Source organism: Euleptes europaea, chromosome 20 (assembly GCF_029931775.1).
Source record: "Euleptes europaea isolate rEulEur1 chromosome 20, rEulEur1.hap1, whole genome shotgun sequence".
NCBI lineage: Eukaryota > Metazoa > Chordata > Lepidosauria > Squamata > Sphaerodactylidae > Euleptes > Euleptes europaea.
Genome location: NC_079331.1, coordinates 24379602 through 24498161, shown reverse-complemented (window position 1 = coordinate 24498161; position 118560 = coordinate 24379602). Strand labels below are relative to the sequence as shown.

The 118560-nt window shown below is 49.9% G+C and overlaps 2 protein-coding genes across 3 annotated transcripts; one reads left to right on the top strand and one right to left on the bottom strand.

Annotated features, from left to right (window-relative positions):
• Positions 1-9747: 9747 nt before the first annotated feature.
• Positions 9748-69393, bottom strand: ADAMTS7 (ADAM metallopeptidase with thrombospondin type 1 motif 7). Its single transcript, XM_056865761.1, has 24 exons — positions 69330-69393; positions 68040-68398; positions 66872-67055; positions 62309-62496; positions 59449-59532; positions 58380-58504; positions 57813-57962; positions 55378-55521; positions 52055-52199; positions 51051-51143; positions 50179-50324; positions 46818-46987; positions 46002-46135; positions 44835-44955; positions 44239-44483; positions 39107-39248; positions 33768-33894; positions 32252-32465; positions 29714-31354; positions 29165-29317; positions 28330-28503; positions 26906-27052; positions 26599-26758; positions 9748-9931 (listed from the first exon to the last, which is right to left on the bottom strand). The coding sequence occupies exons 1-24, from the start codon at positions 69391-69393 to the stop codon at positions 9768-9770; spliced, it is 5274 nt and encodes a 1757-aa protein (XP_056721739.1). The 3' UTR covers positions 9748-9767.
• A 5245-nt stretch (positions 69394-74638) lies between these two features.
• Positions 74639-90366, top strand: MORF4L1 (mortality factor 4 like 1). Of its 2 annotated transcripts, XM_056865753.1 has the most exons (13): positions 74639-74753; positions 74970-75016; positions 75183-75250; positions 75833-75919; positions 78310-78390; positions 79364-79426; positions 80492-80517; positions 81911-81999; positions 84268-84369; positions 85514-85602; positions 85811-85983; positions 86759-86843; positions 90115-90366. In XM_056865753.1, exons 1-13 carry the CDS (start codon positions 74714-74716, stop codon positions 90197-90199), a joined length of 1035 nt encoding a protein of 344 aa, XP_056721731.1. In that variant the 5' UTR covers positions 74639-74713; the 3' UTR covers positions 90200-90366. The 2 variants fall into 2 exon arrangements, with proteins under 2 accessions (XP_056721731.1, XP_056721732.1); XM_056865754.1 differs by lacking the exon at positions 74970-75016.
• The last annotated feature ends 28194 nt before the right edge of the window (positions 90367-118560 follow it).

The following is a 118560-nucleotide window of genomic DNA, read 5'->3' as shown; positions in this document are numbered from 1 at the left end:
AGTATGTGGCCTACCTTCTGTCTCTTCTCTTGTCCATCCATGCTGCCTTCTTCAAAGCAAAGAGGATTAAATCGTGTCGCTCATCACTGTTTTGCACCTTAAAGTTATGCCCCATGGCTCCAGGCCATTTGGAAGGATCACCATTTCCTTGCCCACTTGTCATGGATAAAGTGTGGTATGGGGCTGCATGCAAGGAGGGCAGAGCATGCCACAAGTGGATCTTGTGTGTGACTGAAATACACTCCTTTTAGGACCTTTACAGTTCAAGCCCTTTTTTAAGACAGCCAAGAGGGGAGGGGAGGGTTTCTTGCACAGATGTTTGAGACAGTGGGGGTCACTGCACTTTGTATTCCCAGCGATGTATTAAGCGTTTGAAAATGTTATTAAAAATACTGTTCACACTTTCTATGCATTCCCACTGATGTATTAAGAGTTTGAAAACGTTATAAAAAATACTGTTCGCACTTTGTTTGGCCCCTTTAGCTGTGAAGACGTCTTCCAATAATTTATTAGCCGTGATATCAAAAAACCCTTTTAAAGCGATGCTTTTTCTAACATTTTCAAACTCTTAATACATCACTGGGAATACAAAGTGCGGTAACCCCCACTGTTTTCCTAGATTTGGTACTATTTGGTACCCCAAGTGTTTTCCTAGATTTGGTACTATTGTGTACTGTACTAGCAGAGTCCCTCTTGTAAAGAAGTAGTCAGTCAAAGGCTAAAAAATGGTTGGAAGACGTCGTCACAGCTAAAGGGGCCAAACAAAGTGTGAACAGTATTTTTTATAACATTTTCAAACTCTTAATACATCGGTGGGAATACATAATGCGGTAACCCCCTCAGTGTATGTTTGTGCATCTTGCCTACCTTGCAGGGTTCCTGTCAGCAGAGGCAAAGGCTGTGGCTGCTGGGAAACATTAAGGCTTCAGTCTCTCATGTCTCCTGCTGAAGCTGTTCCTGGCATGCAGATGTTCTCAGCAAGTACATCTGCAAAGGGCCACGTGCTGCCTCATGCTGCATTCTGTGTGAGCTGAGATGGCAAACTGTTGCAGTTGCTGTCCAAGTAATTTCTTCAATCTGGAAGTATTTGGACAGCCTTGTTTTCTTTGGATGTCTTTTCTGGGTTTGCTCTTTTGGGACTTTGAAGGGGTTTGGGAAAGGTGAACAGCCTCCCCCTCCCTGTGCCCGGAGTTCTTGCTCATTGAAACCAGATTGGGCCAACTGAGTAGGCAGAAAGGTAGTGAAAGATTGTCTCAGTGTGAATGTGGCTGAGGATTTATAGGGCAGTCTGAAAATATGTGACAGGTAACGGGAAAGGCTGGGCCTGTCAAAAAGTCAAACTCTCAAGATTCAGTGACTAAAAATGTATCTGTTTCAAAATTATCACTTTCCAGTATGTTTCCGTTGTTGAGGGACTTTGTGGCTTTTGATTGTCCCAAAACTGATATTTTCCCCTAACTTCAATATTCTGTGTTGACCAAAGGGAAGAATTAGGTAGATTTGGGGAAGGGGTGTGTGTGTGTGGGGGGGGGATTCTGTTGTTTAATGGAAAATTGATTATTTTATGATATATGATATGAAAAATATTTGTCTTGACTTGCAGAACAATCCTGAACAGGTCTGCTGAGTAAGTCTCGTGTTATTCAGTGGGGCTTACTCCCCCAAAAGTGTTGTAATCAAAATGTCCTGGGCTTCATTTCTCCATCTGTAACAACCATGTCAAGGTACTTTAAGTAAGGAGCAAGAAAAAACAAAACCAAAGAGGCTGTTCATAATACAAAAAACATGATCTGCCTGAAGCTGCAGAATATATTTTACAAAGATTGTCAATAAGCAGACATCTGTGGGTGGTGTTTTCTATTGTCCCAACAAATTAAAGGAAAATAGAAGAAAATGCAAGTAACAGACACACCCCTTTCCTGTTGCAGCTTCAGCTTTCAGCGGGGTTTGGGTCTGGCGTCTGGACTCATCTGTTTTGATTCTGAGGATGTATCCCAGAGGACCAGACATCTGCTAAACCAGTTGCAGCAGGTGGAGCCAAATCTGCAGCAGAATGGGAAAATGGCAAATAGATTAATAAATAACTGTAGTACAGAGCAAGGTTTGGAAGACTCTAAATTGGTGTGACCCAGTCTGCTGAGGCCAGAAGAGTCTCTGCACAGCTTGTATCAGGTTTCATTAAGTGCAGCTGTCCAGCCCCTTAGAAATGCCATAACCTCACATCAAGAAGAGGGGAGAGAATCCAGGTTTTCTTTTTAAACAATTAAAGATGTATTGAAAGGATCCAGGTGGTGGCTGGTTTTACTGCACTGCTTTAAACAAGCATTTGGTTTTATCAGGACTGCTGTCAGGGTTTATTTATCTAAAACACTGATGTCACTTTGTTAGCCTCCTTGAGGCTAAAACAGGACAAGTGTGCAGGTGAACAGAACACAATCTAGCAATCAATATAAAACTTGGAGGAAGGTTGCATAAATACCTTACTGTATCAGGTGTCAAAGCATGCCAAAGTAATGCCTCTCCAGCATTCAGATCCTGGCTGCTGGTCCAACACACTTTCATTTCGGACATAAAAGAGGTAACGTTTAGACCCCAAGAGTGTGTGGGTGTGCGACACCGAGAAGAGCTCTTCTGGGTTAGTTGCCATTGAACTGGCTTGAATTCTGAGTTGTGTTTTGACAAGGTTTGGGGCGCTTGCATCGACATAATTTTATACCTGGAAAATGGGGCTTTGATGAATCGCTCAGCAAAGTCTCCTGCAAAGTAGGCACTTCCTGGATTGCAAAGTGGAAACTTTGAACACACGAAGCTGCCTTATACTGAGTCAGACCCTTGGTTCATCAAAGTGAGTATTGTCTACTCAGACCGGCAGCGGCTCTCCAGGGTCTCGGGCAGAGGTCTTTCACATCACCTACTTGCCTAGTCCCTTTAATTGGAGATGCCAGGGATTGAACCTGGGACCTTCTGCATGCCAAGCCAGATGCTCTAGAACTGAGCCATGGCCCCTCCCTAAACTTTCTCTTAATCCAGTTCCTGCTGCTGTATTTGCAAGTCTTTGAGGCCTGGTCAGTGTGACGTCCAGATGTTCCAAGATTTCTACAGCAAAAAGATTTTTGTTTAGAAATGACAGCAGGAGACTGAAGTCCTAGAGGAAGTTAAGACAGGTTTTAACTGCTGCATTTCAAGTACCACAAGGCTTTTATTCGTAGAGCAGGGAGCCAGGGAAGAATCTTCTCTCCCACCCCAAACTGGGCCTTTTCAAAGGAAAAAAGTGATTTATGTGCTCATAGCAAGCCTCTAGTCCCATTTTTTATAATCCATGGAAACATTTCATGTTTATCACAAAGTTGGCTTCCAACCTCTAGAGGGCGGTGGTGGCCCACAGGTTGGTGCCTGGCGCCAGGGGCCCTACGCGCCTCCTGGGTTGCTCTCTGCCTCATGAAGACCGTTCACCCTTGCAGATTTGTCTGTTCTCCGTTTCTTAAGCCAAAAGAGAGTTCAGATGCTACTTGGACAGCAATCTGGTAGCAAGATGGCAGTTTACATTTGTAGAAAAGTGAAGAGCACCAGAATGTTCTTGGGGGAATTACAAGAAAAGCTGAAGCAAATGTCCTTTCTGGGGAAAACAGGCTGTCGACCTGCGCATCCTCAGATCTGGGCGTGGCTCAGCTTGCTAGCCCTGACTTCTGGCAGGGCAACAAACTCCAGATATGTAGCTGTTTCTGGCAATCGTCAGACTACCGCAGCTAAAGACTCAGTCGGGTGCACATGGACAGATGTGGCTTTCAAGAACACATATCCCATTTCAGCGTAAAGCATTTTTTAAAAGTTGTCCATCACTATAGTGACCAGATGTGACTCACTGTTTACAGGAAACAGATTTCTGGAGAATAGTTTGATGCAAACAGTGCCGCTTTTTCCAGCCACGTGGTGAAAAGGAACCGTCCAGTGGGGAACTCTCTGCCTGCGGCCAGAGCAGAGCTGCTGCCATTTAGGCCCAGGAATCCTGTGCCCAGTGGGTTGTGCCCAAGGTGGAAAAGACCACTCTTCTGCCCTTCAAAGTGGAGCCTGACATCCGCTTGCTTGGGGAATGTTTAAGTGGAAATTGGTGGGATTTTTGCAAATGTTTAATTGAGTTGGGGGAGGAAATGTGAGCTAAATATCCTCAAAGACAGGAAACGGCAGTTGAATTCCCTGCCTCTTAGTCCTCATGGGAGGAACTGTCTGTCCTTCAAGGATGCCGCCACACCTCCAAGCAGAAGGAACTTCACAGGAACTCCAGATTTCCAATTTGCAGCATTTCATACTTTGACCCAGCCTTTCCCTGCTTTTCAGACCCAGGTTTCAGCTGTGGAGCTGCTGCACTATGAACCATCCTTTGGTGACAGTTTGCTTCCCATTTGTTCTGAGTTTGACCCCTGGGCTTGGGAATTTGCTTACACAAGCTGGAAACTTATTTCAGTTGCATCAAGCCATCTCTCAGTATGACCACTGGAAATGGTTGAATTTTAAGGTTGGGCATGTTGATGCTATTTTTCAGTTTAAATTCCACTAACCTGGACACAACACACACAATACACCCCAATAGGGGAGGCATTTTCCAAAGTCCCTGGAGAAATGCCATTGAGTACTTTGTACTTCACCACAAAGTCTATCGTGCAAATGCAAATCTCATCTTTTGCTGACTTGCCAGTTCTTGTCTCTGTTTCTCAAAATGTTTTGAGAGCCTGGTGTGTGGGAATATGTATTGCATATGCTGAAAGACCTTCTTGCCAGATGTTTGAGAGATGAAAACAGTCATGGGGCTGAGCGCTGGCTCAAAGGAAGGGTTGCAACATAAGATTGCAAACCTCTTTACAAATCAAATCATGCCACAGGCATGACAAATTGGAGTGACATTCGGGACTGCAGGGGAGGAGGCAGTCTGGCACTTCTTACCCTGTGCTGGTTGCCCGAATGCAGCAGGCAGCAACCTAAAGCAAGAAGAATCCAATGCCCCGGCTACAGCTCTAATCTTGGACTTGGCTATGGATGCCCTCTTGTGTCAAGGCGTCAGTGAGCATGGGTCTGTCATCCACTCAGCTTCTGTTGCTTCCACATGTGGCTGAGTTCACGGACACACGCAGCAATTGTGCGCACTGTGACTGGAAATTAAATGTGTTACTTTAGCAAGAGATTCCCTAAGGTTTTTAATTCTGCTGCCTCATCAGCAGTGAAAGCTAACCCCTCAAGATTTTACTATACTGTTTGGGGAAACTTTGTTCTTGACATCTTATGGCCCTGATTCCACTGGCTTGTGAGCCTCTTCCAGGTATTCCCCTCATTACAGAGCTTTTATGTATGGTTTGGTCTTAAAAGCTCTATCGCCAGACTCTGGCTATGCAGATGGTGTTATTGTTGGGAATGGTTTGATTTCTTGGACTAGGCTGTCAGAACGAGGGATGGCAGGCGAGAAATGGCATTCATCTCATGAGGGCTGGGAAGGGTGTGTTTGTGGAGAGCCTCGCAAACCTAATCAACAGCTCTTTAAGTCCCGTGGTGGAGGGAAAAGACCAAAGCAGTTAGTCAGCTACTAGGAATGAGAATGTCTGTGACCAAAGATGAAGCAGGAGGCAGGTACTGGGCAATTTGCAGGGAGGTGTGAGGAAGCCGGTAGCATGTGATAGTCTCCAGCGCTTTCATATTAATGTACAAAGTATGGGAACCAAATAGGATGAACTTGAAGCTCAAATACTTTAAGGAAAGTATGATCCAGCACTTACCAGTGAGATTTGTTGGGATGAGATTCGTGACTGAATTAAGGTAACTGAAAGCGAGATTTTAGTCCGGTAGCACCTTAGAGTGGTATGCTTTGTTCAAAAGAAACAGACCCAACAGAAAAGGGAAGTACCGTAGTAATATACACAAACAATACATATGCCTGCATGGAAATCCATTTAAACTGCATGTGGATGTCGAAACCATCTGGGTAAGGACCAAAGGCAGGAGAAACAAAAGTGATACCATCACTGCAGAATACTACAGCCAGCACAACCAGCCGGACGGTGGTTTCCTGCCACACGTTACAAAACCCTCAGGCAAGAAGCAGAGGCGTACCAGTAATGGGGGACTTCACTGACCCCGGCATCTTCTGGGAACTTAGTTAGGGAGAAGGCAAACATGAAGCTCTTGTCTAGCAGACAACATTTCCCAGAAGGTTGAGGAAGGAATAAGGGGACCTGCTCTGCGCACTTAATCCTGACCGACAGGGAAGAACTGACTGATGAAGTGAAAATGGCAGGAGCCTCGGGGGAAAGTGACCGTGTCATCTTGGAATGTGTGATAGCAAGGGATGTGCGAACTGACCACAAATCAGAAATGTACCCTATAAATTTGGAAACCAATAATTCAAACAGGAGGAGATCAAGAGGGATGAGAGATTCTGCACAGTGAAAATGCTGCAGGCACAAAGGCAAATGGCAGCCAGCATAGCGGAGTTTGAAACACGTAGCTGCATTATATGAGTCCAGGGCTTCAGGCCAGATGAACCACATCCCAGGGGACTGAAGGAGCATGCAGGTCTTATTTGGGATTCGGACCCTCTGGTATGAATTGAGAATTCTCACCCAGGAAACAACAGGCCAGACAGATTACTCCAAAAAGACCAAGAAAAAACAATGGTGCAATGTGAAGACAACTTTCTCTTAATTATGTGTTTTAAAAAATGATAAAAACATGTTTTTATTCGCTCTATTGAATAATTTTCAAAATTAATAGCTTTAGAGATCTTGTTTTACTTGCCTGCAATAATTGTTTATAACAGTATTCTAAATTCCTAGCAGTATTTTTGGTGGCTCTTGATAATTAAATGTTCTTTGTACATTCTCAGAAGTTCTATCTTTTTAAACATGTTTTTATCATTGTCGTTTAACAAATAAGAAAGAGAAACCGTTAAATGATATTCATTAACCTTTTTTTCTTTTATTTTTTGACATATGTATAGATCCCAGTAAGGAAGCTCAATGTGAAAACATCAGGGTTATTAACTTTTTGGAATAAAATTGTCTTCATCTTTTTACTCCAATTGGTGTGGCCTTTTGTTCTCTGCCAGTCAGATTACTGGCAGTCCAGAACAGATTATTAAACTGCTGGTCTAGAAACCAATGTTTTGATTCCCAGGAGCCAACATGGATTTATCAAGAATAAGTCATGCAAGACCAACCTTATCTCCTCCTGCCAGCATGGTGTAGTGGTTAGGAGTGATGGACTCTAATCTGCTGAACCGGGTTTGATTCCCCACCCTTCCACATTAAGCCTGGGTGACCTTGGGCCAGTCACAGTTCTCTCCAAACTCTCTCAGCCCCACCTACCTCACAAGGTGCCTGTTGGGAGGGGAAGGGAAGGGAAGGCGACTGTAAGCTGCTTTGAGATTCCTTAAAAGTAAAGAACACGGGGTATAAAAACCAACTCTTTTTTCTTCCTTTGATAGGGTAATTAGTTGAGAATACCATGGGCACAGGGCTGTCTTCACAGTTGTACAGATCATAGGGAGACATAATTCTGTATCGGTCAGACCTTTGGTATGCTGGGTCCAGTTCTGGGCACTTTTTCACGAAGCAGTTCAACAAACTAAAGTGCACCCAGAGGAGGGCAACCAGGAAGATGGGGGGTGGGTCTGGAAACCAAGCACTATAAGGAAAGGCTGAAAGTGGTGGGCCTATTTAGCCTAGGAAAGAATAAGGGGAGAGATGATCTACATCTTCAAAGATCCAAAGAGCCGTTATGGAGAAGATGGAGATTTATTCTCTTTTTGCCCCAGAGAGTAGGACTAGAACAAATGGATCAACATTACATTCATTTAAATATTAGGAGAAACTTCCTAATAGTAAGGGCTGTTAAACAGTGGAACAGACTGTGTTGGGAGGTTGGGTGGGCTCTCCTTGGGGGTCTTTAAGCAGGGGCTGGATGGTCCTCTGTCAGGTATGCTGTAGTGCCATCTTCTTGCAGGAGGTTGAACTAGATGATGTCCAAAGTTCCATCTCTACACCAGTCCGTCAGGGACACACTGCGGCCATCCCAGAAAAGTCATGGGATGCTTTGTACCCAGACTGGCAAGTTGTCAGGTTAATGGGGCCCCCACTGCAATGGGGCAGCCACTGGCAGCAGCTCCCTGCAAACCCTCACTGAGTGTAGTACTAGCAGTGGTGGGAGGCTTCCTCCAATAAAATCGGATCGGCAGTTGGGTAGAGGGTGAAAGCAGAAAGCAAAGTCAGATTAAGTCCTAAGCTAAGGCAAAGAAGGAATAGCAGTGCTGGACAAGCAGAAGGCAAGGGGGGGTAGCCACAGGTTCTCTCCCCTCATCCCCCGCAAAAGCTTTGCATGAAGCAAAGCAGAAGAAGAATCTGGAGAAGAGAGCAATTCACATGGACTGGATCCAGGCTATGATAAGCAGAACCCAGGCTATACAAAATGAGAATTTAAAAAAGTAACGGAAATGCACTGCTTTTACTTTTTTTGAAGGTTAACTTCATGCACTTAAAAACAATGGCTAGTTTTTTTACAAATGAGAATTACAAAGACATGGCATCTTCTTGGAAACAGTTTTATTTGAACCCTCTTGTGCCCATGATGAACTGCTGTGGAAACTGCACGGGGCAACCTGAGGGCTGGGGGGAAAGGAGCTTGTGCAGAGCCAGGCACGGCTCGCTTCAAGGGGAGCGGGCCTCATCCTGGACGAGACAAACAGTGCGAGCCTAAACAAAGTCACACCCTTCTAAGCCCATTCCCTTCAACGGACTTAGGGGATGTGACTCTGGTCAGGATTGCACTGAAAATATATGATGTGTGGCCACCGCGGCGCCCGCCCGCTCTCCTGCGCTTTCCCCAAGCAATAATTTTAGTCATGAAAGTTCTAGGACACAAATTTAGGCCCCGCAGTGGCACAAGCCCATTTTCACCCACAAAATTTGAGCTGCTCTTGCACGGTTTGAATTCCATTAACATAGATTAAAAAGAACCATAAGTATTCCTGCCATTGAGGGTGATGAGAATGATCTGTGCAAGAAGCACAGGCCCTGCCTCAGGGAAGAGCAGCTGCTGGCCTTAGCAGTCCTGTAGTGAACTGGAGCAGCTGATGGTAACAGACATGAAATTCCTAAACCAGAAAGGGAAATCAGACAAGCACCTTCCTTCCTTCCTTCCCCTGGAGGGATTGTGGCTAGCAGCCCCTTTGGTCAGTTTGATCATGGATGGCAAACAGACTGTGGGATGCGGGGGGGGGGGGTGTCTTTTCACTTCACCTGTAAACATCCTTGAGTTAACTGCCCACTTCAAGCCTCTCAAGTCAATAATAGGGACAATGAATAATAACGCGACTACGTGGTTTAGAATGCTAGATGCTGATGTATAGACAATACAAAAATAGCAGTTTCAAAAAAGTCTCTCAGTCAAGCGCCGCGTGCTGGCCCGCCAACACCACGTGACCCTGAGTGTGTCAAAAATGATAGCACCAGAGATGCTTCCGCTTCTCTTTTCTTTGAATGCTCATTGGTCGGACATTTGTGGCCTGGCAAACTTCCTCCATGACTGGTCAGGAGGCAGGTGGCCCCTTCCTGGCAGCCCCGCAGGCCACCTGGGAAACTTAACAGGAGCACCAGGTGAGATCCTGACGGGAGGGGGCCGTGGTGACTCTGGACCACCCTCGCTGGAAGCGAGTTGTTTTGTGGAACGCAAACGGCCTCCTTGAGACCCTCCTGATTTTCATCACTGAGCTGCTAGAAGAGAAGTCTTCACCTCCGGGAGGCACGCTCATTCCCACGATCCCGGGGGCCGTGGCCATATTGGTGGCAGCTCTGGCAGCACTGCGTCCTGACGGTTGGCAGGTGACACCTTCCCAGGAAGAGAAGGGTCTGGCAGAAGCCGAAGGAGAGACGGTCCCGCTCACAGACGAAGCCTGAGGCAAGAACACAAAAGGCAACTTTGCAATACTCTTCAGTACACTTTCTGTCCTCCGTGGTCCCCCTTTCTCTGCCTTTCACAAGCCTCTCCCCTCTTTTCCATCCCATAGCGGTTTCTTTCTCTGAAGCACATAACGGGCTCCCTCTTCTCTTTCTCCACCCCCAGCCTTTTCTCTTTGCATCCCACCTTTTCTCTGTACTTCCTTCTGTTTTTTTCATTCAGATCTTTTGCTTGGCTCAGTTTCTGCCACCCCACCCTCGCATCCTGCCTCCACACTGCTGGCAACACCAGGCCAGGCTCGTCTGTTGAGGCCGGGTGGTGAAAGGACCGCACCACCTCTGCCGTGCTCTTCCAAGCCCATCGCGTGCATAACAACCTCAGCGTTGCCCCAACATAAACCTGCTCTTGATGGGGTTGGGAGAACCTCAGATGTCCCCACAAAGCTGCAGGAACAGGCTGCAAAAATTTGATAGCGGATCTCCCCCCCCCCCCCAAGGCTACAAGTACCTTTCGCTTGCCACATGCACATTCCCAAACAGATGACGGCCTAGTTGTTGTAGGGGGACGAAGTTCCAGCCCACAAACTGGAATGTCCTCCACAATCGCTGCCCTCACAAGCCTGGCTCATTTTCCAAATACCAAAGGAGGAGGTATTACCAAAGGTTGTCATTCTTGGATGACAACCTTTGGTAATACCTCCTCCTTTGGTATTTGGTACCAAGGTTCAGGAGGAGGCGTCATGTCTCTGGCTACGTGAAAATGTACACTCTGCACCCAGCTGAAAAAAGCAACAGAAATCCACCCAGCAAATGGTTCTACGTAGCTTCGTCTCTGACGAAGGGAGTTCTGAGACTCAAAAGCTCCTACTTCCAAAACTCTTGTTGGTCTCTCAGGCACTCCTGGACTCAAATCTCGTGTTTCTACTGCAGACCAACAGGGCTACCCCCTCAAACATAGTTTTGTATGTAAATTGATTTTAAAACTGACACTGTAATGCTGTATGTTGCTATGGTTAATCTCAGATTTCCTTATGTGGAGGTACTTTCAGAAGCGACATGAACACATGGTCAAAGTGAAGGCTCATTAAAAGCCACGTCCTGCTGATGAGTAAGGGAATCCTGCCGGATCTCTCCCATGACAATGCTAATGGAACACCCACACTGAGGTCATGGTTGGTGCCTTGATTTCCACTCCCACCCCCAGCATTTCATTTTGCCCCCCCACCCATGGCCCTCTCTGAATTTTGTACAAAAGGGGCAGCGCAAACCACTTGGCAGACTCCTAGGAATTTAGGGGGAAGGGTGGCTTTGGGGGAAAGAGTAAGGGTCTGTTTACTCGATGGGGGGGAACTAAGACCTGCCCCTCCCTTACAGACTACCTCATTCTCATTCCTTGGCCATGTAGTCACAACTGACACCCTCCCCCCGCCAGTTTCCTTAACTGGGGCCTCTTTCTAATCTTCCTATTGAAAGACTCCCAGGGAAGGCCCCCCAGGTGCTTGTTTTGGTTGGGAGGACAGCCCTTGCTGGGTCTCTAATAGGTCGTTCTTTTGTTTGGCTGGGTGGGGGGGACAGTCCATCAGCTCCCTCGCGGAAGAGGGTGGATGAAGGGCCCCGGTCCTGCCAACGAGTCAATAGTACTCACAGCCAGCCGGCACCTGGGGTCATTGGGACACTCAGGTCTGTTGTGCATTCTACACGTCCACAAATGGGTCATGCAAGCAAAGGATTTGGAATTTGCCAGAGATGGGAGAGCAAGATTCTAGTCCAGGAGCATGTTAACCACCAACCAGATTTCCAGGGAATGAGCTTTCATCAGATAGCTGGCAAAGGGAGCTTTGACTCTCAAAAGCTTACACTTTGGAAATCTGATGGGTCCCCAAGGGGCTCCTGGACTCAAAACTTGCCCAAAGTAGCAAAGAGGTAACAGGACTTAAACTTGGCCAGATTTCACACAGAGGATGGTGAGACATTTTGGGGAAGGGGAGAATATGTTAAGACACCCTCACACATGCAGTGGCCTTAAGATGAGGTGCTGCAGCTCTGTGGCAGGGCACAGAGATGGCCACCAGAGACTGGCGTATCTGAAGGATGCCAGATTTCAGGTTTCTAGTCCTCAGGACAGGAGTGAAGAGTTGAGTTGGGTTTTTGCAGAAAGAGGTGTACTGCACTGCACTGCTTTGGATTTCTCAGCAGAACCAAGGGGGAAACATCTAAAGTCCTGGAACTTTTAGCCTTGTCTAAGCCTCCTCGCTTACACCGGGCTCCCCCAAGCCTCCTCTCTCTTGACGTGGTGGCAGTGGTGACAGGGATGAATGCTGCAAAAAATGAAAACAGATTGCAGGCCAGACAACATCAATCTTCCCCCTACCTTTGAAAGGCTTGCAATGGAAATGCAGCCTGCTTGCTCAGTGCTGACCCGGGTGCCAATTCCCAAGGATAGTCTCTGGCCATCAGAAGCAGGAAAAGTAATCTCCTCTGCCCTCCCTCTTCAGTAATCTGACACCTGCCAGGAAGAAGGCTTGGCTGCTGCTTCCTCCCAGGCCAGAATGGGGTCTTCCAGGACCATCTTGGGAAAGGCTTAATTGAATCTCAGGGTCAGTCAGAACCTCCGGGTCATCTAGTCCAACCCCTTGCCAAAGCAGGCACTACAACTATAATATCCCTGACAAAATGCAGAGGGGCAAGCAGAGACTGCAGTCCTGCCCCCCAGAAGGTTCCCCCTCTGTTTCCTTCAGTGACCGCAGTTTGCAGTCTCACCCCAGCAGTCCTCAATCCCTCGTGCCTTTGTGCTCAGCCACCCAAGACCAGGGGCCCGCTGCCCTCCTTCTAGAGCAGAGGGAGGCAAATCACGGCCTGGGCGATGTGTACCCTCATCCACCCCTGGGAGCCTTTCTCCCAGCCTTCAGCATCGGGCCCCAGGACTGCAACCGCCACTAGTGGGCCAGTATGCCTGAAAAAGGTAAACTGCCCAAATGTGAAATGCCAGGAAGGGCTCTTCGGAGAGTACCAAGTGGGATGCTGGAAACCGGATGAGCGGGCATGCAACACAGGGTCCTCAGAGGAGGGCGGAGACCCAGCCACGCCCTTCAGGCCAGAAGAGGAGACGAGAAAGGACCTGCACCCAGCCTCACTGCAGCCTGGTTCTCGCTGCAGCCCGAGCAAGCCCCCTTTCTCCTCACCCAACTTATGGGCTTTGCTGATGGCAGGAAGACATCTCACCTCCCAGAAAGAAGGGCCAGAAGCTCTGCAGCTCCTGGGAGCTGCTCAGGAGGGCAATCCAAATTTCATGGCTGCTTGAAGAAGGAAAAACATGACGTGGCCCCCAGGATTATGACCACGTGCTGAAAATGCAAAACCCTCTTGGCTGTCTGTGCTAGTCAAGGACTCCAGAGCACACCCAGTCCCAGGGCAACCAGCCCTATAAGTCCCTGAGCTCACTCCTAGAGATCTCCCTGATGTTGCCTCAAGAAGTTGCCATATTTTATATCATTATATTGCTGGAAGGTGCAAAAAAAGTTAAACTTGGATGGCACAGCACACTGTAGGGCAGCCCAGGCAGGGAGGCAAATCATGTGTGATCAGGCCAGCTAACTAGACTACTGAACTCAACTACCACCATGGGGAAGAAAGCTCTAGGATGGGGATGGAGGAGTGGGAGGAAGTCAGCAGAAACTTCAGGATCTCAAGAAATGTGACATGCAGCCAACATACACGTTTCAAGTCCACAACATCAAAATAATTAGAGCTACAATGTTCCCCAAAAATCCACAAAAAATGGTTAAAAAATGAAATATAATTGACCGGCAGCCAGTAGCATGTAAGCTTGGGAGAAAACCAATACAGTTTGGAAGCAGAGCAGCAATAACGCCCTGCAGAAAACCCCCAAAATTTTGGCCTACTTTGCAGGAGGGGGGGATTCCTCTCTCCCAGATATGGAGGCCTCTCAATCCCTGAGCAAAAGAACCTAAGGAAGACTCTCCAGGGAAACTCACTTCTGTCCCCGCCCCCCTCAAGGTTCTGCTGCCTTCATTCTGCAACATGCGCCACAAAAGGGATAAGGAGGCCAACCGGCTTGCCTTGCACGAGGGAATGTGCATTTGCTGGTTTGTGCATCCACACAGCCCAGCTGTTGGTGCCAGACAAGGAACTGACAATGGACCAAATGGGTTTCCAGGGAGCAGCGGGTAGCTGGGCAGGACCTACTCTTCGGTTTGTTTGTGCCAAAACTAGCGGCTGACCCCGTGGCACCTAAAGGTGAAGCATTCTGATTCAGCTGAGCTGAGCTGGGGACTACAGGCAGGGGTGAGTTTAAACTGTGCCTTTTTTAAAACGCTGGGAAGCCTAACTAAACTGAGAATTTAATTGAGGTTTGCTGGGAGAGGATTGTGATTGTTGTGCCGGGGGTGTGTGTGTGATTAAGGTTGATTGCTGCCTGAAAGCTTGATTGTTCCCTTGTTAAGTGGGGTTGTTGTGATTCGAGCTTGTGTCTGAGAGGTGGGGGCTGTGTGCATTTAAATTCCAAGGCTCCTGCTCGCCCTGTGGCTCTTAGCCTGTGGATCGTGACTAGGGATCTGTAGGTGAGTATAAAATCTTAGCAGAGTAACTCTCTCCATCCGGTTGGAGTACCGAGCAACTTGAATATCTATGTGAATTAGCAGCAGAAAGCTGCAGGGCAAGGAACTTCGGCACTCAGTTCTTATTTGATATAGGAAGAGTGCAAGAGAGTAAAGGGCAGGGTTACAACACCAAAGAATAATATAATAATAAATTAATTAATAATATACCAGTTATGAAGGTAGAAAGCCAGCAGGGGTCAGGGGGCTATCCAGTGTGCTGCATGGAGTGTCACATGTATGATTATCTGCCTGCTGGACAGAGGTCGTGGGTGTGCACTCGGTGCGGGGAGCTCCTGGCTCTCAGGAAGCGAGTTCACTTCCTCGAGGCCAAGGTAGCTCAACTGGAGGAGCTGAGGCAGGCAGAGAGAGAGGTGACTAAGGACTCCGGGGATGAAATAGTCACATCCCAGTCCCAAGGTGACGGCAACCTGCCAGTCACGGATGATGGAACCCTTGGGGAAGGAGGCCATCTCACTGAGGTAGGGGAATGTGGTAGCTTAGAAGGGACCTCTTCCTTGGTGGATGAACAGATATCCTCTCATACCAAGGATATGACTCAGAGGGGAGGGGGGCTTCTTGTAGTGGGGGATTCAATCCTTAGGAATGCAGATAGCTGGGTTTCTGGTGGGTGCATGGACCGCATGGTGACTTGCCTGCCTGGTGCGAAGGTTGCAGACATTACCCGTCATATAGGTAGTCTGGTAGGTAGTGTTGGGGAGGAGCCAGTGGTTGTGGTGCATGTTGGCACCAACGACGTGGGGAAATGTAGTCCGGAGGTCTTGGAATCCAAATTTAGGTTGCTAGGCAGGAGACTAAAAGCCAGGACCTCCAAGGAAGCTTTCTCAGAAATGCTACCTGTTCCACGTGCAGGACTAGCTAGGCAGGCACAGTTGGTGAGTTTCAATGTGTGTATGAGATGGTGGTGCAGGGAAGAGGGCTTTAGATTTGTAAGGAACTGGGCAACATTTTGGGACAAGCCGGGCCTATACAAAAGGGATGGGCTCCAGTTGAGCCAGGATGGAACCAGACTGCTGGCGCGTAATATAAAAAAGGTGGCAGAGCAGCTTTTAAACTGAACCTGGGGGGAAAGCCGACAGGAGCTGAGAAGCATCCGGTTCGGGCAAACTCAGTGCACATGGACAAAGGGAAAATTGCTTCAGATTGCCCACATGGGAATTACTTGGACATGAAAGGGAATGGGGGGAAATGATGGCTAGCCACTTAAAGATGCCCAAAGGCACATGCCAGGCAAGTCGAAAGAGAGAAACAGTGTGGAGGTGTTTCTAGGCTAATGCTAGAAGCCTCCAAGCAAAAATGGGGGAATTAGAGTGCATGGTTTTAAGGGAAAACATAGCTATAGTGAGCCTTACAGAAACCTGGTGGAGGGGAGAGAACCAGTGGGATACAGTCATCCCTGGTTACAAACTGTATAGAAATGACAGGGAAGAGCGTATTGGAGGGGGTGTTGCTATGTATATCAAGGAAGGCATAGTGTCTAATAATCTAGAGACCATAAAAAGGGCAGACTCGTCCACAGAATCCTTATGGGTGACGATTCCGGTTCCCAAAGGAGATTTAGTACTGGGGACGTTCTATCGGCCCCCTGACCAAATGGCTCAGGGTGCTCTTGAGATGGAGAATGAAATTAGGGAAGCATGTAAAGGTACTGAAGTAGTAATAATGGGAGACTTCAACTTCCCTCATATTGATTGGATAAATGTATGCTCCAGTCAAGCCAGAGATAAAATTTTTAGACATCCTAAATGACTGTACCCTCAAACAGTTGGTCATAGACCCAACCAGAGGGGAGGCGATCCTGGATTTAATACTCTGTGGTGCTGCCAGTGATTTAGTGCGGGATGTGGATGTAGTTAAGCCAGTTGGCAATAGTGATCACAATGGCATCAAATTTAATTTATATGTAAGTGGGAAAGTGACTGGGAAATCTCACACAATTACCTTTGACTTTAAAAGAGGGAACTTCTCTAAAATGAGAAAACTGGTAAAGAGGAAGTTGAAAGGAACAGTTAGGAGGGTTAAATCTCTTGAAAAGGCTTGGGGGTTACTCAAGTCCACATTACTAGAGGCTCAGCTAGCTTGTATACCGCAGGTCAGGAAAGGTAGTAATAAGTCCAAGAGGTCACCACCATGGCTAACAGGTAAGGTGAAGGAAGCAATTAGAGAAAAAAAGTCTTCCTTCAGAGACTGGAAGGTTTGCCCAAACGAGGCGAATAGAAACAAACAAACTTGCACAAAGGAAATGCAAGCAGATCATTAGAGATGCAAAAAAAGATTTTGAGGGCCATATTGCTAAACACATCAAAACAAACAATAAGAAATTCTTTAAGTATATTAGGAGTAGGAAACCAGCTAGGGAAGCAGTTGGACCATTGGATGACAATGGAAGTAAAGGAACTCTAAGGGAGGATAAAGCGATTGCTGAAAAACTAAATGAATTCTTCTCATCTGTCTTCACTGTTGAAGATACAGGGCAGATTCCTTCTCCTGAACAGAGATTTTGGAGAGGGGAAAATGAGGAACTGAGGCAAATAGTGGTAACAAGGCAGGAAGTCCTAGAACAACTAGACAAACTGCAAACTAACAAGTCACAGGGACCAGACAGTATTCATCCTAGAGTTCTTCAAGAACTCAAATGGGAAATTGCTGAAATTCTAACAAAGATATGTAATATGTCCCTTCGATCAGCCTCTGTACCAGAGGACTGGAGAATGGCCAATGTAACACCCATTTATAAAAAAGGTTCCAGGGGGGACCCAGGAAATTACAGGCCAGTTAGCTTAACGTCTGTTCCGGGTAAATTAGTGGAAAGCATTATTAAAGATAGAATTGTCAAGCATATAGAAGGGCAGGGTCTTCTGGGCAAAACCCAACATGGCTTCTGTAAGGGTAGGTCCTGTCTCACTAACCTATTAGAGTTTTTTGAAAGTGTCAATAAGCATGTGGACAGGAATGAGCCTGTGGATATTGTGTATTTGGATTTCCAAAAAGCTTTTGACAAAGTCCCCCACCAAAGGCTGCTACGCATAGTCACGGGATAAGAGGACAAGTCCTCTTATGGATTGAGAGCTGGCTAAAAAATAGGAAGCAGAGAGTAGGAATCAATGGTCAGTTCTCACAATGGTGGGATGTGAGCAGTGGGGTGCCTCAGGGATCTGTGTTGGGACCAGTGCTTTTCGACCTGTTCATCAATGACCTGGAGTTGGGGTTACACAGTGAAGTAGCCAAGTTTGCAGATGACACCAAATTATTTAGGGTGGTTAAAACAAAATCGGACTGTGAAGAGCTCCAGAAGGATCTCTGCATACTGGAAGAATGGGCATTAAAATGGCAAATGAGATTCAATGTGAGTAAGTGTAAAGTGATGCATATTGGGACAAAAAATCCCAACTTCACATATACACTGATGGGATCTGTGCTGGCAGCGACAGACCAAGAAAGGGATCTTGGGGTGGTAGTGAATAGCTCAATGAAGATGTCAACCCAGTGTGCGGCTGCTGTAAAAAAGGCAAATTCCATGCTGGCTATAATTAGACGAGGAATAGAGAATAAAACTGCCCTTGTTCAAATCTATGGTGAGACCACGCTTGGAATACTGTGTACAGTTCTGGTCACCACACCTAAAAAAGGATATTACAGAGCTTGAGAAGGTGCAGAAAAGAGCAACCAAAATGATTAGGGGACTAGAGCAACTGTCCTATGGGGAGCGGTTAAGACGCTTAGGGCTGTTTAGCTTGGAAAGAAGGCGGCTAAAGGGAGACATGATAGAGGTCTATAAAATTATGCATGGTTTGGAGAGAGTGGACAGGGAGAAGTTTTTCTCCCTCTCCCATAATACTAGAACACAAGGTCATCTGCTAAAGCTGGAGGGTAAGAGATTCAAAACAGATAAAAGGAAGTATTTTTTCACACAACGCATAGTTAAAATGTGGAACTCCCTGCCCCAGGATGTGGTGATGGCTGCCAGCTTGGAGGACTTTAAGAGGGGAGTGGACATATTCATGGAGGAGAGGGGTATTCATGGCTGTTAGTTAGAATGGATACTAGTCATGCTGCTTACCTATTCTCTCTAGTATCAGAGGAGCAAGCCTATTATTTTGGGTGTGGTGGAATAAAGGCAGGATGGTGCTGCTGCACTCGTCTTGTTAGTGGCTTCCTAGAGGCACCTGGTTGGTCACTGTGGGAACAGACTGCTGGACTTGATGGGCCTTGGTCTGACCCAGCAGGGCCTTTCTGATGTTCTTATCTCCCAAGACACAGAAAAAGGAAGTTCGCACTGGGCTTAGGAGAACGAGCCAAACTAGCCAATACTTTGGTTTAATACTGAAATCCACACAGGAGGCTGCAGTGGGAAGCGCAAAGGGATGGCTTAACCCTCTTCCTGCTGGTCATGTGTCCTGCCCAAAGGCCCTCTCTCCAAACTCCAAGAAGGAAAGCCCCTTTGGGGAAAGCGATCTTGAGCAGACAATGAGCAGAAAGGAAAGGAGTCAGAGAGACCCTTCCCCAACCCTTCCTCTACTGAGCTGAGTAGGCTCCTGCAACTGCTGCTGTAGTGAGTACATGTGCACGCATGCGCTGTAGTTTTGTAGGAGGACAGGCCAATGTGCAGAAGGCAGTTCCTGGAGAATCTCCAGGTTTTTTTTAAATTTTAAAGATTCCTAGTCTTTATAGCTGTGAAGAGATGCTTGATATTGGTCTGGCAATGCCTGCAGAAACTTAGAATCCAGAGAGAGGGCTGGGGGCAGCACTGACTCCCTCCTCCCCATAGGATTCTAGATCCTTTGCAAGCATTTTACACTTTGGGAGGTCTGTGGCCGCAACCATTACAGCTTTATTGGCTAGACTGACAACCCTCAAAACTAATTAAATGTTATACGCAAATCATTTGTATGTTTCCTTTGAGAGTTCTAATAAGCATCTTGGGCAGCTCCGGATGTCAGAACCACTGACTCATGTAAAGAGAAGATACAGTCCACTGAGTTTACTGTGGTTCTGGGGCCGGGGTCAGTAGGCCAGCTGATGACAGGGAATTTCTCATCTGGATTGTGGGACAAAACTCTCTGCAACTGAGGAGACAGAAGTGTGTGGTCCCTGTTATATATACACCCCAACACATGTTATTAAAAAGGTAAAGGTCCCCTGTGCAAGCACCGGGTCATTCCTGACCCATGGGGTGACGTCACATCCCGACGTTTACTAGGCAGACTTTTGTTTACGGAGTGGTTTGCCAGTGCCTTCCCCGGTCATCTTTACCCCCAGCAAGCTGGGTACTCATTTTACCGACCTCAGAAGGATGGAAGGCTGAGTCAACCTTGAGCCGGCTACCTGAAACCGACTTCCCTCACGATCGAACTCAGGTTGTGAGCAGAGCTTGGACTGCAGTACTGCAGCTTACCCCTCTGCACCACGGAGCTCCTTAACACATGTTATTACAAATGTGATTTTCTTAAGGGTTAAGAGGAACTCCATGCCACATAATAAGCAGCAGCAAGGCTTGGTGGAATCTTTGGGCAACAGTCAGGAGATTTACCCCTGGGTCTACTGCTGCATTTTCTCAAAGGTTACAGAAACAAGATATGATCTGCATGTGATTTGGGTGTGTGTGTGTGCTAGATCAGGAGGAGAACTGTTCAAAGATTTCCCAGAGTTTTTAAAATGGGGAGGGCTCAGTGGTTTTCTCTATTCTGAGAAAATCTCACATAGAGCTGCTATTTGCCCCAGGGGGAAAAATGTGCAAGCCCCATAGGAGTATCTGTTTTCTTCTGCAGGGCGAAAATCAGCTCTAAGAAGCAATGTGATTTCAATCAGGCAAACAGAACAGGAAGAGTTAATCTCCCACCCACCCCACTCCTGGGGTAGCCCTGATTTACACTGATTCCTGCAGCTGCCAACAACATACCCCCCCCCAAATGTGTGAAATTTGTTCACAGACAAATTGTTCACAGACAAATCTAGCTGCTCCCTGATGTTTTGGCCCCACACTGCTGAGGGGCTGCTGGCTTTTGCTTCTCGGCCTTGCAAGATTACAGTTCCTTCCTTTCACATGAGGAGTAGGAGGCTTGGCCCATGGGTGGGGGTATGTGCTCAGGCTGCCCTCAACCCCAGCCCCTTTCCCATCAGAGCCCCTCTTGCTGCCAGGGGGAGGCATTAGAACGAAGGCAGGAAGCAGGCCGGGAGACCAGAGCGGAGAACCCCCCTCACATTCGACCAAGGGATGTTTTAGGCCTCTAGTGAGCATCCTCTTCTGTCTTGAGGACCTTTGATGCCCTTGGGAATCCTGCCAGCATCCCTAACAAAGGGCCTTCTCTCTGGCTCCTCAGGCTAGGCCCCACTTCCTCCCCTCTGAGGCTTCCTTTCAGTGGCCTGCCAAGGGGCTTTTTCACAGAGCCACAGGGTCTGTCGCTAAGCACCTGGGAGTCCTCCGAGCACAAGACGCCCACCACAACATTCCAGAAGATGAAAACCGTCCGATGTCTGCTAATCTCCTGATTAGCTGCACCGAGCGCTGTTGCTTCTTCCTGCCAGATGTTCGGCACTATTTTTAGGAGGAACAGCCTCTGTTGCACACAAGACAGAAGAGGAGTTTGCTGCCGGAATGGAGCCGTCCTCCTGCACACCGTCTCCATCCCGCCCGTTGGGCCCGGGTAGGATTGGGGCCCTGGAGTTCCAGCAGGGCCTCCCTCTAGATCCCTGCAAGCCTGCCACTCCTCTTTGCCTTCCTAATGTCCGGGGTTGGAATTCTGCAGGCAGAGTCTTGTTTTAGTGTCATGGTAACGGGTGCTCTTCCAGCCTCAGAATTTATTATTTCTTTATTTAAAACATTTATTAGCCAACTTCCTTCCTTATGGAGCTCAAGGCAGCTTACAAATGCAGATAAAAATACTTTAAAAACATAAAACCAAATCTTAAAATCACTACTAAACTTAACCAAACACAGTCCTAAATGAAACAGTCCCGTGTTAAAGAAAGGCAAAAGGCTTCTTCCCTGATGGGAGTGGATGTGACGCCTCTACTGCCTCCCCTGGGTGGGCCGCCCTCTCTCCTGACCTGAATGGCAATTGCCTCGACAGCATTTCTTTCCAATGCTTTTTAACAATACAACTGCAGGATATCCCCCTACGTGTGTTACAAATAAGTTCATGCACACACAGTTAAGTTCCACTGAATTCATTACAGAAAGAGACCTGCCCGGTGGGGACATCCTGTAGCCAACACAGCATTTGGTTTTTGGTGATTCTGACCCTTGCGTTGTGGTCTTTGACAAATTTCTCATTGCTAATTATCCAGTTTAGCTATTTATACACTGACATACGGCAGCTGCTTCGCCTAACCCCCCTTCCCCAGCAACTGGCAATTCCTTCCTGGCATTCTCTGCTATTATATTTGTATGACCTTTCTGGCCCTGATGAGAAATGGTTTTATTCATAGGCCAGACAGAAAATTCACTGTGGACTGATGTCTGCAGAGTTTTCCTTTTTTAAAAGCGAGGCGCAATACACACGGCATGACGGGAAGAAGGTTCTTGGGCAGTTCGCACCTGGTGAATGGGGCCACCCCACTAACTAAGGTCAGTCAGAGCTCATTAGATCAAGATCTAATGGAAGCTGGACTTTTCACCACATAAATGGAGAATCCTGGCTTGGTTCCTGCCACTGCTCCACACTTGGCAAGAGCAGCCCAAAATCAAAATCTGTCTGCACTCCCAGGCTGGCAGGCACCTTGAGCCACATCCTCATCCAGAATCCACCAAGCCCTTGTTCATCCACTGCCTGGGAAGGGCCCCCTCTTTCCCCCACCTTCACTCTCTTAAAGGTCTAGAATGCACGTTCCTTTCCTTTTATCCCTTAGAAGCTCCTTGATCAATTGATCTTGAGCAGCATATAGCTAGTGTTGGAGGGATATAAGGACTAAAACAAATCTTGCCACTGACAATGTAGCCTTGGGGTCCCTATCGCTTAGTAAAAAAGGTTTTATGTCAGTCACAGAAGCACTGGATTTGTATATTAAAAGAAGGGAAATATAGTGCGATCGAAGTTCCTCGTAAAAGCGGCATTCCGAAAGGGCATGGGCTAATGAGTCAATAGAGCCAGAAGAGCAAGGGCAGATCCTGTCTGAGTAGGGTATATTCAGAATTCTGCCCTGCATTACCATAGAAGGGTTAGCATTCAATCTAGCCAAGCAAAAAGCTCTACAGAGACGAGGAGTTGTTAGATAATATGTATAGGCAGGCAGACCACGTGGAGGGGGTATTCCGAAGAACTGGGATGAACAGACGCGACGAGCACAAAAAATAGTGCTGTTATAATCGAGCTCTTGAATGTGCTTTTTAATTTTGGTAAAAGCTTCAGTTTTCCCAAGATCTAATAACATATCCTGTGAGAAGCCCAACAACGCCAGTTTCTCATCTAAGATTTTTTGCCATGAGGATTTAAAAGGGTCATGCTTCAGAGAAGCTAGGAACCCCTCAGTGCTAAAGCACAGTTTAAGGTGTAGTTTAAAGGCGGCCAACCACGCCCTAGCTTCAAGTGACATTTGGCCAAACTCGGAACGAAGAGTAACGCCAGCAACACATCGAGGGGCATTTAGGAGTTTTCGTAAGAACTGAAGCAGTGGACAATCTATAGATTCATTGATGACTGTAATCCAGATGGCAACACCAAAGAGGATAATTGGGGTAATTTTCAGGTTAAAAACCTGAATAGCCCCTGGAATATATTTGCCACCTTTGGTGTGAAAAAAATTGACAATAGCACCAGCCCCAGGTTTAATTTTGTTGGACACTGCTTTTTGATGGGCATTCCAATTTAGGTTATGGGAAAACAGAATGCCGAGGTAAACAAACTCCTTGACTTGGTCAACCTCAAAGCCATCTAATACCCAGCGAAAAAGAGGCATTTTTCTCCTCTTAGTGAAGATCATAATCTTAGATTTATGATGGTTTATTTTAAGACCTTCCCTAGAGCAGTACTCAGAAAAAGTTTGCAAAGACCTTTTCAAACCAATTCTTGTGCGGGACAGGAGAACTGCATTGTCAGCATAGAGCAGAATTGGGGTGGGATGACTTGCAAGCTTTGGGGGGTGGCAAAACTCTGAGAAATTGGTTGCCATATCATTCAGGTATAGATTAAACAAGAGAGGAGCAAGGAGGCAACCTTGTCTAACTCCCTTGGCCAGTTCAAAGGGCTCGGTTAGTTCTCCTTGGTTGCCACAGCGAACCTGAGCTGTGAGGTCAGTATGAAATTGCTGATTAAGCCATAGTGACCTCCTATCCATAGTAGAATGTGATAGTTTCAACCATAGCCTCTCCCTCGGGATGGTATCAAAAGCTCCCTTAAGATCCATAAAACCCGCATAAAGGGTGCCATTTCGGGGGGAAGAATATTTCTCGGCTAGATGGGAGAGCACTAAACAGTGGTCCGTGACAGACCAACCCCTTCTAAAGCCAATCTGTTCCTAGCCAAGGATGTCATTACTCTCAACCCAGTCCAACAGCCTCTTTAATAAGTAGGAGGAATACAATTTGCCTAAGCAAGACAAAAGGCTGATTGGACGATAACAGCTTGGGTCAGAGCGCTGACCCTTTTTAAAGATTGGGACGATAATAGTATGTCTCCAAGATTTTGGAATAGCTCCTGAGGCATTAATTTGTGTGAATACAGGAGCAAGAATGTTGGCCCACCATTCGCTGTTGACTTTAAAAAGTTCATAGGGAATTAGATCAGGACCTGGGGCTTTGCCTGAGCGTAGGCGATCAATGAGCGGTTTAATTTCCTTAGGAGACACATCTGGCCAGGAATTCAAGAAAATAGAAGGTGCTACAGGTATAAGTCCCTGGTTTTCCACAGAGTAGGAGAAGAGGCTCTTGAAGTAAGCTACCCAGACCGAAGACGTGATACTCTGGCATAGCCATTACTTAAAGAATTCACAGTCCGCCAGAAGGTTGAATTATCATTGTTGTTTATAGCTGTAATCAAGGTCCTCCAATTTTTATATAGGGCCTCTTTTTTCCTCCAGTTTACCAAGTCCTTGTAGTTCTTTTTAATAGTTAACAATTCCTTCAATACTGAAATAGTATTGTTCCTTCTGAATTTTCTATGTTTCCTGGTTATTGCTCGTTTGAGTAGTCTACACTCGCTGTTAAACCAAGAATTTCGTTTGTATAAAGCAAACTCTGTGCAAAACCCTGAGGGCAAAGCAGGAGGCAGAAGTTGAGAGTGTGGAATCCCTTCCTCTTTGGCAAAGCAGTCCCAGATGGGCTCCAAAACCTGGAATGAAGTGAGGGGCTTTCCAAGCTGGTGGTGAAGGGAGGCTTTAAACGCACACACACACCATACTGCAAGTGGGTCTTTTGCTAACAATGACCACAGGAGAATGTATCCCACAAAACTTCCTGCTTTGTGTTTTAACCTTTAAAGCCCTACATGGCTTGGCACCGGGGTATCGGAAGGACCCTCTTCACCCATACGTTTGTGCCCAGGAAGATCACAGGGAGAGGCCCTACTGACTGTCCCGCCAATCAAAGAGGCTTATCTGGTTGGGCACATGAGAGAGGGCCTTTTTGGTGGCAGCCCCATAATTATGGAACCACCTCCCTACAGAGGTGTGCCTGGCCCCCTCACCTTCCATCTTTAGGAGGCGGGTTTTATTTAGGGCTACATTTGATTAGTTTTTATTTATTGTCAGTCCTAGTTGGAGTTTTTAAACAGTGGGGGTTACTGCACTTTGTATTCCCAGCGATGTATTAAGAGTTTGAAAATGTTGTAAAAAACATTGCTTTAAAAGGGTTTTTGGATACCATGGCTTATAAATGGTTGGAAGATGTCTTCACAGCTAAAGGGGCCAAACAAAGTGTGAACAGTATTTTTTATAACATTTTCAAACTCTTAATACATCGATGGGAATACAAGTGCGGTAACAGCCATAGCCTTTTAATGGGTTTTATAATTGTTTTTATTGTGTTTTTAAAATGTTTTATTTAGATTGTAAGCTACTAAATGTTTTAAATAAGTAAATAATGTTTTAGTTATGATTCTCACAGACACACACAATCGTGCTTTCAAAACTCAGCAATGGGCTTCTCCGGAGCCTAGGCTCTTAAGTGTTATGAAGAGTCACGGAATATACTTGCACGAAAACACTCCTTAAATACTAGATAGTTCAGATCTAAGGTTAAAGGTGAATAAAGTCTCCCTGCCACAGCATATATATGCTGGTAATCCTCTGCGACATAGATGGTGAGGGGTCTGGAGACCACATCCTATGAGGAAAGGTTGAAGGAGCTGGGTATGTTTAGCCTGAAAAGGAGAAGACTGAGAGGGGATATGATAACCATCTTCAAGTACTTGAAGGGATGTCATAGAGAGGGTGCCAAGTTGTTTTCTGTTGCCCAGAAGGTCGGACCAGAACCAACGGGTTGAAATTAAATCAAAAGAGTTTCTGTCTAGACATTAGGAAGAATTTTCTAACAGAGCGGTTCCTCAGTGGAACAGACTTCCTCGGGAGGTGGTGAGCTCTCCTTCCCTGGAGATTTTTCAGTAGAGGCTAGATGGCCATCTGTCAGCAATGCTGATTCTATGACCAGATTAGGAGAGGGAGGGCATCTTGGCCATCTTCTGGGCATGGAGTATGGGTCACTGGGTGTGTGTGTGGGGGGGAGGTAGTTGTGAATTTCCAGCATTGTGCAGGGGGTTGGACTAGATGACCCTGGTGGTCCCTTCCAACTCTATGATTCTATTATTCTATGTTAACGCAGCCACTGAGACTAGATCCTGGATGCTAAAAGGCTGCTGTTTGCTTTATAACTTGCTTTCATGACCACATTTCATTACTGACTGTATAACAAAGCTGATCAGTGAAGCCTGCAGGGGAGCAGACTGAACGCACCTCTTGGACGGCGGCCGCTGCTCCACTTCAGGTGCTGCAGCAAGCAGGAGCTTGCCAGGTGTGAGGGGCTGGTGGAGCAGAGAGCTCTAGAGAACTCACCCCAGGGCGAAGTGAGCCATGCGCCACGGGCCTCTGCTACTCACCTGGCACCCTATGGGGGCAGTTCTGGAGACTGCACTTCTGGGTCTTCTCTGGATGCTCTTCGTGGTCACACAGGCCGCTGTCCTCTTCCGCCTCACCAGTCTTCACATTCACACACTTCACTTGCCTCCTCTGAACGCCTCCCCCACACGTGGCTGTGCACTGCAGAGAAGGAAAACACTGAACCCACCAAGACACAGCCAGGCCAAAGGGAGCCTCGTCCCGCTGGCAAAGCTGCTCAGGAACTGGACACTATTTGGGGTTAATTCCCACTAGGAGTTTGTCCTATGCCCTTAAAGGTTTGCTCACCTGCCCCCAGGATCCCACTGTCCACTTGGTGCAGGAGTGGGCATTGCAGAGCCTCGTGTTATTGGGCCGGAGGGCTTCGTCACACCTTCCAGGTTCCGGGCAGGTCACCAGGCGCTCTTGTTCCCCTCCTCCGCATGGCTCAGAACACTGGCCAGAAAGAGACAGATAGCTGAACCAGATGGAGCCATGGCTCAGTAGCAGAGCATCTGCTTGGCATGCAGAAGGTCCCCGGTTCAATCCCCGCCATCTCCAGTTAAAAAAGGGTCTGGTAGTAGGTGATGTGAAAGACCCCTGCCTGAGACCCTGGAGAGCCACTGTCAGTCAGAGTAGGCAGTACTGACCCTGGTAGACCAAGAGTCTGATTCAGTACAAGACAGCTTCATGTGTTCGTATGGCAGATGAGGGGGAAGCACATTCCCTTTGATGGATGCCCCTGTGGCTTCCAGGGCCTCTCTCCACTCTGGCAGCTTCCCACAGGCAAGGACTCAGATGAGGTTTGCCTGGCCGCGTCCCGGGCAGCCTTCCCTCTAAGCCAGTGGCCAGCATCTCTGCAAGCCCACCATCTCTCTCCCCCTGGGCAAAGAGGCACCAACCCGATTCCCAGCTGACTGGTCCCATTTCCTGACTTTGCCTGCGCTCTGGCCAACGGTAGTCACCATTAAACTTTTTGTTGGCCAAGAACCTTCATAAGAAAAAGGAAGGAACCTTGAAAGACTGCTCAGGTCTGCTGCAAATCCTGCAGCTTAGATGCAAATGGAATTACAATCACTGTACTCAGTTTTAGTTCCTCCATAGCTCAGATCTTGCAGGCTCTGTTTGAGTCGAGACCTGTCATTCACTCCTCAGCTGGCAAGCGAAGCAGAAGATGCCCCCATGCCAAGAACACAGCAAAATAACACAGCAACGAGGCTTTGGTGCTGAATCACATCAAATAATTTTGCTTTAGAACACAACAAGAATCATAACATGGAAACATCTATGCTTTTTCTGTACCTCTTTCATTGCTGGGGTTTATTTTTAAGCTATTCTTGGTTGGCTCCTAGCCTGAGGACTCTTTTTTCAGCATCATCTTAGGGTGCTCTGTTTTAAGTGCTTTTATACTCTGGCTTGCTTTTACTGGCTGTTCTTACTGGTGTGTTTTTATTGAACTTATCTGTTCATACTAGTATGGTGTGTTCTTTATTATTTTTACTGATATTTGCATCATTCTATTTGACTGTCTTAGCCGTGAGCTGCCCTTATTTATTCACTCCCCCCCCCTGAATAAATAAGCAAACGGGACTGGGGTTGAGGGCTTCAAGATCAGGGCAAGAGGCCTGGATTTCTACCTGGGGGATGCTTCTTGGGCACCCTCAAGAAATATTCCTGCCCCAAGCAACTCAATGGGCACCTGTCCACTCCAGGCTGGCCTCACAGGCTCTCACCTCCCTCCAAGACGAGGTGTACCAGTCCAGGCACTCCCGGGGCTGGCAGGGCTGCTCGGCTGGTGGCTTGTAGAGGACAGCCTGGCAGTGAAAGGGCCGAAGGGGGCGCAGGTCTCGCATGTCGACACAGCTGATGTCCCGAACCCTCACTCCACTTCCACAGGTCCGGGAGCACTGGGAAACAAAGCAGGCAAAGGGTGGGGTGACAGCTCTGCAAGCCATGCCATCCATGCAACAGAAGCGGCCTGTCTATTTTGGCTTTGGTGCTTGACTTTGAAACATGAGCCCACTCCTTCAACAAAAAAGGAGCCCAGTACAGCAGACCCACACTATTCACGGGGGATCTATTCCCAGGGTGACTGCAGATGGTGAAATCCAGGGAAATCCACTGTGAATGGTAGCCAAACCACCACATTTCTGCAAAATTTAAAGGAGTCATGAGTAAAAGGATGATGTGGTAGGACAAGAAACAGTCTGGAGGCTGCGCTGCTTGATGAGACCCCAGATAGCTGAAACCATTAATCTGCCAAAGGCAAGGGTCCATCTTATCGCCCACCCTGAACAGAAACGTGTCTCTTGGAGCCGAAAGGATTTCCCCAAACTGGCTCTATTTGCCTAGGCCAGGGAATGAATCCAGTCCCTAACTGCTCGCCGCGGGTTCTGTGTAGCAATCAAGCATTCTATTTTTGTCTAAAGTTGTGGCAATGCTCAGTGTGCCTCTGGAAGGAGAAAGATGGGTGGGTGAGAAGAGCTTAGAGGACAGAAGTAATTTTTTTTTAAGTGTGCGTGGTGAGGCCCAGAGGGCTTCTCCACGGCTGGGTCTCAGATTGTCTACCTTACTCCAGTTTCCAACACGCCAAGATGAGCAAGGCCTTAAGTAACACCTGCGGGCAGGGACCGGCCTCCTGGTGGGGCTGCAGTCTTCGTTCTTCCCAGAGCTGCACCGGACTGCCCTCCAAATGGCCCCGAGGCCACAGGTGGTGGAGCACTAGAAGCAAGAAGAACCATCAAGACCCATTCCCCACTCAGTTCCCCCAGCGCCCACTGACTGGCTCTCTCACCTCAGGCGGCTGACCAGACGCGCCTCCCCTTCCCTGTCCAACACCTTCCCAGCCACTCCTGCCAAAGCTTTGTTAGCCTCCCAGGCACAGAAAGCCAGACAGGAGCTCTAGGCTGCAAGGATGCTCGCCTAGCAAAGCCTCCAGAACAGCAGGTGTCAGAAGTGGAGAAGAAGATCGCATGAGGGGCAGCTCCCCACAAGCACCTGCAGAGCAAAGAGTGACCAGAGCCACGTGCTTGAAGGGGCAGCCCAATCTTGCGGGAAGAGAACGGCTCTGCTGGACAGGGGAGGGCCAGCGGCAGGGGCTGCACCTGCTTCACTTGCCTCACTCCAGTTTCCAGCTTCCCAGTGGGCACTGAAAAGGGGTGTGATGGTAGCAGAAGGCACCACAGAGGGCTCCTCTTCCCCTTCCACCTCCTGCTGCTTCACAGTGTTGAGGCCTGGCCCAAGATCTCCGTCGCTGGTGGTAAACGCCCAGTGAACGCCGTTGGGTGAGCTTTTGCCTGGTGCTGTGCTGCTGTTTCTGTAAAGTCCTTGGTCCTCATGGGACGATACAAACTTGGAATCCAAGTCTGCCTTAATGTCATTGGATTCCTCCTGTCTTGGCACAGGCAGCACGGAAGGAAAATGGCTGGGGGAGGTAGTGCTCCGCTCCAAAACACTCGGCTCAGTAGATAACTGAAGATCCAGTGAGCTTGGCATGGAAAAGCCAAGCGCCTTGCTTCCATGTCCAGGAACAGCCTCCTGGTACCCAGAGGTGGTTGTGGCTGGACTTGCGCCATTGGATTTTATAACAGCAGGGGGATTGGGCTGGTCGATCTGTACCCCCTCTATGTCAGTCTGGTCATCTACTGGAATGCGTGAACTCGTGATGTAATCGGCTGCTGTTGTAACTGTCCTCGTCGAGACATCTTCAGTTCCAGACGGGGGGCTGGTGCCCTGGTCCCCACTAACAACGGCCCTTCCCGTGCTGCTTAGCGATCTGTGATCTTCCCGTGCAGCATCCAATGAGCTGCTGTCTGGACTGCCACCTTGATCAAGAACAGTTGGGCTCCTACCGGGAGCTTCCGGACTTTCAGGGTGGCCAGCAGCATTTCCCCCAACACTGCTGCTCTTGCCAAAAGGGGACACTGAAGTCAGAAAGGCCAAGTAAGGAAAGGTGGTAGAGGAAACTGTGGCTGCTGTGTCCTTTCTCAGAACTGCATGCGTAACAGGGTCCTCTTGGGCATCATCCAGAGGCACAGGACCAGTGCTGGGAAAAGGGAAATGTCTTCTCGTTGTTGAAGTGGAGAGGTTGTCTTCAAAAAGAGTCACTCGGCCGTCCTTGCTTTTGAGCGTGAAGGAGGAGAGAGTGGAGCTGGCAAGAGGAGTATCGGGCAAACTGACCACAGTGTTCCTGTCTTGAACTCTGTCAAGTTCCTCATCATTATTTTGCCCAACGGCAGGAAGTGTTGTGCTTCCAATCTCTGGTGTTCGAGTAGGGAGAAAGTCGGGCCGTGTTTCTTTAGAATCCTTCCCAATGACAGTAGTTTCACTTCCAATGTCTGACTTAGAATCCTCTCTCTTGCTGTCCTTTTCACTGACTACATCATAAGACAGATCTTCATGGAAGTTGATAAAATTATAATCGTAGTAAAAATCATCTACAAACACATTTCCCTTTCTGTTGATGCTTGAGGAAAAGTCTTCCTCCATTATGACATTGAAGTCTTCAGGTTTGGGCCCCAAAGGGATGTATTTTGGAATGTGGGCATTTGGAACTAAATGGATTTCATTAAATAGTTCCCGGCTTGACAAGCCACTGCCGGACCAGTCAGGGAGGGCACTTTCTGTCTTCTTCTGGCATGGCGGCCATGAGCAGGCGATTCTAGACACTGGCCGTTGTGTGAGATCACAGCCTGCTCTGGAATCACTGGGGCAGTAAACCTGGCGCCATTGCGTCCCGTTCCCACACGTCACTGAGCACTGAGAAAGACAAGGGTAAATAACAAGTGCATGAAATGTTGGAAGTCAGTATATCACCTTCATGCTGGCTGGGGAATGGAAAAAAAGAAAAGCCAGGCAAGCCTCCAGAGTGAGAGGCCGGGTGCTCTTTCCTCTGCAAACCCTCCAACCCTCATCCCCGGCCTTCAATCTCTGCCCCTTCGGTTTCCAAGTGACATCTGGCCCATCCACTAAACCTAGAGATATAGGGCTGGAGATAACCCCAAGGACTTAACAGGTCTTCTCTCATTGCAGTTTCCCTCATTTAATGACCTTGTTCGAGAAGGAGCAATCTAGGACCTTTGGCAGATCATGAGAGGGAGGGCACCTTGGCCATCTTCTGGGCATGGAGTATGGGTCACTGGGGGTGTGGGGGGGGAGGTATTTCGGAATTCCTGCATTGTGCAGGGGGTTGGACTAGATGACACTTGTGGTCCCTTCCAACTCTATGATTCTATGAGTCTAAATTTGCTAACTGAGGCAAGAAGCAGTTTTGTTGAAAAAAAGCCAATCATAGATTCCCTGACTTTTACCTAGTGTTGAAATGGCCCATGTGACAAAAATAGTTTCATGCCACAAGATGATGCAAATCCCTGCCTGCCTGGCTAACGCCAGATTGCGTCAGTTTTGGATGCCCCAAGATCATGCCCTGACTTTGGTCCAAGGACAAAGAGATGCAGGGACTGTCCTGCCTTCTCCCTGGGATTAGTCCAAATTTGTCTCATTCCCATTTTGAGTCAGGAGCTCCAAATCTCAACTCATTGGAAATCAGGCCACTGAATAGGCCGCAGAGGACCAACCTGTTCCTGCTGGTCTTGCCCCTGGCCTTCCCAAGGCGTCGCAACGGAGACAGTCTTTGCCCCCCTCAAACTCCCTCACCTCCGACCAGTTGCCCACGATCCACCAAGCCGGGCAGAAGACCTCTCGGTTGCAGGGGGCCGTGGCGTCTGGCTTGGGGAGGTGCCGACATTTGCTGGGCTGCAGAGCCCGCTGCTCATCCGGAGCCACGCTCTGAAGGCAGAGGACACTCCTCCTCATCAGCCCGGCATCACCACATGTGGCCGAGCACGCCTGCCACTCGCCAACCCACCACCTGAAGACAGCAAGCAATTAGACCGAGAGCTGGGGGAGGGGGGAAGGAGGCTGAATTGGCTGATCTTCTATTTTGGTGTCTCAAGGAGCTGTGCTGTATAACCCAAGAGGTGGGATACATTTCTGCCTGGTACAGAGCCAGACCATTGGACAAACTAGTCCAACCCAAACTCCAACTGGCTGTGGCTCTCCAGGGTCTCAGGCGGAGGCCTCTCAGACCTGTGGCCTGAGATAAATTCAAGGGAGACTCTTTGGATTGAACCTGGAGCCTTCTGCATGCAAAGCAGATGCTCTGCCATTGGACTGTAATAAGTCAGTTTTGACCTGGATGGCCCAGGCTGGCTCAGTCTGGCCAGATGTTGGAAGCTAAGCAGGATCCACCTTGGTTGGTGCTGGGATGGGAGACCTCCAAGATGCAGAGGCAGGCAATGCAAACCACTTCTGTCTCTTGCCCTTTGCCCTGACCTGGATGGCCTGATCTTTTTAGATCGCAGAAGCTAAGCAGGGTTGGCCCTGGTTAGTATTTAAATGGGAAACCATCCAGGGAGTCCAGAGTCACTACATGGGGCAGGCACTGGCAAACCGCCTCTGTTCGTCTCTGCCCTGATCTGGATGGCCCAGGCTAGAAGAAGAGTTGGTTTTTAAATGCCGACTTTCTCTACCACTTAAGGGAGACTCAAACCAGTTTACAATCACCTTCCCTTCCCCTCCCCACAACAGACACCCTGTGAGGTAGGTGGGGCTGAGAGAGCTCTAACAGAGCCATAACTTGCCCACGGTCACCCAGCTGGCTTGTAGGAGTGGGGAAACAAATCCAGTTCACCAGATTAGCCTACGCCACTCATGTTGAGGAGTGGGGAATCAAACCCGGTTCTCCAAATCAGAGTCCACCACTCTTAACCACTACACCATTCTGGCCCAGTCTTCTCAGATCTCAGAAGCTAAGCAGGGTCAGCCCTGGCGAGTATTCAGGCGGAAGGCCACCCAGGAAGTCCAAGGCTGCTACGCAGAGGCCGGAAGTGGCAAGCCATCTGTGTTTGTCTCTTGCCCTGAAAAACTTGCAAGACTGCTCTGTCGGCTGCAACTCAATGGCCCTTTCCACCACCACCCTCATTCACCCTGCAGGTAGGGTGCGTGTGCACGCCTGCTCAGGGTCTTGCGCTGCAGCTTCCGCCGGAATTTTATTAGGGTTCCAGAGCAGACAGCAACGCTCACTGGTTTCCTCCACAGAAGGACAAGAACAGCAGCGTCCCCTCTGCTGTCTGATCGAGCAGGCAGTGCTTAGAAGAGCCAGGGCGCTGACCTGGCCGGGCACAGCTCCTCACTGCAGCTTCTCCGCTTGTCGTCAGGCCGGCTCAGCACGTTGCAGAACTGCTCCTCCACGATGCCGGCCACCTTCTCCATGCAGTGCACGATCTGCCACTGAACACCTGAGAGCAGGGGGGAGACGGAGAACACCCGGGCCACTCAGAAGTCTACGGCTACTCGGAAGGCAATTTTCTCTCTCTAATGGGGCACATTATATCCCAGCAGCTGTTAAGGGTCTTTAACTCAATAGTGATGTCACAACCTTTGTACGGTGCCCCAATATGGATTTCTGCTGTAGACAATTCCATAGAGTGCAGTCCTTACTCCTTCAAGCGACTGGAGGGCTCCCCAGGTGCATTCCATCATCAGCCCTTCGTTATGAGTTTGGTCTTAGCTCAACAGAAGCTTGTGCCTGGGTCCGCACCTTTAATTACTGGTTTCAACTATTTTTTGAGGCCTCAGAGGACAGCTTGGTAAGCTTAACCCTCAAGGACTCTTATAAGGCTCCCTGGCTCCAGCATTTTGAACATAAACTATCACTTGTACATTTGAAGGTGGAAGACATTGTCTTCTGTAGATCAACGTAAAAAACGTGGCCAAATTGATTTGTGCTAGAGATCGGAGTTACACTCATGTTGATGCTTGGAGGACATGTTCTCCACTTGCCCTGGCCTGTTATCTAAGGGTAATCTTCCATCCTATCTGGATTCTCTGGTTAGTCCAAAGTTATGTAGAATCTTTATGCATTCAAGATTTAATTGCCCTTTTACAATGGTTTTGCTGGGCCTTATGCTAAAGATCCCCTTTTCAGACTGGCTGTGTCCCTGCCCTCTTCAGTCAGTGGATTCCTTGGCACATAACCATTTGCATTGTCCTTACATATACCAACTGAGGCTAAAATGGATTATACCATATTTAACAAATGGTCCACATCTTCTCGAGCAACCTTGGAGCAAAAGGTTCAGTTCCTCTTAGAGGACCCCGACCCTCAGCGTACTTATTTTGTTGCTCATTTTTGGGAGGCTGCAGAGGAGAGACAAAGGGAGGTGTTTTTAGAGATGGGCCTTTTATTTAAGTTTTATAGTTTTATTGTTCAAGACCTCAGTCTAAGAACAGGGGGAAAGAGAAAGAGAGAATGCCCAGGAACCCCGCAGGCCAGCAAGCATGCCAGGGGCCAAGGGTGCCAGAAACAGAGCAGGGCAGAGTCAGGCCTCAGCCACGACCTCTCCCAGGACTGCAGCCCCACCTGGGAGCACGGCCTGTGTGCAGAGAACTTGGGGTGCCCCAAACCCCTCACTGCTTACACTGAAACAAAGGGGAACCTTGGCTTGTCACAACTCTATCATTGTACCCATTCGTTGTGACTGAGGCCGTGGGCAGGAGCCCCAACTTCCCAGCTCTTTCTGGGTACTTAGGAAGAAATGTTTTCTGGGTCCTAAAGCTTTTCTTTCTCACACACAGATGGTGGTTGCAAGTGTTGACTGCCTCCCCATATGAACTTTTTGGGGCAACTGGGGGGTTGACTTGCCTTCCCAAAGCATCACATGCCTGCAGCAAATGCCTGAGAGGTCAAGCGCGGCACCTGCCAATTGCTTGGGGGCTGGGTGGGACTCAGAGCCTGGAATGCTGTAATTAAGTCCCCACAGAATGCAGGGGGCCTGGGGGCCTGAGGTCAGCAAATGTCAGATTTCAGCTGCAGCCTGCTGAGACGCCCACCAGGCAAGGAGCACCCAGCAGCCCACAGGGGCCCCTTTGTCTCCTCTGCTCCTTGGGAAGGTAATTCTGCAGCAGCTCTCATCCCCCCACCCATGTTTAAATTATCCTGGGGGGGTAGGTTAAAAATAATGCTTACTATGTAAGGGAGGGAAGTCCCTCGAAAACAAAAACTCTTTTACAAAAAGCCAATGGGCCCAGTTGCTGAGGTGGGTTTTACCCTCTGGTTGCCATAACCCCTGAGCTCTGTCACCCCCTAAATTGTAGATCTTGGCCTTTTATGATCCTGTTTGTAGCTGATTTAGAAAACCCTGCAATTTCTTAATCTGTGTTTACATTTTATCTGCAGTGCCCACTCAGTATAATTTGCTCATAGTGAAAGGGATCGTGGGCAGGCTAGCCTAGCCCACCACAATGCCACGGATTGTCTGTGGGAACAAGGGTGCCGTTGTGGCGGAGACTGGAGACCCGGTCCGGGGAGTGGCGTCGCAGTCAGATGCATGAAATACCGCAGGGCAGGAAAAGAAGCCGGCAAACTTATCTTCCTCTCTTTGGCTGAGAGTCAAGGCTCTGAAATAAGAACTGCCTATCAAGAGCATTGAAAGAGAGCCCCGTGAGAGGCCCAGGGAGGGGCGGGGGCTGTGCTACAGAGGGGGTGGGACACCTTAGCTTAGAGTAGTCCTGAAACCAAATAAATAAATAAGAAAGAGCTATGCAGAGAATTTTCTCCATGTGGAAGCAGCCCCAACCAGTCTCCACAAACTCTCCTAGCAGTTCTCCCCTTTGGTCCCAATGGGAATTGCTTTGTTATTTACCAAGACTGCCACTTCAACGAATTAACAAACAAACAAACACAACATTTCCTTGCACTATTTCCTTTCTCTACAGTACTCATCTGCACTAGAAGAGCAGACAGCTAATACTTTGCCCCAGGAGTCTTGGCAAGGGCCTCCCCTTCCCTCCCCAGATGGCCACAGAACATGTTTTCCTGGAAGGAAAAGGTAAAGACGGTCAGTGCTGGTGCAGATGAAGGGGAAATGCTCATACTTCCAGTCCAGATGCTGGATTACCAGTATGCATGATGGATAATTCCCATTTAGCAGGCTGCTGGCCAGCATCTCATAAGCTTTCTGGCAGGATACCAAGAAGTTGCTGCTTGGCAAACCGTTTTCTCCCCATGTTGCTAATGGAGAAGCCATCGGATAACCTCCAGCCCCCCGTCCTCCGCAATCATGAAACCACAGTGAGATGATGTCACCTTCTGCTCTTTGATATTAGACCAACCCCTTCCCTTTGCCAGCATGTTTAAAAGTTCTCTTGGGAAGGCTGCAAGGAACCGCTTGTGTGGCCGATAAGCCAGCGCTGGTCTCCACCTCTGGCCTCTACCTGGGCCTGCTCAACCGAGGGGTACCCTGGACCCTTCACACCTAGTGACTGTGGTAGACCACTGCCTACTCCAATACGGCTTGCCGGGAAGTTCCAACTCCCCCCCCCCCCCACAGCATGCTGCATGAAATGGCATGAAGGACGGAGGCAGGGGCATGAGAGAAACGGCACAGGGTGAAATGGTTCGGACTCATAAAACCTGAACGGATGAGAAGCCACCTTTCCCAACTCCCCTCCCCCCAAACAAAGACATGTCCAGCCAACCACCCATCCAATCTGTGCCATACCCTGCTCAAAGCAGGGAGAAGGGGCATTGCCAGGGAAGCTTGCGGAGAGGAAGAGTCAGAGGGGTCCCATAAGTGAGCCAAGCTGCATGCTTCAGGGGACAGTGCCCCTTCTCCATCTCCTCTGCATTATCAGCCATGCAAGCTCAAGAGAAAATCTCATTATTTGATTTTCAAACGTCACCCTCTGTCTAATCAAGCCAACTATGGTTTCAGAGGAAATGGAAAACAGCACCCCCCCAGCACAAGTAACTTCAGTTCAGAGGAGTGGAAACATGGATGAGTTCTAGAAAACCACCAAGGGTTGGGAAGGCATCCATCCCGAAGAGGAAAAGCACCAGGACGCCTGGCCACTAGTTTGGGAATCAAAGGGGAAGCTGCCAAGTATCAGGCAAGGTAGCCGCTCCCTCCAACGCATCCTGCTTGCCGCCTCTGCAGCTCAGGTTTCCGGGCTCAGTGAAGCTAGAAAACCATCTGCAGGCAGCCTGATCTAGAATAAATAAAAATACAGCTGCTAATGGACAATGCTCAAATGGGGAGAAACTTCCCTGAGGAAGAGTTCCCTGCAGAAAAGGGGCATTAAGATCCAGTGGAAAGAAGCCCGTTCATCACATGGATCACGGTCACCTGGGGCTGTACTGAGGCTGGCTGAAATGTCTCCCTGTTTATCCACACTTCAGCATCTCATGAACTTGCAGGGCTCTGGGAGTCAGCCTGTTGAAAAAGCAGGAAAATTTGCCCTCCCCTCCCAAATCCTAACTCTAGAAGGGAGTGGGGAGGGAGGCCAGAGGATGTTAAAGATTAATTAACTTATTTTGCCTCATCTCCTGGTTTGGTAAACGTGGCTATGGGGGCAGGAATCTTTCCCAGGGAACAGAGATTTTATATTTAACAGTCAGCCCAGGTTTCCATGGCCAGTCAAGACAGTAACCTTGGGAAGTCAAAGAACAAGAGGCAACAGCCTCTGCTTTAAAAAACAACAGCCCCCCCTTTTCAAACAGAGACCTTCAGCAGCTGATCCTGGGGCAGTCAAGATTTAATTTCATGGAAGAACTTCAGGACAAAAGAGCAGAGTCCAGGGCTGACGGAGGCCAGCAAAGCAGCCAGCCCCGGGGCCTCAGCTGCACGGCGCTCCCAAACATTCCCAAGTCCAAAACATCATCCTGAGTCCATGCACGGATCCTTCTGCCTTCCTTTTCCTTTCCCTGCTGCCAGAAAGAGCTCCTTTGCCTGCTGCCCCCCCCCCCCATCCTGCTTCAGGGATCCAGTGTGGAACTGGGGCCACCCGTGCTTAGCCCGCATGCTGGATTCCCATTCCAGGGCACACATTCAGTTGGGCGCTTGCGCTGTTGACTAACCAGGAGTACTGACCAGGTGCTTCCAACCCCACAGTCCTGACAGGTAAGAGTCTGCACAGCCTCACTTCTGGTAGTGGGTAACGTATGCCTTTCAGGGGCTGCGAAGTTTCATTCTCTTTACCCTCTTCTCTCGGCAAGGTGGCATATGGGAGGTAGGTTCCGCCTAGATTTTCTGCCAGGTGCTCAAATGTCTTGGGCCACCACCACCCCTTCTGGGACACAGGCAGGCAAGACCGGATTTGCAATACTCACTGAGACAGACTCAATATTTATTGGCGCTCTTCCTAAGCATTTCTCAACACGCACCATCCCAGCCAGGCCACCTTGTGAATGTGTGGCTGTGCTGCAATTTGAATGGGGTGTGTGTGTGGCTTTTCTGCCCATGCCCCTCACAGCCCCACAACACCAAGTCCTGACTGGTCACAGAGCAGGATGGACCTCAGCCCAAATGAAGCTCTTCGGCAGCCCCAGGAATTTTCTCAGTGCAGAGAGCGGACTGCTGTTGCTCCCTGGCTAGAATGTTGACTGTTCCAGCCCCTCCTAACACAACCCCAAAGGCACAGGCGTGGCACGAAGGGGAAGACCCTCCTCACCTGTCCCGCAGGTGGCTGTGCATTTTGTCCAGGATCCATACTGCCAGAAGAACTCAGCTGGAGTGATCTCATTCTCACTGTCAGACTCCCGCTGGATCGTGTATTGGTAGCGAACACCCGGATTCTTTTCCTGGAATAAGAGCTGAAAGGAAAGAATTTCAAAAATACATATTCAGATACAATATGCAAAAGAGAACCAAGCGTGGCTTGAGCAGTGGGGAACTATATAACCACCTGAAGGAAAGATGCCCTGAAACTGCATATTCACTATGTTACCCGCACACTGGGAAGGCCTGAATCTAATCTGTTTTCCTATGATTAAAGGAATATTACAAATATGCACACGTGCAATTAGACCTACAGAAGGCGGGACAGGAATGGGCTGTTTCCTGTGAAAGTTTGATGGTGCGAAAAGTCACCTTTGTGTTACTATCACCAAAGGTATGTGAAATCCTGCCTCAAAGGCAAAGAGACTGAAGCTCTTCAAATTCTAAGATCCTAAGCAAGTGTAATGACTCCATCGGCCCGGGCTCTCTGGCTGCTCTCTAGCTGGCTCTCGGCAGGAAACAAAACTAGCCTCACTGTATTTGCAAAGAGCACACTATGAACACGTGCAAGCTGTAAAATATGGAAACAGCCGTGCCACCAAAGGCCAGGCCTGCACTGCAAAAGTAAACCACGATTCACGACTACGGCCAGCCCAAAAGAATTCTCCATATGCTCACAAGGGCACAATGCCCAGGCGAGAGCAGAGAAAGAAAGAGAGTGTGTGTGTGTGTGTGTGTGTGTGTGTGAGCACACGTACTACACCATTAAATCAGCGTCAAGGCCATTTTCAACCCGATTCCCGTGCGCAGGGACAAGGGCTCTCACACAGACGCACTCCAGGCTGCCTCCAGTGTCAGCCTGCAGAGGTCTGTCCCTCGAGAAAGCCTGCAAACCTCTTGCCGCTTGCCTGAATTCTTTCCTTATCACCAAAGTTATTTTTGGAGCCCTGCTCCAAGGGGCTCTTGAGGCGCATCCCAAAGTGCTTTTAAAAATAGATCTTTCAAGTCAGTTGCACAGTCCATGGAGTTTTCCCAAATATTATGCAGTCCAAGCTGTTAACATGAACATGAAAAAATAACGTCTTTTAAAAGTAATTTGAAACTCTTTTAACTTGCCCCCAAATAAATCTCAACACTCATCCATCCGTTGGTCTGCCACAGTCTCCTTTTCCCCATGCTGTAGAGGAAGCGAGTGGGGGGTCTGCTGGTGGTCTGCCCCCTCTGGCTTGGCCCGGCCAGGCAGTCTCTCGGGTTGGCCCCACAAAGAGGAAGCAAGCCACAGAAAGCACAGCAATTGCGCTGGATGCCACAGCGACCCCGGTGGCATCCATCAATCTTGGCGTGTCTTTGAAAGACTGACGGGCATAACCTGCCAACCTGGCTCACTGTGGATGCCGCCTCCTGATGGCAAGCACCTGCCCTATGCCGAGGGAGGGAACTAAGGGAGCAGAGCTCCCCTGCCCGGAAGGAACACGGTGACATGACCCCCAGGTGCAGGGGGCTCTGTAGATGTGGGGGCTCAAGTCCCCACCCACAGCTGATTCTCCTCGCACCAGGGACACATGCAAGATAAATGTAGAATGAGCAGAGAGGAGGCGGAGCGGCTGGAAGACAATGCAGCCATTCTCACCAACCGAGAAAAGAAGTGCAGGGGTCAAAAAAAGAACATCCCCGGCCTTGTCAGGCGGGAAGGAATGTTAAAGTAAACTTCTTCCTACAAAAACAAACCAATCCTGGGATTCATTAACTCCTAAGCGCTCCCCCAAAAGTCCAGCTTCTCTGAAGGGAAGGAATTAACTGCCAGAGCTGGTTTTCTTGTGCCCTTTCTGGAAAGCAATCCACAGTTGGGAGATGGACACCCAAAGGACTGGGAGGTGATTCTGCTGAAAACGCCATAAAACTACTGGCTGGAATCAGGTTGCACCGCTTTGAGGAACTGCAACTGCTACAAAAATATGTGGGTGTGGATGCAAATTTTTAGAAAAGGAGGTCAGCTAGAGCCAAAGTTATGAGGGGTGCAGACGCTCCGCTACGGCATGGGCCCAGCCGTTTTTTGTAGATTTTTGCAGTGCTGGAAAAACCTGTTTACTTGAGCCACAGATGCCAACCTTGAAAAGTTCAAGTCTGCCTTAATCCATGCCACACTCAGCCATGGGGGTGCTGGGCTCTGGCCAGGCCCGCCTCTTCTCCCTGCCCCTGCTTCTTCTATGGAGATGACCCCCACCCCCACCCCCGCTTTAATGCAAAAGGAGGCAGAACGACAGTAGCCCAAAGGTTGCCCCAACTGCATAAACCACCCAAGGGGTTTTGGGCAACCACGGGGTGGCAGAACATCTCTCTTGGGCTGTGGGTGCAGCTGCCAGAGGACAACCAAACACCCACATCTAGGCTGGCAGCTGCTGCATTCTTGCTGGGCAGAGACTGCAGTTAAGGGAACCTGCAAGCAGAACACAACAAGCAGCTGGGTGGAAGCCCCCTGGCCCTGCAGAGCGCTCCTTCCCCCTCCCCAAACCCCCGCCTCTCCACCCCAGATCTGAGGCCTCTGCCCCATGGGAGCAGTTTCTCCTGAGTCAGCACTTTGAGGAATGCCGCAAAGTAGATCAGTTTCAGCTGGGCAGGATGAAAGCCAGGCCTGAGCTGGAGGGAAGGCCCCCTCGTATCAGCAGGGGCCTCCACGCTGCCAAATGCAGCAGCTTCCAAAGAAGAGCACACGTGTGACTCAGAAGTCTGGCGGAGTCTCATTGTACCCTGTAGGGGAGGGGTTGGTTGGAGAGGAGAAGCGCCCGGCTTTTCCGAACAGAAGCCCCATCAACAGCTGCAAGAGGTGAGGAGTGACCAGGAATTGACCATTTCATGGCCAGGGCAGAGAGAAATGCTCTCTGTCCTTGTCTCCTGGACTCCACGGTGACCACTTCTCAGCCAAAGCAGGAAGAATGGGACTTTGCCCAGCAGCTGATCCACACACGCACACCCGATCCCCCACCTTGGGAGGCTGGACTGCAGCACTTTGACAAGCTGGTCAGCGTAGCTTGCTGGGGGAGGAGAGCCCTGGGCTGGCGAGTTCCGGGTTCAGGATGGTTTCACGACTGCTATGGACCCATTGCCCTGACATGGATGGCCCAGGCTAGCCTGATCTCGTCAGATCTCAGAAGTTAAGTAGGGTCAGCCCTGGTTAGTATTTGGATGGGAGACCACCAAGGAAGTCCAGGGTTGCTGTGCAGAGGAAGGCACTGGCAAACCACCTCTGTTAGTCTCCTGCCATGAAAACCCCAAAAGGGGTCGCCATAAGTTAGCTGTGACTTGAAGGCACTTTACACACACATGGACCAATTCCCTCCCTCCACATGTAAAATCCCCCAGGATGGGGACAGCTGCTTCAGTTGAATTGCTGCCTGCCACACAGGTCTTAAGGGCACAGAATCTCTGTCAGGAAAACAGGTGGCAACAATTGGCAGTTGCTGGAAAATATTTCAGAGCTGCTCCTAGAAATAAAAAAGGCCAGAAACCCACACTACCTGATCTCAACAGAGGCATAACATCCAAATCGCAAGATGTCATAGTACCGCTGTACACAGCATTGGTCCGGCCACACCTGGAATATTGTGTGCAGTTCTGGAGGCCCCACTTCAAAAAGGATGTGGACAGAATGGAGCAGGTGCAGAGGAGAGCGAAGAGGATGATCAGGGGCCTGGAGACCAACCCCTGCGAGGAAAGGCTGAGGGAGCTGGGAATATTCAGTCTGGAGAAGAGGAGGTTTAGGGGGGACATGATTGCTCTCTTGAAGTATTTGAAGAGCTGTCACTTAGAGGAGGGCAGGGAGCTGTTCCTGATGGCAGCAGAGGATAGGACTCACAATAATGGGTTTAAATTGCGGGTGGAAAGGTACCGGTTGGATAGTAGGAAAAAGTTTTTTACAGTAAGAGTTGTTCGACAGTGGAATCAGCTACCTAGGGAGGTGGTGAGCTCCCGCTCACTGGCAGTTTTTAAGCAGAGGCTGGACAAACACTTGTCAGGGATGCTCTAGTCTGATCCTGCATTGTGGAAGGGGTTGGATTAGATGGCCTCTATGGCCCCTTCAAACTCTATGGTTCTATCATTCTATGATCTTCCAGCATTCAACTGAAAACAGCCATCAGCTTCGATTGTTAATGGAGACCTCTGGGGCCTGTGAGGGTGCTGAAGAGGACTTGGTAAGGTGGGCTAGTCTCACACCCATTCAGACAACTTAAAAATAGACCCACATTATTTTTTTAGCGAAGGAGGCAGGAACTCAGAACTAGCTTTCTGCTCCTTCGCCTCTTTCACAGTTCTAGTGTAAAATTGAGTGTCTTTTTACTCTGTTTTCTGGCAAAGGATTGCAGGATAGAGGAAGAGGCTCCACTCTATCCTTTGTCTTAGAAAAAGAGTGAAAAGACACTCAATTTTACACCAGAATAAACTGTGAAAGAGGCGAAGGAGCAGAAAGCTGGTTCTGATTTCCTGCCTCCTTCGCTAAAAAAATAACGTGGGTCTATTTTTAAGTTGTCTGAATGGGCATGAGACTAGCCCACTTTACCAAGTCCTCTTCAGCACCCTCACAAGCCTTGGAGTCCCCAGACCCCAGTTTGAGAAATGCCAACTCACATCAGGGGAGGGGCTTTGGCTCAGTGGTAGACCATCTGCTTGGCATGCAGAAGGTCCCAGGTTCAATCCCCAGCATCTCCAATTAAAGGGACTAGGCAAGTAGGTGATGTGAAAGACCTCCACCTGAGACCCTGGACAGCCGCTGCCAGTCTGAGTAGGCAATACTGACTTTGATGGACCAAGGGTCTGATTCAGTATAAGGCAGCTTCATGTGTTCACTAGCAAGAGGCTTCAGTGTGCTTTTGCCCTTCAACCTTCCCATGATGCACGTCCCTCAGCTGCCCCTGTTTTAGAGGTGGGGGGCCTGAGCCAGAAAGAAATTCACCCCTCCAGCTGCAATAGAGGACCACAAATTGCATGGGCAACCCAGACCCCAGAACTCCCTCCTCCCCCCTAGTCTGGCACCTCAGCCACCTGGTGCCCACGCTGTCACCAAAGGACTGCTGACCCTCACCCAAGTACCTGGATCCACACGGGCTCCTCTGTGGGACCCGGAGAGGTGAGATTCTCCCAGTTCCCTGTCCGCTCGTAGGTGAAAGTTGTCCCTGCCACCCGGTAATCGCCATTCCACTGGATGGTCCAGTCGCCGTTCAGGAAGTACTTCCCTGGCTCCTGGCTTCTCAAAGCCAGGAAGTTCTCCGCTTCAGCCACCTCCTCAATCTGAATCTCTCGCGCCCCAGCTGGGATCAGCCCAACATCGACATAACCTGTCCAGAGGAGTGAACTTTCAGTCAGCTGGAGGGAATAGGAGGAAGAAAGAGGCCCCTGTTTCGGAGTTCTCCTACTGTTAGGGCCTTCTGAGTGTTTGCCCCTTCCCAAGCATTCAACGAAGAACTGTCAACAAGCTAAGGGGTGAACAGCTTCTATGAGGTCTCTTTTCCTGCCAAAAGACCCTCCTTTAAAATGCTACCTTCCAAAGGTCTCCCTCTTGATCCACAATGCACATTTTCTCTTTCCTGTCCTCCAGGGGCTGCCAGCGTGTCCTATCATCATCACAACGCACCAAACACCGAGATGTTCAAGCCCTCCCAAGGGAAAAATCTGGCACACAACCTCACCCCTCCCCTCGCTCTTCTCAAAGGTCTTCTTGACGGTTTGACAAGTGGACCCGTCCCCCTGGCACACGCCACACCGGTCCTCCACTGCGTAGGAGTCGATTTCAAAGTCACAGCCAACATTCTGAAAGACAGGGAAGGGAAGTCAAAGTGGGGGGGGGGGGTCAGCCCAGGGCCCTGACCGTCATGGGTGTTAATGGTATAATCCTAAACAGAGCTACAGCCTTCTTTGCCCACTGACTTCAGAAGACACAGAAGGGTGTAATATCTGCTCAGGATCACACTAAAAGGAGAGGGAGCTACGACCAGCAGCGGCTAGAAGGTCCAGCATCCAAGGACTATCACACGGTCCACTCAAAAGACTGATTCACTAAGAGAGGGTGTGGACCACACCCAAATACAGAGGAAGAGGCAAAGCAGGATGAATTTGAATCATGTACATATACTCAGACAGGTCTCAGTGGAAAAGACATTCATGCTAGGAAAAGCTGAAGGCAGCAGGAAAAGAGGGAGACCCAACATGAGATGGATTGACTCCATCAAGGAAGCCACGGCCCTCAGTTTGCAAGACCTGAGTAAGGCTGTTAATGATAGGACGTTTTGGGGGACATTAATTCATAGGTCAGCATAAGCTGGAAGCGACTTGACCGAACACCCACACCCACAGAAGTGTAAGGAGGAACAAGTATTTTTTTGTAACTCACCAACTATCCCAAGTCTCTGCTCAAACTACATCTGACACTATCAAATCTACATTTGAGTTCTAACACAACAGATTCTGGGCTGGAGTCTCCCCTTGGATTTTTTCCACTGAAGCAAAGGCAGCCTCTAAAACTATCTCAGAGCTTCCATGGAGACCGAAACGTGTTCCCCCCTCTGGGTTTCCATTTCCATGTCTTGATGGCACATTGACAAAACTGTTGGATTGTCCTTGGCTGAGAGAAGGACCAGAAAAAGGAGGAGGCAGCAATTGTCCATTCCCTTTTCTCCTTACCTGGCTTCTTCTTCTCCCTCCACCACATCACACACATCCTTCCACTGATGAGAATCAGAGTTGTGATTTACCTGCGGAAGGCCACATGGCTCTCCTCACCTGGCCACCCAGCCGTTCGGATTCTGCCATCACAGTCACAACGCCAGCTAAGAGACCAAAGCCTCCTCACAGCTTACCTTACAGATCCCGTTGATGCACATGTCTCGGCTGGAGCTCTCTTCATAACAAGGCGTCCCATCGATAACTGCATCGCGGAGCTTTTCGGCAAAGAACTCATTCTCTGGGCGACAGTGCAGTTCGCACGGATTAACTGCAGAGGCCAAAGAGGACAACCAAATCAGCTGCCAGGTCAACATCATTCCTTCCTTGTGCCTGAGACCCTTGGAGATGCAGCGGTTGGAAGCCAGAACTCGGCCTGTGCTTGGCCAACGGCGCTTACAAAGCTCCTTCCCTGGCACCTTCCCAAATCCCAAGTCCACTAGATAACCTAACCTGGGTGGAAATTATTTCCTGGCCCAATTATGGTGACCAGACAGTCCTTGAGGAGCATGCAAGGCCAATAACAGGGAAGGCAGGAGGCAGCAAACCATTGTGCAGGGGGTTGGACTGGATGACCCTGGTGGTCCTTTCCAACTCTATGGTTCTCTCTCCTCACTGTATCTGGATCCAGCTCAGCTGGAAAAGCCTTTCCCAAAGAACAAAGCATTTCCCCGGACACCATGCCAAACACCTCTCTCTAATGTCGACAGTCTCGGAGGCCTTCAAAGTTAAGGGTGTCCTCCACTCACCAATTCTAGATTAAAGTGTGATCCAAGCAGGCAGAAGGCACATGCAGATGGAAGAGCTCCGGGTGAGTCAAACAAGTCAGCCAAGTTGCGTATGGCAGAGGAAGCACTTCTGGGCATTCGGCTTCCAACACAAATGCTAACATAATGATCAAGAAGCCCCACCAACCCAGTTGATCTTTATCACTTTGCTAACCCAGCGCTTACTGTTGCCAGGGACGGGGGTCCACTTGTAGAGTCTCCCTTTGTAGGGCCTGGCATCAAACTGGCTGCACTGGATGTGGCGGAAAGACGGCTGGTCCGACGGGCAGGGCTTCAAGCTGCAGACTCGGAAGCGCTTTCGTTCCCCAACGCAATATTTGCCACCGTACTTTGGCCTGAGGTTGGAAAAGAGACGCCAACTAAGAGACCCAAGACGGGTGGGATTCCTCAGCTCCTCCTGCTGAGCACCTCCTGTGAGCAAAAGGTGGTCCCAGGAAACAGCCTGAAAGCACACGAAGACGGCCCTACGGCCCAAACTGAGCTGGGCCTGCTCAGGAAGAGAGGGCAGGGAGGCATGGCTGGCCCCCGGCCCACCAGCCGCCCACCCCCCACCCCCACAGCGGAATACACCACGTTCCATTTAATTCTTTTGCATTTTCCAGGGTCAGCATATCCATGTCACTCCAAACAAAGAACAAAATCTAAGAACCATCTCAACATAAATGAAAACAAGCTTGCATAGTTAGACAGACGGTGGATGGCGGGGGGGGGGCTGATTTAAATCGAGGTCAGTCATAATCGTTGATTTGAACTGCTGGTTTAAAAGGAGTTTCCCATTTTGGAGCTCATATATTTCCTGAACAAGGATGCAAAAAACAATGTTTTTCTATAAGGGAGAAAATATATTGGTTTGTGCCTCCGTACAACCTAAGTGCTTAATTCAAAACCACAGGCCTTCCGCACTGCGGAATTATGCCTGCTTGGAGACTAAACACAAATTTCTGTTTACAAATTCCAATGGCGAAGCTATGTTGGTCTGTGGCAGGACAACCAAAAGAGTGTCTTACGGCCCCTTTTCAGCCAGACCTAGATTTTTTGGAGCAGAAGCTCCAGCCCTTGAAAGCTTATACTTTGATAAATCTGTTAACCTTTAATGTGCCACCCAGCTCCTTTGAAATTTTGGTTTCCCCTCCCCTGTACACATGCAAGGACACTAAGCAGGATCACTTACTTGAAGGCTAACAGAGCAATCCTATGGACAAGGCTGAAAGGCAGTGTGTGTAGTGGTTAGAGTTGAATATTAGGATCTGGGAGACCAAGGTTTGCACCCCCACTCTAGCACAAAAGCTCGTTGGGTGACCTTGGGCCAGTCACAAACTCTCAGCCTAACCTACCTCACAGGGTCGTTGGGAGGATAAAGTGGAGGAGAGGCGAATGATATAAGCTGCTTTGAGTCCTCATTGGGGAGAAAAGTAGGGTACAAATGAATAAAATAATGATAATAAATAATATACTCATGGCCAGTACTGGTGGTGGGACAGTTCTAAATGGATCTCTCATAGTTTTTGTTAATATCTGCTACACTGGGAGACCCAGTGGGGTTGGGGACAGGGCTGGAGGGGGTTGACCTTTTCCCCCACTGCTCTCCCGATGCAAATTCCTCCCCCCTCTGTTCCGCTGGCCTCATGGCAGGAAAACATCTGCATATCCCATGCTGTGCCCTTGACACACACACCAGCTGCTGCTTACTGAAAATGTGCATGTCAACGTCTGTTCTGGCCCTTATTTGGACATAAATTCCACTGAGCAAAATGGGATGTTCCTTCCGAATCACAGTGCCTGTCGTTTGCTTCTAAGTGGCAATGTCCTTCCAGAAGCAAGGCAGAGAAACTACTAGGCCATGAGAAGGGAAGGGAATGTCCTTGCTGTGGGCTTTTGGATCTGAGACCAAACCCAGGCAGGTGGAGGGCATGAAAGAGAAGCCCCAAGATTGCCCATCTGGGCCTCATGGATGATTCCAGTGAGATATAGGATGGCATCCCCTGGCTCCTAGCGCCTGTGGGGACTTGTTAGTGCTTGGCCCCCCATAATATGGGGCTTCTTGTGACAACGACAGTACTTGCCCTGAGGAGACAGGGGTCGCCCCCCTCCCCCATGACTCTTTCCAGGAAAGCAGCCTCTGGTTAAGTGAATGACCGGTGGTTAAGATTCTGTTTAAGAGACTGGAAGGGTTGGTATCAACACGTTCCTAGACCATTTCATTCTATACTTGAGTTCATCTGATTTAAAATTAAAACACCAGCTTTCGTTTTTGAAATGTTTTGTTTAAATAAATCAGCCACTTGCACCTGTGAAGCAATGAAACAAGATGATGAAGCAACTGCTAAATATTTGCCATTTGACTTGCCCTTTGGCTTGGGGCACATCACGGGGGGGGGCATGGTGTGGGGGGGAAAGCTGTGACATGAAGTTTTGTGCTGTGTTAGGGTGGAGGGAGACCGGCTGATGACAGGCACCCAAGTAACAAGAGGAAATGCCGCTTTGCTATCTTTTTATCTTTCCAAAGGATGCTGCTCATCTCTCAACAGATTTTGCTAACAATTCCAAGCAACTCTGGCCTCAGTGACTCATGCACAATAGAAAAAAACAAGAACATGCAGTGCAAGGTATGTGAGGCTGCCCCCCCTTTTTCCCTCTGCTGGAAAACAAGGGTTGCTTTCAGGAGTAGTCGCTGCATGTCTGAATATCCACCACAGACCAAAGTTTAAGAAAAATACATCAAAACCAGAAGGAGTCAAGAGAAGACTTGTGTGCAACCCCCCACCCCACTGTGGCTGTGTGCCGTTCAGCTTGGAGAGAGTTTGGAATGGCAATGGTAACTCAGCGCTTCATAAAATCCTCACCAAGCTCCACCACACCAGAGCACAGGGGTAGTTTTACTGGAAGGGAGAAGCTGGGAGCAGACTGGGAGATGCGCATCTCACAACACATATCCCCCAACCCTAACTCACACACACACACACACACCAGGGTGCCCATAAACTCTTAGGCATGGGCCTCTTTTGCAGCCCCCGGCGGAGGGGTCATTTGAACTGGAGAAAGGAACTTTTCTCTTCGGTCTGAACTAACCTCCCCCTTCCCCAGGCCCTTCTGTGATGTGGGGCATGTGCTCCTTTACTGCTTGTAGGATCCTGAAGGGAGGTAAATGGAGACAGAAAAACTTTCCTCCCCTGACCAGGCCCCACTGCATACTCCAGCTTCTGGCTGCTGGGCACACCGAGGGCTTTATTCAGCTAGGCGCATGGGGCAGCGTTCTCCCCACGTCTGGAGAGTTTGCTCTGCATGGCTAACTAACATTTTCCAAACTAACCAAACTAACATTTTCTTACATCCCGGGGTCCCCTTGCCTGCACGGCTGGCCCCACTTTGCTGCTGAACTGGTTTGTTGGGAGCCACCCCCATTACTATTAGAAGGAACCTGGGGGAGATGGACAAGGAAATGGCGAATGGGGAGAGAACTGCATGACTTGGAAGTGCCTCTGGCCCCCAATCCACCCCCCCCAAATGTGGGAGCAGAGTGACTTACATGGGTCTGTTGCATTGCCGCTCTGCATTCTGCACTCCAGCGCCGCAGGTTCGAGAGCAGGCTGCCCAGGAACTCCACACGCTCCAGCCGCCATTGATGGACTCTGGGCGGTACCCCATGTGCACGCACTCCCCATTGAAGCACCACTGAGGAGCAAGGGAGAGCAGGATCAAGTCAAGCCGGCACACTCCTTACAATCATTGCTGGCTCAAGAGCAAGCAGCCCCATTCAGCTCTAAGACATCAGAGTACGGCAAAGGTCTGAGCCATCAGGAGGGGCCGCGGCTCAGTGGAAGAGCCTCTGCTCGGCATGCAAAAGGTCCCCGGTTCAACCCCCAGCATCTCCAGTTAAAAGGATCAGGAAGCAGGTGATGTGAAAGTCTCTTTTCTGCCTGAGACCCTGGAGAGCCGCTGCCAGTCTGTGTAGACAAGACAGGCCTTGACAGACCCAGGACCACATGTCTTCCAAAGGTTCATTAACATTCTTTAGAAGCCCATCTTTCTCCTCAACCCAGGGGGGGACCCCAAGGAAGGTCCTTCTGCAGTGCCGGGTGAGAGACCCCGTTTATTTCTCATGCTGTTCTCCTGCTGAAAATTGATTGTCCCCCCACCCAAAAGCATTTCTGGCCTCATGGGGAAACCGTAGGAGCACCCATAAGTGTTCCCTACCATGGGTAAACACAGCTTGGAGTTGAGGGTTTTCCGGGGGAAGCTGGAGCAAGAGAAAAGGATGGCCCTCCCTGCTCTTCCCCTTAAACTCACAGCCTCTGCCCTGTACATCCCGAAACAGCCCTGTCAAAAATGATGCCACAAAGTGCTGCCCCCCAATGCTGCCCCAGATGAGTGGGGCAGCGGCTCTGGCCCTCCCAATACCTTCTTCTCGTCACACTTGGTTCCATCAACGGCCGCATCCAGCTTGGAGTGACACGTGTTCCCCACGGAGCACCACAGTGTGCTGCAGACACTCTGGAGGTGGGGGGGAAAGCACCAAATGCAATCAGTTCAGAGCCCCCTGGACCAGCCCTCCTGAAAAAGGGAGGTGAACTTCCCCAAAACACTTCTTGTCCCCCAACTGCAGGCATCCTTGCCCCTGCAGTTATCTCCTGAGCTTTTCTGTTTTTAACAAGGAATGGCCTTGGTGAAACATGGGAAGAGACCATTAAGGGGCCTTTGGGGAAGGGGTTCCTTGAGAAAGGACCCGAAATGAAGAGGAGGAGGACCGAAAGAGTCCTGTGGCTCTTCACAGAGGAGCATAAACCAAAAGGACAGTCCCTGCCTCAAGGAGCTTACAATCCACATTTTACAAACAAAGGGAAAGGAAAGGAAGGGAAACACATCAAGCCATAAAGAGAGGAGGGAAGGATGATCCAAAGGGAAGGAACAGCCCTGGCTCGCATTTACTGAGGAAGAAGCGGAAGGACTTTCCTCTTCTGGAAACTATTTGCTGGATGACTGGAGGGCTGGACATCTTTTGGGTGACTGATTTGAGGGGCATTTTAATCCCCTGCTGAGTGTTATAGTTGTTTTATATTGCTTTAAGACTATAAATTTCATTAAATGACTTATCATGCTACTGTATCTAATGGAGGTTTTTTTTTGTTTTTTGTTCTAGAAGAGGATAAGTGAATGTGAGCAAATGCAGAAGACAGTTCAGGGGCTGCAATAATTAGCTCTTGGCTTAGTCTTTGCACGGCAACGATCAAACGCAAAGTTCAGGGCAAACGGCCTGCACTTGGCGCACCCAAATCTTGCTTGAGCTGACTTCCTCTACAGAGTTGTTTGCCGGGGGCTTCCACATAGGCACACAACAACACCTATGTCCCCATTCTATGCCACATCAGAAATAAACGAGGAGCCGAGGCCCAGCCCTTCCTTACATCCATGTCGTCACAGAAGGTGGAGTACGGTCCGTACTGAAGCCGGCACTGGTGGCTGACGTCATAGAGGACCCCCGGTGGGACGGAGGGGTAGTCTAGCACATCTTTGGCTGGTGGGTCATCCAGGCAGAGCCCCCAACCACGACTGCAAACAGAAACACGAGCATTAAAAAGCTGAGCATGAAATGGAGCCTGCAATTGGAAAGGGGCAGGGGAAGCGACGGGGGAAACCGTATACTTTGCGGCACTCCATCCCAGCAAGAAGCCGGGCTTCTCTAGTGGCGAGGCGCCTCAAGCCAGAAAGGCGGGAAGCAAGATTTCAGGTGCCACAGCCAAACTGGCAGGGCCTTTTAAAGGGCGAAGCCTCTATTTTGGTCTCTGACTGAGGGCAGGAAAAGCAAGGCTCCACGGGCGGGAGAAGAGCCCATCCTCCCCCAGCGCTGGCGTTTGTGGTGCTGGGCAGCCACATCCAACCTGCAGGGCTGAGTACGACTAAGGCGCTGAATGAATTTGTGCGGGGGGGGGGGCAAATAAACAACAGGGTCCCGCCTTATCCTGACCCTGCTCTGTTCCAGAGGAAAGACCACCTATTAAGAGGCAGAGGAACCAGAGGCGATGGGGCCCGCTAGCAGGAGAGCACAGAAGACTCCGACGCCTCCCACTCCTCTCTCCAGTCCGGGGCAGGCTGAGGCGCAAATGCAGCTGCCAGGATAGCCACACAGCAGTGTTAAAAAGGCAGCGCTACCTGCATGGGGGCGGGGGGGCATGAGCTGCTTGTCACAAATGAAACCGTGTGGGAGTGAAAGCACCAACTCCCCGCCCCGTCGAATCAGGGCTGCAACGTACTGTTTGAAACGGCTGTGAAGATCCGGTCACAGATCTCCCACCGCCTCCTCCAGACTGGGCCTCTGCAGAAATCCTTCCCAGCCTTCAGGAATGAGCGTGGGACCTCCTGCCTTGCAGCCACGCTGCCTCCTCCTGAGCTCCAAGCAGCCCTTCCCTTTGAAATCTAGTCAGGGGACCTGGATTTCAAAGACTTCCCGCAGGAAGGGGCTGAGGAAAACCCTCTATTTATGCAAAGGCATCGAAGAAACGCTTGGCTGATATTTGTGTCCAGGTGGACTTTGAACTCTGCCAAGGAAATGCCCACGAGTGACAAAGAAAAGCTTTTGCTTGTTTGTTGGCTCTCCCAAAGTTGACGGCGGGAGGTGGTCCCCCGGCCATGTCATTTTACTACAGAAAGGCACTTGCAAGCTGGGCGAGGAAGGTTGCATTTAATTCAGAATGGCAAGGATGAAGAAGGATGCAGAACACCCAAAACCAGCCTGCTGATCAAGCCCTCCTCTTCCGGACCGGCCTTGGAACTTTGGGCCGGCCAGTGGACCGTGAGGCAGGCGAGGAAATGTTCCTGTCCTGTGAGGAAGGACTGTGCTTTCAGGTAGCCAGACCTGCCTCCAGAGGGTGCACACCTTTGTCGAGGCACCGGAAGGCAGGAGGAGATCAGGAAAGAGCTGCTCTCAAGGCACACCTGCTCTGAGGACCAAACCTCAGAGAGGTTTGAGGAGCAGGGTCGTGGCTCAGTGGTAGAGCATCTGCTTGGCATGCAGAAGATCCCAGGTTCAATCCCCGGCAACCCCAGCTATAGGTACTGGGCAAGTAGGTGATGTGAAAGACCTCAGCCTGAGACCCTAGCAGCTTCATGTGTTCATGTTCTCCCTAGCTCTTTGCTCGCTGTACACCTCTCCTTTCCTGGGGAGCTCCCTCTGCCCTGCCTGTCTCTCCGGCCCAGCTCACACTGGCTTGAACTTGGCTCAAAGCTGGCCGGCAGGCACTGCGTCTCATCTGGGAAGAAGCGCACATAGGAATGAGAGTATTTGTGTCCTCAGGGTCCGTTCCTGGACCATCGCAGGCCTAATTCAATCAAGTGCCCCTGAATACGTGCAGAACACGTGCAGCCCTTTTCCTCCCTACGGAGCCACCAGTCCCCAGCAGGCTGGCTGGAGCTCCGGCACCTCCAGTGGGAGAAAGGAGGGCAGCTGGGACATGCCAGGCTGACCCAGCAGACCCCCCCCCCGGTGGAGCCTTGGAGTGACGCATGCGGAGAGACGGCCCCTCTTCCCCTCCAGCACAAGTGTGCAGACTGCATGGAACCATGCAGACTGCATGGAACCCCAATGGGAGAATGCAACAGAGCAGTGCGTCGGACTGCTCCTCTCTCCTCCCCCCACTCACGTGCCTTCAGCCCCTGCCAAGGTGCCAACCTCGCTCCAGTGCCAGAAGGCCCGCCAGGCAGCTGCAGTCCAGCTGCTGCCCTCTTGTGCCCTTTTCTTGCCTCTCTTTCCCAGCCAGGCCAAACGACCGCAGAGCCTCCAGGCAAGCCTCCAGACTTTGCTCTTTGTTGCCCAGAAGGGTCAACAGCAACAGACGGCTAAAAATAAACAGATGCTCGAAAGAATTTGGCTTCGCCCTCCTTAGTTGGGAAGCATCTTTGGCCTTGGCCAGGTTCCCACTGGGCCAGGGCTGGGGGTGGTCTGTAGCAGCTGCTCCCTGGCTGGCCAACACAGCCAGGCGGCCCCGAGTGGTGGCCGGCCACTGCCCCACACTGTGTTCTGCAAAGTGGAAGCTAGTTGGTGCAAACCCTTTTCCCCTGAAGGGCAGTTCAGCGGGGCTGATCCGGTGTCCAGTAGGGACCGCTTTGGCCAGTGACCACTCCAGCCAGAAGGGCTTGTGGGAACAACCTCCCCATGGCCCCCAAGCCCAAGAGGGTGGCAGTCAGCAGCAGCTCTTCAGGGGCAGGGAACAAGCCCGAGGCACTTTGGCCCTCTGCAAGTGAAAGAGCCTCCTCCCTCTTCACCTGCAAGCCAGCCCATGCCTCTCTGCCTCCTACCTGCATGCTTGTCCTCGGCCTATGTGCACACTCACCTACTTTATCAAAGCTAAGCAGAGAGAGAACTCTGTGACCTCCATGCGCAAGCTAAAGCAGGAGCTGGCCACCCTGTACCAAATGCTTGCGGCTCTCTTTCATGGCAATCGCCAGTAAATCCCCGAGAGCCAGGCAGCACGAGGAAGAGCAAGAAAGATGGAGATTAGGGGTGACGCCCTGCTCACAGCGCTGCCCAAAGAACTCCTCCCCTGTGCTCTCTTTGTTGCCTGCCCCTGGGTGGTCTCCATTGATTATTTCCCAGGACGCAGCCCAGCCCACAACACCCACTGCCTCTTTGTGGTCACAGTGCCCCCCTCCCGCCCCCACACACAGGGGGCTCTGAAAGCCCTGCTGTGGCCACAGCTACATAGAATGGCAATGGACCCCCCTCCCAACTTACTCCAAGAAGCGGGTGACGTATTCCCTGCTGCAGCGGGACCAGGTGAGCGGCGACGTGTCGTACAGGAGCTGTGGAGACATGATGAAAGGTCTTTTCCCAACTGGCTCACAGTCATTGCCGCTTCCGTCATGCTGAATCCCAAAACTGCAAGAGCACAGCCCCCCAAGGGGGGAGGTGAGCCACGCACCCGGACACAAGCACCGAGGAACGTCACGCTGGGAGGGGGCTTTGGGCACCCTAGAGAAGGCTCCTCTCCCCAAGCCCCTAGGGACTGCCCACAAGGGTCACCCCCAACCCCCACTTGCAGGAGCCACCCCCACCCCCAGAGGGCGGGCCAGGGGTTCTGTACTGTTATACCCAGAGTACAGGGCAGGAAACTGAGGCTAGAAGACAGGGGCTTACATGAGGTTCAAATGACCCTGCATTGGCAAAAGGCGGGAGGGCAGGAATTCACTGGACTGATAAAGGAGGTGTGAAAGCGACCGCTGTTAAGCGATGTGGGGAAACTGTAGTTCCCAATGGGAAGCCAGCTCTCCCTCTCTCTCACACACACATGCACACATTTTGAAGGCTGAAATACTTTGATTTTCCATACCGATTTTGCATTTTTTAAAAACCATTACAAGAAAAACATAAAATTTTGGCAACCATGAATACTCTGATGTGTTCCTGTAGTTGACAAGTAAACGTTTTGCTTGCTAAACATAATACAAGTAGAAGTAAATTGCAGATTTTCAAATTTTGACAAGAGTGCCTTAAAAATTAATGGATTCTTTTGAATGGTGTGTAGTAATACTCTCTTTGTAGTGTGAAGGGCTTTGGCAAAGCACCTGAGTTTGTGGCTGTTGGTATATACAGGATACATCCTATCTACAAGTATATATTTCTGACAATATGCTTACATGTCTTTCTTTCTTTGGGCCATTTACAACTCACTTTCCACTTGGCCACAAAATAGCTGATGACACAGAGATTACACCTTTCACACACACACTGAATGATGCCCTTTCAATCCACTTTCAGTGCATTTTGCAGCTGGATTTTACTTTGTGAAACGGCAAAATCCACTTGCAAATTATTGCTTAAAGTGCATTGAAAGTGGATTATTCAGCATGGATGAAAGCAAGTAGCAGTCGGGCAGAGCAATCCACAAGAGGTGAAGCCAAAAGGGGATAGGAGCCGGTGTGACCTCTGCGCCAGTGTTAGTACCACTTGCGCCAGCTAAACTGGCACTAACGCCGGTACAGGGCCACTTACACTGGCTCTGAGGAGCAGCGCGGCAGCACAAGGTGCCGGCGCAGCTCTGCCAGCATGGCAGGGGGTTGGACTGGATGGCCCTTGTGGTCTCTTCCAACCTTGTGTGATTTTTGTGATTTTGATTCCCCAGCACAAGGGCTCGCACTGGTGCTTAAGAGCGCGTTCCCAGGGTGTTCCCCTTGTGCCCCAGGAACGCCTCCTTTTGCAAGTGCCAACTAGCGCCTGCAAAATTGCTGGCGCAGCGCCATGAAAACCTGTGAAGCGGTTTTCTACAAAACAGCTTTTTTGGCTTGCTGCACCCAGCAGCAAGCAGCTCAGGAGGTGGCGTGGCAGCGCCATCCCCGGACACTCCCTAACCACTCCCCCACTCAGGACCACGCTGTAACAAGAACAAATAGCCAAGCAACCTCTCAAGCTGAACCTATTCACTAAATCAGGGGTCTTCAATGTGGTGCCCACTGGCAACTTTCCTGGTGCCTGCCAAGTGTTTTTAGAAAGTGGGTGGGGTGGGTGAGGCTTATGCCCAGCAAGTCTTCTGATCGGCTGTACAGATTTTTAAAAATGTTGCTTTGACAGCAGCTGTTATCTCAGCACACAAGATCTTCACTGTGTGACTGAAGCAGCCACTGTTTTGGGCCATGTCAGAATTCCAAAGGTGCCTGAAGGCTCAAAAAGGTTGGGGACCCCTGCACTGAACGGCTCCAGATTGGAAATTAAACTTTCTTCAAATGGGGGGAACTACTCAGCCGAGGTGCCGCCACCAAAAGCTTCTGCCCTGAGGAAAAAATAGTCCAAAACAGCCGCATTGGCCTGGGCAAAATCGAGAAAAGGAAAAAAAAAATGCATGCAATACCTTTTATTGAGACCAACCCAAAGGACACCTAACATCGTGCACATTTTCAAGTTCTTCAGAACCCTTCACCAGGCAGATGTTGCAAAAATTAAACAATGAAGGAGGGAAAAAAGCAAAATGTCCAGGTCCAGATCTGAAGACCCCGTCATGCCAGCCTTTGATGCTAGACGCTGGAAGGACCCGGGAGCCATTCTTTCCGAATCAGAGCTGCCTACCTGTTGTTGCCCCCTCCCCCCACACTTGGTAGCCTTGCAACTAGACAGTGGCGGTTTCACTTTGCGGCTTTGATGCAAAATAAGACAGCAGCAGCCAGTCCTTCCCGTACCTGTGTCCGAGCTCATGGGCCACGGTGAAAGCCAGGGGAAGCCCCGTGTCTTCATTGATGTTGCAGCTCCTGTGGGGCTGGCACATGCCCGAGACGTGAGACAGGCCCAGCGTCTCGCACGGACGGTTCATGGCAGCACAGATGTCTTTCCTTCCCCGGAAACACACAGATAACAAACACACAGTTACAATCACTGGCAAAAGTCTCTCAAGTGAACAGTGTCTGCAAACTGGAATGCTGAGAAAGGGCTTGAGAGTACCCCCCCCAAGGGTACCCTCTAACAGTACCCTCAAAGGAAGTCACGACAATCAAACAGCTTTCGACTGTGCTTGCCGGGGCATGATCTCCCAGAACGTTCTTCTATGCAAGCTCCACTCTGCAATGGATGCTGCTGAGATTCTCAGTCTATTATTTAATTTAAAAATGCACAAGCCGCCTCTCCAGATACCTGTCTGTCTGAGGCACTTTGCAAAGTCAAAACAATAAAATCATAAAAGCAATCATGAAATGATTACTGTTAGGGAGGGCACCATTGCTAGCACGAGGGCAAAGGCTGAGCGGCGATACCTTGTGAGCAGGACGGCTGTGTCATGGTGCAGCGGGTGAGCATCCCCTTTTGTGTTGATGGCCTTCTGCCACTTGCAAAAACTTCGCAAGGTGTTGTCCGCGTGATGGGTGATTTTGAGGTCCTCCTGTAGAAACAGAAGATTTCAGATACTCTCAGCAAATGTTTGGGTAATATACTGCATTCCTACTCAATGTGTCAGCAATCAAGATGCAATTTTTTTTGTATTCCCATCGCCCCTCCCTTATCCAGATGTTTGAATACTGTGAGATGCTTCAGGTACCACCAAGACTTGGAGCTTCTCAGAACTCTTTGGAAGGTCAGAGATCCTGGGGACAGGCCTCCTGGCTGGTGTGCTGTATTACTGGTGGAAAGTACCATCAAACTGCAGCTGACTTATGGCGACCCCGTAGGGTTTTCATGGCAGGAGATGTTCAGAGATGGTTTGCCATTGCCTGCTTCTGCGTAGCGACCCTGGACTTCCTTGGTGGTCTCCCATCCAAGTACTAAACCAGGGCTGACCCTGCTTAGCTTCTGAGATCTGATGAGACTGGGGTAGCCTGGGCCCTCCAAGTCAGGGTGTTGCATCACTAGTGCTTCTAAAAATATGACTGCCTCATGTACCCTTTTGTAGTCAGGTGGGCTCTGCCACTCTGGCTGTGAAGAATCTCTCTGCCCAAGAAATGTATGCACGAACACTCAATTGCCTCCTCCAACACATCCCTACAGTGGTGATGCTATACTTGCATAAAGAAATACCCAACAGCATGCACGATAAACACCTGTGCAACAAAAATCTTCACTACAGTAATCCACAGCTTGGAAATGTTCCCAAGCAATTGTACCTGCATTTTGCGGGCAGCTGTCTGATAATGGGCAAAGCATGACAAGCTGCTGGTAAAGGCGACCAGGAGACCGGGGCTCACTGCCAGAAAATCTGGCGATTTCACAGACTGAAAAGCTTAAATGTCTGAAAGCACCCCACAGAACTGGTGAGCCTTCCAGGTGGGCACCAGGTCACAGGCCTGACATGAACAGCAAACACAGCACTCATTGTTTCCTTCTATTTACCTCCTCCTCTTCTAGAAAAATAAGACGCACGATGGAAATGTGGATGGGGTTCCCAATGCTGGCATCATGGAATAAACCAGCAACCTGCAAAAAGCAGAAGAATCGTCAGAAAGATAGTTCTGCAAGCAACCACAGGATGCTTCACAGGAAAAAAGAGATGAAGCATATTTGAGCGTGTCCAGAGGAGGGCGACCAGAATGGTCAAAGGTCTAGAATAGGGCTGTTGAAAAAAAAAATTTGGTAAAATTTGGATTCGGCAAAATTCGGCCCGTTTTATTTGGGAAATGCCGAAGTCCGAACTCCCCCTATTCGGATCCATGGAATTCGGCATGAAATGCGGCATTCCTGAATAAATTTGGCTGAATAAAGTCATTTAAAGCACATTTGCTGCTTTCTGCGGCTCCGGGGGGGGGCATTTTGGGAGGTAGAGGTCCCAAACTTTCAGGGTAGCTTGGAGGGACCCTACTTGCAAGAACCCCCAAGTTTGGTTCAGATTGGGTCAGGCGGTCCTGAGTTATGGGGTCTGGAAGGGGTCCCCCCATCCGCCCATTGGAATGAATGGGAGCCGGCAATCCTTAATGTGCATCTAGAGAGCGGCAAATCCAAGGTAAAACCTCCCATTGTTTCTGGGGCAGCCAGAGAGAGACTCACCGACCCACACTGTGAAACCAGTGAAAACAGCAACAATCACACTCGCAAAGAGGAGATCAAGCCCCCCCCACTAGAACAGGTAAGGTAACCCCCCCTTTGGCTCCCCTCCCCACACACAGTAGAAGACAGTCCGTGGCTTCTAAGAGCCGATGTAACACAAGCAAGAAAAGCTTTCATACTACACCGAAAGTGCATCCTAGAACGCTCAAAGCGTAAGTAAACAGCGTAACTAGCATGGGTAACATATCTTTTCATTTCAACACAGCCAAAGTGCATCTTATAATGCTACTAGGGTTAAGTGCGACCAGCGCAAATTGCGAATCTTCAGTATTGATAGATTTCATGCTGCTGGATTCAAATCTTCCACAGCAACAATCACACTAGCAAAGAGGCAATCAGGTCCCCCCTGGACAGGTAACCCCCCCCCAAATCACACTCCACAGAGGCAATCAAGCCTCCCCAGCAGAACAACCCCCCCGAACCAGAAGTCGCAAATTCCAAACGAAGGAGAACGGGCCAGAGAGAGACTCACTGACGTGGGATGTACTAAAATGAATGACAGGCTAACCCATTAGAAACAATGGGAACGGCTGCACAGCTGCACTCAACTCCAGGCGAGGATGGCAACGGGCAAAAAACGCAGAATGCACACTCCCGCAGAGGCGAGTGGGCACCCCCTCCCCGGCAGAACAGGCAAAAGCCCCCCCCAAAAAACCAGTACAGCTCGGCCCAACCCCAAACAAACGACCCAAGGAGGAGGAGGCGCGGGTGCCGAGCGGAGGGAGACTCACACCGCACCGCCGCACTGACTCAACTCCAGGTGAGGGTGGCAACGGGCAGAAAAAGGCAGAACGCACACTCCCGCAGAGGCGAGCGGGCACCCCCCCAGCAGAACAGGCAAAAGCCCCCCCCTCAAACCAGTACGGCTTGGCTCAACCCCAAACAAACGAACCAAGGAGGAGGAGGCGAGGGTGCCGAGCGGAGGGGGACTCACGCCACACCGCCGCACTGACTCAACTCCAGGTGAGGGTAGCAATGGGCAGAAAAAGGCAGAACGCACACTCCCGCAGAGGCGAGCGGGCACCCCCCCCCCGGCAGAACAGGCAAAAGCCTCCCTTTGGCTTCCCCCCCCTGCAGAAACTGCTTCCCCCCCCACACACAGAATCTGCTTTCCCCTCCACACACACACGAGAAAAGGTATAGAGAAAAAAACCCAAAATCAAACTGTGTGGATGTCTTCCAGCAGGAGCAGGGAGGAGAAGTAAATCCAATCCAATCCAATTCCAGTAAGCAGGATCTCTCAGGAGCAGCACCACCAAAATTGAAGAAATGAATACAGACTAGGGATGGGAGTTTTTATACTCTTCTGGCCAATTCAAAAGGGAGAATCCCTGCTCTGGCCAGAAGAAGACCCAGCTTGGGCCACCATTAGTCGCAGGAGAATGCTGATTCGGGGACGCCGAATTTGCCCGAATTTATTTGGCGTCCACCCGAACTCGCCGAATTCAGCTCGTTGTTTCCCCGCCTTTTTGACTTCGGCTCTATCCGAACTGGAAACCGCCGAATCGGGGAAAATTCGGCTGTTTTCATGTCGGATGGAACTGAATTGACAGGCCTAGTCTGGAATCCATGCCCTATGAGGAGAGACTTAGGGAGTTGGGTTTGTTTAGTTTGGAGAAGAGAAGGTTGAGGGGAGACATGATAGCCATGTTTAAATATTTGAAGGGATGTCATGTTGATGAGGGAACTAGCTTGTTCTCTGTTGCTCCAGAGACTAGGACACGGATTAATGGATTTAAACTATTAGAAAAGCTATTCCACCTAAACATTAGGAAGAACTTCCTGACGGTGAGGGTGGTTCGATGATGGAATGCACTGCCTCGGTGGATGGTGGAGTCCCCATCTTTGGAGGTCTTTGGGCAGAGGCCAGATGGCCATCTGTCGGAAGTGCTTTGATTGTGGGATCCTGCATGGTGGGGGGAGGGTTGGGGTCACTGGGGATGTGGGGGGAGGTAGTTGTTAGTTTCCTGCATTGGGCAGGGGGTTGGACTAGATGACCCTGGTGGACCCTTCCAACTCTATGATTCTATGACCCCGGTGGCTCAGCAGAAATGAATATTTGGTGGGTAATCCAGCCAATGGTATGGTGCTTCAAACTGGAACAGATTTCATCTGCCATGCAAAATGCCACTCTCCTTCCAGTACTCACCATGTTCATGACAGTCAGGACATACTTCTCAACATTCTCAGTGCCATGGTATTCCACCATCTTGGTGTCAGCAACCACCAAGGTCTCCACCCATTTCTCCTTGCTGACCGAGCGTTGCTTAATCTGGCGCTTCCTCTGCTGCTTCTGTTCCCATCTCTCTCTCCTCTTCTCAGACTTCTTAAGGCTTTCTTGGAATTTAAATAAGAGAGATTATGACAAGTCTGGAACCAGAATGCCTTTGACAGGCACCAGTGACCATCCATAGCCTCCTTCTCTTTCAGAACAGAAATCTGTGCTAAGAATCATAAAGTTGGAAGGGACCACCAGGGTCATCAAGTCCAACGCCACACACAGTGCAGGAAACTCACAACTACCTCCCCCACACACTCCCAGTGACCCCTACTCCATGCCCAGAAGATGGCCAAGATGCCCTCCCCCTCATGATCTGCCCAAGGTCATAGAATCAGCATTGCTGACAGATGGCCATCTAGCCTCTGCTTAAAAACCTCCAGGGAAGGAGCGCTTACCACTTCCTGTCCCGAGGAAGTCTATTTTACTGAGGAACCACTCTGACTGTTAGAAAATTCTTCTTAATGTCTAGACTGAAACTCTTTTGATTTAATTTCAACCCATTGGTTCTTGTCCGACCTTCTGGGGCAACAGAAAACAATTCAGCACCCTCCTCTATACGACAGCCCTTCAAGTACTTGAAGATGGTTAGCTTTTCCTCCCTCCCTCCTTCCTCCTCCACTTCATCACCTGTTGCCTCTTCTGGCAGGTACCTGCTCAAGTCCCAGGCAGGGCTGGTGCTGAAGGGAAGAGAGTTTTGCGCCTTGCATGGATCCTCTGTGGAAGAACATGTTCTAAGGCAATGGAAACCATCCCTCACACCCCCAGATGCTTTGGTGAGGAATGCAGCAGCCAGATTGCAGACAAGAGCCTCTTACAGAGAACATATTACCCCTGCCTTGAGAAAAATGCCCTGGCTGCTGGTTTGTTGCCATGCTCAGTTCAAGGTGCTATCTTAGATCTTGAAAGCCCTAATTGCCTGAGACTAGAATCATAGAATCATAGAGTTGGAAGGGACCATCAGGGCCATCAAGTCCAACCCCCTGCACAATGCAGGAATTTTACAACTACCTCCCCCCTCCACACCCCTAGTGACCAGAAGATGGCCAAGATGCCCTCCCTCTCATCATCTGCCTAAGGTCACAGAATCAGCATTGCTGACAGATGGCCATCTAACCTCTTCTTAAAAACCTCCAGGGAAGGAGAGCTTACCACCTCCTGAGGAAGCCTGTTCCACTGAGGAACCGCTCTAACTGTTAGAAAATTCTTCCTAATGTCTAGACGGAAACTCTTTTGATTTAATTTCAACCCGTTGGTTCTGGTCCAACCTTCTTGAGCAATAGAAAACAACTCGGCACCCTCCTCTATATGACAGCCCTTCAAGTACTTGAACATGGTTATCATATCCCCTCTCAGTCTTCTCCTCTTCAGGCTAAACATACCCAGCTCCTTCAACCTTTCCTCATAGGACTTGGTCTCTAGACCCCTCACCATCTTTGTTGCCCTTCTCTGGACATGTTCCAGCTTGTCTACATCTTTCTTAAATTGTGGTGCCCAAAACTGAACACAGTACTCTAGCTGAGGTCTAACCAGAGCAGAGTAAAGAGTTAACATCACTTTGCGTGATCTGGACACTATACTTCTGTTGATGCAGCCCAAGACTGCATTTGCCTTTTTAGTTACAGCATCACACTGCTGACTCATGTTCAGTGTTTGGTCTACTAAGACCCCAAGATCCTTTTCACACACACTACTGCTTAAACAAGTCTCCCCCATCCTATAATTATGCATTTGATTTTTCCTACCTAAATGCAGAACTTTACATTTGTCTTTGTTGAAGTGCATTTTATTAGTTCTAGCCCATTTCTCCAGCCTGTCAAGATCATCCTGCATCTTGGCTCTGTCTTCTACCATAGAAGACTAGATCATCTGAAGCATGGCCTGCTTCCATACATTGCTGTTCATCAATGTAGGCCTTTGTTACCTTCCCTCTGAGGAAGGAGCAGGGCCTTTTCAGACATGGCACCCTAGCCAAGGACTATTCTCCCCACCACCTGCTTACCTGGCATATTCTGGTAAGGACCTGGAGTCAGTAGAAAGCACATTTATTTGTACAGGCTTTTTGTTAAGTGAGATGCTCTGTTGATCATTTACTGTTTATTTTGTTATTTATTCTTTCTTGCTTTATTGGTTCGTATTCTGTTAATTTACTTTATTCATACCCTATTTTTAATTGGTTACTTCTGCTCTTCTGCTTTAATTGTGTTGTTCTGCTATTGAAGAATTGCTACTCATTGCTCTTTGTTCAATTATGCTGCTTTAAGAGCTCACTCCTGTGCCCAGCACCTGAAAGGGAAAGGTAGTCTCCTGCACAACACCTGGTCCTTCCTGACCCAGGTGATGTCACATCCCAACGTTTACTAGGCAGACTGTGTTTACGGGGTGGCTTTGCCATTGCCTTCCCCAGGAGTCTACATTTTACCCCCAAGAGCCAACACATCGCCAGGCAGGCATATGTATCTCAGCGTTAACACCGCTATTATATCCAGGAGTTACGCAGGAGGATCCCCACGGTGCAGCAGCTGGATACTTTTGATGCCCTCACGACTGCTAAGGCCTGGCTGTTTTGCTATGCTTGTGGGGTGTGGGGTGGGCTTTATGTTTTTATCTTTTTCGTGAATTGCACCAAGGACCTTTGGGTTGGGAGGAATAGATAGAGATGTTAAAAATAAATTAAAAACAACACCTTGATTGATCTTCAGTGGTGTGAAACAGCCAAGAGTGCAGATTAAAACTTCTGAATTTTGTTTGAGAAAACAAATAACTAAAAGCAGTCCTAGTTTTCACGCACAAAAAACTGCTGTCTTCAAAGAAGAGCTGCCTTCTAACGGAAACGTGTTTCCTGTGAGGGAATTTCATCCGTTCCTAATCAGAGTCTTGACCTGAGGTCAATTCCACATTCAGGGCAAGTCAATCCAAAATCCCCAGGGACATCACACAATTTGCTCCCAAATCTCCACAACAGCAACGCATATAAACGCAGGAAGGAACTTTGAGGGAGAGCTTGTCTTCTGGCCAGGATGCTGGCGTGATTCTGCCTCCTTGCACACGACCCCCCCAACCCAACCACACTCAAATCATGTGGGCAGCCACTTCAGGCGGGGGGGGGGGGAAGAACTCTAGTGAGCACAACCCACTCAGAAATTCTGAAAATGCCTCCCTGAACCACGTCCAAAGACAGGGGCGTTCCCCATTTTGCAGTTTTTCAGATCACTCCATGCTTAAATAAAGGGGGAACTTCTACAATGGTGTCAGTTCAGGAGATGCGCTCCAGCACAGTCTCCTGTTGGTTCTGTCTTGCACAGTTAACTACCTGGACTGAACCCTGTTTAGCTCCCGTCAAGATCTGATCTCACCACACTCCATTGGGAAGCCTCCATGTCTTCTCACTGTCTGTTTTATTGGCCTTGTTCCTGACAGACAGAATCCTGCATTCCTTTCTCCGTGACAACAGATTTTGACTAAATTATGGGAGAGTTATTTAGTGCCTTTTTTACACTGTTTCTCCAAGGAAATATGACCAAGCAACATCTGGATTACCTAATGCCTTTAAGGAGGACAGGTATACCAGTGGCTACTACTTGGTGAGTCAAGAGAACCTCCAAATTCAGAGGCAGTCAGCCTCTGAATCCCAGCGCCAGGAGGCAACATCAGGGGAAGGCCTCGGCCTCTACGCTCTGCTTACTGGCCCTCCAGAAGGACTGGTTGGCCACTGTGTGAGGCAGGATGCTGGAGTAGATGGATCCTCACTGGTCTGATCCAGCAAGGCTTTTCTGATGTTCTTCTCAAGGGAAGGCCTCGGCCTCTGAGCCCTCTTGTTGGCCCTCCAGAGGCATGGCTCGGCCACTGTACGAGATGGCACGCTGGACTAGATGGGCCACTGGCTCTTCTGATGTTCTTACTATGCTAGGAGGAACTTCACCTATTGAACCTCCACATTCAGCGACAGTCAACCTCTGAATCCCAGTGCCAGGAGGAAACATCAGGGGAAGGCCTCAGCCTCTATGCCCTGTTGGCCCTCCAGAGGAACTGGTTGGCCACTGTGTGAGACAGGATGATGAACTAGATGGAGTGATCTAGATCAGTGGTTCTCAGCCTTTTTCCAACCGTGGCCCCCTTCCAACCTTGTTTCCTTCCTGTGCCCCCCCCCCCATCCTACTGGTAGAAATATAGCTATTTAAATGTTTTGTTTGTAAATAGCCAAGGAACAAAGAAGCATAAACAGTCACATACAAAATGCATGCATGCAGTTCTTATTGGGAAACTGAAATTGGAAAACAGTTTATATCAGATTTGTAGAAATGAAGGGGTTGCACCGGTTGATTCTGAAGAAACACAGAGGGAACAACCTCTCCATGTGCACAGAGGTGAAATAAGACAGAAGCTCAATATTAGGAAGCAGCTGTCTTGCAGCTGTTCAGGGGACAACATTACCGTGCACTCCACACATCCTGACATCTGCAGGCTTGGTGTCTGCCACAGCGATCAGCTCTTCTGCCTCATACTCAGGAACACTGCGGCGATAGATCCGGTGCGGCTGGGCTGCGTTCTCCCTGGGTCTGCTTGCAGACAGCGGTTCAAGGAAGAAGTCTTTGTCAGCCAGCCGGAAGACACCTTTCTGGAGTGGGAGAGAAGAATGTAGGAGACCTCCGCGCTTGCCTTTTGCAGAGTTTTGTCCCACCAATGGTGACTTGTTTCGCTTCAGCTTATTTGGATCAAATCAGGAAAAACTAAAGAACAAACCAGAGCACATAAAGGCCGAGCTGCATGTGTCATGCACAGCATGGCCAATTGGCCTTCTCCGGTCTAGGATGTCCTAGTAAACAAGCCAGCCAGGCTGTCTGAACAGTCAGTCAGGAGTCCTTAAAAGGACGCCTTTAAAAACCAGGAGTCTGTCAAAATGCTTTCCCTCTCCAGTTAGGGTTTCCATTGCTCCCCCTGGACCAGCCCCGGCACCTCCGATTGCCTCGCCTGCAGCGGAAGCTTTTCCTTTACTTGCTCTCCATGTCAAGAACAGCTTCACCGGTTGCATTTCTGCTTCTCAGGCTGATGTTGAAGGCACAGAACTAAGGCCAGTCAAGAAAGTGGCCACCTGGAATGGCGCTGCTGGGACCCAGAGGCACCAGCAAGCAGAAAATGGAAAAACAGACAAAACCAGCCCTTTGGATCTACACCCAGCTAAGAGGCGTCAGATGGTACCGCTTTGGCCAGTGTCCCTGGATTCTGGGACAGAATAAGACCTTCCAGGATCAGCCCCAGTGCTAGCCGTGAGTGTTTTTCTCACCGGGGGAGGTAAGGGGTTATGAGAGACAAGTGAGCCCCCCAAAGTCTGTGGAAGAGTAGCTACATTTTGTATGAACTGTTCTGCAAAAATGTGTTTGTAAGCATTTTCTAAAAATGAAATGCATTTTTTTAAAATTAATTTGAAAAGGACATGGAACATCTGACACAAAATAACAACTGCTGCACTAGATGTTGGACAAAAATAAGGTGCCCATGAAATGACAGAACAATTAACAAGATTTGATCTCATCAGAAGTCTGACAGAGATCTGTCCTGGCTGCTCCAAAGCATAATTCGTGCGGAACCACAAGATCCTTACCAGCCCATCGCAGGTGCTGAGGGCAGCCAGTCCAAGTCCCCATTCCTCATTCTGAACCGACCCAATCATGTGGCAAGAGTTCTGGCCATCGGCCCGGATCTTGGCACGAGCGATTCCTCCGTATCGCCTCTCGCTAACGAACCCGGGAGCAAGGAGGTGGCCGTTCAGGCTCAGGTTGAAGCTAAGCTCATGTCCCTGGTGGTGCAGTTTGTAGAAGGACCGCTGGGAGTTCTGGGAGGAAATGGCCCTTTTGTAGAGGAAACGGTGGGACAGGTTGTAGGAGACGAAGAAGCCCCGCTCGTTCACCTTGATGGGGTGGACAATGTCGTAGTCGCGCTCTTTCAGCATGGATCCTGCACCTGTGGTGGAAAATGTCAGGATTATCCGACAGAGAGAGCAACACCGGCCCTCTCTAAGGACCTTCTGCACCTTGCTTGATGGGGGCGGGGAGGAATGACCCAAACTCACAGAGACCATCAGCTGCAAGCGATGGGAAGTCCTGGTGTCCAGGTGGGAAAGAGACAGATCGGGACAAAGCACACCTCCCTGGGACCCCAAATGCAAACGGGACTTTAAGAACTGCTGAAGGGGGGGGGGGACAATTGATTTTGCTCCCTGCCTCTTGCAAGATCACTTTAAGTCTTAAAGATCTGGAGTTGGCGGTCACCGAGAGCCACAGGATGGTGCGAGGGGAGGGGGAGTGAGATGCCAGCGGAGCCTTTCTCGCGTGTCCGGCACTTGCGCCTCGACCGGCGGCGGGGCGGGGGGGGGGGGCTCATCTCTGGCAGATGAGGCCAGTGTTGGGGAAGCCTGGACCCTTCCGAGAGGTACGGCCCACCGACCCGGGATGGGACAGACCCCTGCCGGGCGCGCCTGTCCTTTTCAAGGCTTTCTCAAGGCAGCGGGGCCGGGGGGGACAGGGGCCGGAGAGGGGGGGCAGCAGCTCCTCCAGCCTGCCCCCCACCCCCAGGAGGGTCTGCAGCCTCCTGCCTGCACCGGCAGATTGCCCGCTCCCCCCATCCCTTCCGCTGGGCTAATGGGGGGGGGGTCAGTGGTTCCCTCCCGCTGATCCGCTGGGGACCGCAGCAAGAGACGCGCCCGGCGCGCAGCTGGCCGCCCGGAGCCCCGCGCAGCCATCGGGGGCCCGGGCAGAGCCCGGGCCCCCGATGGCTGCGCGAGGCTCCGGGCGGCCAGCTGCGCGCCGGGCGCATCTCTTGCTGCGGCCCGCGGATGGGGAGGGCGCGGGAAGCAGGACCCCCCTTGGCCCCCCGCCCCCTCCCCCCGGCTCACCTGGGCGGCCGCCCAGCAGGGCCCCGAGGGCGGCCAGGGCCAGCAGGCGGAGGGCCGAGCCCATGCCGGCCGCTGCCTCCCGGAGCGCCCGCCTCGCCGCAGCCCGCCTGGCCGCCCCGGCCAGCGCCCACGCCCCCCGCCCCGCCCCGCCGGAGGGGCGAGGACCAGGGCACCTCCGGCGGGGGGGGGATCAGGAGCCCCGCCCGCCGCCCGCCCCGGCGGGACTGCGCCCAGAGCGATGGAGGCGGGGGGAGGGGGGCCACCTCCCGCCCCCGCGGCTCACGGGTGGGGGGGGGCAGCACCTAAGGCACGCGGCCTGGGGGGGGGCGGCAGGGGCCTCGGGGGGGGCGCCTGGAAATCCCACGGGATGACACCTGCTCCCCACACGGCAGAAAGCGGCTCCCCTTTGGGCTGGCCGCAGCCTCCAGGTGGGACTGGGGGATCCCCCGGAATCGCAACTCATCCCCAGGCTGCAAAAACCCGTCCCCGGAGAAAACGGCTGCTTCGGAGGGCGGACTGTGGCCTCGGGCCCCACGGAGGGTCCCTGTCCTCCTCTGGCTCCATCCCCAAATCTCCGGGAGGGTGCTGACCAGGACCTGACAGCCCTATCCATCCCCCCCCTGGTGGCGGGGGGGCGGCGGCTGTGGGCTGGCAAGCCCAGTGCCCCTGGAGGGAACAGCTGCTTGGGAGGGTTGGATGCTAGGGCATTATACCCTGTGGAGGTCCTCCCTCCACCCCCCCCCAAACCTCCAGGAATTTCCCAACCCAAAGTGGGCAACCTTAGCTAAGGGCAGGGGTGGCAAGAGACTCCCAGCCCCACTTATGGCGTTGGCAGCAGCCAAACAGCATGAGAAGCCTGTCGCATGCAGGGGAAAATCTCAGCTGGGCCTGGGACTCCCGTGCCACAGGCACCACTTCCCTCCCCACCACCCTCTGCCTTTCTGGGCTGCTCTCTTTGCCCTGGCATGCAGGGCAGTAAACAGCAGGGAAGTCTTGAATAGCCGTCTTCTTCCTTGCCTTGCCTGGGTGGGCATGCGGGTGGCACTCTGCATTCCAGCGCATCTCTTTGCATTTACACCTCCTCCCGTATGCTTGCGCAGTGGGCTACCTCTGCAGCAGCAAGGACGGCGCCCTCGGCCCAGAGGGCAGCACCCAGGGCCCCCTCAGGATTGTGGGGAGATTCCCGGTGGTGTGTTCATCCCCTCTGCCCCCTCCCCTTTTTGGCCTGCATCTCCTGCCGGGCAGTCTTCCAGGCAGGACTCGGGGTCAAGTGACGACATGCTGTGAACTTCCCACCACAGCATCATTTTCTGAGTAGGATGCCTGCTGTTGTGTCTGGTGGTGAGCAGGGTAGCAATGCAAGTTGGCCTGCTGCCTTTTGAAACTCCTCCCGCATGGCCTGGCTTGGGGAGTCAGGCCAAGCTGGAGGGGCCAGGAGGCGGCAGTGAGCCAGGGCGTGGTGTCCTGGTGCCAGCAAGAGCCAAATGGAGTGGGGCTGGCTTGGCTTTTCAGCGAGTCTGCAGCACCAACTCTGCTCCCAGGCAGCCTCGAGGGGCAGAGCTAAGGAAGAACCTGAAATTCCTGTGCTTGGACATCCAAAAAAGCCATCTAGGGGGAACTGCAGCTCACAAGCTGGGTGCCGGCTTTGGTGTAGACTCCAGGCTTCTACCTTGACCAGCAAACCAGCTAACCAGCGTTAGTTGGGGGCCAGAGTTTGCATGTCATGACAAACGGGGCTGTAAGCAGCCAACGCTCCCCCTGCCTACTGAGCCGGTTGTCGGCCAAGTGTGACATCTGGTGGAGAAAGAGGCAGCTGCTTTGGGCTAATGTACATTTTAGAACTGTATTCACGCCGGCAGCGTAAACACAGAGTAGATTCATCTGGGGGCTCTGATGGGGTAGGTGGGGGCTTTTTGCTCCTGGTTGCACAGCAGGGAGGGGGTTGCCTCTTCCCAGAGGTCCACTCGCCCTCTGTCTGTGCAAGACCCCTTTGGAGACCTGGGACCTGCCGGGGACTTCTCTGCCCTGACTCGGCTTTCTGGGGCAGAACGCGCCTCCTGTCCCCCCCCCCCCGCCCCTTGGCTCACCGAGGCGACAGCATCAGAGTCAGCAGGCTGCATCACTCCAAACTCTAGACTTGATTTATTGATTTAAAGCATTTTTTATGCTGCCTTTCCGCCCGATCAGGGTCCAGAAGCCAGGAAACATAAAAACATTTGAACAATTAAGAACAAAATTTAAATGATAAAAAAGTCAATAAAACACACACAAACCACCAACAGGAGAGCCCGGGAGGAGGGCCAGGAACTGTAACTGGGGGTAGGCCAAAGGGGACAACAGAAGTCTTCACCTGCTGGTGGTGGACACCTGTCAGGCCTCAGCAAGTCGATGCGTTCCAGGCAATAACTTTCCTCCAGACAATACAGCGAGTAAAAGTTTATTTCAAGAACAGCGATTTCAGCAGGTCAAAAGACTTAAGGCTAGCATACAGGTATGGGGAATATAGAAACTTATATAGGGTGGGTACAATGGGGTTGATTGGATTATTGGAAACAAAGACACAATACCGAAGCAAACTTCGGTAAAGACACAATACCGAAGCAAACTTCGGGAAAGACTTGAGCAAAAGTATTCAGAGTAAAATGCGTGCAATTAAGTGGCTGATCTTCCCGGGCTCCCAGTATTGTTTTGCGGGACCCGGTATCAGATCAGCCATTACTGGGGGCGGTCTCCATTGAGCTGTAGATCTTGGGCAGGAGACCAGATGCAAACGGGGAGGGACGGAGTGCAAAAGGACCCCATTTTGTCCGTGGGGGAAACCATCTTATTTCTATCTGGGGCTGGCGGAGAGCCTATCTGACAACACCCATACAGGGAGACAGAGGGTTCTCCCTGCGGAGGGGGAGTTCTGACGTTTGGGGCCACTTTCTGACTTCCTGTCGTGGTACAGGCAAGGAGCGAGGGCTGTAAGCGTAGTCTGGGGAACAGTCCAAGGTCATTCACAGCGAAGGCAGAGTCCGAGATATCAATACAGGCAAGGGAAGTCCAAGGGGTTAGTCAGAGCCAGTCCAAGAAGTCAGGATAGCAGGGAAACAAGGCAGGTACTTAAGGAGGTTGGTGACAAGTTGCTTGCACAACAGCCCAGCCTAACTGATGGCTTAAATCCCTTCCCCTGCTGCTGTAGCAGCCAGCTGATGCTGATGAGGCTGAGTTCACAGGTGGGGCTTCAGCCCTGCTCTTCCTCATCACTGCTACTGGAGAGGTTCCTGTGTAAAGCCTTCAGCCTAGCACTCTGCCGTCTCTGCTGCATTGCCAGACTGACCTGTTTTCTTCTCTGCTCCAGTGGTCCTGGCGAGGCCTCTGGAGACACTGCATGTTGCAAGGTGTCAGGTCCAACTGGAGTCCTTGAGCTGGCAGGCTGCAGACATGGTGAGTCATCTCCTGACTTTGGCTGATCCTCTATTCTGGCCTCTACTTCCTCTTCATCAGAGGAGGTCTCTGCAGGCTGACTCTCTGCAGGCTGACTCATGACACTTCCCCGTGGGCCTCTGTGCCTGTGCCGGGTGCCTTGGGGTGGTGTTTGGGTTTCAGGGCAGTGGGGTGGGGGGCGGAGTCAGCTTCCCAGAGACATCTAGTTAGGGTAATGTAGCGGTAAACGGGTTCGTGGGGGAAATAGAGACCCGAACCGTTATTTCAAGAAAACAGTTTATTCTGGCAGCTGCGACCCAGAGGCCCTAATGGGCAGAAATCTCTGAGTCCCGATCCTACTGAGGAAGGGATATTTATCCAAATTCAAGATATGACAGCCATCAACATTCAGGGCATATCTGATTGTAATACAGACAGAGAGGTGGCCGTAGAGTAACAGTTTCACCCAGTTCTTGGGATGGTTCACTGCAACCCGCCGTGACTCTTGCCCCAATTACTAGCACACAGACACACAGAGAGGCCCTGCCCGGCAACAAGCTATCCCCTTGCTGTCCTAATACATTTCCAGAAAGGAAAAGAGATTATTGTGTGTGTGTGTGTGTGTAAAGTGCCGTCAAGTTGCAGCCGACTTATGGCGACCCCTTTTTGGGGGGTTTTCAATGCAAGAGACTAACAGAGGTGGTTTGCCAGTGCCTTCCAAATTGCAAAATCAGTGGATCTTCCATCGCCAGGGGGAGTCTACCTTGCTGTCTCAGTAACCTGTAGGACTCCCCTGTCGGTGTCGGACCTGGAGGTGCCCTGGCACTTGTGGGTCCTGGGTGAGTGGCGGAGAGAAGCGGGCATCGGCGTGACCCATGGGGGGGCAGCCACCGAAAAGGCCCTGCTCTCTCCCGTGCCCGCCAGACCAGCACCTTGGGTTGACGGGGCAGTCCGGGGGGGGGGGGGCTGCAGCGGCCGGCTCTCCATCCCTGGCGCGGCGGGCGGCCTCCGCGCCCGGCCTTCCGCCTCCCGGTGCAAAGGAGGGGGCCGCCCCCTCCTTTGCACCGGGAGGCGGAAGGCCGGACGCGGAGGCCGCCCGCCGTGCCAGGGATGGAGAGCCGTGGAAATATAGTACTAGGCTCAAACCAATTAATTTAAATAATACACAAGCAAACTATGCAAACATATATTGTGAACGATGTGTAACATCTACAGACAAGTGAAAACAGCAGTGATAGTATGTACAAGCAAATCCAAGATGGAAAGTCTTTTTCAAGGTAAGTAAAAGTCTTATCTCTAGGTAGTTTTCTTCAAAAAGCAACACAAGCTGAAAAATTGAAGAAGTCCACAGTAACGCGGTCCGGATGCACACTCGCGTTTTCACTGCAAAATTGCAGCTTCATCAGCTGGAATCTTCATGGATATTAATTGATTGGTCTTTGTAGATGCAATAATAGCAATCTAATACAGAGAGAATAATTCAGTCTTGATGCACCAAAAAGGCTGCTCAAAATGGCTATGGCTAAGTTACTGTGGACTTCTTCAATTTTTCAGCTCTCCTCGTGTTGCTTTTTGAAGAAAACTACCTAGAGATAAGACTTTTACTTACCTTGAAAAAGACTTTCCATCTTGGATTTGCTTGTACATACTATCACTGCTGTTTTCACTGGTCTGTAGATGTTACACATCGTTCACAACATATGTTTGCATAGTTTGCTTGCGTATTATTTAAATTAATTGCTTTGAGCCTCCTAGTGGTACTTGTGCATATTTTTCTCAGGGATGGAGAGCCGGCTGCGGCTCAGGTGGGGGAACCGCGGGGGACTACATTTCCCGGCATGCCCCGGCGGGCGGGCGGAGGGGGCGGGGCGCGGCGGCGCATGCGTGGAGCGCCGCCGCCGTGCCATAATGCGGCGACGGCGGCGCAGCTGAGCGGCTCCCGCGGGGAGGGGGGGAGGGGAGGCCGTCGCTTATAAATGGCGCCCAAGCAGGACCCGAAGCCCAAATTCCAGGAGGGTGAGCGGCCGGGGGGGTCGGGGGGGGGCTGCCCCCCCCGCGGGGCCCGAGCGCATGCGCGCAGCCTGCTCCCCCTCCCCTCCCCGGAAGGGCGCGGGGCTCCCCTCAGGCCGGGACCCCCGGGTGGGGGGTGGGTGGGCGGCGGGGCGGGGCCGGGTGGAGCCGGGCCTCCACCCGCCGGCTGAAGGGCCTCTCTGTCTCCCTCCCCCCCCGCAGGCGAGCGGGTGCTGTGCTTCCATGGGCCGCTCCTGTACGAAGCCAAGGTAGGTGCCTGACGCGCGTCCGCGCGGGCGGGCCGGCCTCCCCGTCGCGTGTCAGGCTGCGCGCCGCCGCCGGGGGAGCCGCCCTCGGTGAGCCCCCCCCCAGGGAGCCACCTGCTCAGCCGACCCCCTCCCTCCTTCCTCCCCTCCCTCCCTTCCTCCCTTCTAGTGCGTGAAGGTGGCCATCAAGGACAAGCAGGTGAAGTACTTCATCCACTACAGCGGCTGGAATAAGAAGTGAGTGGCCGGTTCTGCCCCGCCGGGGAGAGGGGGGGGGAGGCCCCCCTGCCTGGGTCATCTAGGCCCCTGCCTCGGTGCCAGCCCCGCCCTGCCCAGCATTGGGGCCTGGAGGTGCCCCGCCGGCTGGCTCTCCTCCCTTTCCCACCGTGGGGAGGGGGCAGGCGCCCTCCTTTCTCGGCCTTGGATGCGCAAAGTCTGTCCGCTGGCTTTGCTGGACCGCCGGATGCATGCGCCACGCATCCAAGTCCAGTTCTCCTGCTGCTCTGGTGGCAAGATAAAAGGGCAGCCGAGCTGAGAAAGACTTCTCCCCGAGGCCCTGGGGAGCAGTGGATTGTTGACTGGCTCAGTCAGAGTGCTAGAAGTTTGCTGCCGTGGTGGGTTCATCAGCCCAAGATCTCTGGCCGAAGCGCACGGGCTGTGCAAACTTGCAAATAGCACAGGCTCAGAGTTCTTCAGTGGGTTGATCACTTGTGGGTCTGAGGGGGACTGCGTGTGGCCAAAGTGAATTTCGCTCTGTGAAGTCATCCGTTTGCCAACTGGATGTAAGCTCTAAAAAGGGTATACCCTTTACTTTTTCAGCTGGGATGAATGGGTTCCAGAGAGCAGAGTGCTCAAATACGTCGACACCAATCTGCAGAAGCAGAAAGAACTTCAGAAGGCCAATCAGTAAGTGCTGTCTGTTAGCCTGGGAGAAATGTGTCCCTGGTGTGCAGCAGTTGTGGGTCTTTCTGTGCTCTGGCCGTGTTAAGGGACTGGTGCAGGAGGTGGCTGATGTGGAGGCTTCAAGAAACTTCATTCCACCATCATCACCTGACATCTCTGAATTTTCACAGGTTGGGCACAAGATGCTCATTTTTGCAATAGGAGGTGTGTAACGCTGTTCTCTGGGAGAGCTGGGACAGTATGTTCTGCACGTCTGATATATTCTCAAAGCTGTCCAGGGCAAAGAAAGCAGTGAAAAGACACTCTTGGTCCCTGTGTCCACCCAATTCTCCATGTATTAGTTTAGATCCCGATCAAAGGAGCCTGGATCTGCACTGTCATGGAGAAAAATCTATTGTATTAGTAAAGTGCTAAAGCTTCAAAGCTCCCAGTTTTAATTACTCATTTAACTAAGCCAGCCTGGTGTGGTTAAGAGCGGTGGTTTGGGGCAGTGGAGTCTGACCTGGAGAACAGGGTTTGATTCCCCACTCCTCCACATGACTGCGGAGGCTAATCTGGTGAACTGGATTTGTTTCCCCACTCCACACAGCCAGCTGAGTGACCTTGAGCAAGTCACATTCTCTCAGCTTCACCTACCTCATAGGGTGTCTGTTGTGGGGAAGGGAAGGTGATTGTGAGTTGATTTGAGTCTCCCTTAAGTGGTAGAGAAAGTCGGCATATAAAAACCAACTCTTCTTTTCTTCTAAGGCTAAGTTACGTGCCTGGTGAACAAAAGACAAAATTCCAGGCATGTCCTTTGTGGCTCTTTTCTCCATAAGCATGTTTTCTGCACTCTTCATACACATCAGAGTCTATTTCAGTGCTCAGTAAGGCTCACTGCTTCTGCCCCGCGCTGTAAGATCTCTGCCATTTGATGATGGGAGTGTTGTCCTTTAGTGTAGCACTAAGTCACTCTGTATATTCCTTGGTACAAGGAAAATACAGAGATAACAGTAACTGTCTTCTTGAGCGACCGTGTGCTTCTTCAACCAACCGGTAATTATAAAAATGGTGATTAAAAATGGGTCAGGTGGGGCAATAAAGTGGCCGACTGGACAGCATTTGTGTAACAGCCATGCAGACTTTTGAAGGCGAATATTGTGACATGAGCTTTTGTGAGCGTGGGACCACTTTGTTGGAGGCAAACAAGCACTAGTTTGAAGGGCCACAGGACTTCCGTCATTTTGGTTGCAGCCTGCAGGCAGGCACAATTTGGCTTTTTGGAAGATTACTGGTATACATTAAAACAGAATTTGATTGTGCAATATTAAGAGGTTAGATTGAAGCGTGACTGTAGATCTCTGAATTTTATATGGAACTGGTCAATTGACTGCAATAAAACATATTGAATTAAAAAAAAAGAGGTTAGATTTAGCATCTAATCATAGAATTTTCAAGAGTCCCGTGGCGCAGAGTGTTAAGCTGCAGTACTGCAGTCAAAAGCTCTGCTCACGACCTGAGTTCGATCCCGACAGAAGTCGGTTTCAGGTAGCCGGCTCAAGGTTGACTCAGCCTTCCATCCTTCCGAGGTCGGTGAAATGAGTACCCAGCTTGCTGGGGGTAAAGGGAAGATGACTGGGGAAGGCACTGGCAAACCACCCCGCAAACAAAGTCTGCCTTGGAAACGTCGGGATGTGACGTCACCCCATGGGTCAGGAATGACCCTGTGCTTGCACAGGGGACCTTTACCTTGCCATAGAATTTTCAGGATTTCTAAAAAGGAATTTCACTTATTCCTGCAAGATGGCTTGAACGATTAAGCGCTTTGTCTTATGTTTGTTGTGTACCTGGGGCTTCTGTTGGTCTTTCAGTCCTCTTCCTTTGCATGTTGGGGTAGGATGTTAATGCTTATGCCTCCATGAGCCAGTGACCAGCTGGTTGCATACTGATCCCCTTCTCCTACATGCTTTCATTTGTGTTACAGAATGACAGATGTTAAAGTTCACTTTGGCTGTTTCAGATGAAGGTGCTTGTGACAGGTGTGAACTTGTGTGTGTGTCGTCTCTTGTGACACCCAGGAAAGAAACACGCCTAAGTTAGTGGAGGAGCCCACACTCTTGACACCAGGGCTGATCAGACTTAGTTGAAGGGTGAAAAGAGGGAGGGACACAAGACTTGGGGCAGAAAGGCAGTGGCGTTGGGGCAAGTATCTGTCAGCATGAGGTGAGACCCAAATTGGTATAAAAGGAAGAGGTAGGCAATGTTTGCCTGGCCGTAATGCCCATCCAGTGGCTAGTCTTGAAAGTGTTAGGGTCACGAGAGTTCACTAGACTGCTTCTTAGCCTTTTCCCAGGGATCTGGGGTAGAATGTGGTGGATCGGTGTCTAATCTTTTTGCTGAACTTGTTTTTCAAGGGAACAGTATGCAGAAGGAAAGATGAGAGGTGCTGCTCCAGGCAAGAAAGCATCTGGTCTCCAGCAGAAAAATGTTGAAGTGTAAGAAACTGTCTGCGTCTCTTTTTCACTGTCTTTTCTCCAAGGAACAGAGGTTCTGAAAATCCTGGCGGGCTTATTTGCAAATCTCAGAATTATGAATATGGGAATGTTGCTAGCTTTGGAAAATGTAGCTGATCTTTTTTAGTTACTTCACTAATTAGCATGTCAGATTTAATCTGCGAAGATCTGGAGAAAGTTGGAGTCAACAGATGCTTTGCAAGACAGCCCTGTGAGCCACAGGGAACCTCACCTTCAGGTCCCAGTGGGAAGGGCTTCAATTCCATGCTTTGGATAAAATGCTTAAATCCCTTCAACTCCAGTAGGACTTCGGCAGTTTGGCTGTGTGCACCTTTGTGAGCGCTCAAGGTGCAAGCAAGGGGGGTGCAGCCTCCTTCAGATTCAGGGGCCCCGGGCTCAGTTTTGCAGAAGCGCCTTCAACTCATCTCTTTTAGAACCCTGAATTGAAGGGTATGCTAGCTGAGCGGATTTCCCTGAAGTGCCTGGTGGTCATAAATCCCCCACTGAGACTCTGTTAGACTTCCAGAGTACTGCGAAGTTCTTGACTGTTCTTTTGCTTGCTAAAAAGCCCCACTGAGCAAACACATGACAAAAGCTGCATCAGTGTGGTAGTACAACTTCAAAGAGACTAAGCTGACTCTTGAGAATGATCAGAGTGTCTTGTTTATTGGGGGCGGGGTGGGGGTAGGGCAGCGGGACTTGCAGGGCATTCCTTTTGCTCTCTGCTCCTTTGGAGGAATACTGGTAGATGGAATATGCCAACTCTGAGTCCAACCGGTCTTTTCACTGTAACGTCAAAGGGAGGGGGAAATAGAAGCAACATGGGCCAAGCTGAACTGTCCTGCTTCCCCGGGCTTGTCAAATAGGGCTGTGACTTTGAAGCTTAACTGCATTCTCTTAAAGGCTCCTCACGTAGGTCTGACACTCTCCTTAACTCAACCCCCATTGTACCTAGATTTTTCAGACGAGATGGAGCGCATACAGTTTGCAGTTTGGAGACCCCTGCAATATCGACGCGGTGAGTTAAGGATGGATTGTCACACCAGGATCTTCATCCTGAAGCCCAGATTTCCTTGCTGGCCATCTCTCTTTCAATATGGTGTGGTTGTGCTGGGGCACCGTCATGTCCATTTTGGAGCTTGCTGGAAAAAAGAAATTGTGTGTTTCCTGACTAACCAAAGCAGCTCGGGGGGGTGGGTCTCAGTCATGGCCAAAGGTTCTTTAGGGGCTCTGCCCTCTGTTATTTGCACACCCACCAGTAGCCCTTAGTGGTGTTGAACTCGGTGTTGCTGATGGGGGGTTGTTTAACCCTTCGAAGGCTTGGAGTCGTGGGAGGCAACCAGCTCTTTCTTGGGCAGGTGTAATTGGCATGTCCAGCCTCTGCTGTGGAAGGGCCTGGAGGAGGAGGGTGTGGCCAAATTTGTGTGACTGACAGTTGCCTGATGAGAGCTTTCACAGTATTACTCAGGAATTTCTAGCCTTGGCTGAAACTGCCTTGCCTCTTTTTGTCCAGCAGTGAGAAGTGGTGTGGGGGTGGCCAGGGAGTTTTCCTGCAGTGTCTTTTATTTCTTTTTAAGAGTGCCAGCTCTTTTGTTGAAGGTGCAATTTTACACAGTGGTGATCCAAGGCCACTGATTTAAGTGGAACTTAGACTGGAGTAACTGTGCATAGGAGTGACCTGCTAATGTGCTTGCATACCACACTCTCAATTTAAAAAAATTCTCAAGGTGGCTGAAATAAGTTTTTACTTAATTCGTACAGTGGCAGTAAGACAAAGAATGTGTGATTTATTAACTTTGCAGAGGAACAAGTCGTTTACATCCTGCTCTTCTTTTTCTAGCAAACACAAGGCAGCTTCTTCAATATTTTCTGTCTGTCAATACTTATCCCCTCGGCTAGCATTCCTTGAAGCCTTGGGCTTGACCAGCCTTGGAAATGAGTGGAGTGTTGCTTGGTTAAATAGCTGTTGGCCGGCATTTTTAATAGGGCTTGTACTTGAGCTTCAAGTTATGAAATATGGGGTTTTAAGAGTAGGACTGGAATTTCCTTACATTTGCAATAATGTCCTCTTCTCTTTTAACAGGAAAACAAAAAAGAACAAACAGAAAAGTAAGATTTTATTTTTTTTTAATCTGCCCGTGTTTCCTGGGTTTCCTTAGATTCTTGGTGTTTAGCCCGCCTTGCACTGAGCTGCTATAACAAGTGGCAGAGAAAGCAAACAAGTGGCTTGCTCATTAAAACTGTGTGGCGGGTTTGAAAAGCTGCTAGCAACCAGTTTCAAGTAGAGAAGGCATTCATACCTGTTGCTTTAGAAATATACCTGTCATCAAAAAGAAATTAGGGGAGTTCATACAAGGTATTTTGGCCTTGAGGTATGGGGCACCGTGGCATTCACCTAAAACATATAACTGTAGCTTGTGTCCTTCCTACAAACCTGGATTCAGAACATCTTGTCTAGGTGCCAGTACTTGACATTTGCAGCCGAGTGGAGCTTGGTCAAGGACTTCTTGAGCCAGGAAGCTGTTGGTTGCGTTCCACGAGAGGCTTCATCGTGGAAGCCCAGCAAATGTGGCTATGCCTGCCGTGAGCAAACAGATGTGTGATGACATCTGAAGCTAGCCTATATACCCTAGGGGGTCACTTCCCCTCTGGAAGAATCTCGTAATGGTGTTCTACAGAGATGGAACTTTTACTGATTTTGCTTGTCTGGCTGTCCTTCCATCACAGAACAAAAAGCAACCCTCCCATGTAAGTGGCAAGACTCTCAGACCTAATTAGCATCTGTAAGGTGGCCGCATCGTGGGGCCTTTTAGTAATTCACAATCTATTAAGTCTATTAAGACTGACAGTATTTTAGTTACTTACATTATTTATAATCATCCTTTCTAGCTGAGACTCATGGTGGATTAAAAAAGTGTAAGTCCATGCAATGTAATGGGAACCAAATAAGAGCTGAAAGTATTAAGTATTGGCATACGAAAAGATACAGAAAGTATATAACAGGATAATGTGGTACAGCAACAGATAGTATGTACTTTATGTAGTAGTATAGTCTTCAATTAGTCTTCTTTTGAAGAAAAGTACATTCAGATGTAAGCGTACATTGCAGCAGCTAGAATTGTGTCTTCCTGTGTGCCAAAAAAGGGGGAATGCCTTTCAAGATGGTACCTGTCACTCATAGTTTCTGAGTGTTTGTACTAATACAGCTAATAATATACTACTGTAGTATATGTTCGAAAGGAAGTATGAGCAATTTGGCTCTCAGAACTGCGCTTAAAGCAGCTCAAAGCGATGCCGAGCCCTTGGGAACTCGGCCGCTTTTCAAGGCATTCAGTGGCTGTTCGGAAGGTCTTGTGTGATGTCAGAGACAGTGTGTGTTTTGGGCTTGACTTTGTTCTGCACAAGGGTATTACTTAAACTGTGGCTAGCTGAGGTAAGCATCTTCTGTGAAGCATAGTTGGCTAAAAAGAACAGATGTGATTGTTGCATATGTTGTGTTTAGATCCTGGGATTGGGGAAGGCAGCAGTTCCAGTGAAAATCCTCAGCCTCCCAGGAAAAAACGGGCTCGAGTAGATCCAACAGTTGAGAGCGTAAGCATTTGATCTGGTCTGTCATGTCCTATTGTAATTGCCGCTCTTTTATGTGTGAAAAATAAAGTATGTACAGCGATCTTTTTAGTCCATCCTAAAAGCCCCTTGATAAAATCACAAGGCAATGGGGCTGCATGTGTAGCAAGCTGACAAAATAATTTCCTGGGGCTGTGGCTAATCCGTGGACTTCATGGCTGTCTGGGAAAAGTTTACAGTTTTATATTTGTGTTTCATCTTCTAAACCAGCGTTTCCCAACCGTTTTGAGTCTGAAACCCCTTTTTAACATTAATTTTTTTTTGCGGACCACCACTTGATCGTAGTTGTACTATTAGGATTGATTGAGAAAATACATTCCAGGTCCTGGGAACAAAAGGGTTTCTTGTTGTAATTACAGTTATAGTTGGTAGGAAGGGGGATATGGTGCCTTTCCTCACTGGGAAACTTCCAGTGCAATACTAGAGCAATAACAAAGTGACAGTAGAAACCCTTTAAAATACTTTATAACCAACTTGGTAGCAGCCATGCAGTCTAGCACATGGGGAAGAGATAAGAGATTAAAAGAAATATCCCAAGGAAGTAGATTGTACTAAGTGAAGCCAAAAAAGTCTTTATTAAAAGGTTTATTGTAAAGGGGGGAAAGAAAAGGGTAGTTGGATTCAAAAAGGTTTAAATGGAAAGCAATACTGTCAAACTAGCTAAGCTAAATACACATTCCCTAGGCTGCAGCAGGTTTCTCAGAGCGTGCACAGAGTTCCTTGCTGTAACGAAGAAGTTGAAGGAGATCTTAACTCCTACCCAACTTCCTGTGTACTCAGTTTCTGCAGAGGGCTGAAAACTGAAGACAAGGGGAAATGCCAAATGTCCAGATATTTGTGGTAAATGGGACTGGACCTAAGCCAGCCCCTTTTCTAAGAATGGCAAGGTTTCCCCAGTCCCCTGCAAATCCCCATCTGATGTCAGAGGCTCCTGTTACCCAATCAGAGTCATATAAAATGTAGTCCCACCTCCATTAAGCATCTTGTAATGGCTCTGAACGTCTGTGACAAATAGATGGTCTGGTCCAAACTGGAGCATCCTTTGTCCAAAAGGGACTAAATCTGCCAGGATCCTCCAGTGTTGAATGGAAGTGAATGGCTCATTCTAATGGAATCTCCAAGGGTTCAAGATCCCAGACACTCTAGCAAGTTTTAAGATTTGTCACAATTAACTGCCTGTCAGGGTAGGCAGTATAAGAAAGCTTCGCATATTTGTATCATTTGGAATTATTGGTGTAGCTGCCTGGAATGGCCCTTTTCCTAACCCAGTGAGGAGTTAGTCTGTATTCGTGGGAACTCACTTGGGTGCCCAGTGAGCGTTAATTCCTTGACAAAACGATGGCGTGTGCTTGTTTTGATTTCCACCCTGCTTTCCAGCATTGTGATGGCTCCCAAATAAGCTCACAGGTATCAGAATCTAACACCCATAATGATGAAAGTGCAGTGCAAAATGTCCCTTGTGGAGAGAATTCCGATCAAGGGATACCTAGTTGCTCCCGCCCCCTTGGCCTCAGCAATGGTACTTCTCATGAGTAGGCAAGGAGCCCTGATTGGGCCAGTGAACACCTGGGGAACTCCGGCTGAGATGGACCTGATGCCGCCAGTCTGGAGGGGCGGACTGAGCAAGTGGAACCAGTTGGGGAGGTGTGGTGACTAGAGACAGGGCCTTTGCTGTGGTGGCCCCTCACCTTTAGAATGTTGTCCCCCTCAAGGCTTGCCTGGTGCCTTACTTCCTTCTAGGTGCTAAAACACACATTTTTATCCAGGCTTTTAAGTAGGGGTGTGATCTTATCAGCTTTTTAATAGTCTGCTTCTATTTTGATACTGTGGTTTTTAATGGTAAGCTGCCTCAAGCAGGGCTCTGAAGAGGTGGCATAGAAATGTTCTGGCTTAATAGGCAGGGAGCCACAGAAAAGGCGTCGCTTCACCTTCCTCCCTCCCAGAGGCCCAAACGAGGCTGTTGGTGCTGCTTTGCTTGGGGACTTGTGTGCTTCTCCTGTTGCCCGACCGCTGCAAGGCCTGTTGGTGCCACCCTCTGTGTGGGTTTCTTGGGGATCTTCCCAACGGGTGGTGGCTGAGGGTCTTTGCGTTCTCCAGTTCCTCTGTGTATAGGGGCTAATGGGCCCAAGAGAAGATGTGGACTCATTTTCTGAGTCCAGGAAATGGGGACAGTCTCTATGAAACCTGAGTGTCCAAATGTGAGATGTATGACTTGCATCCTTAACTGTTCAGGAAGAAACCTTTATGAACAGAGTTGAAGTAAAGGTCAAAATACCAGAGGAGCTGAAACCGTGGCTTGTAGATGACTGGGATTTGATCACTCGGCAAAAGCAGGTAACAGTGGATCATTAAAATATTTGTTAAGTAACCTTTGGTGGGCTTATATTTTTAGCTCTGTGTAAGCTGCCTTGAGCGGAGAGTGCAGGATAGAATTGAACAATTGCACCTTAAAATAATCAAACTGGGCAAACAAGTATGTTGTGGAGCAGGAACCAACAGTACTTCACTTTACTCTCCCTTCACCAGGCCGTTCCTGCTTCCAGGCTCTTGTGTTCGAACACCCACCGCCTCATCTGGTGCTGGGTAGGAGAGAGGGTTGTGTTCTCAGCATCCTGATGACGCTTCTCTTCTCCCAGCAGTTCACAGGGCTGAACAGTTTTCTCATCTGGGAAGGTCTAGTTAGTGGGTGAACTCCTACCTAAATTGTGACAGCAGTGCAGTTTTTGTGGTGGTGTTGGCGTTGTCTGTTCCCAAGAGCAGGATCTCAGCAAAGCACTTGGAAAATGAAAGTGGCATGCTGTGTGGGTGCTGAATAGTATGGAGAATATAGTCAAGCCTTGGGGAACCCCACAGCATAGGTACTGTGGGTTTGAGCAACTGTCTCCATTGCCTTGTCAGTGAGATAGGAATGGCAATCAGTGAAGCGCAGAGCCTCTGGTTCCCATCTCTGCCCTCCTTTCCAGAAGGATGTAGCAGTCATTTGATTCTAAAACTGCTGAGAAGTCAAAGATGGCAGTTGCATGCCGATTCTCTCTCCTTCTCTGCCTCCCCCACCAAGGCCATCTCTCAGACCAACCAAGGCAGCTTTCAATCCAAAATCGGGCCTGGATTCAGACTGAAATGGGTCCAGAAAAATTGTTCTCATCCAAGCCGAAAGCCTGGAGTTGCCTAGCCACCACTCACTCGAGCACTTTGCCTAGAAAGGGGATGTTTGCTACCGGGTAGTGGTTAGCATCACCTGGAAACAAGGCTGGCATCTTCACAAGGGGCTTCACAGCCATTTAGTGGTGAATTTGGGGCTTAATGCTGTGATGTCTCGTCTTCTTTCTTGTTGGTCTGGATGCCTGGGCTTAAGAGGCACAAATGACTTGGTCCCTAGATCAGGTTTTAAAACTGAGTCAGCATTGTCTCTCGCTGGATAGGTGCTTCCCCCAGTCTCTCTGTGTTGGCTCAAAGTATCTGTTGCCCTCTTCTTCAGCTCTTCTATCTTCCTGCCAAGAAGAACGTTGACTCCATTTTAGAGGACTATGCAAACTACAAGAAATCCCGAGGGAACACCGATAACAAGTGAGGAGGGATAATTCACATAACAACATTAGGGCTAGAGTCCCAGGAGAGTATGGCTCAAGGTTGCCACCTGGGTGGGGGTGGGGGGTGGGAGACATCCCTGAACAAAGAAGACTCTGTGGAGTTCTTTCTTTATGTTGGTGGCTGGAGTGTGACTCCTACTAAGTTGTGGCTAACTTTCAGTGTGTCTTTTTTCTCGTGCACCCAGAGAATACGCTGTTAACGAAGTTGTAGCGGGCATCAAAGAATACTTCAATGTAATGCTTGGCACTCAACTGCTGTATAAGTTTGAGAGACCACAGTATGCCGAGATCTTAGCAGATCATCCAGATGCACCAATGTCACAGGTTTATGGAGCCCCACACCTCCTCCGGTTATTTGGTATGTATGGGGCCAAAGGTTAAGTGGTGCTTTCAAAAGCCTTCCCCTTTTGCAGCTGTATTTGGAGTTGTGAATGCTGTTGTGTGAGGAACGGCCCTTTGAAACGCCAGTGGAAGCTTCTGCTTCTCTTAATAACTTGAATGATGCCGTGGGGCATTCCACTCCTTGTGAATAGGTCCTGTTCTATCACACAACCTACATTCTTTATATGTTGACTTTTCAAAGTAGCTAAGAAAATTTGCACAGAGCAAATGCAGTGAATAAAAACCAAGTGATGACAACAAACATCTGATTTTAAAAATCCAGCACTGTTACCAAACACATGTGGAATGTGTGGGCAGTGGCAGAATTAGGAGCTCTTGTGATCAGTGTGAGATCTTGTGATGTTGCTGCAGAGATATATTTAATACATGTATTTAGGTATTTAATAAATTCCAATATTCAAGGTGTTTGCTGTTCAGCGGTACAGGATTCAGTATACCCTGATAGATCAGCATCATCTGGCCAATTAATTTTATGTAGCCCTCCACTTTCCTCTTCATGGTGTGTGTGTGTGTGTGTATACGTTCAGAAACTCTGGTTCCCTTGGCCTGAAGCTGGGGGAGTTCCCAGGCTTTCCTTAAGGACTCAGAAAGGTGTTAGACAGGATTAGTTGAGGTTTTTTTTAAAGTCATATGACATGCTGTCTTCACAGTTTAATTAAATTAATACAGGAGTGTTTTGAGTCATCAACACTTCATTTAACGTCTTTAAAAAGTTGTTGTTGCTGTTACAGTCCGAATTGGAGCGATGCTGGCTTACACACCTCTTGATGAGAAGAGCTTGGCCTTGCTGTTGAACTACTTGCACGACTTCTTAAAGTATGTATTGCAGGAGGTCATTACTTCTGTTAAGTCAAGTGGTGTTGTATTGTACCTTGCTCTGTGTGAGACCTTGTGCATTCGCACTCAGGCTTGCCCTCGCCCAAAGCCCTCTTGTCTGCCTGTCTCTGATTGCATGGCCCGTTCATGCGTTTGGAGCCCTTGATGTAGGGAAGTGAAAGCCACATCTGCATGAAAGAGTTGACCTCTGTGGAATATGCTGGTGATGGAGCCAGACTAGAAGATCTTTGGTCAGCTCCCACAGCGTTTTCCAGTGAGCTCTTCCTGTTTCCAATGTTGGTCTTATTTTCTGTCGTTGAGAATACTTGCCTGCTGTAGCTGCCTGGGTTCATAGCTCATTGTCCAGATTCCAAAAGAAGGTTTCTGGGGTGGGCTGGTGAGCACTGCACCAAAGAAGACCCCTCCCCCCATAGGTGCCTCACTTCTGAGTTTTGGACCCCCCCTTGGAAATCCCTTCTTGGACTATTCTGTAGCTGTCCAAAGTGAAGGCCACGCGCTTTCACATCAGTGTTGTTTGGGGGGGGGGCATTTTAGTCTCCACCCAAGAATCTGTGCATACAGAACCGTGAACATGTTGGGGATAAAAGGGTAGAACCACTCCAGCAGCAGCGTGAGACTGTTCCGAAAGGGCGTTTCTCATCTGGAGGCAGGAGGCAGCCTCATTCCAGTCCTGGTTGCCTTTGAGCCAGGTGGCTTCCTTCCACCATCCCTTCCCCAAAAGGATGCAGAGAATCAGAGAACTAGGCCACACCCGTAGCAGGTTTGGCAAGGAGACATCCCCTGCGGCCTCCAGCTTGCTGTTGCCCAAACAAACAGGTTGAGGGTGGGAGTAGACTACTATTGCGGGCTGCGCTTACACTGTGCCAAAGCAGGAATGAAAGGAAGAGCCTTGTTGGGTCCCTCGGGGTAAGAGGCCAGCTGAAGCACAGCAGGCAGCGTGGGGGCTGGGGTTGGAAGCCCCATGTCCAGCCCAGCTGCGGGATTGGTGGGCGGGCAAGCTCTTCCGGTTTTAGCACGAGAATGGAGGCGGCGACAAGGTTGCCTGTGCCCCACTAGGCATCGTGGGCCAACACGACTACCAGGACCGCGGCTGGGAAGGCACCAGTCCTCCTGGCCTGCCCTCACTGTTGATGGTGGGACAGCCCGAGTTCTAAAAATCAGGGACCTTTGGGTTGAATTAGTGGGGGGAGCCAAATTCTAAGTGTGCCAGAATGGTTCCCCCTATGTCTCCCACTCGTGTGAGTTTGATGAGGGGACAATGGAGGCATCTGGAGGGAAGGAGATTCCTCTGCTTGGTGGAATCCTCCATGCTTTTCCACTGAAGAGGGTTTTCTTCCTAAAATGATAGCTACCCTCCGGCGGGGGTGGAGTGCAGCATCTGAGCCACGGGACAAAAGCCCTTGAAGCTGCGAGGACAAAAGAGGCCTTTCCTAATATTCACTTTGCCAAACCTCCACGTTGCAATGCTCTGAAGAGTATTATTAGCACACCTCTCTCCTAGCCTAGTTGTGGCTGCCCTTGCAGCTCCCCTGGTGGGTGTTCCAGTCTCAGGGACATCAGTCCAAAAGGATGATTCATCTGGAAATCCCAAGGACAAGAAAAAATGCTCCTTCCAGACCCTCAGCATTTCTGTTTTTGCTGGGGCCCTGTTCTCTGGCTGAATGAGATGCAACCAGGGCCTGAAAGATCTCTCATACGATTTTAACAAAACAAAACTCCCCTGTCCCTGCCGTCACGGTGACTCCTGGTCTCAGTTTCCCCTCGGATTCCTGCCTGGGCTGGGGGCAGCAGATGTCTGGTGCTGGAGCTGGTTGGAACACTGATGCTGCTAAAAGGCCTTCTCCTGGGGTTTCCTAGCAAGGCAGTAACGTGGGGGCTCCTGCTCTCCAAGGCAGAAAAAGGAGAAGAGGGGAAAGCAGTGGCCAAGAGACGGCCACAGGCATTGAAAGCCTTCCTTTCACCCCCTAGAAAGCTGCAGGGGGCCAAGGAATTCAATTTCTCCAGGCCAGGTTTGGAAGCAGATGGAGCCAAAGTTCTTCCCCTAGTCTGCTCTCTTCCTCTGAGAATCAGAACAGGAAAAAGGCCTCTGTAAACTTGAATCCCACAGGATCCCTGTGGGCAGGGAGGGAGGGAGGACTTCCAGACTGCCCTCATGTGGAGCAGCCTCCACAGCCATATGGGTCACGCAAGGGCAGACCTGGCACAGCACTCCCGGGCACTCTGGTGGTTTCCCTGTGCTGGGAGCATCTCCTTAGGTAGCCGTACCTTGACATCCCCCTCCTTTTAGAATAGGGGTTGAGGGATGTCCAAGGGTGTGGTGGAATGTCTCAGAGTGCGGTGTTCCAGGGAAAGCTCAAGAGAGAACTGCCTTTTACCATCCCAGGAAGATCCAGCACCTGGAAATGATGGGTGGCCAGTGCTGCGTCTGTGAAACCAGCTGTGGTCTTATATTTCCACTACTGCCAAACTCTCCATGGTGAATCTCACGATCCTTGCTTGTCCCATAACAGCATCAGCCTGGTGGTACCACAGGCCGGGTTCCACTCAGGCTCACTGAAGTGCCTTCTACAACACGGCTCAAAAGCCAATCGGTGCCTTCAGAGTCCGCCCCAGAGGTGGGCTCTTCCCGCCTCTGAGTGTTTGACATGCCTCTTGAGACGGCATGTGTCCCAGTGATGTCAGAATGGGGAGGGGGGCTCAGGGCCAGGTTCAGGGCAAATGGAAGATTGTGACCACTAAAGCACACATCAGTTGACTGGGGAACAGGATCTCATCTCCTCCAGGAGTCAGCCTGACTGCTTTTTTGGGCTGGCTCAGCTCCTGTTAGCAAAGGCACACCAAGGACAAGAAGCACAGTCCAGCTAAGGGGAGCTCAATTCCAGGGTGTTCAGTGAAATCTGGTAGGCCAGTCATTATTTCACGTGGCTGGTGAATAAGGTGCCAAGACTCCTGTCAGTATTGTCCCCAGAGAAGCAGGTTCTTGAATTAACAACCAATGGGGCCCCAGGGTTTGGGTACAAATTCCCTGCAACCCCTCTTCTGAATAGAGACTGTTCCATGTTGTTGGGATGGGCAGTATTTGGCCACAGTTCCCCATGCTCGGATCACATCTAGATTGGATGACAGAGACGCCGGGTTCTTAAAAGCAGTCTCACATCAGGCTGAGCAGTCCTGCCACAGTGACGTCTCGGCCATTCTCCAGGTTTGTTGCTGGACCTCTCAGCTCTGACATTTGTTCTTCTGTGTTCAGGTACCTTGCCAAGAATTCTTCCATGTTGTTCAGCGCAAGTGACTATGAGGTTGCGCCTCCCGAATATCACCGGAAAGCAGTGTAAGCTTCTTGCAGCATTGTGTCCGTATGTGTCACTGGAAGGGATCCTTGGATTTCTGCAGCTGTTGTGCCCAGTTTGCCGTTTGTCCACTGTCCCCGTCTCGCACACGTCTCTACGCAGTAGACATCCATGTGTCAAGTGAACAGTGAGTGCGTCTTCAGATGGAACTGACCACCCAACTCAGAAGGATTTTTCTTTACTTCTGAAATATCTCCAAATGGAGGACTTCAAGGAATTGGTTTGGTGTTGGAACATCCCTGGAAACGCAACAGACACTTCATCCCCGTTTGAGCTCCTGCATGCTTCTTCGTCCCCTGTTCCTGAAACCAAGTATTACTTGAGCGGTGAAGATGGTTCCTGATGCAAACACCCCCCTTGGGGAAGCAAAACTTTTGTTGCCAACAGTAAGGGAGGACCAAACACAGCTGAGTACTTGCTACTGGGGTGGGGTGGAGCATGTTCTGTCTACTTTCTTGGTGTTGGATCGGTAAAGTGTGTGCTGGTCTTAAGTGTACGTGTTTTGCCGACATAGTGGAAGAACTGTGGGTTGGTTTGCTCTTTTGGTTTGGGCTTGAGTGAACCTTCTTACATAGGACGAATTCACATCTCTCCCGACTTTCCTGAAGCATTGTTGTTTTGTTTAAGGGGGATTTTTGCAGATCTCCAAATAAACTTTTCTATTTCAACTGTTCAAACATGCTGGCCCATGTGTGTCGCTGCTTGAAGAGCGTTAGTGTGTCATAACGTGAAGGTGGCTTTAATTCCTTCTGAATAGCTAACCTCAGGGTGGAGTCCCTGTCTGCAAGGCAGCAGAAGGAGTCACCTGACGTACAAAGGAGAACATTGGCTTGTTTTTTGTTTAGTTCTTTAAAAAACCCTGAAACTGATTGTCCTTAGAATACTGAGAAGAATTGAGTCTGTTAAGGGGGAGGGGGGAGAAGATGGGCCTGCTGCAGCTGCTGTAATACCCTGTGGCGCATGAGTGGGAGGAGAGGGATTTTCCTATATTATCTCCCTGCAGTTCTCACAACCCCCCTCCAATTTATTCATTGTTTTATATAGGGCCTGCAATGTTCATGGTGCTTTATCATTACATAAAGTGGAAAAAGTTCCAAAAGGAGAAGGTTGTACTGTAAATCTCACGGGAGGGTGGGGCGGGTGTGGGAGGTGCAAGCAATAGAGGGAGAGCAAATAAACTGGGTTAGGCTCCAGAAAGCAGTCAGGGCATCCCTCGTGAGTCCCCCATGCACAGAATTTTGTCTCCTTTTTTAAAAAAAGCTGAAAATATTGGCCTGGCAGTTGGGCAATCTCTTACTTGGCCACGGCAACCCTCCTGCCACCCTAGCAGTCGTCTCAGCTTCTTTATTGAAAATGCCTATGCCAGCAGGGGCAGAGACCAGCTTTTCTAAAGCAGGGTTGTCAAACATAAGGCCCAAGGGCCGGATCAGGCCCCTTGAGAGCTCTTATCCAGCCCGCGAGCCAGCCAAGGCAGCCACCCCCACCCTCAATCTGGGCTGGCGAGGTATGGACCAGCCAGACCCAAGTGGCATTTATGTCCTATCCGGCCCTCGTAACAATTGAGTTTGTCAGCCCTGTTCTGAAGGTTTCTCCTTTCCCGGGGAACTGACAGTTTTGTCAGCCTTAATCATTCTACTGTCTGCTCGAAGCCCAAACTAGGAAGGCATTAAAAGAAAAAGAAGCGAATAGCTAGGGGGAGGAAGGATTGGGCCCCTAGTGTTTTAGGCCTTCCTGGCAGAGATTTCCTGAATTTTAAATGCACTCCTAAGCTGTTTCACAGGAGGGAGTAGGAGTGGTTTTAAAGTGAGGAAAAATATAGAGGGGAGGGGTTGAAAACCTTTTGGTCAGTGCTGTGGTCCCCACCACTTAGGGTTACCAGCTCTTGGTTGGGAAATATCTGGAGATTTGGGGGTGGAGCCTGGAGAGAATGGGGTTTGGGGAGGGGAGGGGCCTCAGTGTGGTAATATGCCATAGAGTCCACCCTCCAGAGCAGCACTTTCTCCAGGGGAGCTGGGAGATCTCCAGGCCCCACCTGGAGACTGGCATGGCTAACCACTACGGTTGCCTTTGGTGCTCTGTGTTATGGGAGCAGTTCTGGTCAGTCGTGCCTGAGCTATGTTGCAGCACATGGTGGGTGCCGTCCTCCTCTCTCGCTGACCTCCAGGATGCACAACCGTAGCAGGTTCCATGAAGGCTTTCGACGGCAGGTGCCATTTTTGAAGTGGTCCAGACGATTGCGTGCTTCGTTTTCCTGGATGTGCATACAAAGATCCTCTCCTCCTAACTTCCTGATGGCTTAGTTTCCAATGGGGATTTAGGGCCCTGTGCAACTTCAAGATTGTCAATCGGATCCAGCTGGCTTCAATGCATTACTCCAGGGGTATTGTTGAAGCGGCTTCCGGTCTCAGTTAAAGCTACTGGTTTTGGTCCTTTAGGGCCTAGGACCAGGTCCTATAAGGACAGCCCAGTGTCACGTTCCCCCTTAGTGCTACAAAGGATGATCACACAGGACCATGCTGCCTTGGTGGAGGCCCCAAAGATTTGCAGAGAGGCTCTGTTCTTCCCGGCTTTTAGGTAACAGCTCAAGGTGGTTTTAACAAGTCTGAGCTGTGCACTGTTGGGCAGGGAACCTGCGCATCCACAGTCTTCTGAATCAAGTCAGAATATGGCTGAAGAACTGGGCTGCAAGGTTGACCGCTAAGAGCTGCCAACTGTAAATCACAGGGTGGGAGGGGAGAGCCTAGAGGTTTGAGGAGAGGCAGCTTCCTAACTTGCAGAGTTCTTATGTGCTATGAAGGTCTCTTTCCACATGAACGTCTGCAAATTCATGATTAGACTGGGATACCCAAGAGGAGATACTTACTTGAAGCAATATGCAGAGACTTGCCAAGAAGAAGATGAAACTGGAGCCATTAGGAAAGAAGAGTTGGTTTCTATATCCGGATTTTCTTTACCTTTAAGGAGTCTTCAAGCGACTTACAATAACCTTCCCTTCCTCCCCCCTACAACAGACACCTTGTGAGGTAGGTGGGGCTGAGAGAGTTTGGAGAGAACTGTGACTAGCCCAACAGGCTTCATGTGTAGCAATGGGGAATCAAACCCAGTTCTGCAGATTAGAGTCCACTGCACCATGCTGGCTAAGCCTACAGCCTTTCCTTTTTTCATGAGAGAAATTCTGGCTCAAGTACTCGACATGGATTCCAAACAGGCAGGCTGTACCATGAGCATTAAAACCAGCAACAGCAGCCAATGAGCTTCCACAGATGCTTTTAAATCAGCCTTAATGTCTTTTTCCTAACAGTTGCCAGAGCTGGCACTTCCCACAGTCCTCTAGAGCCACCCTTTCCAAAGGACCTGGTTGCCGCTGGAAAAGGCCAAGAGCTGAAACGGTCCTCGTCTCCGTTGGTGTCGGCACTGTAAGCAGCCCCTAGGGTGACAAGAGAGGCACGCTCAAGGGGTCACACCGGGAGGGAAGATCCAGCAAGTACGACAGGTCCCAGACCGTGAAGAACTTCGAAGGTCAAAACCAGCCCTTTGGACTGAACTCAGCAGTTAGTGCAGATGTTTCGAGATCTCAGCAGTCTGGCTGAATGTCCCAACTCCTGTCCACAACTGGGCAGCTGATTGGGTGCAAATTGAGCTTGGAGTTTGTTTCTTTAGCATGATCTTTACCTTGCCTTTCTGCCCTCACAGGGCCACCAAGGCATCTAGCAAATTAAAATGTACAAATTAAAAATTCATCTTAAAAGCCATTTGGAGTTGTCTTCAAAGGCAGCCTCCTACTCAGAGTGCAGGTTTACATAGGTAATTTATGCATGGGCACTTGGACTCACATTCAGTCTGACTCGGTTGCTCCTTGGAGCTCCGCACGAGTTCTCCGCCCATTCGAAATGACTTCACTGCCAGCCCTCACAATGTCCAGGTCTTCCCATTCCTCTGTTAATCGAACTTTTCCCTCTAACCTGAGCTCAGCCCAGCTGAAATCTCTGTGCAGATGGCAAAACTGGGCCACAAAAAGATTGACTTCTCTCACAGCCAATCAAAAAGCAGCATGTAAAGAGGTGGGAGATTCAAAAACTTGCTTCCTCGGAGCCCTTTCTGAGCAAAAGAAAGGCGTTTTAAAATGAAAGTTTGGATTTCTCCCCCCCCTTCTTTCAAATTGTTTATTGTTCTTAAAATGCCTTTTTAATGCTGCAATTGGGTTTTTTGGGGAGGAGAATCTTCTCTCTCAGTGAGCATTGCAATTAGAAAGCAGCATTTAAAGGGGCGGGGACTTAATTTGGAGGTTGCTGGTGCAGAGATTCCCAACAGGAAAGTGTGGGTCCAGCCAGCAACGAACCTCAGGCAAAACTCCCATGCATAAATGACCATAATGGAGGCATTAGACTTGCATTATGGTGGTAGTGGGTCAGAGAGAAAGATCCCTAAGAGATCCAAGAAACTGGGTTTCTTCAGAGGACGTCTTTCTGTGATTTCCAACACCGCAGGAATAAAGCTCAGCATGTTGGTGGGGCTTCAGCTTTCCCGTTGCTAATTCTGAGATGACCTGATCTGGTTTTGCTCTATGCCTCTAGAGTGAATCTGCTGGCCATGACTACTGTGATCCTAAGGTGATCCAACCCTTCAGAATCCACAGCAGTCAATGGGCTTAGAAGGGTGAAAGGCTGCTTAGGAATTGCATTGTGAGGCTCTAAGGAAGAAAATATATGAACTATCCCAGGTGAGGAAATACAGCATTTTTATTTGCTCTTACTGGATTTATGTCCTATTGTGCACTGTTGCTGGGCCGTGTATAGTGTGTCATAACACTTGTATGTTTACCTTCTGTAAATAGCTTTGGGATTTGATGTGCATGGAAAAACAAGGTTAAAAACAGTTCTCTCAGATCTCTCACCAAAACCAAGAGTCAGGTGGAAGTCTTTTGGAAGGAAGAATGTTACCTGTGGAGATTGTGTCCAAAGATGTCAGGTAGCTGCAGGGCCGGTGCTACCATTAGGCGAACTAGGCAGTTGCCTAGGGCACAGATCTCAGAGGGGTGCAGAACTGGCCTGAGGGGCACAGTTTAAAAAATATTAGTTTCTTGGGGGGGAAATGCAACTGACAACTTATATTTTTTCTTTTAAGGTAAGTACCACAACAGTGCTATGGAATATAGTTAATTACAACATCTTATAAAAAGTTTTGTGCTTTTATTTTTTTCTCCAAGACATCTGTTTTTAAATATTGTCGAAGGCTTTCACGGTCAGAGTTCATTGGTTCTTGTGGGTTATCCAGGCTGTGTAACCGTGGTCTTGGTATTTTCTTTCCTGACATTTCACAGCTGCTGGCGAAACGTCAGGAAAGAAAACACCAAGACCACGGTTACACAGCCCGGATAACCCACAAGAACCAACATCTGTTTTTGAAAATTGGTTCACAATGGGGGCAGCGCAAGTAGTTAGCCTTGCCTAGGGTGCAAAAATGACCAGGTAGCTGGTGGTGAGAAAGGCCTGCTGCAGACCTTGGGGAATGGTTGCTAGTTGGATTAGAACATACGGAGCTCAAGGGACCAAGGATTTGACTCTGTATGAAGCTGCTTCAGGTATTCAGCTGGAGCTCAGACAGAAAATTCTAGTTCTGGTGACAGTAAAAATAACTTTTTCTCAGGGTAGTCCAGGCTCTCTTTCCCACCTTATCAGTAGACTGAAAATAAGCACAAGGAAATACTTGACTTGTGGGTCTTCACAGGGCTTTTGAGTGGCTGAGAGGGTCTTGACCCAGGATGTTGTGAGGATTTGCAAAAACTACAGTGAACCGAGGCTGGCGAAGTTGTTCAGCGCTGAAGTGTCTTGCTTGGTGCTCCAGCTGCTGGATCTGGTATTTCGAGTTCTTTGCCCCCAGTCCTTTGGAGATGAACCCTTCTCTGCCCTGAAGGGGTTCCTGAGCACCTCAGCGGGTCCCTGCCCAAAATTAGCTTAAGCAACTGTGAAAATTTTATTTCTCTTAATCCAGATTTGTTTGCAATGGGGCCTATTAATATATCCATAGCAGTGGATTGCGTTGGACTTAAGAGTTGGGGAGTGCATGTAAAACTTCGTTTGGCATGTTCAAAGAATTAAATACTACGATAATTCTTTGCCAAAATGTAAATTAGTTCCTGCATTTTGAGTGTGCTCCGTTTTGTTCTAGTTCCAAATCAGGAATGTGGTCCTAACTGTTGTGTCAGGACTCTGTAGGTGGTGCTGCTGTGCATAGTCCGGTGCTCAATGCAGGATCGGGGGGGGGGCATCTAAAAGGCCCCACAGTCCTCAGCCCAGTCAGTGGCAAAACCGGCTTTACCCACCTGCAGCATTCCTGGGAACTCTGCAGCCACTCACACATTGCAATTTTGTGCATCAGCAACGCTTCCGTGTTAACCTGGCAGCAGGAACGCCCTCATGGCGGCATTTCTGCTGTTTATGTCTGAGATATACTACCTTGAACTCAAAAGTGGCAGCAAACAGATTCCTCAAATCGCCATGTGGCAACCATGCCTTAAGGATGCTATCCTACCAAGGTACCCATCTCTCTCCCCCCCCCCCCGAATCTTGTGCACGGGGTCCCATGGACAGCAGCACATGGACAGAACCCGGAAGCTTCTCAGGAGAGGGACAAGAATCCTGCTCTGATGTGTGTGCAAATGTGTCAGACAGGGAGTGCAGAGATCCAGGTTCAAATCCCCACTCCACTGTGGAGTTCATGTGGGTGACTTTGGGCTCTCGCTCTTTCTGCCCCATCTGACAGGGTGGTTGTGAGGATAATATGGGGAAAACCACTTGGAAGAGGGCAGAGTGAAAATGTGATAGTTATAACAAGCTCCCACTAGCAGTGGTTTTGGAGGGGGAACGTGTGAGGCTACAACCCAAGGCAGCCACACCCTAACCACATTGCGATTGCAGCAGGCAACGAAAAGCCACGCATGGGCCCAAGCCTATGACACGTCCTCGCCTGAAACCCGGAGCGCCCGGCCGGTTTGCTAATCACTGCAGGGCCCGTTGTGGACCCCGAGCTTGACTCTCCAGGAGAGGGCTTCGGACTGACCTTTGCCGATGGGCTTCCAGAAGAATGGGTTGCCAAGAGACATGTGCACCCTAGATGTGGGGTGAGCAGAACATGGATCAATGTTTTGGTGATAATCTGCTCCTTTGCACCTCAGGGTACCTTTAGTTAGGCAGAAACCCCTCCATCCCATCCAGCCACAGCCCAGCCCAATACTTTGCTCGAATGGCTCTCAGCTGGTTTTCTTCACCCAGCTTAATGGCAGTAGTCATTGGCTTGGGGCCGAGGAGAGATGGGGCTGTGTAAGCTGTATGGGGCCTCATGCTCTGGAGCTAATGCCACGGGCAGGATGCAAATCTCGGCTCGGTGTGGTTGTGGAAAACCCTCTGCCGCCTCCCCATTGCCTGCTTCCCCCCCCCCCCCCACATCATAGGTGAGACGAGACGGAGGCAGCTAGAGAACATCAACTGAAGCAGCCACAGCCTTTTGGGAACGATGCAGGTTGTTAAACGACTTCAGGCGGCATCTCAAAGGGAGAGAGGTTCTCATCTCTTGGTTCTGGAAGCATCATGACTGATGGCAGAGTCCCGGGGCAGCTTCCCCCACTGCCACCTTTCACACTGGGCAATGCTATATCTGTAACATTTAACAGGTGCAAAGGCAAAAGAGAACTCCAAGAAGGAAAAGGTGGGATCCTTGTAAAGTAAGTGCCACGGCTGCAAGTCTGCATGGCCTTGGGGGTGGGAGAACAGCGTCCCCCGCAGTGCAGGTCGGGTGGCTGCTGGGCTGGTGCAGGAGACAGAGAACTGGGGTGGGGGGGGACAGGGATGAGTAGATTCACCTGTTGGGGATCCAGTGTGATCAGCAATACTGATCTCTCATAAGCAGTAATTAACATTCTTTGATTCCGAGAGCTGGCCCTAAAAAGTCTCAGAGGTGGGGCATGCCTGGGATCTCGGGCGCCTTCCTCAGTAGGTTTCTGTGTGTTCCTCAGCTGAATGTCAATTTTGCACCTTTTGGGCTCTCCCTCAGAGACGGCTCTTTTCTTGCAAAGCACTCTGGAGTCTGATTAACTCCTGAGATCCAGTGTGGTGTAGTGGTTAGAGTTCTGGACTAGGATCTCGGAGACCCAGGTTGGAATGATGACTCTGTCCTCGAAGTTTGCTGGGCTGCACATTCTCAGGCTACCCTACCTCCCAGAGTCATCGTGAGGATAAAAGGAGGAGACCAATATAAGCTGTTTGGGGTGCCTGTTGGGGGTTATATGAAGTGAATTATTCAATGTAAGCAGAGGCTGAAGTGCACTAAGGATCTCCTGTCTCTGGTGCGCAAATGGCGCTTGGTAGTTTCCCTTTGGGGCTGCTTGTCCGCAGCCCTTCTGCGAGCGCAGACCGTGTGAGCATTCCCTCTGGGCGAAAAGCCCTCCTCTCCTTCCCAGCACCACGGGCCTTTCTAACTTCAGCGGAGATTCTCATGGGCTTTCCATCCAGCTTATAGGAAGACTTCGGGCAATGTGGAGATTTTGACCCCAAAGGGGCATGCCGGGGATGTCTGGCGGCGTGTGTCAGATGGCCGGCTGGGCTACGGGGCATCAGGCACTGCCTTATTTGTATTTGCTCCGTAACAGGACCACACGCTGCTCGAGGGAAAACAACGAAGGCCAGACACAGGAGGACAGGCTGGTATGTCCCCCCCACCCTCAAAACTACAAATAGGCGGAGGGGGGGGAGACCAAGCGGCCCCAACAGTGAGGAGCTACTTTTAAAATGATAAATATCACGTCTGCAACCTGCTATAATTTTAGGTCACCGGCAAACATGAGCTGAATTCTAAGCATGGAGGCATCAGGGCAGGTATAAAATTAGAGACATTATTTTCAGATTGTGGCAGGTCCGTAGCGTATACAACGAGGCATTTAATCTGGAGGGGCTGCTCAGGTTTTTGTTTTTTAATCCTGTCAGATGAATACGGGTTCAAAAGTTATTGCAAGTCTAGCTACTAAGAATTATCGAACGCAGGGGCCACCCGATCCAGAGATCCTGCAGCCCAGGGCACTGCCGCCGAGGCCGGCACACCAGCAGCACAGCTAGACGGTATTCTGTACTTGCTCAGCAGAGGACAGAGGAGTCGATCAAGGATCTCACACCAAGGCACAGAGTGTACAGGAATGGCATGATTTACTGCTTTTTTTATTTGCATCATTTATACCCCACCTTTCTCCCCAGTGGGGACCCAAGGCAGCTTATATTGTTCTCCTCTCCTCCATTTTATCCTCACAACAACCCTGTGAGTCCGATTAGGCTGAAAGTATGTGACTGGCCCCGAGGTCACCCAGCAAGCCTCCATGGCAGAGTGGGGATTCGAACCTGGGTCTGCCAGATTCTACTCTGACGCTCTTAACCACACTAACATTGCCATCTATAGCAGCCCCATGCAAGGCACAAACCATGGTGTGGCATGCAGATGCCACCCCTGGGACAGGCAAGATGCCAAGCTGATGCAGCCACAGCCCTTTGAGACACCCCGCTTTATCCCCACAACATCCCTGTGACGTAGCTTAGGCTGGGAGCATGTGATTGGCCCAGTGAGCTTCCATGGCAAAGAAAATGCATGGGTCTCCTCTCCAGAGACTGGCGCAAGGGGACTCATAATGTAAACAATACAACAAAACTGAAGCAGTCAACTGGAAAAGATGGAACCCCCATGCCTGGCTAAAAGTAAATATTTTTGCTTGGCCCCTGCAAGAGAGTAGAGAGTGCCTACCAAAGGCAAGGTGCCGCCACTACAAAAGCCCCATCTCTAGTTGCCTCTTTCCTCACCAGCACCCAGTGGAAGGAGCTCCGCATCAGCCCAGAGATGAGTTCCGGGCAGAGCCAAAGTTTTGCTCCATCGGGCACCTTTGCTGAGTGGCTGCCTCACATGCCCATCTTTCAGACCAGCTTCCTGGCTGCACTCCTGGGGCCCGTTGTTGCCCCCCACAATAGCAGCAACCCTTGTTCCTAGCCCCACCCAGCAGGCTTATTAAATACCCGCAGTGATAGGGGGTGACCCCCCCAAGGTGTGTTTCCAAGATTGGGGTGCTGAACCCTGGCTACCAAACCTCAATCAGACAAGCTGCGACAATCAGATGGCTGCGACAATCCACACATTTGCTGAACAGCTCCAAGCATGTGCACAGCAAGCCAGATGCATGGGTTTGCAGTGCTCTTCTTCCAACCAGGCTCCCAATGCCTTTGAAAAGTGCACTGGTAGGCTGCAGAACCACCGGTAGAGCCATCCCTGCCACTGCAGGCCTGGTAGGATCCAGGCTGGGAAAGAGAGTTGGCAACCACGCAGTGGAGCAGTAAGAGGCACACTGGCCATTGTGACCCACAGATTGCATGGCAGGCAGCAGGCACTGTGCTGGGAAAGGAGTCCATCCCTGCCAAGAGACACCCCTGAAGCTGACCACTTCTTCTATTTTTGTTTAATCCAGACTGAGGATGGCTCCTTGCCTTAACCCAGCTGAATAGGCTTTGTAGACTCATGCAGCGGTACCCTTGAGACTAGACTACTGTAATGCACATTACTTGAGTCTGCCCTAGAAGACCGTTTGGAAGTGCCATCTGGTTCAGAATGCTGCAGCCCTCTTACTATCAGAAGCTCGGGGGTGAGAGCACAGCACACCAATTCAGCAGTCACTCCACTGGTTATAGATTAACTCGTGGAGTTCAAGATGCCAGTTATCACCCACAAAGCCCTTCATGGCCTAGGACACACATTTCAAAAGGAACGCCACTCCCAGTATCCTCTGCTGTGGAAGCGTCGTTCATTTGAACAAAGCCTTGTGAAGGTGTGCCACCCTGCAAAGGGGCACAATGAATAGCTGCCCGCTCATCTTCTTTTTCTGTTGTGGCTCCCTCCTGGTGGCATGGCCTGCCTGAGGAAGGCCCCCCACACTTCAGTTCTTCCACAGTATGCAAAATGGAGCTGCTGAGGAAGGTATTAAGGGAACAGGACCACAGTTTTACAGTGCCATCCTAAGCAGAGTCATGCCCTTCTAAGCCCATTGAGTTCTTATGTCTGTAAGTTTTACACAATTTCTGGTACATTTATTCACATACTACATTGTTCCCACTGTGCGTTGTTCTTTTATTGCATTGCTCATTGTGTTACACTGTTGTTTTTAAGTTGTCTAATTTTGTAAGCCAGTTTTCATGTGTTGTTGGTGTCACGCTATTTTTGTACAAGCCTCTATCATGTGACTCACCTTGAGTCCCAGTGAGAAAGATGGAGTCTAGCTGAATAAATAACAAGTTCTACATCTGCATGAGTGCCGGAGGGAGGCTGCTGAGAGTGAAGCCCACTGCTGTGGGCTTATCTTCAGCCACTCTCAGCCTTTCAGAAAAAATATCTTGGGATGATGCTGTAAATGTGTCCAACTTTTACAAAGGAGAGCTCAAGGGTAGCCTTGAGTGCCCAGAACCTCAAGGTCTGCAGAAGTGCCCCCAGAATCTCAGGCCTTTTCTGGCTCTGCTCCTGGGACCTATTTTACGCCAGACTCATTCTGTGGCACCTCCTCCTCTCTGGGTGATCAGACCAAGGTGTTCCTGCCAACTACTCGAGTGAGGAGCAGGCGGAACTGTCTTAGGCTGAGTCCAACCCTGGGCTCAGCTGGCCCAGGACCATTGCTTGACGCTGACTTGCAGCAGCTCAGGCTGAGCTCCTTTCTGGGGCAGCTGCATGAGATCCTGTGGAGCAGAGCTCGGGAGAGCTGGGATGCGCCCCCCCCCCACTGTCCCTTGGGCGAGGCCCGTCCTTCCCTGAGCATGGGTCACCAGCTGCTCCCAAGAAGGCAGCGGCCTTCCTCTGCTCGCACCTGGTGCTTTCTCCCCCTCCCCTTTCTGGGCTTCTCCTTTGTGCCGTTCTTCCTGGTTTCACAGGCCAAGCTGCTTGTGCCTTGTCTAGACGCCTCTCCCCGTAGCCTGGGAGCTGCAGCCTAAGCCTTGTGCAAATAAATGCTTCACAGCCATCTCCAGTTCAACCCTTTTTAATCTGGGTTTATTTAGCTGCAAGATGAAGAGGCTCTTTGTGCCGGACCAATCGTGGTGGGGGCCAAAGCAGAGCAGCGGGCATGCATACCATTGCCAGCCTCCAGATGGGGCCTGGGGATCTCCCAGAATTACAACTGATCTCCAGATTACAGGGATCGGTTCCCCTGGACCAAATGGCAGTTTAAGGGGCAAACTCTATGGCATACCATGTCCACAGGGGGCACTCCCCCCCCCATGCTAATTTTGATATTTAGTCTGCTTTGTGTCTGTTGAGTGTCCACAGAGAAAAGTGAAAGACCTATCCCAAAGAGGAATTTGTAAGGGATGCTATCAACCGTTTTGGCCAAGATCCTCAAAGACTCCAGTTTTTGTTAAAAGAATGATCTTTTTATTATGTTTCCTTTTATATTACGGTAAGACTTTAACAAAGAATTCCAATTATCCTCAGACATGCCTTGCTTCCAAGAAGCATAGGCAGATTCTATGTAAAAGCTAGGAAATGAAAAAAAATGCACAGCTTTAACTTGGTTTAGAATCCTGCAATCTTGTCATTCTAGTGCCTCATCCTGTTATTGCTACAGGAACAAATAAAAGCACTTTGTCATAAGTTACTTCTGAAATGTGGAATCTCATACAACGCCATAAATCACCTTCAGAGAGAGCACTATTATTCTTATTGCTTCTCTTCAGTACCATAATACCCCGTCCAATGCGCGGGGTGTGTTGCCAATGTCACAGGTCAAGAAGAGAGCGATGAGGATGATCAGGGGTTTGGAGACCAAGCCCTATGAGGAAAGGCTGAGGGACTTGGGAATGTTCAGTCTGGAGAAGAAGAGGCTGAGGGGGGGGGGACACGATTGCTCTCTTGAAGTATTTGAAGGGCTGTCAGTGAGAGGGAGGGCAGGGAGCTGTCCTGTTGGCAGCAAAGGATCATGTGTGTGTGTGTGTGTTACGTGCCGTCAAATCGCTTCCGACTCATGGCGACCCTATGCATGAAAGTCCTCCAAAATGTCCTATCTTTGACAGCCTTGCTCAGATCTTGCAAATTGAAGGCTGTGGCTTCCTTTATTGAGTCAATCCATCTCTTGTTGGGTCTTCCTCTTTTCCTGCTGCCCCCAACTTTTCCTAGCATGACTGTCTTTTCCAGTGGCTCTTGTCGTCTCATGACGTGACCAAAATACGACACCCTCAGTTTAGTCATTTTAGCTTCTAGGGTCAGTTCAGGCTTGATTTGATCTAGATCCCACTGATTTGTTTTTTTGGCAGTCCACAGTATCCGTAACACTCTCCTACAACACCACATTTCAAAGGAATCTATTTTCTTCCTATCAGCTTTCTTCCCTGTCCAGCTTTCACACCCATACATAGTAATAGGGAATACGATGGCATGAATTAATCTAGTCTTGGTGGCCTGTGACACATCCTTACACTTTGAAATCTTTTCTAGCTCCTTCATGGCTGCCCTTCCCAGTCTCAGTCTCCTTCTGATTTCTTGGCTGCAGTCTCCCTTTTGGTTGATGGTGGAGCCAAGGAATAGAAAGTCTTCAACAATTTCAATTTCCTCATTGTCAACCTTAAAGTTGTGTAATTCTCCGGTAGTCATTACTTTTGTTTTCTTGATGTTCAGCTGCAGTCCTGCTTTGGCACTTTCTCTTTTAACTTTCATCAGTAGTTGTTTCAAATCTTCACTATTTTCTGCCAATAATGTGTCATCAGCATATCTCAAATTATTAATGTTCCTCCCTCCAATTTTCACTCCACCTTCATCTAAATCTAACCCAGCTTTCCTAATTATATGTTTTGCATATAGCTTGAAGAGATAGGGAGATATCTCTTTTAAAGGATCATAGGACTTGCAATAATGGGTTTAAATTGAGGGCAGAAAGGTAGCGGCTGGATATTAGGGGAAATTTTTTTTACAGTAAGAGTTGCTCAGCAATGGAATCAGCTACCTAGGGAGGTGGTGAGGCTCCCCCCTCACTGGCAGTTCTTAGGCAGAGGCTGGACAAGCACTTGTCAGGGATGCTCTAGGCTGATCCTGCATTGAGCAGGGGGTTGGACTAGATGGCCTCTATGGCCCTTCCAACTCTATGATTCAATAACCCATCGATACCATTAAAAGTGTTTGTTCCCCCCCCCCCCCGAATTAATGTCTGATTCTAGGTGAAACCCCCCCCCCGCCCCGGGTACTTTCCGCCCTCCAAATCCCAGGAGTTTCCCAGACCAGAGTTGGCAACCCGAGGCATGCCGGGGGGCCCTCCGTGTCTTGCTCGGAGCCCGGCAGCAACTAGAGCAGGCTGGAACACTTATGGGAAGGGTTGGGGGGTCTTCTACCCCCACCAGACCGCGCACGCGTTTGCACGTGAGAATGTGCCACCGGAGCCCCCTCCCCCCGTCCCCGCCGCGCAGCCGAGGGGCGGGGCCTCCCACGTGCCGGCGAGGGGGCGTGGCCGCCCAGCCCAAACAAGCGGGCGGAGGAAGTCCCGCCCCGCCGCCCAGAGCCGGCGTGTCACGGCCCCCCGATTGGGCCCCCGTGCGGAGGGGGCGTGGCGGCCGGGCCAGGCGGCCGGGCGCGGCGGCGCGGCGGCCCGAGTCGGCTCCCGCCACGACGGCGGCGGCGGCGGCATGAAGAGCCTCAAGTCCCGCCTGAGGTGGCCGGAGGCGGCGCCCGGCGGAGGAGGAGGGGGAGGCAGCGGCGGAGGCGGAGGCAGCCTCGGCGGGGTGAGTGGGGCGGGGGCCGGCGGGCCGGCTGGCTCTGAGGGGAAGTGGGGGGGGCGCGCCCCTTCCGAGGGAGGGTTGCCTGGAGGCCTCGCGGACCCCCCGCTGGTCCCCAGGCGCTGTGGAGGAGGAGGGCGGCGGCGGCGGGCTGTGGGGAGCCGGGGGCGGGGTCCCCGCCCGAGGGCTTGCGTGTGGCCCGGGGGCGGGTTTGGAGCGGGACCTTCGCCCCGCGCCGGGGAGGAGGCCCCGGGGGACTTGGCCCTCCGCGGAGGCGCCGGTGCCGCGTCCTTCCCCCCCCCCCCGGGGGAGCGTCTCTCTGCCCTCTGGAGGTCCCCGGGGAGGGAGGGAGGGAAGGGGGCGTCCGGGCTTCTCTCTCGCGGGCCTGGGAGGAGGCGGGGGCGAGGAGCTGGGCGCGCTTTGCCAGCCCCGCCTGCTCGGGGCAGGAGTGCGCTTAGCGGGACACCCCGGAGGGATCCTGGCGGGGAGGGAGTGCGGCGGGTGGGGAGGGATTGCACGGGATGCAGGCCTCATGGCGGGAAGAAGGGCGTGGGTGGGTGTGGGGGGGGCGTGCCCTCGCTCCCTCCCTCCCTGGATGGGCTCAACCAGTCTCACCGGTGCCAGGTGAGAAGTCCCCATCCTGGTCCTTCCGGCTGGGGTTTCCAGCACCTGCCCGTTCTTGCAGCTGGCCTCCCGTTCCCGCTTTCCCACAATACTCTCCAACTAGCGATAGAGAAATTGCAGGTAGTTTTGCTGATCCTTGAAAAGAAGCCGAAAGCCAAGGGTAAGGCGGTGACCGAAGCATCACAACGCATTTTGCCCCCCCCCCCCTCCAAATTTTTCTTTAGTCTGGACTTGGGTTTGGCCAGAAAAAGTGCACGACATACATCTAATAAAACAAATACAGTAAAAATAAAGGGGGGGGGGAGAAGCAGAAAAGGTAAGATTTCCCCCCCTCCCAAGTTTGCAGATGTAACCGCCTCCTGGCAGAGCAGAGAAGGCGTCATGCAGACTGATTGAGGGCCAAGTTGTGCTGGACAGAACAAACCTCTCAAGTTGTACAGGTTACAGATGATTCCATGATGGGAAGCGGTGGGAGCCCCAAACAGGCCTTTTGGCATGTAAAAGGAGCAGAAATACTGGAGGTGCCTCGGTCAGTGCTAAGTCAACAATCTAAAGTGACATCGAGTGTGATTTTTAGTGCTCCCTTGACCCAAGTGTGTCAGGAGAGACCATGGGTGGTTTCTGAAGTCTCCCCAATAATACGATATGATTCCTTGGCTCTCATCGTGTTTGAAGTGAAAGCAGTTCTTCCTCAAATACTGTACATTCTTTTGATTCCAAAGTGTGTTCCAGTTCAGCAGATGTACCTTGGAAGCCATCATGTTTGTGCTGTCTGACTTTGATTTAAAAAAACAAAATGAGGAATTCAAGCATTGGGGGGAAATCAGGCTATGATGTATTTAATTCAGTGGTTCCCAATCTTTTTTTGACCAGGGACCACTAGGACTTTTTTGTTCGGTGCAGGGACCCCAAGGTTCAAAATAAAAATTAATAGAATTTGAAAATAAACTTTAATCATAACTGTTAGTTAAACATTAAACTTAGAATAATATTTGAATATATATTTTTATAATAGAGAACTTTTAGTTGAAAATATTAATGTATTATGGGTTTATAACTTTGTTTCATGGACCTTAATTTAGTTCTCGCGGACCCCTGGTTGGGAACCAGTGATTTAATTAGAGGCAATAGTGTCATTCTTTATGAAGAGGCAAATATAAATAGAAAGAAAATGTGGACATTCATCTGTTTGTAGTCAAAATCGCTTTTTGTCCTTATAAATGCACAGAGGGGAGTTTGTAGAAATTCGGATGTTTTAAATTGATTAATTAACAACTCCTTTCCCAAGTTGATGTGAACTCTGGGCCATGTAAGAGTTACATTCAAAAACAGCACAAAAGACATCTGTGTGTGTATGTATTTTTACATTAAAGGTTCTTCTCACTCACTCTGCAGATTAAACTGCTTTAAAATGGCCAGTCAATGGTGTTTCTCCCTGGAGACTAGTTAATCTAATGTGTCTGGTGATCGAATGTTTCTGTTTAGTGAAAAGGGCAGGTTTTCAGCATACATGGTGGACTTGTGTCAGGTATTCTGGAAACTGGTTCAAAAGACGGTAACAGAAATATGGAAGGTAGGGTTATCTTCTAGACCAGGGCTTCTTAAACTTTTTCCACTCGTGACCCCTTTTCACCTGAGAAATTTTTACACAACCCTGTATATATAGGTATATAAAATAGGTATACAAATCAAACATTTACCAATAATAAATTGTAAAGAAATTTATTTTAAAACAATTCTTTGGTATACATATAATTTTACCATTTACGATTGCCAAATGTTTAATGACTCCCACATTCAGTTATGCGACCCACAGTTATTACCCACTTTATTCTAGACCAAAATTTACTACCTCTTGAGGGATTCAGTTCTAAATCTTCTAATAACACCCAGAATCGTACTTGTGAACTATTGGCAATCCCAGCCTCTGCTTAGTAAGAATGAATGGTTGTGAAAGGTATGGGATCCAGTGATGAATAGCGTTGCAACATTCCAGGATTATAGAGCATTGTTTATTAATGCACTGACTGCTGTGTTGTTGTTATGAGGAACAGGAGTTGTCCAGGAATTTAATTTGAAATTAAGATGGTGTCTCATATATATTCATATTTATTATTACTCAATGAGTTGGTTATATGTATTCACATTAATTAATGGATTGGTTATATTTATTGTATTTCATGTAAAATAATAAAAATTCCTTGCTGTATTGCAGGTTAAAGTGTCTGCATTAAAAAAAAAACTTAGGTGACTTTGAATATGTTGATTTGTTCTTGAGTAGTTTATGCTTATGTTCAACTTATTCAATTTTAAAGGATATGTTTGTCCTATAAAATGTTATATCTTGCCTCTTTATCTTAGCTTGGTAGTTTGCAAACTGACATCAAATTATTTAAAAATACAGAATCAGTAACAACAAACTCCAACCACTCCTGAGATGGTTTCCACAAGTTTAAATCTACAAAAAGCTAGCCGGTATGGATTTCTAAGATGGAGGCATAATTTCAGAGAAATTTCCCTCATCCATTAAGCAAAGGGCTCACATGGTGGATAAGTGTTAATGCCAAAAATAAAAGGCGAAGTGGGGCTTGGCTTTTCACTTGGACACGAATTAGGAGTTAAAATTGGCAGTAAAGCAGTTCTGAACAAAGTGCTGCTCTGTCCCATAGTATTTTTGACGCTTTCCTGCAACTCTGTAGCAAAAATCAGCAAATAGCTTGCCCCGCACCCCCTCCCAAAGTTCTGCTACCTGTGTTACCCTACTTATGCTGGTCATTTATTGTACATTTAAAAAAAAGCCATGCCATTAATATTTTCTCACTTGCAAGACTCCTCTGCATTAGGGAACCCTGTCCTACATAGACCTGCTGTGAAGTAAACAATTGTCTTCACAACCTTTTTATTTTAAAAAATGAGACCTTCTGTTTTGATTGAAATGGAAGAACGAGTGAGGGGTGGGTGAGGGAAGGGCATGTTTTGAAGGGTTTGTGCAACAAACTGAGGGTGTATGTTTTGGAGATGAGATAGTGGCAGGATAAACTGATTGGCGTGAGAGACAAGAGGTGGGAAGATTGGGAATATGTGGCTGTCACCATATGAGCAAAGCAATTTCTGCTTCTTGGGTAACAAGAGTTGCTTAAGCTGTGATTTCCAGCTAGCTTTTACTTTAGAATAATGCTATAAATCACGGAGTCAGCACTTGTGAAGAAGCACTAGATGGATCCCTCAGATGAAGGGCAGGCATAGGAAAATGTGCTTAGGAACTTCAAAATAGAAATGGGTGAGACTTATGTGTCGTGAGAGGTAATGATGAGTTTGAGATTTGCGTGGGCCGAAATAGAACGTAAGTAGAGCCTGTTGGATCAGACCAGTTCTCCATCTAGTCCAGCATCCTGTTTCACTCAGCAGCTGATGCACAGGGCCAAACCTGGAGGGCATAGAGTCCAAGGCCTTCCCACCTGATGCTGCCTCCAAGCACAGGGTTTCAGAGGTGGTCAGCTTCTGACTGTGGAGATTTCCTTTGCCCACCGTGGCTGGTAGATGTTGATGGACCTCTTCTCCATGAATTTGTGTAAAGGTGTCTATGCTTTCAACCATCACTACATCCACTGGCAGTGAATTCCACAGTTTAATTATATGTTGAGTAAAGAAGTATTACCTTTCACCCCAATCTATTTCCCAATAACTTCATTGGTTGCCCCTGAGTTGTGTGTGTAGGGGGGAAGCTCAATCTCCTTTCTCTACTCCCTGCATAATGTTATAAACTTCTATCATGTCTCTGTCTACCTTTAGCTCTGTTTTCTTTTTATAGACTGAAAAGTCCAAGACTGTCCAGCCTTTTCCCATAGGAAAGGTGCTCCAACCCCCTAATCATCTTGGCTGAAAGGTGGCCCTTCTTTTAAACAGATAAGCAAAGTAAGACTGTGATATAGTTTCAGAGGGTAGCTCTGCAGTCTGCAGTAGAACAGCTCGATTCGAGTCCAGGAGCACCTTAGAGACCAACAAGATTTTCAGAGTATGAGCTTTTGAGAACCAAAGCCCCTTTCCTCACATACAAGTAGGAATGGAGATCCCTGAGCCCTGATATCCCAGTCTGAAGTTAGGGTGGGTGTTGCAAAGAAGGGAGTCAGGATGTTCAAAGACAGTGCTGGGGTCTCCATTCCTACTTGCATCGAACAAAGGGAGTTTTGAGTCGAAAGCTCATATCCCCAAAATCTTGTTGGTCTCTAAGGTGCCACTGGACCCCACTCTAGCTGTGACAATAGGGAGTTATTTGTCTAGCTGCTGAAGTTAAATGTGCATTAAAACAAGTGATGTGTGAAAATTCCAAACTGAGTAGTGATGATAACTGGAAATCTCTTTTAATATCCCATTCCCCATGAAATGTTTGGCTCAGTCCCCAACACCAAAGGGGGTGTGGTCTGGGGCTGTACGCGAGCCCCCCCCCCCCCCGCTCAGTTGCACAGCTCTTCAGAGCAATGGTGAAACTCTAGTGTAAAGGGGGCACTCAGTAAATCTTCAGCTCTGCTTGGATGCAATAAGGCAGGTTTCCAGACAGACAACAGAATTAGGGCCTGCTTGGCAAATTCACAGTTGGCACCAATAGGTCTTCATTGTAATCTGATCAGCGTTACAAAGCCTGTACTTGTGTGTCAGCATAGCAGCATCCTCAAGTTTTCATTTATATGGGGTAGATTAAATCAGACTTTGGCCATATATTGTGTTCTTGTTTGTACTTGATACCTATATGCTCTGCTTATGGGCCGTACGTTAGTCTTTCTCGGATGCTGGCGATGTTCTTTTGGGTTCTATGAAAAAAGCCCACATGAAAATTGTGCACAGAAAACCCCCCACTGTTATAAATGCGCACAAGAAAAATGCCCACGTGGAGAAAAGCTCATGTGGGAAAATGCTCACACAGATAATTGCCCACACAGAAAAATACATATATGTGAGCACTTGTCCCCGTGGTAATCCCATAAACAACATCCACAGACGAGTAATCCAAAAGAGAGTTGATTTATTAGAAAACCTACAGGTATACAGAGCTAACAGGTAAATTGGCACGAATGAGAACTAAAAGCACGGCCTAATGCCTATATGGAGGAGCATTGGTCATATCAGATAGGGGTGGCAGCCATGGCAAACCCCCCCTCCCTACGAGAGCAGTTCCCACAGAGGAAAGGAATTTGGCAGTTACCAGGCTTGGCCTTGGGACGCACCTGGTGGAACCAAAACACACACAGTCTGGCTGTCTCAGCAGAGAGCAGGCCTGACATCCTGCTCCCCTTAAGGCCCCCCTCCCACAGTCCTGCGCATGGGCACTGGTTTGTGAGGGTAAGCAGTATGGAATTGACGGACTAAACAGGGTGCAGAAACATCACGTGCGCGCACCCATTCATCTTGCGCAGAACTGAAGTGTTTCCAACGAACCAAATACTGGAGGGAACCATGATGGAGATGCGAGTCCAGGATTTTTGCAATCTCAAAATGTTCCTCCCCCACCCCACCATCACCGGCGGTTCTGGCAGAGGTTCAGGATGCCACTCCGGGGAGGGAATATGCGGTTTCAGCAAACTGATATGGAACACGGGGTGGATTTGTCTTAAAGACTTTGGGAGCGAGAGCTCCACAGTTACTGCGTTGGTGATTCGAGAAATGGGAAAGGGTCCTACGTACTTGGCGCTGAGTTTGTTACATGGGCGGTTGGATTCTTGGTGGACAAGTAAACCACATCCCCCACTTTGTAATCCTTCCCTGGTGAGCGATGTTTGTCAGCTTGAGCCTTGTATTTATGTTTGGCCCGTTCCAGGTTTTTAATCAGCCAGGGCCAGATTGTTTGAATAGTGTGTACCCAGTCGGCTACACCTTCTCCTCCCTTGAGACATTGTTGTGGCCAATGGGGCCGGAGTCCTGACCATACACAGCCCGGAAGGGGCTATACCCAGTGGATTGATGGACAGCATTATTGTATGCATATTCAGCAAAGGGTAACAATTCAACCCAATCATCTTGATGGTAGTTAACATAACGTAAATAGCATTCTAACACAGCATTTACCCGTTTCGTCTGGCCGTCGGTTTGGGGATGGAACGCACTAGAGAGACCTTGTTCCACCCCCACCAATTTTAGGAAAGCTTTCCAGAATTGAGCTATGTAGCTACTTCCGCAGTCGCTGACCACCTTGCACGGAAAACTATGGAGACGGAAGACAAGTGACACAAAGAGGCGGGCCAGTTTTGGAGCGGACGGGATACCTGCGCAAGGGACAAGATGTTCCTGTTTAGAGAATAGGTCCGTGATTACCCAAAGTACAGTTTTTCCTTCACTGAGGGGGAGATCGGTCATAAAATCCATTGCAATTACTTCCCAAGTTCTAGTGGAGGTCTCTAATGGTTGCAACAACCCGGGGGAGGGGTTACCTTGGGACCTTTTGACAGTAGCACATACCGGGCAACTGCGGATGAACGAGTCCACGTCAGTTCGCATGCCCGCCCACCAAAACTGTCTACGTAACAAATGTAACATTTTTAGAAATCCAAAGCGTCCTGCGGTCTTGGCTCCATGGACTAGCTGTAGCACGTCCTTCCGCAGTCCTTTCGGCACATACAGCTTAGAGTCTTTGTACCACAAACCCCCATGTTCAGTTAGAGCGGTGGGGAGGGTTTGCGCAGAGAGTTCGGCTTGGCAACCGGAACGAAGTGAGTCCAAAAAAGAGTCGGTTAGACCCCCCCCCCATCCGGCATTGTGGGCACCGTGCTGGCGTGAGGGAAAGCTGATGTCCCCGAGGGGGGTCGGATGGCTGAATTCTCAGGGCGACCGGGTGCAGGCGGAGTTGGCGAAGGAGGCAAGGGGGGTGGCGCGGTCGGGCCAACTGGCGTGGTCGGGCTTGCAGTTCCCCCCCCATGCAAAGGCTGTGGCGGGAGCCGGGCTTGCGATCGAGTTTGGACTGCTAGAGTGGGCAGCAAACCCTTTTGAGCAGGAGTGAACAGGAATTCCATGGGGCATTCAACCTTGGGTATTGGGGAAGTCTGGATAGAGCATCAGCCAGGACATTCTGCTTCCCGGGTACATGTTTCAATATGAAACGGAACTGAGCAAAGAAGTCCGCCCAGCGTACCTGTTTCGCGGACAGTTTACGGGCCCCCATGAGCGCCTCCAGGTTCATGTGATCGCTCCATACCTCAAAAGGGACTTTAGAACCTTCCAAAAACTGTCTCCGCACCGTGAGGGCATGGTGGACGGCGGCCGCTTCTTTTTCCCAGATCGGCCAGTTGAACTGAGACTGCGCAAACTTCTTAGAGAAGTAAGCGCACGGATGCAGAAGACCGTCCCTCCCTCGCTGTAGAAGCGCACCCCCCATTGCCACGTTCGAGGCGTCCACCTGGATATAAACATCTGTTCAGGATCAGGGTGTTTTAACACTGGTTCGGAGGTAAACAGTCGAGAGTATCAAAAACGATTTGGCACTGGGGGGTCCAATTTATTTTAGCAGAAGGCAACGCGGCGGCACTTGCTTTTCCCTTGGTCTTAAGGAGATCAGAGATGGGGAGTGCGACTTGAGTGAAGTTGGGGATGAACCCTCTGTAGAAGTTAGCGAACCCAAGAAATTGCTGAACCTTCTTGCGGGTTGAGGGTGGTTCCCAACTGGTTACAGACTGCACCTTTTCAGGGTCCATAGTGAGACCGTGGTGTGAAATTAGATAGCCCAAGAAGGTCAATTGTTTTTGGTGAAATTCGCACTTGGACACCTTAGCATAGAGCTGATTGTCTCTGAGACGTTGCAATACTTCCCTCACCAGGGCAACGTGTTCGTCCATAGTTTTAGAGTAAATGAGAATATCATCCAAATAAACCACCACTCCTCTATACAACAAGTCATGTAGGATCTCATTAATGAATTGCATGAAGACCCCCGGGACCCCTTTTAATCCAAAAGGCATCACTAATTCATACATGTCATACATGCCAAATTCATACATGCCAAAGCAACTGGAAAAGGCTGTTAGAGGTACCTCGCCTTCCCGAATCCTGATTCTGTAATAGGCTTCCACTAAGTCTAATTTAGTAAAGATACGCCCCCTCCTTTAATTGTCCCAAGAGATCCGAGATCAAAGGAATGGGATAGGCATTGGACTGGGTGACTGCATTGAGTTTTCGAAAGTCGATGCATAACTACAAGTCACCCGTTGTCTTGCGCACAAAGAAAGCAGGGGCCGAAGAAGGGGCGGTAGACGGTCGGATAAAACCCCGAGCCAAATTCTTGTCCAAGAATTCACGTAGCACGGTACGTTCGGAAGCACTCATGGGATAAATCTTACTCTTAGGCAGTTTCCCATCCCCCACCACTTCAATAGCACAGTCTGTTCGGCGGTGGGGGGGTAGTACATCACATTCCTGCACATCAAAAACTTCCGCGAAGTCCTGATATTCAACAGGTGGTGGAGAGGACGAGGGGGTGTCTGAGACTAAAGCCGAGGTTGATGGAGGTACAACAGCCACCTCTTGACGGTGTTGGTCGCAATTAGGATCAGAGAACTTTATAGTCCCATCCCCCCAGTCAATATACGGGCTGTGCCCCTTGAGCCAGTTAATTCCCAACACCACTTTGTATCTGATAGGGGCTATGGTGAAGTCTATTTGCTCCCAATGGTGGCCAATGCCCATAGCTACCCCGCGAGTGCGACGATCTACTAGCCCACCCTTGAAGTCACTGCCATTCATTGGCATGGGAGCTGACAGGGTCTCTGACTTGACTTTGAGCGCTTTGAAAGTGGCTTCATTGATCAGGGAGCGGGCACACCCGGAGTCTATGAGTGCTTTGACTTGTGACTGGGGGCCCTTTTATGGTGTTGTAACACTATGTCCACATACACAGTATCTTCGATCTCACTCACCTTCACTGGAGCTTTGGGTTTTGCAGGAACCGCTGCGAGGGTCCGCGGTGTCGCTCCACTCACCGCAGACCCCGTCCGTTTTTTGACAGATCCAAAGGAGATTCAAGATTTAAAGCAGGGGGGTCCCAGCCTCTGTCCTCATCCAAAGATGGTAAGCTGTCCCCTCTCGGGGCACTTGTAATCCGGGACCCCGATGGGTCCATCGGTGCAGGCTCGCTGGGCACATCTCCGACGTGGAGTGCCAATGGCGCGGTCCATCCTGGAGCAGCGCTACGGTTGGCCACGGTGCCTCTTTGCTGAGTTCGCCCCCGATTCCGGGGCGGTCCATCCAGTCGAGAAGGGACTAACCGGTCCAGTCGAAGCAGGCAGGCTGCAGCAAAGTGGCCCATGGCTCCGCAAACGAGACAGGCTCCCCTTTGAAACCGAGACACACGGTCTTGCGAGGGTTGAGCAGGTCTCCGCGGTGTAGGAGTAGCAGCCTTAGGCGGGGGCTTTTGGTTGCCCCCCCTCCCTGGCCCGATGTCGGGCCAGCGAAATGAACTGGCGGCGGCTTTCTACCTCTTCAGCTAATAAAATCCATTCTTCAAGAGTGTCTGGGTCTCGTTGCATATAAGCCCAGTTCAATATCTCGGGGTGTAAGTGGGGGATATGGTTTACTTGTCCACCAAGAATCTGCGGTCCAACCGCCCATGTAACAAACTCAGGGTGTAAGGCTTCCCGGGAATAATGTATTCGGGTAGCCTCGGTCCAGTCCACTATTTTACTGGCGAACCTTTGGAATTCGTCTGCAAATTCCCGCACTGGTGTAGAGCCTTGTCGAAGTTGCAGAAGGGCTGCCTTGGCCTTCTCTCCCAGGAAGGGGTCCTCAAAACGTCGCCGCAATGCTCGCATGAAATCATCGAGTGAGCGTATGGATCGGGCCCAAGTGTCAAACTGGAGAACCATCCAGTCGGCGGCTTTTCCACTCAATAGTGAGGCAACGAACCGTACTCGGCTGCCTTCGGTGGGGAACTGCTGCCCCTGTTCCCTCATATAACTGTCCACTTGGTGTAGGAAACAGGGCAGAGCCTCAACTGAGCCGTCGTAAGTCACCCTTAACCGTGGTTGCTTCCACTGCATAAGAGGGGGCGCTTGGGGTAGCGCTGGCGGTTGCCCTGGGGGCGGCAAAACTGGTTGCCCCAGAGGCGGTAGGAATGGTGCCCCCGGGACCGGCTGGGCCGGTTGCCCCGGAGGGGGCAAAGTTGGCAGTCTCAGCGGCGGAAGCTGTGGCCGTGGAGCCGGCTGAGTTGGACGCCCTGGCACCGGTTGAACTGGGGGCATTTGAGCTCGCTGTAAACGTTCGTTTTCTCACATTAGGAGCTCCATTTGGTCTTGCAGACGGGCCACACAATCAGTCAAGTCCCGGTTCTGGCCCCGTAAGAGACGCATTTCATCCCCAGTACCCCCAGTACGTCGGGCCTGACTGACTCGGAGGCCAGTAGCCCAGTGAGACTCCTCACAGTATAAGTCCTCCTCATCCGAGTAATCCGGTTCGACCCCGCGGCCAGCGAGCCGACGTGCGCGTTGCACGTCTCGAGACGGGCCACAGGTCGGGGAAAACGAGGGGAACAATCCGAACCCTGTACTTTCTTTGGTACGCGTGTCCGCTGCCATCGTCGCGCTGCTCCGAGCGTTGGCCGCTTGAGTCAAACGTAGCTCCTCAGCCTTGTTCAGATCGGCCAGCGTCTGAGCTGCAGCCGCATCGGCGGCCTGCAACTGTTCCTCGGCTCGCTGCCGATTGGCGAGCGCTTGGTTGGCCTCAAGCTTAATGGCGAGCGCCGTTGTAACGATCGGGAGGGCCTCTTGCTCCAGAAGCAAAAGGAGCTCAGAGGACGTTTGGTCCAACAACGGTTGAACCCGGACTTCCAGAGCAGCTGCGTCCGATCCAAACTCCGGGGTTAGTTGTTTCGCGATCTCGGCCACCGTGGTCGTGGCTGAGGTCAGTCCCACAAACTGTAAAGCCATCCGGGCCGCCACATCTTGTGCCTCCTTCAGGCAAACATTGGGATCGGGCACGTTTGATCTCGGGATCTCCTCCTCCCGCATTGCCGCCATGGGGGAGCCGCACTCAGGGCAGATCGGGGCCGCTGCCGACTTCTGTCTCGTCTTGTGTAAAGTTAATCCTGCTAACAAATGGGTCAGAGTAGCTAAATCCTCCTGCGCCACTGAACTTCCTCCAACAAACTATTTAGCGTTCGGAGGTCGTGCTGGGCACCTCGATCTGCGTCGGGGGTCGTCCAGGGGGTCGTTTCAGCAAGGCGACGCCACTGAACTCGAATAAGTACAACTAGGCGATTGATGTCTGCATCCGTCCGCAGCGCCTCAGCAAGAATGTCATTCAGTAGAGTAGGATCGTCGGGGAATTCGTCCGACGGTCCCAACGGAAGGTACCAAGGTTCAGGACCCTCCAGGGCTCCAGCCAGGAACCCACTACCCGGGGAGCACTGTCTCTACTCCCACCCGGGACCCAGGCGAACCCTCCGGGGCTCCAGCCACAGGCAACTCACTCGGAGAGCTCGTTCCCTGCTCCAATCCGAGATCCCGATGATCCCTCCAGGGCTCCAGCCAGGCAGGTAAAAGGTAGAGAGGGATTCGTGCCAAAATGTTGACACTTGTCCCTGTGGTAATCCCATAAACAACATCCACAGACGAGTAGTCCAAAAGAGAGTTGATTTATTAGAAAACCTACAGGTATACAGAGCTAACAGGTAAATTGGCACGAATGAGAACTAAAGGCACGGCCTAAGGCATATATGGAGGAGCATTGGTCATATCAGATAGTGGTGGCAGCCATGGCAACCCCCCCCCCCCACGAGAGCAGTTCCCACAGAGGAAAGGAATTTGGCAGTTACCAGGCTTGGCCTTGGGACGCACCTGGTGGAACCAAAACACACACACAGTCTGGCTGTTTCAGCAGAGAGCAGGCCTGACATCCTATAACATTTACATCTTTTTTTCCTAAAATTACATCTATTGCAAGAAACTATATATTGTGGTGTCTTCCAGTGAGAAGATCACTAAGAAGAGAGGTGATAAACAGACATTCGTTGTCAGTTGTTGTTTGGGGTAGTTCATTTGTCCTCTCTGTGGGGCTCCTCTCATGAGTAAATTTTTTTATTATTACATAATTGTTAATATTAATAGTTGTAAAAGTTGTTATAGTTTTAATTTTAAGACAGAGCTTTTCCTCCAGGCCTACAACTGAGGACAGTCACAGATAACATCATTACTGGCCTCCCCCCCTTCCAACATGAGTGGAAGGGGTGCTACCTGACTGGTGCCCACAGTTTAGTAATTTGTGCGCCATTTTTGTTATGGGGTTTATTATGGGGTTTGAGGATTTTATTGCTGCTTTTCTTGTTTTATTGGATTGTATGTTATGTTTTAATGTTACCCGCCCTGAGCCACGTTGCTGGAGAGGGCGGGATACGAAATAAATAGTGAAATAAATAATATTAACTATTTGAATAATTTTGGTTATTATTATAAATATGGAAGTTGTGCAGCACATATCTTCAGCTGTGCATGAAAATTACTATATGTGGGCATTTTTCCATGTGGGCATTTTTCTTGTGCGCATTTATGACGTTTTTTTCTCTGTGCACAGTTTTCATGTGGGCTTTTTAAATTGTGTTTTTTTCTGGTCACCATTCTTTTGCTTCATAAAGGACATTTATAAACATTTTTTTTGTCTCGGCCTTTTGGTTTACCTAATCCCGTCACCACATTGTTTACTGTGCTTATAGGAACCGTGTCTTCTAATGAGCTGCTGAGTCTTGGCTGTTTTGTGAGCAGTTGTTGCCTTTTGTGAAGTGTGCCTTACTAGACTGTTTACAGTTTTTCTTTTTGCAGGGATGTTATGCAACTTTTATCTGGGGAGGACAAAACGTGTATCTTGAATGGAATGCTATTAATGGGTAAATGAGTTAAGACTTGCCTGTGTGACTTACAGGGCAGAAGATCAAATCTAAAACTGTTATGTAACAAATTCATCTCTCCCCCTGATTATTGCACCAGGACT

What these genes read in the sequence shown, in the direction of transcription:
- MORF4L1 (XM_056865753.1), top strand. Translation starts at nt 74,714, where the DNA reads ATGGCGCCCAAGCAGGACCCGAAGCCCAAATTCCAGGAGG. An exon ending in GAACTTCAGAAGGCCAATCA is followed by an intron (nt 75,920 to 78,309) that starts GTAAGTGCTGTC and finishes TTGTTTTTCAAG; the next exon opens with GGAACAGTATGCAGAAGGAA. An exon ending in TAGATCCAACAGTTGAGAGC is followed by an intron (nt 82,000 to 84,267) that starts GTAAGCATTTGA and finishes TTAACTGTTCAG; the next exon opens with GAAGAAACCTTTATGAACAG.
- ADAMTS7 (XM_056865761.1), bottom strand. Translation starts at nt 69,393, where the DNA reads ATGGGCTCGGCCCTCCGCCTGCTGGCCCTGGCCGCCCTCGGGGCCCTG. An exon ending in TCCTGACTGTCATGAACATG is followed by an intron (nt 59,533 to 62,308) that starts GTGAGTACTGGA and finishes TGCTTTTTGCAG; the next exon opens with GTTGCTGGTTTATTCCATGA. An exon ending in ACACCTCGTCTTGGAGGGAG is followed by an intron (nt 27,053 to 28,329) that starts GTGAGAGCCTGT and finishes CTTTCTGGCCAG; the next exon opens with TGTTCTGAGCCATGCGGAGG.